This window comes from Ascaphus truei, chromosome 4 (assembly GCF_040206685.1).
Source record: "Ascaphus truei isolate aAscTru1 chromosome 4, aAscTru1.hap1, whole genome shotgun sequence".
Taxonomy (NCBI): domain Eukaryota; kingdom Metazoa; phylum Chordata; class Amphibia; order Anura; family Ascaphidae; genus Ascaphus; species Ascaphus truei.
In genome coordinates, this window is record NC_134486.1 from 117,206,333 (window position 1) to 117,350,511 (window position 144,179).

A 144,179-nucleotide genomic window follows, 5' to 3' on the forward strand; every position below is an offset into this window, starting at 1 on the left:
TCACTGTACAATATTATTAAAAATACAGTCATGCTGCTTCGTTACCATAGCACATAGCCGCAAAGGTGAGGAACGAGTGTTTATTTATATATGTGTTTTATTCATACTGTAGATGTGCCGAGGGTCTCCAGGAGATGAACTGCTGTGGTTTTAGGTCCGGGGACCCCCTGCTTCCCGAGATACAGGCCCCTTTAGGGGGTGCCGGTATCCCTCTGCTTTGTTTACATGCCGCGGTCAGATGATCGGGACCTTTAAATGCAGAGGGATACCGGCACCTCATAAAGGGACCAGTATCTCGGGAAGCAGAGGGTCCCCTGACCTGAAACCAATGCGGTTCAGCTCCGGAGACCCCCTGCACATCTACACTATCAATAAAAATGTATTTTAAATCATTTTTAATGTGCTGATGTTTGCGCAGAGAGAGCAGCGGATCTCTCTCTGCTGCAAACACATCTCGCCAGGGGACGGCCTATAGTATCATTGATGTGCATTTACAGTACTGTATGTGTACAGTATTGTATGTTAGGGGTTATAGGGGTTGTTGTTATACTGTGTGTGTGTATGTATGTATGTATGTATATATATATATATATATATATATATATATATATATATATATATATATTTTTTTATATATATATATATTGCATTACAATTCATGAATTTATGCCATCTGGCGGACACGTGAAGCATTGCAGCCTAGTAAATCCTGAACCATTATCAATTAACACATCAACCGTGCGTCAGCCGGGCATGACCCCTGGCTGGGAACGCGGCATGCTCCGGGTGAACAGTGTCGCAAGCCAGGGACAAACCGGTGATTTGTTACAATAAAGTGTGCCGCAACAGTATTTCTCATTTAATGAACCTGAACCTACAGCAGTGTATCTGGTACTTTTGACATAATACAGGAACATTAATGTTTCTGGCATGAGTTGATTGTCTACATTGTGCTTCCTAAATAGTGTTAATCTACACACATACAGATTCAGCGGCCGTGACCCTCACAAGTTTTGCCGGGGTTGACTATAATGACACATCGGATTAACACAGCAGGGGTCCCTGCTTTGTGAGTCCTACCGGGGTCTGCCCATTTGTAATACACACAGTAAGAGATAGGCTGAATCAGTCACTCTAACTGCGTGCCTCTCACAGGCGATCGCGGTGGTTTTATTTAATTTTAAACATTACAGTAATGTAGCAGAGGGACTCTGGAGCTGAAGAGCATTGATTTAAATTCCGGGGACCCCCTATGAAGGAAGACCTAATTTCCTCACCTATGCTTCAGAACCGAGAGGAACTTTTCCTCTGCCAGGTACACTGAAGCCTTGTGACTGGATACTACACCATCTGCACCATTTTGCAGCAGACTTCCCCGGGAAGCTTTCACGCCCTGCAACTGTTATCTTCGATCTTTGATGAACCTTATCAGGCCTGGAAGATGAACGAAATGAAACGTAACGCACGCCAGGTTTCAAATCCTTTGTCTCAATTTATTACTCATAGGGTAATGACTTTTATACAGAAAAAAAAAGATATTGGTTAGAGGCGTAACATAGGCGTGTCTTGGGCGTAGCTTTGATTTAGAGGCGTGATTTAGGGGCAGGACATATTAGTGGCGTGACTTTAGGGACGTGTCTTTTCCCAATACAAGCAATTGTCTGAATACATAGCTTATTCATTGTCTGTTATCAAAAGAGACCTTGAGTCTTAGCAACTTTATTACACTATTTTGCTTCTTGCAGAGAACCATTCTATTATATTCTACTAAAACACCAGGAAATTGACATCACAAAAGTATCTAGTAATATCCTGACCAGAAAGAAAGGAAATGCAATTTAGCAGAGAAACAGTGCATTTATGAATTATATTTCAGCAAAAGGCTGACTACAGAATCTTAACTAGTTATGACCAGACAAAATGGAAGCTTAACATGAGTGCACATTCTGGGCCTGACATATTGGTCCTAACACCCTACTTCCCGAGATACAGGCCCCATTATGGGGTGACGGTATCTCCTATGCATTGAAATGCCCCTGATCACATGGCGTGAGACATTTACATGCATAGGAGATACCGGCACCCCATAACAGGGCCTGTATCTTGGGAAGCAGGGGGTCCCTGGACATCAAATCAACAAGGTTCTGCTCTGGAGACCCCCTGCTACAATACATTAGTAATAAAATGTAAATATGTAATAACCGCCAAAACACAACTCACCCCCAGAACCTCCACATAAAACCATATTTTATTTTTTTTACACACAGGATTAATACCACAGGCCGGCGGGGTACCCCGGGTGGTCCTGACGGGTGTCTGCAAGCCCCACAGTGCACCCTGGGGGGTATCCATGGGTGACTTGGGGCCCTTGCCTGGTCCCTGCTAGGTTCCGTTGGCTTCCAGGTGGTCCACGCATGTTCCCATGGGCCCCAATGGGGTCCACAGTCATCCCCACTGGTGTCTGGGGGTCCCCAAGTCATTCCTATGGGTATCTGGGGGCCCTCGGGTTGTTCCCACAGGTCCCCCACAGCTGTGGGCCTCCCGGTTTATCCCCGCAGGTTTTCGTGGGTCCTCAGGTGATCCCTGTGGGTGTCTGGGGGTCCTCGGGTGGTCCCCGTGGGTCCCCGCTGTCCTGCGGTACCATTCCTGTATTTAAAAAAATAATCATGGCCTACATTTCAAAAAATACACCCCTGTACCCCCACATAAAACCATATTTTATTTTTTACACACATAATTAATACCACAGGCTGGCAGGGGTCCCCGGGTTGTTCCAACAGGAGTCCGCAAGCCCCACAGTGCACCCCGGGGGGGTACCCAGAGTTTTCTGGGGGCCCTTGGGTGGTCCCTGCTAGGCTCCGTGGGCTTCAAGGTGATCCCCGTAGGTGTCTGGGTATCCCCAGGTCATCCCCACGGGTGTCTGGGGGCCCTCAGGTGGTTCCCACGGGTGTCTGGGGGCCCTTGTGTGGTTCCCATGGGTGTCCGTGTGTCCTCAGGTTGTCCCCATGGGTTTCTGGGTGTCCTCGGGTGGTTCCCATGGGTCCCCTCTGGCCTGCGGTACCTTTCCTGTATTAAAAAAATAAACATGGCCTTATTTACATTTCAATAAGTACACCTCCCCCCTCCAAACACATACAGTACAGTAATGGGCAAAATAACTATTATCCAGGTATGGATAATAGATCATTTGCCCATTAATAAACACAACATTAGCCAGGTAGCATAAATAAATAAAAAACATTCTACTTACCCCTGCCAATGTGAATGGTGTCCTCGTCAGCATACTGCAGGGCCATGCCCTCTATTGCCAGAAAGCATACATAATAAATACAATCTAATGGCACCTAGCCCCTTAATCACTATAGTGCCCTGCCCCGATACCCACCTGGGAGGCCTAACCACCCACCCCAGACCCATGGATTGTTATAGTAGTACAGCATACCCATATAATGTGGGCTTAAGCTACTATAGCAGTCAATGGTCACCCTAATACAAAAGCCTGAATGTCCAAAATACACAATAATAAAACCTATACAACAAGCACCTAAACACCCAAACTGTAAAATTAAAAGCAATATGCAATCAATTACCTAAATAAAACCACTTGCCAATCATTTAAAGAAATCACACCACTAGCCCCAAAAATAAATTTAATAGCTAAAAGAACTAACCAACACAACAATTAATTAATACAACCACTAGACAAAACCAATTTAAACCAGTAGACAACAAAATACATAATTAAATAAAAACACAAAACAATCTGAAAAAAAAATTCAAGCCATCACAATTCAAAATAATTTTATCTAAACAATAAAAATACATAGAAAATATAACAGTCAATAGAAGAAATGCATTTGCCAAAAAATGCATTGGCAATTACTGTATTCATCTGTACACTAAACAGGTACAGATTAATACATTAGCAGTCATTGGGCATTGAAAACCATAAAAATAGAAAAATCCAATCCAAAAACCTGTAAAAATAAAAGCACATACAGTTGCAGCAACCAGTATTAGAACACTTACCTGGGAATTTCTGGGAGATTCTAGGGTAGTCTCACAGTAAATGCCTCAACATTTCTGTGAGATTCTTAATGGCCCATCGGATTAACACAGTGTTGTGTCCCTGCAGTCACATTCAAACTGAATGGGACTGCAGGGACACAATGCTGTGTTAATCCGATGGGCCATTAAGAATCTCATAGAAATGTTGAGGCAATGTTGAGGCATTTACTGTGAGACTGACCCTGATTTTTCCAGGCAAGAGTTGTAATACTGGTAGCTGCGTCTGTACATTCAATATTGATCTTACCTTTAGAAGCGTTGGCCCTCTAAATCCCAGGAAATCAGCAAGCTCTCCTACGATGACATCACAAAACACTATCTAACGCCATCCACGGTGAAGATCTGGACCAGGAAAAAAGTTATTCTTTCTTTCATGTGGTATCACCTTCTTCTTTCTTCATCTGTGACCATTTCTTTATTTATCTTCTTTCTTTATCTTCATCTGTCAATCCAACCCCATGTTAAATCCACAATGTTGATTCGTCGGGTTCTTAAGCTCAAAATGAGCTATCACAGCCTTAAATATTGCCTGTGACATCACAATTGATTGGCAAATGTTTCTCACGTCTGTGATTGGCTGTGAGAATCATGTGCCTTTTTTTTTACGTCATTTAAAGTGAATGAAGCCAGCCAATCATAATGGCTGTGCTTCAGTTCCCTTTAACATGACGTCATAAAATCTAAAATGGCTGCCCTCACATGTTACTTCATCCAATCAGATTGTGGGAACTATATCCCCAATCTGATTGGTTGTAGTAGACCATGTGACCGAGTGATGTGTGGGAAATGATGTGACATCATCCAAAGGAAGTCATGACTATTAAATGAAGTTAATAAGGTGAACAAAATAAAGAAAACATCTGTGAGCAGTGAGGAGTGTAAACAAAACAGGCGGGGCCATCAACGTCTAACCAGTTGAAAATTAAAATGAATGAACACACAATCCCCCCTCCTCCCAGGGTTTAGGCTCACCCCTTCCAACTTTTTAAGTAGCACGTTTTTTAATGTTCCTGTGCAGGACAGGTCCACTGACACCATTTTTCCTCCACTGCAGAGGTATATTAGAATTTTCACAGGTAGTGTTAGGCCCCGTATACTTGCTATTCCGGGACGTGGCTGCAGGTTTATAATGGTTTGGGCAAAGGGTTTAACTAAATGACCCTTACTCATGAGAATACTAGCATGAATACATTTGGCACTCTCTGGAGCACTCTTTTGACACAAAGATCTATATTTATACAGTATATATATGATGTGGTGGGTTCTGGGGTTAGAGCTTGCTGGGATTGTGGGCTAATTAAAGAAGACATCATGAAGGTTAAAAAAACCATATTTATCTTGTATCTTTGTTTCATCTCTTATTTTATTTTTTTCTATGTAGGACAGCCAGCAGGAAATATTTTTTGCGGGCTAACAGTGAAGCAATGCAAAATGTTCAACAAATGTGTGGGCTTCTTTCTAGTACTGTATTTCAATTTATGATCGTCATTGATTAATTAAACTCTGATATTCTCTTGATAAATATAAACAGATGTTTGTTCTTGCTCTCTAACAATCCTAGTAACATTTTTGCCAGAACACCAGATGTGAGAGCTTTCAGAGAATGCACACAATACCAAATAAAGTGCGATTTTATTTTTATTGCTAAAATGTCAATTATCAAAAAGTATAAATAGTTATGGCAATTTAAAGGGTTTTAGTTTTATGTATATAATCAGTTATCTCACATCACTTATGTTGTTACAGTAGCTTCTGTTAAATGTAATTAGGTTTACCTTACAAATATGTTTTGTTAAACAAGTCTATCCATTAATTAATACACATTATTTAAGTTATGGTTGGTGAAAAGGTGACAAAAAACCCTCCACTGTATAGCATATGGCATATAAAAATATTACTTGTGAGCACATTCATATGTCTTAGACAGGTCTGCAACCCTGCCCGTCACCATTATCCCCTAGCATACAGCGCTTCCACTGCAGCAAGGGATTCTGGGAAATAACATGCAAATGAGCACACAGTGCCACCTTTTGTCTCAAGACCACATTACATGGTTAAACCGTTAACCCAAAGCATGCTGCTTTAAACACAGCTTTTAAAACATAGCCTGGGGTGAGATGCAAAGCCAATAAACCCACTCGCAGACAGACTGTTTCGACCTTGTGGGTCTCGTCAGAGTGAGGTTGGTTGTACTGGCTTTGCAACTTGAAACAAGTTGTCATACCCCTGAAGAAGTCTATGGGCCTCATTCAGAGAAGGTTGATAAAAAATTATCGCCAGGGCATCTAAAATTACGTTTTTTTTGGTGTTGCTATTATGGTATTCAGAAAGCCTCGATTACCTGTGATAGCAAAATTCCCAAAACGGGTGAGTTGCTGCCAGCGAGAGCATCGAGCCTCTGTAAAGGCCTAAACCGGCGATTCATTTCTGCTGCAGAGAGAGCGGCTCTGAGAGCCGCCTCTCACAGCGGAAATGTCGCCCGAAAATTATTTATTTAAATATACATTTCTTTCATAGTGTAAATGTGCAAGGGATCTCCGGTGCTGAATCGTGTTGGTTTTATGTCCGGGGACCCCCTGCTTCCCGAGATACAGGCACCTTTATGGGGTGCCGGTATCTCCTATGCAAGGAAATGTCCCGGCCACGTGACACGGGACATTTCAATGCAGAGGGATACCGGCACCCCATAAAGGGGCCTGTATCTTGGGAAGCAGGGGGTCCCCAGACATAAAACCAATGCGGTTCAACTTCGGAGACCCCCTGCACATCTACACTATGAAAGAAATGTGTATTAAAAAACATTTTAATAAACATCAATACACGCCCCTCCCAAACCCATACAGTACAGAAATGGGCAAAATAACTATTTTCCAGATATGGATAATAGATTATTTGCCCATTATTAAACACTGCATTAGCATACATAAATAAAGTAAATAAATACAGTTATACTTACCACAACAGCAGGTCCTCTGTCCTCCGTAGCAGGAAAGCATATATACATAATAAAGACATTCTAATGGCCCCTAACCCCTTAATCACCTTAGCGGTTACTAACCGCTATAGTCATTAAGGGGTTAACACACCCTGACCCGATACAAACCCGGGAGGCCTAAGCACCCACCCCAGAATTACTATACCCACCCTGTACCCATTGAGTAGTATAGTGGTACATCATACCTATATAATAATAATATGGGCATGATAAGCCTCTATAGTACTCAATGGGCACCCTAATTACAATACATTAATACACAAGACACACAATAATAAAACATAACTAAACTAAAAAAAAAACCACTTCACTAAATAAAAACAGTAGCCAGCTAATCCAATCAATACAAGCAATAACAACATCAAAAATGAATTAATTACATCATTAACCAATCAAAACAATTAATTCCTAAACCAACTCAAAATGAATAGTAACACTAACCAATCAAACCAATTAATTACTACAACATTAATGAATTTAAACATTAAAATACAAAGAAATAAATTCAAACAATATCTGAAATAACCATAAAACGCATTATCTAACATAATACAACATTAACTAAAAACGAACACCAATCGCAAACATTTTATTAGTATTAAGCAGGAAAAAAACAAACAATGACATCCACATAAGAAACCGAAATTAAAAAAACCACAGCAATACCAAGCCGGAAATGCCCCCCATATATTGTCATAATAATGTATTAATCTGTACCCTAAAGTGGTACAGATTAATATATTATCAGTCAATGTGCCTCCCCCAAAAAATCAAAATACGCATCCAATGAATAAACCTGTAAAAAGAGACATTTACAAACATTCAATATATTACTTACCATTAGAAGCGGTGGCCCTCCGACTCCCGGGGAAACAGGAAGCTGAAGATAGAAGATAAAGTAGATCAAGAAATGGTGACAGATGAAGATAGAAGAAGGTGATTAAAGAAAGAAAAAAGAAGATTTGGGTACCTGATCCGGATCTTCATGGTGGATGGCATTGTATGCTGTTAGAGGCCTTCAAGGTACGTTAGCTTCCTGTTTCCACGGGAGTCGGAGGGCCACCGCTTCTAATGGTAAGTAATATATTGAATGTTTGTAAATGTCTCTTTTTACAGGTTTTTTCATTGGATGTGTTTTTTGAATTTTTGGGGGAGGCACATTGACTGATAATATATTAATCTGTACCACTTTAGGGTACAGATTAATACATTATTATGACAATATTTGGGGGGCATTTCTGGCTTGGTATTGCTGTTGGTTTTTGTAATTTCAGTTTCTTATGTGGATGTCATTGTTTGTTTTTTTCCTGCTTAATACTAATAAAATGTTTGCGATTGGTGTTCGTTTTTAGTTAATGTTGTATTATGTTAGATAATGCGTTTTATGGTTATTTCAGATATTGTTTGAATTTATTTCTTTGTATTTAAATGTTTAAATTCATTAATGTTGTAGTAATTAATTGGTTTGATTGGTTAGTGTTACTATTCATTTTGAGTTGGTTTAGGAATTAATTGTTTTGATTGGTTAATGGTTTAATTAATTCATTGTTGATGTTGTTATTGCTTGTATTGATTGGATTAGCTGGCTACTGTTTTTATTTAGTGAAGTTTGTTTTTTTAGAGTTTAGTTATGTTTTATTATTGTGTGTCTTGTGTATTAATGAATTGTAATTAGGGTGCCCATTGAGTGCTATAGAGGCTTATCATGCCCATATTATTATTATATTAGTATGATGTACCACTATACTACTCAATGGGTACAGGGTGGGTATAGTCAGTCAGGGGTGGGTGCTTAGGTCTCACGGATGGGTGAAGGGGGTATTAGCCCTAAGGATGGGTGTCTAGACCTTGCGGTTGGTTTAACCCCTTTATTACCTTAGCGGTATGAACCGCTAAAGTAATGAAGGGGCTAAGTCCCCCGCAACCCCCCCGCAAGGCCTAAACAGCCACTGGGGCCAAATTCCCCCTTCACCACCCTTGCTAGCCACAGTAAGCCTTGCATGGTTGTTTAACCCCTTCATTGCCTTAGTGGTTAGCCGCTAAGGTAATGAAGTTGCTGTAAATGCATTTTTCCTGCATCGGATGCATGCCGGGGGGCTCCGGTGCTGGTATTAATGGCTATCAGCTGTGGAGACCCCCGGCATCATCTGAGGCAGGAAAAGGGCCTGATTTTTTGTAAGTCCCGACATATCGCAGCTCATCGAGGCATCTCCCCACCAATTTACTTAAATTTTGAGGTGAATTTGGATTTGGGGAGAAGATCGCCTTTTAGGGCGGCGACTGCCGACTCGCGGGTACTAGAATCGCAAAAGTTTATGATCCTTCTGAAAATGGTCGATAAGCGGCTGATCACCGCTTAATTGGCGATTTTCTTTTGATCATAAGATTTCGCGTCGATACAGGCCGTTATCGAGCACGTATCGAGGCTTACTGAATACGAGTAGCCATTTTGGTCAATAAGTGCTCGATAAGGGCCTTATCGAGGCTTTCTGAATGAGGTACAAGTGTAAAATAATTATCAATAGTGGAGCCCAAGCTATAATTGTGCATCAATGTTAATACAGTGCAATAGTGTAAAAACAATAATAGTTTATACAAACAAATTCGTTGAATGCTGCTGTGACCCAGTGAAGAATTGCTCTCTCAATCCAATGCAGAGTGGAAGGAATGGTGATCGTTGGGAAGCGCAAACATGTGGAAACAGAAAATAAATCTGATAGTGCAGTATTGTTATATAAAAAAACGTGGATTTCTTCTTTAGGTCTATAGATTGAATACTCACAAATGTGAGGATAGATGTACATAATGGTATCTTTAAGTGATGACTCGCCGGCTGCGGTGGAGATATGTGTCAGCCTCAGCGGGGATATACAAGCTGGTACCTTTAGTAATTAAATAAAGAACCGGACATAGTGCAGACTGTAGGAATTTATATAAAATGGTAAGTATATTACAATACACTCACATGGTATCGGATGGTTGCACGCATTTAGATCACACAATCGATCTCGGCTGCAGTTAGAGTGAACTTTCTGCTTCCCCTGGAGTGGCCTCTCTGTTTGGCGTGCGTCTCACGGCTGCGTCTCAGCAGTTCCGGATGTGACGTCAGCGGGATCCAGGGGCTCCGGTTGGCGGTGTGAATTGTCTGTCAGCATCACTCTACGCGTTTCACCTTTCTTGGTTTCATCAGGAGTGTCGATGACATGATAGTTTAGGGTTTAAAAGTCCAAACTATCTGCTGATTAGTTAAGAACTGAATGACGTACAGTATCAGTCTTAAAGTGGTACCGTATAGGAGTATGCTAAGAATTGCCGATAATATTACATAATTTCTCCACATCAGACATATGTGGAGATCAAAGATAGAAATACAAATGAACTATTTATTAAAATACAAATTAAAACATACTAAATGAAACATATTTAAACTAACAATTTAATTATAATAACATGTATACTAATAGACATATTATAATGAGTGATCTGGCATAAGAAACATTTATATTATTCTAACTAGTGCATATAGGATATATTGTAGATATTGTAAAATCTAAGAAAGGAATAGAGAACTGAAGTTAGGTCACAGATCAAAGAAACGGTTTGATGTCAAATACTAAATTTAAGCCTGAGGGGGATATGGTTTGGAGTATATCCAATAAGATTCCCTCTTAATTAGGGCAAGGTTTCTGTTCCCCCTCTCCAGTGTGGTATTACTTGCTCAATTGCTTTAAATGTGAGACCCTGAGGGTTTGAATTATGGAATAATAAAAAATGATTGGATACACTATGTGTGGTGAGTTTCTTTTTTTATATTCCCAATGTGTTCTAATATACAAGTTCTAAGGGGACGTATAGCCCTACATTATCTTAGTCAGCACAAAGGGGTACTATGGTACTTACCGACTCCCCTCACAGTAATTTCATCACATTGTTAAAAGAAATGGTATCAAGATACCATAAATGTTTATTCAAGACATGCCTAACGCTACATACAGTTGTTAAACATATATGCTGTAACGGAGGTGTGCAGATGATTGTTCACATGTAATTTGTCAGGAGTGCGCGCATGACATAGCCTAATAGGTGTCTGTAATTATATGTACATGTTGTTAAAATTGTTACAATATTAACATATGTATTAACTACTGAAATGTATATGAACACATTGTTACATATACACAGGTAAAACCAAGACCAGTCAGAAGACAAATATGTGAGCACAGATATGCAGAGCTGTCTCATCCGGCGTCTTTCGAAGGACCCCAGAGACGTGTAAAAAAAGATTTGGGGACATCAAACATAGGCTCAAGAATAAGATGGCACAGGCCGGACGCATCACATGTGGGACAGGAGGTGGACCTCCAGCATCACTCCATTTACAGTCATACGAGGAAAAGATGGCATCAATTATGACTCCCCGCCTTATATTTGGAATTGGAGGGAACCGAGATATTGGGCCATCTCTCTCACATTCGACACCAGGTGAGTCGTATGCTATTACATCACTATTTAATTCTGAAATACGGAGAAATGCAAGCATTTATACAGACATAAAACTAGAATCATCTGTTTAGATGATGTGATCAGGAAATGGCAACATTACACATGTCACTGTTCAGTTTATGAAAAGCATGCTTGTTATTTAACTAATGCACGTATAAAAGAAATAGCATAACAATATGTGCATTAACATTAGATGTACAGGCAAATAAAGAGAAGCACAGAATTACTTAGTCATTATGTTGATTGTAAAATTTTGTTGTTTATTATAAAGTGATTGCTGAGGACATGGATTCAGATGAGTCAGCAACACAACAACAACGTGTCATAAGTGATGATGAGATGTTCGTCGATCCCCCACATATTCCTGTCCCAGATGCAAAAGATTCCGGTCCTGATTTTATGGCATTACAGGATACCCAAAATCCAGAAAGTGATGACAATGATGAGATCCAAGCGGGCCAGGGAGACCAGGTTTGTGCGGAAGCATTGTCGAATTTAACCAGCCTAGAGGCAAGGTTTTTCACCAAGCAACAAGATCTTGCTGACAGACAGGCTAAAAAAATTAAAACATATATAAGGAAATGAAAAACATGACTCTCCTTGTGACTAAACAACAGGAGACACTGGACAACATGGCAAATAGCCTCTCTATCATAGCCAAATGTATGGCACAGGTTGTGGCATATGACCAGGCACAGCCCCCGCCACAGCCACAGCCACAAAGCGAGTCAGAGGCACAATCCGATCTAGAGCTACTATCCGAGCCAGAGACAAAGAGAGCCAGAGACACAGGCAATGGTACAGCAGGATCCAATGGCACAGGCTATTCCCCTGGCCCAAATCCTGGCACTGGCACTGGCTCAACCATTGGCACAACCCCCGGCACTGGCTCAACCATTGGCACAACCCCCGGCACTGGCTCAACCATTGGCACAACCCCCGGCACTGGCTCAACCATTGGCACAACCCCCGGCACTGGCTCAACCATTGGCACAACCCCAGGCACTGGCTCAACCATTGGCACAACCCCAGGCACTGGCTTAACCATTGGCACAACCCCCGGCACTGGCTTAACCATTGGCACAACCCCCGGCACTGGCTCAACCATTGGCACAACCCCCGGCACTGGCTCAACCATTGGCCAACCCCCGGCACCGGCTCAACCATTGGCATTGGCCCAGCATCCAACGTCAAGAACAAGGCAACGATCAAGAAACCGTGCCCCTGATCCCACTGCAAGGCCTACCACACGTTCATCCCAAAGATTATCCAAACAAAAGTAGTACATTTCTTATAATTCTTCTTCTTATTATTCAATTAGTTCCGTTCATTAATGTTCACCAAACATACTGAACAATGTGCAATAATCAAGTGTGTATGTGAACATATTTCAGGTGCATAAATGTGAACTAAACAGCATAAGATTTCTCATGTGTGAATAATCTATCTGATGCTTACATGCCAAATATATATACATATCTAAATATATATATTGCTACAATTGGAGGCCAAAGCAATCTATGACCTTAGGACCATGTCACCATATGGCTTAAATGAGGACTTTAGACTGGGATGCTTCATTTAAACTTTATTTCAACAAAAAATGGAGAAACAAAGTGCACAAGCAAAAACGGAGCAGGAAGGACCCAGAATCATTTTAATTTTATTTTTTATTCTGGGTCCTTCCTGCTCCGTTTTTGCTTGTGCGCTTTGTTTCTCCATTTATTCCGGTTTACTACAATATTGGAAGCTGCACAGCCTGCCTACCACTCCTAGGATTTGTGAGTATTGCTTATTATTCAGGGGAACCTGCCAATGAGACTGATTGTGGGTGGGCTTGTACCATCTACCACCTGTCTTCAGGAGGATAGTACCCATACTAGTGGTTATTATGTACTAATACCATTACTCATTTTTTATACCTTGGATTAGTGGTTTTGGCTTACAATATTCTTTTATTCTTGGCATTGGAGCGCTTTAGCCTATTTTCTCTATCAAACTTTATTTGAAACATGCATTTTTGTTCAGTCCTCTGCTCTTCCCTTCTCCTATTTCTACCTGATATCCTCTGGATTTGATGTCTCATTGTTCTGACCATATACATCGGTCTTTATTGTTTATTATATTTATTGCTTGTCTGTATTTTCTGTCTTATTCCCTACCTTTCCTTGTTTTCCTGCTGTGTTTTCCTTTGTTTGTTTATACCCCTGTATGTTGCTCTTTACCTTCCCTCCCTTTCCCTTCCTTTCTTTACACTCCTTGTCCTCCTTTCTATGCACTCCTTGTATTCCCTTGTGTTTTCACTTTAAAGTGGCACTTTTGGTGTTTTGCACATTCTTGGGTGATTTTTTAGGATTGCAGCTCATCTATGGTTGCCTGTGATCTTCCTATGCCGTCTCCCGACTGGGCAGAGTTATTGGGGATCACCCGGAACCATGCCAGTTTCTCAGGTTGCAGTGCGGCTAAACTGACAGCGCTACACATGCGCAATGGTTCTCTATTTACTCGGGTGGTTTCCCTGACTACAGAAGATGCTCCATGTCTCTGCATTTGGTGCTACGCATGCGCAACAGCCCTCTATCGGTTCAGGTGGTTTCCTAACTACAGGAGACGCTCTTTGCCTGTCGGGAGCGGCGGGAATCAGGGCGCAGTGATGACGTCATCCTTTCATCTAGACGGAGTTGTATTCAGCTGTGTTGGAGAGGTGGGGCAGGCTATTAGCCTATCACATATGGTCTGGATTTGGGTATTTAATGGTGGGTTTTGTCACTTAGGGTATGAGCACTCCCTTGAGAAAGGTCCTGTTGTAAGGACCAAAACGTCGGTTGACTGTGCCTGTCTTTAATATATCTTTTGGACTTTACTCTGAGTGCTGTCTCCTTTCTTGCTGCGTGATCTTGCATCGCCTGGTCAGGAATTCTGTTACTTATCCATTTTTATGGGACAAGCAACTACCTTCAATACCTATGCGAGAGCCATCTGTTTCTGTATTTTATATATATATATATATATATATATATATGTACGTACGTATGTATGTTCATTCATTCATTCATTCATTCATTCACAAATAGATTTTACAATAGACAGCACACAGCCAGGGAAATCCAGAAAAGTTGTATTCAATAGAAATACATGGCACCGCATCCAACGTTTCGGTCATCAAAGTGTGACCTTCCTCAGGCGCGTCCCTGTATATACACAGGCGGCACACTTTATTTGAGTACGGCTCATTCCGCAAGCCGGGATATGTCCCGGCTTGCGAGCCGCACTCCCTCAGCGTGCTGCGCGGTCACGCGTCATCGGGTGCCTGTGCCGCCTGTACGCGTGCCCAGGGCTCCCCGAGGGAGCTCTGGTGTCGCGCGGATGTGAGGACGGCCGCAGGATGTTCCGGCGGACCCGGTGAGGAGAGGGGGAAGCCCCGATCGGCGGGCCTCTCCTCCGAGGCTTCGGCGCGCGCCCGACACCCTCCGGCGCGCGCCAGGTTACTGCTGCGGCCGAGAACGGGCAAATGCTCGAATAAACTCGGCCGCAGCAGTATATATATAGTTAATGATTATTAACTGCGCAAAATAATCATTATAATAATTGAACATTTTCACATGTTCTTTACAAACAATATTCTATCCAATTTGTGTGTTTCTGAGTTTTGCTACTGAATCATGTCGAATACGCAAGCACAAATTTTGGAATATACAGACCACCTGTATGTGGGAGAATAATACATGGACACTTCTTCCTTTGTATAATGACCTTGCACAGTGTTGTGCACATAACGAAAGTTTGGATACTTTATAAGAAGATGAATTTAAGGGATCGTCTTACTTACTGCACTCCATTCCCTGAGAAAACATGCCATTTGAGATGTGTTCTAAGGAAAAGCCTCCGTTTTCTTACGTCAATCTAATATATAGCGCCATTGAAAATCGAATCCAGAAAAAAGCTACTGTCTCACAGATCTATCAATATATTACGGATAACTACCCTTATTATCAAAATCATCCAAAACCTAAGGTATGGAAAAATTCAATCCGCCGCACTTTATCAACCAATGCTTCTTTTATTCAAAACCCACCGTCTCACGGAAACAGGGGTGGCTGTTGGTCAGTTTATGAATCCGGTATGCGTATGTCTGCGAATGGAAATTTCAGAAGACAGATAATTGTCTTACACAACTACCATGATATAGGTGCCCGCAGCGGTGCCTTAAATGTTCAGCAGAATTTCTATGAAGTTGGCCAACCAATACTAGAACCATAACGGAGCAAGTGATTACGATAACATGCATAATACCAACTTTGCTCGACCAGCTGAAATGGCACAAAGTTACTATCTGTATCCGTCTGAGTACATTCCACAAGATTCAAACTGTTATCGAGTAAGCTACAACCATACCCAGCTAAACACACCGAACAACGAATTGATTGACTACAGCGGCTACCTCGCATACACACCTTCCATGCCTGCACCGAATATGAATGCAATATATTGCAGGTAATTATAGCGGAAATAGTTTATACACTGTGAATCGCTTATTCCTGAATGACAGGCATATGCGTTCGATTCATGACGCATGCGCGTACCATACGGGAAAATAGTTTTTCTTTGTCTAAATTAACGTGTCTCTTTTACCTTTTCACCTTCTTCTGATAATATAACAGAGATCGCACTGTGAAGATCACAATATGCCGGAACACAGTTCTGAAAGAAGTTAAGATCCAGTTAACGATATACGTGCTAATATTTTGAAACGCCCCTCGATGAAAAGAATCCATTTTCAACATTAAATAAATATGTTATATGTGCAGAAATGCAGTACATATATTCCTAATTTGTGTACTTTGCATACTGCACCGACACACTTTATTCGAGCAAATACCCAGTATGTACCTGGCAGATACCTGGAATGCGCCACTCCTCACCTCTGACAAGCCCCGTTGCGTTTGCCTTCCCAGCCTGGGTTCATGCCTGGCTGACGGGCGGCTGATCTGTTAAATGATAATGATTAGGATTTAATAGGCTGCAATGCTTCGCGTGTCTACTAGATGGCATAAATTCATGAATTGTAATGCAGTATATATATATATACTGTGCAGTATTGCAGCCAGCGGGAATAAAATGCTTCAATCCCTGCTTGGAAAATACCTCAATGCACTCGGGCAGAAAACAGTCACAAACCTCAATACACCCGGGTATACCCGAATTCGTGGGACTAGCCGAGCTCGAATAAAGTGTGTCGCCAGTGTATGGCTACATAATAATGTTATGTGCCTGGTGATTCTGGTTTAGTCACTTATAGAAATGGCAGGAAATGCAGCAGTTTTAATGAAATTCGGTCACATTATGCTGACTAGTTAATGTTGTTTAACATTCTGTATATAACATGTTTGTAGTGATAGCATGTGGACAAACGAAACATTCGGTAGTACAGGCAGTCCTCGGTTATCCGACACAATGCGTTACTCAAAATGGCGTTGGATAGCGAAACGTCTTAAAGCGAAACACGTTTTCTCATAGGAACACTGTTTAAATAAAAGGTTCCATTACTGGAAGGCATTTTTAATGCTAAAATACACCAAATATTTTACTCAGCCAATAAGATATGCAGCCCACACAAATTATATAGTGTTTATACTGTATTTTATATATATATATATATATATATATATATATATATATATATATATATATATATATATATATATATATATATATATATATATATATATATATAATATAACATGTAATTTAATAATATAATCTCTTATATAGTATAATATTATATTATATATATTATATACACAAAGAACTTTGCAAAGTGTCGTAAGAACATTGGATAAGCCATTCGTTGTAAAATGAGGACTGCCTGTACAAGCATTTGTAGAATTTTGCGTGGTTGATTATGTATATACAGGCATACCCCGCTTTAAGGACACTCACTTTAAGTACACTCGCGAGTAAGTACAAATCGTCCAATAGTCAAACGCCAGCTAACGCATGCGCCTGTCAGCACATCCTGAACAGCAAAGTTGAACTCCCTACCTGTACCAAAGCTGTGCGCAAACGGGGAGACTATAGAGCCTGTTACAAATGCATTATTTACATCAGTTATGCACGTATATGATGATTGCAGTACAGTACATGCATGGATAAGTGGGAAAAAGGGAGTGCTTCACTTTAAGTACATTTTCGCTTTACATACATGCTCTGGTCCCATTGCGTACGTTAATGCGGGGTATGCCTGTATATATAATATATATATATATATATATATATATATATATGTGTGTGTGTTTTTTTTTTTACATAAATACATTGGTTTCATGCAGTAAGCTGTTATTTAGAAGATGTAGCGTAATATTTTAGAACGGCATGCTTCACGTGTACTACACAGTTACAGTAGAAAAAACGTGTGTTTGGATGCATCATGAAGTTTGTATTTAACCGATAACTTTCTGTAATTAATATTATATATCTACTTCTTTAACAGATGTTGACATCTCCGTTCCAGACAGAAAATAATGTGAATGAATGTATCCAAACACCGACCAACTGAGAGTTTTTCCATCCTGGCCACATGCCAAAGACATCACATGGGCACTCATGCTATGGTGAACATGCAAACTTTTATATAACCTAGCTAATTTTAGATTATATAATTTGCTTAGCAGAATGAATATAGATTTTAGGGTATTTTCGACTACTTTGAAATGTGTGTAAACATTACAATAAACGTTGACATTTCTTGTCTTAGTGCTCCATTTTTGACAATGTCATGCTGATGACACTTTCACATAACTCAAATAATACAGTACAATTAATGTTTTCCTATGTCATCTGAAGAAAGACACATTTAGTTATAGTGAAACTGTAATGTATTGGTCAAAGTTCTACATGAGTAATTGTACGAAGCATTTACATGAAAGATTCATATAGAAATGTGTGGTTTAAAGTTACAAATATTACTTATGGCACGGATACATGCCAGGTTACTGATATAAAATATCAACATGTCATCTGCTCATACTCCTGCAGACAGTCCAATTATGTATGTAGTAACAGTTACATAAGTGGCAATAATAATATTAAGTAAGGAATGTGAACCATAACAATTGTCTAAGTATTTAAGAAGAACATATACAGACCAGCGCCCAATAAGTCCCAAATAGAGTCCAAACAAATGAAGGGGAGAGAATCCAAATGGTCCAATCACTGAAAGATCTCCAATCCGGGGGTCCGTGACATAGGGACAGAAACAAAAATAAAATAGTGTAATACGTAATATTAAAATTGAACAAACATAGAACACATAACAAGAGACATAACACTAAACAAACAAGCTGAAAATAAAATAACTATTTATTAAAACAAACGGAGCCTGCTGCAGCGGGTCATCAAGGGGTTAAAACCCAAAACCCTACTTACAGCAGGACTGGAATAACACGCATGTAGGACCAAGTAAGGCCGGTAGCAGTAAGGGTCCTCGCGGGATCCCCGATGTGTGGTATATGTCCCGTTTTCCTCTGACTTCAGAGCACTCTCCAAGATGGATGCCAAGGAAGGGAAATCCACACACACACACCTGCACACATGCAAAACAGCCTCTCACGATATCTCGATGACGCTGTTTCCTGCTTTACTTGACTGACACATTCTCACAACAGTACTTCTCCAAGGCGCCGTGACCTCTGACCCTACGCGTTTCGTGACTGACGTCACTTCCTCAGGGGATGGTTCAGTGAAGGTGAAGTCCCATTATATATACCTCACTCGTCGCTGATTGGATAGAAATGACTAATTCCAATAAGTTTAAAATTCAGATCTAACAATACATACTCAGACTAACACAACCATGTACACAAGGTCAAACTTACAAACATACTGCACCGACACACTTTATTCGAGCAAATACCCAGTATGTACCTGGCAGATACCTGGAATGCGCCGCTCCTCACCTCTGACAAGCCCCGTTGCATTTGCCTTCCCAGCCTGGGTTCATGCCTGGCTGACGGGCGGCTGATCTGTTAAATGATAATGATTAGTATTTAATAGGCTGCAATGCTTCGCGTGTCTACCAGATGGCATAAATTCATGAATTGTAATGCAGTATATATATATATATACTGTGCATTATTGCAGCCTGCGGGAATAAAATGCTTCAATCCCTGCCTGGAAAATAACCCAATGCACTCGGGCAGAAAACAGTCACAAACCTCAATACACCCGGGTATACCCGAATTCGTGGGACTAGCCGAGCTCGAATAAAGTGTGTCGCCAGTGTAATAAAAATGAAGCTTAATTGACTGAAGTCACATCTAAGACTGCATAGATAGCAGTAACATAATATAACATAATAATATTAATAATTAAATGTGATATTCTATATTTTAGAATAAATAATTAATCTAAATATTTTAAATAAATAATATAATTATTATAATAATTCTAACAATTATATATAAAAATAATAATAATAAAGAAAAAGAAAGGAGAATATAATATATTAAAAAGTGCAATAATATACACTAATTAAAAGACCCTATTCTATTTAATAAGAAAGACCACTAGATCAAAGTCTAGATTCAATCCATTTGGAGAGAGGGTTCTAAGCTCATAAATCCAGAATGCTTCACGTCTGCTAATCTGGTTGAGCTTGTCACCCCCCCCCCCCCCCCCCCTCCAAGTGGTTGCAGCAATTTCAATTGCTTGACAGCAAAGACCAATAGGGTCCTTGTTGTGGCAATTCAAAAAAATGATTGGACACACTGTGGGATATTAGACCCTTTTTAATGTTATACACATGCTCGTAGATCCTTTTTTGGAAGGACCTACCTGTGCGTCCCACATACTGTAATCCACAGGGACAAGTCAGTAAGTAGATTACATAAGCTGTATGGCAATTAATGAAGGATTTTATTGGATAGATTTTTAAAGTAACATTGGACTTGAACATAGTGCCTGTTTTACCATACATACAGGCTGTACATCTGGTACATGTGAAAAAGCCATTAACTACATGAGACGAATGAGACTTCTTTTTAGACAGTGGGCAACTAGGTGCTACTAAAGATTTGAGGTTGGTAGCCTTAGTGAAAATTATACTCGGAATGGGGGGTCAATACCTGTGCCAGAGTGTTATCTCTCAAAAGAATAGGCCAATACTTCTTGAGCACATGTCTAATACATGGTGCCATCTGATTGTACTGTGTGACAAATGCTATATTGTCATCCCCCTTGGATCTGGATTTTTTCTGATACTCAAGTAATGTGGATGTGTCGATGGAATCCACCTGTCCCATAACTTGATTTAATTGCTCTACCGGATATTTCCTTTGGATGAATTTCTTTTTCAATTCTTCTGCCTGACTCACAAAGGTCCGGGAGTCAGAACAGTTACGCTTCAGGTGAACGAACTGTCCCTTAGGTATATTCCTGATCCACTGGGGATTGTGATGGCTATCTGCTATTAGATAGTTATTGGCCTGGACAGGTTTAAAGAATGTCTTAGTCTGAATTGTATTATCGACAATGTATAGATTCAGATCCAAAAAATCGATCTGTTGCTCATCAAAATGACACACAAACTTTAGATTCCTGTCATTATTATTTAAATATTTAAACATGACATGTTGGCTCTCCTTAATAAAGGGCTTACTGAACTAGCCATTACTGTGAACGAATTTGACTTCTTGAGAATTGCATTTCCACGCACTCCACTTTTTTATTTTATTCCTAAAATACACAAGCACCTCACTAATCCACCGGGTAGACCTATTATTTCAGGGATCAAATCACTCACATCTAATTTATCACAGTTCGTTGATTTTCACCTTCAACCCTTTGTATGCACAACTAAATCTTACTTACGTGACACTATGCATGTTTTACAGATACTGCGAGAGGTGGAGTGGCGACCGGGGTTCGTGTGGGTGACAGCTGACGTAACTTCTCTGTATACCGTCACCCGACACGACCAAGGGTGCCAGGCCATCTCTCGAGTACTGGACACCAACACTGAAATTACACCAGGTTTGAAATGTTTTTTGTTAGAAAGTATATTACACATTCTCACTCACAATTATTTTTATTTCAATTCACAATTTTATTTACAGACATGTGGGACTGCCATGGGTACGAAATTTGCACCCAGTTATACCAACCTCTTTATGAGTACATGGGAGGAAGATTATATTTGGAACAACTGCCCATTGGGTGCAAATTTAGTACTATGGCGTCGCTACATTGATGATGTGGTGTTTATTTGGTCTGGGGTCTGCAATTGTTAGATGAGTTCATCAAATATTTAAATAATAATGACAGAAATCTAAAGTTCGTGTGTCATTTTGATGAGCAACAGATCGATTTTTTGGATCTGAATCTATACATTGTCGATAATACAATTCAGACAAAGACATTCTTTAAACCTGTCCAGGCCAATAACTATCTAATGACGGATAGCCATCACAATCCCCAGTGGATCAGGAATATACCTAAGGGACAGTTCGTTCGCCTGAAGCGTAACTGTTCTGACTCCCTGGCCTTTGTGAGTCAGGCAGAAGAATTGAAACAGAAATTCATCCAAAGGAAATATCTGGTAGAGCAATTAAATCAAGTTTTGGGACAGGTGGATTCCATCGACAGGTCCACATTACTTGAGTATCAGAAAAAATCCAGATCCAAGGGGGATGACAATATAGCATTTGTCACACAGTACAATCAGATGGCACCATGTATTAGACATGTGCTCAATAAGTATTGGCCTATTCTTTTGAGAGATAACACTCTGGCACAGGTATTGACCCCCCACTCCGAGTATAATTTTCACTAAGGCTACCAACCTCAAATCTTTAGTAGCACCTAGTTGCCCACTGTCTAAAAATAAGTCTTATTCGTCTCATGTAGTTAATGGCTTTTTCACATGTACCAGATGTACATGTATGGTAAAACAGGCACTATGTTCAAGTCCAATGTTACTTTAAAAATCTATCCAATAAAATCCTTCATTAATTGCCATACAGTTTATGTAATACATACAGTTTATGTACTATACTTACTGACTTGTCCCTGTGGCTTACAGTATGTGGGGCGCACAGGTAGGTCCTTCCAAAGAAGGATCTACGAGCATGTGTATAACATTTAAAAGGGTCTAATATCCCACAGTGTGTCCAATCATTTTTTGAATTGCCACAACAAGGACCCTACTGGTCTTTGCTGTCAAGCAATTGAAATTGCTGCCACCAATTGGAGGGGGGGGTGACAAGATCAACCAGATTAGCAGACGTGAAGCGTTCTGGATTTATGAGCTTAGAACCCTCTCTCCAAATGGATTTAATCTAGACTTTGATCTAGTGGTCTTTCTTATTAAATAGAATAGGGTCTTTTAATTAGTGTATATTATTGCACTTTTTAATATATTATATTCTGCTTTCTTTTTCTTTATTATTATTATTATTATTATTATTATTTTTATATATAATTGTTAGCATTATTATAATAATTATATTATTTATTTAAAATATTTAGTTTTTTATTTATTCTAAAATATAGAATATCACATTTAATTATTATTATTATGTTATATTATGTTACTGCTATCTATGCAGTCTTAGATGTGACTTCATAGTCAATTCATCTTCATTTTTATTATGTTTGTAAGTTTGTCCTTGTGTACATGGTTGTATTAGTCTGAGTTTGTATTGTTTTATATTGTTAGAGCAGAATTTTAAACTTATTGGAATTAGTCATTTCTATCCAATCAGCGACGTGTGAGGTATATGTAATGGGACTTCACCTTCACTCAACCATCCCCTGAGGAAGTGACGTCAGTCACGAAACGCGTAGGGTCAGAGGTCACGGCGCCTTGGAGAAGTACTGTTGTGAGAATGTGTCAGTCAAGTAAAGCAGGAAACAGCGTCATCCAGATATCGCGAGAGAGGCTGTTTTGCATGTGTTCAGGTGTGTGTGGATTTCCCTTCCTCGGCATCCATCTTGGAGAGTGCTCCAAAGTCAGAGGAAAACGGGACATATGCCACACATCGGGGAGCCCGCGAGGACCCTTACTGCTACCGGCGCCTGCCTTACTTGGTCATACACGCGTGTTATTCCAGTCCTGCTGTAAGTAGGGTTTTGGGTTTTAACCCCTTGATGACCCGCTGCAGCAGGCTCCGTTTGTTTTAATAAATAGTTATTTTATTTTCAGCTTGTTTGTTTAGTGTTATGTCTCTTGTTATGTGTTCTATGTTGTTTGTTCAATTTTAATATTTCGTATTACACTATTATTTTCTTTTTGTTTCTGTCCCTATGTCACGGACCCCAGTATTGGAGATCTTTCAGTGATTGGACCATTTGTATTCTCTCCCCCTTCATTTTTTTGGACTCTATTTGGGACTTATTGGACTTTTTGGGCGCTGGTCTGTATATGTTCTTTGTGCTTTCTCTGGTGTTGTTCTGCTAGTGTTCCTGGCTGCCCTGCACACATTGTGTAATGTTATATGTTCTATTTAGTTTTTATATTGGTTGTATTTTTATTTTTATGATTTTTAGCGCCTAAGCACTTTCTTTTGTGTTATAAGTATTTAAGAACACAATTAATTGTTTACAAGTTTATAATGTTGAAAGTATTCCAAAAAAATGATATATAATCATTTAGAGTAGTTAAGTTGTAAGATAACACTATGCATAGTCATCAATACAGCACTATCTCTTCACTTAATGCCTAACATTATGCATTTAAGGATGCACACATTGTACAGGTGGGGGAAAACATGATTTATACAAGAACAAATGTGTTAAACATTGACATACCGTTGCCAGACGAACTTCTGATCATTCACTACAAAATGTGCAGTTCTTTGGAGAGAGCAGGATCCTATGATTAAATACACACAATGCAATGTAACACACATCACGAGATGATTATAGATTCGATTATATGTCAAAGAAAAAATTCTCTATTAACGTCCGGCGAGTCTCCACCCCACTGGCTGTATGGTCCCTAACCCCGGCAGGAGGCACGAGAGCATCCTCCTCTAAATCCTCACGAATGTTGCCTTGAAGATTGTGACGTAGGGCAATGTTGTGCAGAATGCAACAACAAATCACTATGTCGCCAACCTTCGCTGGCGAATACTGGAGCGCACCACCAGATCTATCAAGACACCTAAAACGACTTTTCAACACTCCAAATGTCCTCTCAATCACTGAGCGTGTGGATATGTGTGTGGCATTATATCGTTCCTCTGTAGGGGTCAGAAGCCAAAGCCGGCTTCCATATCCTGAGTCGCCTATAAGACAGTCAAATCACATGAATGTTAATATATGTAACAATATTTCTAACATTGCCTATTGCCATTTCCTAGTACATGAGTGAATAATATACAACACATGCCCTAACAATGATATCCTCCTTATATAAGATGACGCTGCATGACATGGATTAGATATACAATTTCACAAATGTAAAGTATTTGTGGTTACTTACAATATTAGCAACAGATAATGAAACATTAAACTCTACATTAAATGTATTTGTAAGTGCAGTTTCTGTAACATTGACTGACCCAATAGCCAACCGTCCTCGAATTCCCCCGCTTCAAATTTACGGAAGACTAATGAGTTCTTCAGAATATGGGAATTGTGGCAGGCACCTGGGAATTGGGCTACCACAATCAGAATTTTCATGTGTGCGTCACATACGACCTGCACATTGAGCGAGTGGTAATGTTTCCTGTTCCGGAAAATCCCTCTCCTCTTCACGTAGCGGGGTCAGCGCAACATGTGTGCAATCTATAGCACCCATCACATTGGGTAGCCCAGCTACATTATAAAATGCAGTCTTCAGTGCCTGCCACTCTATCTGCTCACTAGGAAAATGTATATAATCACTAGCGCGTTGAGTCAGTGCACATAGAAACTGGCTAAAGGCCCGCGAGAATTCCAACTGCGAGACCCCGGCTACAATACCCACAGTTGTCTGAAATGACCCAGAAGCAAGAAAATGTAAGGAGCTCAGCATTTTAACAAGGCCAGGCACTGCATGACTCCTGTCTGTTGTTGGCTCTAAATCTTCTCTTAACACTTCATACAGTTCCAAGATAGCCGCTGAGCAAAATCGGTATTAGAGGTTTAGAGGTGGGTAGAGACGACTAAGAAGACAGGATGGTCCAGCAGTCACTATGCGACCGTTGCTCATGTTCTTGAAGTATGGGTCAGGGGTTGTAAGGGTTAATGTCTTGTAAGTGATCCATCCTGTCTTCTCAGTCGTCTCTACCCACCTCTAATCAGACTCTTTACAGTGGGGTAGTTGTGGGCACATTTACACTATTATACCCTTGAGGAGTTTGAACTCGTCCTTGGTACTCAGGTGTGGATGTCATTTTTTAGCCTTATTTTTATCCCTTTTATTTGGTCTCTTTTCCCTAGGGGTTATCTGTCCATCTTTGACTATTTAGGTATATGCCTTAGTAGTCTATCACTGCCTTAATACTTATATTTGCCTTCTATCTTTATTTATTTGGTTTGGGAGTCACTACAGGAGTATCCAGTGTGTTAGTGCAGAGTTACAAGTGCCATCAGCATGAACGCAAACATCGCGTCCTCACAGGCTCCACAGATGCTGCTCAGATCATGAACTGTCAAACCGGGACCTCGCGCATGCGCAGTGAGCGAATATCATCAGGAACGCGATCATTACGTCTCCAGAGGCTCCAGAGACACTGTCTCACACTGCACAGATGCAGGACTGCCAAAATGGGATCTCGAGCATGCGCAGTGGCACTCCTCATGAGCAGTGAAGGAGAAGAGTCTGCACATGCGCATTCCAGGCATGCCACGTCGACAGCGCTCGGATTACACCAGAGAGGACTCTGCTAGTGACGTCACCAGCCAGGCAAAGAGGGACGGCAACTTTCTCCACTATTTATAGCAGTTAACTCAGTGAGCACAGTCCCGAGCACTCCACAGGTCACGAGGAGCAGAGGACAGAGGGTTTGCTCATTCTCATAAACTGTTTGTGATATCTGATTTCTGCATATGCTCTCTGTCCTGTTTACAATGCATGATTTATAGCTTTTGTTAGCAGAGTGTGGGATTATTTGACAGTGGGGAGGGAAGGCTTAGGGAAGTACCTCTGGGACCCTTTGGGACAAGGGGGCATGGGCCAGATGAAGAGGTTACCCCTCGAAACATCGCTTTCCTTGTTCCATTTTGTGTTTTTTTCCTTTTGTTTCATGTGTTTTTTTCACCTTCTCCTTCTTTCCCTTCTACCCCCTATACCTTGACCTTTCCCATGGTGGTATTAATTTTCTCATTGGCACATTGGCTATTGTTGCTATAATTTCAGTTTATTACTAGTGTCAATAAAATTGTTCATTTTCACTACACTGGTTTTCTTTAGTATCTTTAGCTGTGAGACAGAGAGTGCTGGTACTGCCTTTTGTTTGTTAGTACTTGTGAGGGGAATAAGGGTTCCCTCCTGTTCCATGCACCCTGCAACCTTGCTTATTTTCTCAGTCAGAGTGCTGTCTATCACCCCCCTTTCTGCCAACCCCCTGCTAATGTTTGCTGGTAGACTATCAAGTTAGGATGATACATGTAATTCAATTGATATTAATTTAAAATCAATCATGTGTTCTCCTTTAATGACAAATATTGATTATCAGCTTGGGGGGACACATATATATTCACGCCAACATCTGTGGAACCCCAGACAGCTTCGAGGACCACCCCTGGACCCCTCTGAGTGCTAAATAAATGTACTTTCTGTATACAGCTTAATGTATGTTAAAAGGTGAAATGCAGTATTATACATATGTGGAGAATATTAATGTTGCACAATACTGTACTGTATGTGTTATGGGGTTGTATTAATTTGTAAGGATAGTTGTATTTGGGGGTGGCACACGATTGCTACTGAATGCAAGCGGGGAACCCTGAACACCCACAGGACCCCTGAACACCCACGGGACCCCCGAACACCCACGGGACACCCAGCCTCCTGCGGGGTCAGCCGGGGACACCCGCCTGACTATTGTATGGGTGTTGCGCATGCAAAAATGTAAACAAAGACATTTTTGAAAGTCCAGCTTTTTTATAACTTGCCTTTAGCTGGCGAGCTTTGTTTAACGCAACTTTCACGTATGATAAGTTTGCGTAGCTTAGTGAATCCCGGAGAAGGGCAGAATTGAACGCAAACAGGTTATCGTACGAGCAAAGTTGGACTTTGACAAATTTCCTGAAAAAAGCCAGTTTAAGAACGCAAAGTGCCTATTTGCATGGCTCTGTGAATCGCGTTCGGCGGAACATCACGTTCTAAGAGCATTTTGCGTTCTTAAAACAACTTATCACAGCTTAGTGCATAGCCCCCTATGTATCTCATTATCTAATTTTTATATATGTCTAGCATTTGGTTCTTATATATTACCTCACTATTTGTATTCCGCTATATCCTCTATTCATACCTGAATTTGTAATTTAAGCCCATCATATTGAGCTATTATATATATATATACATACACACACACACTGTATATACTGTAGTGTATGGGGGATATATGGCGCTATATAAATATAACATTGCGTGGGGTAATTGGGGTAATTGACTTGATGGAGGGAGAGGAGAGTGGGGGTGAGTGAGTAATAATGAAGTGAGTGATAATTAAGACGGGAGGTGCAACTCCCCTTGAAATACAATGGGTGTCATGGGTGTGTGTTTGAGATATTTACTGAACACAGTCAAAATTTAAATTTATTGATTTTAAGAACATAAATCTTGATCAAATATTAAAAACATGCATACAAGACGCTATTAGTCATATGGTAGAGGACAATAATTGCTTGGAAAAAGGTACTGTTAAAAACACTAATGCATTTCATCAGAAAAGTGTAATTACAGTACATACTGTAACAGTAAAGAAAAAAAAAATACTTACTCGGTAGTGACTGTGGGGGTCCGCTTGACACTTTTGGCTTTACAACGGTCATATTAGCTGACAGTGCTTGCTGCTAAATCGAGGCCTGAAGTATTTAACCAGCGCTGTATCTGTGAAATTCGGTGTCCTCTCTAGTACATATCCTGTATTCTAATGCTAAGATCCTTTGAAATCGTTTTCTTCGACATCGCTGCGTTTAGAAAAAAATACAAGCATAAGAATGTATATTCGATGTGTAGTCGATGTGTATTCAATGTGCATTGAATCAACAAAATGGATGGTGTATTTATACTTTAATGGGTCTCAACCTCAATCGACAGGTTTAGTACACAGTACGCCCACTTTTAACACATGTACCTCGTGTCCATGCCCGTGAAAAAAATCAAATTGGGACACAGTGTATATAAGGTGACACAAATTGCATAGTCTCCCACACGCTGATCTCTATCTGAACTTGCTCTTGTCCAGATACTACATAGTGCTTTATTCCCTCTGCATCCATGGATCATCCCTGATTCTACAGACGCAGGAACCTGGTTGCTTCTGCCATGCTGACCACGAGGAAGCGAAAGGCGGTAGCTATTTCCAAACCAAAGTCACGATGCTGCTCTCCTGGGAACCCCCAGGTCACCTTTTCAAGCACCATCCACAACGTTGCTCTCCTGGGAACCCCCAGGGCACCTGCTCCAGCACCCATCCACAATGCTGCTCTCCTGGGATCCTCCAGGTCACCTGTTCCAGCACCCATCCACAACGCTGCTCTCCTGGGAACCCCTAAGTCACCTGTTCCAGCACCCATCCACGACGCTGCTCTCCTGGGAACCCCCAGGTCACCTGTTCCAGCACCCACCCACGACGCTGCTCTCCTGGGAACCCCCAGGTCACCTGTTCCAGCACCCATCCATGAAGATGTCAACAGCACTCCTCGCACCAGTTCCAGCTTGTTCTCCTGCATGCTGAATGGTTTAAGTTGTGTTGATATCCCTGACAACTCTACGGTGCAAAAGATTGATCTTCTTTTGGAGACCATGTTGAATATGGATAGGCGTATGGAGAGGATGGAGAGGAAAACCACGGGGATCTATTCTTTGCTTGGAGTCCCTGCCCCTGTACCTGTTTGTCCAACGCAGGAGCAGGATTTGGCCCCCACGCTCACCCCCTCCGTCTGCAGAATACGTGTACCTGTGTGCCCTTGAAGAGGATGAGATGACAACCCCGGTAAGACCACGACAGGAGATGACAACACTGGTAAGGCCATAACAGGAGGTGACAACCCTGGTAAGGCCACGAAATGAGATGACAACCCTGGTAAGGCCACGACAGGAGGTAAGCATCCTCCCAGGCCACCTACCCTCGCCCACTGCCAGAAGCACACCCGCTTCCATTGTAACGCTGCCAGACATCATCTTGAGTGACCTGCACCAGCAAGTCCGGGGGATATACAAGATCGGAAGTGCTGGTCTAGCCCAGAAATATGCCCTGTCCATCTTTAACACCACGTCAGTTTTGAGATCTACAGCGGGTGGACCCACAATGTAAATTATGAAGGGAATAAAATCAAGAAGCCTCTGCCGGAAAATTTAAGGTAAACCATTTTGGAGGAAGTGCAGCGTTATTTTTTTGTTAATGACCATGTTATGAGAACCATGAGAGACACCATCAATGGCCTTTTGAGGCATATAAGGGCTCATCCCTTGAAGGCCAGACCATTTGGGAACGACTTTGCTGTTTGATTGTACTGTGCTGTAGTTCAAAAGTTATTAAAAAAAATGTTTTTACTCAAACAAAAGTTGATTGTTTTAAATTGTTTCATTGTTTCATTTGTTTTAATGCTTGGTATGCCTGTATAATCATTTATTTCTATTTCTGTTTTGCATGTGCATATCTGGAGGTGGGCGAAGATAAGTGTAGGAAATCCCCCCTCCCCTTACCTGTATGGTACTGTAAGTACTGGTACAGCAAGTACACTGGCGACACACTTTATTCGAGCACGGCTAGTCCCGCGAATTCGGGTATACTCGGGTGTATTCAGGTTTCTGATAGTTTTCTGCCAGAGTGCATTGCGTTCTTTTCCGGCAGGGATTTAAGCTTTTTATTCCGGCTTGCTGAAATACTGCAATGCCGTGAAAATACACATGGTGGCGCTTGCGAGCTGTTCTCTGTGAAGCCGTCCCCTATAATGAATTGTAATGCAGTATATATACTGTAAATATATATACTGTATAACAACAACCCCTATAAGCCCTAACATACAGTACTGTACACATACAGTACTGTATACTGTATGCATATACATAAATGATACTACTGTATGGGCGGCGGGGGCGTGATGTGTTTGCAGCAGAGAGAGATCCGCTGCTCTCTCTCTGCGCAAACATCGGCACAATAAAAATTATTTGAAATACATTTTTATTGATAGTGTAGATGTGCAGGGGGTCTCTGGAGCTGAATCGCGTTGGTTTTAGGTCTGGGGACCCCGTGCCCCCCGAGATACAGGCCCCTTTAGGGGGTGCCGGTATCCCTCTGCGTTTGAAGGTCTCGATCACGTGACCGCGGCCTGTAAACCAAGCAGAGCAGAGGGATACCGGCACCCCCTAAAGGGGCCTGTATCTCGGGGGGCACGGGGTCCCCAGACCTGAAACCTGTGCGCTTCTGCTCTGGAGACACTCTACACATGTACAGTATCAATAAAACACATACAATATACAGTATAAATAAACACTCGTTCTTTACCTTAGCGTCTATGCGCTATGGTAAAGAAGCATCATTTGTGTATTTTAATAATATTGTACAGTGAGCAGGGGGTTCCCTGAGCCAGAAATTAATGCTCAGGCCCCCCCCCCCCTGCTCCTGATCAATATTATTAAAAATACGGAAAATGCTGCGTCATTACCATAGCGGATAGCCGCTAAGGCAATGAAGGGGTTAACCCACCGTGCCCGCTTTATTGTGTGTAGTGGGGATGGGTGAGGGGGGTATTTGGCCCTTGGTGTGAATTTAGGACTTGCGGGAGGGGGGGGGTGTTGCGGGTGCACTTAACCCCTTCAAGACCATAGCAGTTAATACCGCTACGGTCATGAAGGGGTTAAGCCCTCCCGCTACCCCCCCCCCCGGCAAACCCTCCCCAACCATCGTTGGGGCTAATACCCCATTCACCCACCCTCCCGCTACCCACAATAAAGAAATACACACACACACAGCAGCCGCCAAAAAATAAATAAATACATATAAATAAATAAATAAATAAATGACAATAAATACATTTGAAATACATTTTTATTGATAGTGTAGATGTGCAGGGGGTCTCTGGAGCTGAATCGCGTTGGTTTTAGGTCTGGGGACCCCGTGCCCCCCGAGATACAGGCCCCTTTAGGGGGTGCCGGTATCCCTCTGCGTTTAAAGGTCCCGATCACGTGACCGTGGCCTGTAAACCAAGCAGAGCAGAGGGATACCGGCACCCCCTAAAGGGGCCTGTATCTCGGGGGGCACGGGGTCCCCAGACCTGAAACCTGTGCGCTTCTGCTCTGGAGACCCTCTGCACATGTACAGTATCAATAAAACACATACAATATACAGTATAAATAAACACTCGTTCTTTACCTTAGCGTCTATGCGCTATGGTAAAGAAGCATCATTTGTGTATTTTAATAATATTGTACAGTGAGCAGGGGGTTCCCTGAGCCAGAAATTAATGCTCAGGGACCCCCCCCCCCCTGCTCCTGATCAATATTATTAAAAATACGGAAAATGCTGCGTCATTACCATAGCGGATAGCAGCTAAGGCAATGAAGGGGTTAACCCACCGTGCCCGCTTTATTGTGTGTAGTGGAGATGGGTGAGGGGGGTATTTGGCCCTTGGTGTGAGTTTAGGACTTGCGGGAGGGGGGGGGTTGCGGGTGCACTTAACCCTTTCACGACCGTAGCAGTTAATACCGCTATGGTCATGAAGGGGTTAAGCCCTCCCGCTACCCCCCCCCCACAAGCCCTCCCCAACCATCGTTGGTGCTAATACCCCATTCACCCAACCTCCCGCTACCCACTATAAAAAAATACACACACACACAGCAGCCGCCAAAAAATAAATAAATAAATATAAATAAATAAATGACAATAAATACATTTGAAATACATTTTTATTGATAGTGTAGATGTGCAGGGGGTCTCTGGAGCTGAATCGCGTTGGTTTTAGGTCTGGGGACCCCGTGCCCCCCGAGATACATGCCCCTTTAGGGGGTGCCGGTATCCCTCTGCGTTTAAAGGTCCCGATCACGTGACCGCGGCCTGTAAACCAAGCAGAGCAGAGGGATACCGGCATCCCCTAAAGGGGCCTGTATCTCGGGGGGCACGGGGTCCCCAGACCTGAAACCTGTGCGCTTCTGCTCTGGAGACCCTCTGCACATGTACAGTATCAATAAAACACATACAATATACAGTATAAATAAACACTCGTTCTTTACCTTAGTGTCTATGCGCTATGGTAAAGAAGCATCATTTGTGTATTTTAATAATATTGTACAGTGAGCAGGGGGTTCCCTGAGCCAGAAATTAATGCTCAGGGACCCCCCCCCCCCCCTGCTCCTGATCAATATTATTAAAAATACGGAAAATGCTGCGTCATTACCATAGCGGATAGCCGCTAAGGCAATGAAGGGGTTAAGGCATAATAAACAATTAATACATTCAATACAGTACATATTTTTCACGTCTGTGTTAAAACTCCCTGCCTTCTCTCTAATCTTTGTAAAACCCCCTCCCCCTATTCTCGCTTTTAAAACGCCCTGTCTTCTCTCTAATCTATGTAAAAACCCCTCCCCCTATCCCCCTATTGTGTGTGTGCGTTAAGCTTCCCTGCAATCTACACTGGCGACACACTTTTTTCGAGCTCGGCTAGTCCCACGAATTCGGGTATACCCGGGTGTATTGAGGTTTGTGACTGTTTTCTGCCCGAGTGCATTGAGGTATTTTCCAGGCAGGGATTTAAGCATTTTATTCCCGCTGGCTGCAATACTGCACAGTATATATATATATACTGCATTACAATTCATGAATTTATGCCATCTGGTAGACACGCGAAGCATTGCAGCCTATTAAATCCTAATCATTATCATTTAACAGATCAGCCGCCCGTCAGCCAGGCATGAACCCAGGCTGGGAAGGCAAATGCAACGGGGCTTGTCAGAGGTGAGGAGCGGCGCATTCCAGGTATCTGCCAGGTACATACTGGGTATTTGCTCGAATAAAGTGTGTCGGTGCAGTATGTAAAAAAACCTCCCCCTATTGTGTGTGTGTGTTAAATCTGCCTGGCCTGTGTTTCTGAGTGCTGAGTGCTCTGCGTTAAAGGCCCCGATCACGTGATCGCGGCCTGTAAACCAAGCAGAGCAGAGGGATACCGGCACCCCCTAAAGGGGCCTGTATCTCGGGGGGCACGGGGTCCCCAGACCTGAAACCTGTGCGCTTCAGCTCCGGAGACCCCCTGCACATCTACACTGTGAATAAAACACACACATCATTAAAGAATCATTCTTTAGCTTAGCGGCTATGCGCTATGGTAAAGAAGCAGCATTTCTGTATTTTTAATAATATTGTACAGTGAGCAGGGGGTTCCCTGAGACAGAAATCTAATCTCAGGGGACCCCCTGCTCCTGCACAATATTATTAAAAGTTCAGAAATGATGCTTCATTAGCATAGCGTATAGCCGCTAAGGTAATGAAGGAGTTAAGGCATATTAACCAATAAATACATTCAATACACTACCCACTACCCATGGCAACCTCGGCTGCTGTACATTAAAACAGAGAAAAAAATTAACACTTTCAAAGTAATGTCCCCTAACCCCTTAATCACCATAGCGGTTATTAACCGCTACAGTCATGAAGGGGTTAACCCACCCTCACCCACCACTCGGGACGCCTACTGTACATACCCTCCCACTCTAACCCCCCACCCTGTGAGGCCTAACCACCCTCAACCCTCACCCACTAACTACCCACAAGGGAGGCCTACCCACATACCGTTGGGGAACTCCCCACCCCCCACCCCCAGTCCCCGCAATCAAAACAATGCACAGCCCCACAATAAACAGCATTCTATTTATTAAATACATTACCCACCCCCTGTGCCCCCCCCCATAAATACAAGATTTATTCTTTTACATTCAGGGTCCATAACGCAGCCCCACGCTAGTCCCCGGTGGGCCGGCAGGGCACCTGGACAGACCTACAGTTTACCAGCAGCATTCCACAGGTTCTGGAGGCCTGCTGGTGGATCCTGCCAGCACCATAGCCCTCAGGTGGTCTCCTTGGGTCACTGTGGAACACAATTGGGTCCCCACGGTAGGCCCAAGGATGTCTGGGAGCCCCGGGTCAAACCCACAGGTGTCTGCGGGGCCTCGGGTGGTTCCCATGGGGGTCTGGGGAACTCACGGGTGCTCACTACGGGTCCGCGGTGCCCCCACAGAAGTGGGACCACACATCATCATCCCTGCACCTACGGGTCGGAGGTGCCCCCACAGAAGTGGGACCACACATCGTCATACCCGCAGACTACGGGTCCGCGGTGCCCCCACAGAAGTGGGACCACACATCATCATCCCCGCATGTGTCACCCGTGGAACCACCAGCCTGATACCCTTTAGGATACCCGAGGATTCCCCGCGGGTGGTCTCCAGAGGTCCCACGCAAAACCACGGAAGTAACCCTGAATGTAAAAAAAATAAACCTGGCCTATACATTCAATACATACACCCTCCCCCCCCAACACCTACAGTACAATAATGTGCAAAATAACTATTATCCAGATATGGATAATAGATTAATTGCCCATTATTAAAAACATTAACTAGCATATACAAATAAATAAAGTACTACTGACCTCATCAATACGAAGTGTCCGTTGCCAGCAAAATCCTTGTCTTGTCCACAACATACATAGCAAATACAAAGCCAATACAATGCAATTACATTCAGATATCAATTAATCCCTTAAACACCTTATCGGATAATAACCGCAAAGGTAATTAAGGGGTTAAGCCACACAGGCACACTACCCACCCTTCACCCATGAATTTGTACTGTGGCTTCATCATGCAACTATATATATATACTGTATATATATATACAGAGAGACAGAGAGAAAGAGAGAGAGAGAGAGAGAGAGATATACAGTATATATATATATATATATATATATATATATATATATATATATATATATATATATACACAGAAAGATGACTGCGCTCAACAGGTACTAATGATATAAGTGCATAAGTACTAGTAAGCACTGTAGATTAGCATAAATGATCGACTATACATTAAATAAATATAATTCCAATAGCTGAATTAATACTGGTATTCACTGAACATGCTATAAAAAATGTATGTGATTCTAGACCAATGTATATTAAAGCTAAAATAGTTGAGACCCATAAAACATACTTAAGAATACATATATAATAGTGGTATAAATGTGAAAAGCAAATGATTGTTTAATGATAAAAATAAATATGAATAAAAATAAAAATAGAAATAAAACATGAAAAAAAAATATTTTATAAAAAAAAAAAAAAAAAAAAAATATTTTTTAAAAATATAAAAAATGTAAATATGAAAAAAGGGGGGGCTCAAAAATAGGATCTGGCAGCTCTCCACAAGGACCAACGACCTCCCATAAATCTGTGAACAACAAGAAAAGAAAGCGCCCGATCCTAGTGCAACATGAAAAATACACTTTTAATAAAAATAGATTAGGTCCAACATAAATGCACTCACAAACAAAAAATCAATAAAAGCATGTAATGAGTATACTCATTCGCCTCCGTGTGCTGCTATGGCTCCGTTGGTGTATGCTCACTCTCAAGTGGGATGTCAGCTGCTTCTGCCGTCTTCACTGAGTGCAGGAACTGTGCATGCCTCTGGAGCCGTGACCCGGAAGTGTAACAGTCTCTTTTGGGTAAACCGGATGCCAGGATCGTGGATATTTGTCCCCGTGCAATGTAATAACGGGCAAGGTACTCAGTCCTTTTAAAGTCCACACCAGGAAATTATCCTGTACCTTCGCTGGCTAGCCGCTCTCGTAGATGATAGGTCCCCGGTCTTCCCGCAACCATCTAGTTGAGATCGCTACTGGGGCTCTAACCCGGAAGTATAGCGCGCCCTCTAGACAAACCGGATGTGTTTTAGCGATTGTATAGCCCCGCTGTTAGCTACAGAGACCGGCACGTTCCAAATGTCCTGGCCGTGTCCAGGCACAGCAGACAAAGTCTAAAGGCTGCGAATGAATACTGTGATAAAATCAGTTGTAAATACCAGTATAAAATCCTCCCTTAGGATTTTATACTGGTATTTATAGGATAAAGTTCCCACGCTCTGATTGGCTACCGTACCACGTGACAGGTTTTCATCGACGTCACATCCTTTCTCCCCCAAGCCCCTGACACATGGTATACCAGAGCCAATCAGAGTAGGGATAAAGTTCCCACGCTCTGATTGGCTACCATACCATGTGTGCACGGCCATGTGCCTTTTCATGACATCATCTTAAAGGCAATTGAAGCAAAGCCATTCTGATTGGCTGTGCTTTCATTCCCTTTAAGTGACGTCATCATTTTTTTTTTATCGGCCAAAACACATGGTTTTCACGGTCCAATCAGGACCGTGGGAACCATGACGCAAAATGTGACGTCATAGGCCTTTAAAAGCCTATGTCGTCTCATTTTGCAGCCAGACGCCGCGGAGGAAGGACCTCCCGAGAAGAAAAAAGACAAGGGGCGTGGCCGATGATGGAAAGAAGACCACGCCCTGCCCCGCCCGGAAGGAGATAGAAGAAAGAAGAATACAGATGAAGATGTATTACAAGTAGAAGACCCGTGGATTGATTTGGATTTTTAGTTTAATGTTTATTATTTTGAATGGTTTATTATTTTATGGGTTCCTGATCGTGGATTGGTTCGTGAGTAAGCTGCGCAACGGGAATCGGTGGGGGCAAGTAATGGTAAGTGAACTACAGTAAAGAAATGTATTTTATTTAACTTGTTAATTTTTTCAAAAGGTTTTTTAACATGTGTATTTTTTTTTTTTGTGGTATATCATTTCTTGCCACTGTATGTATGTATGTATGTACAATATATATGTCTAGAGAGATATACTGTACAGTATCCATTCAGGGTAAGAAATGATGATGTTTTAAAAGCTGGATTAGATGTGTTTTTAATTATTTTGTGAGTTTAAAGTATTTTTAAATTAGATAGATGTATTCCTTGGTATTGTATTGTGTGTTTGAGGAAGGTCAGGGATAGATAGCCTTGGTTGTAAAGGTTGTATTTTTGTCGGTACTTATATTTTTTCAAAGGCTTAATTGTTCTGCTCTAGGCGTGAATCTGTTAATGGTCTCATTGTTCTTGATTGAGTGTGAAATGTTTAGGGATGTAAATAATGATTGCTAACTGATTTTTGTTTACGTTTAATTAATTTGCAGAATGTACAGTATATGGTGCATAGATTTTATGCATATTGGAATGTGAGTTTTTTCATTGGTTTGTGATCATATACAGTATATTGTGAGATCAGTTAGGATTTTTAAAGGAAATTGATTTTAATGTAGTGTCTGTATGGAGAAGTGTTTGGTTGTAGGGCAGTATGCTTTTGATAACCCTTCTACATTTATTTGTACTGTATATTGGTTTATCATGTGTGTATATAACGTGTGTGTATATATATATATACTGTATATATATATATATATATATATATACTGTATATATATCTCTCTCTCTCTCTTTCTCTCTGTCTCTCTGTATATATATATACAGTATATATATATATACTGTAGTTGCATGATGAAGCCACAGTACAAATTCATGGGTGAAGGGTGGGTATCGTGCCTGTGTGGCTTAACCCCTTAATTACCTTTGCGGTTATTATCCGATAAGGTGTTTAAGGGGTTAATTGATATCTGAATGTAATTGCAATGTATTGGCTTGGTTTTGGCTATGTTTTGTGTGGGCAAGAGAAGGAAGGCGCCGGCGTCGGACATTTCGTATTGATGAGGTCAGTAGTACTTTATTTATTTGGATATGCTAGTTAATGTTTTTAATAATGGGCAATTAATCTATTATCCATATCTGGATAATAGTTATTTTGCATATTATTGTATCCTCGGGTATCCTAAAGGGTATCAGGCTGGTGGTTCCACGGGTGACACATGCGGGGATGATGATGTGTGGTCCCACTTCTGTGGGGGCACCGCGGACCCGTAGTCTGCGGGCATGACGATGTGTGGTCCCAGTTCTGTGGGGGCACCTCCGACCCGTAGGTGCAGGGATGATGATGTGTGGTCCCACTTCTGTGGGGGCATCGCGGACCCGTAGTGAGCACCCGTGAGTTCCCCAGACCCCCATGGGAACCACCCGAGGCCCCGCAGACACCTGTGGGTTTGACCCGGGGCTCCCAGACATCCTTGGGCCTACCGTGGGGACCCAATTGTGTTCCACAGTGACCCAAGGAGACCACCTGAGGGCTATGGTGCTGGCAGGATCCACCAGCAGGCCTCCAGAACCTGTGGAATGCTGCTGGTAAACTGTAGGTCTGTCCAGGTGCCCTGCCAGCCCACCGGGGACTAGCGTGGGGCTGCGTTATGGACCCTGAATGTAAAAGAATAAATCTTGTATTTATGGGGGGGGGGCACAGGGGTTGGGTAATGTATTTAATAAATAGAATGCTGTTTATTGTGGGGCTGTGCATTGTTTTGATTGCGGGGACTGGGGGTGGGGGGTGGGGAGTTCCCCAACAGTATGTGGGTAGGCCTCCCTTGTGGGTAGTTAGTGGGTGAGGGTTGAGGGTGGTTAGGCCTCACGGGGTGGGGGGTTAGAGTGGGAGGGTATGTACAGTAGGCGTCCCGAGTGGTGGGTGAGGGTGGGTTAACCCCTTCATGACTGTAGCGGTTAATAACCGCTATGGTCATTAAGGGGTTAGGGGACATTACTTTGAAAGTGTTAATTTTTTTCTCTGTTTTAATGTACAGCAGCGGAGGTTGCCATGGGTAGTGGGTAGTGTATTGAATGTATTTATTGGTTATTATGCCTTAACCCCTTCATTACCTTAGCGGCTATACGCTATGCTAATGATGCATCATTTCTGAACTTTTAATAATATTGTGCAGGAGCAGGGGGTCCCCTGAGATTAGATTTCTGTCTCAGGGAACCCCCTGCTCACTGTACAATATTATTAAAAATACAGAAATGCTGCTTCTTTACCATAGCGCATAGCCGCTAAGCTAAAGAATGATTCTTTAATGATGTGTGTGTTTTATTCACAGTGTAGATGTGCAGGGGGTCTCGGGAGCTGAAGCGCACAGGTTTCAGGTCTGGGGACCCCGTGCCCCCCGAGATACAGGCCCCTTTAGGGGGTGCCGGTATCCCTCTGCTCTGCTTGGTTTACAGGCCGCGATCACGTGATCGGGGCCTTTAACGCAGAGGGATACCGGCACCCCCTAAAGGGGCCTGTATCTCGGGGGGCAGGAGGTCTCCCGACCTGAAACCAGTGCGGTTCAGCTCCCGAGACCCCCTGCACATCTACACTATAAATAAAAATGTATTTCAAATGTATTTATTTGTATATATTTATTTATTTATTTATTGCGGGGATGCTGTGTGTGATTATTTTTTATTGTGTGTAGCGGCGGTGGGTGACGGGGTTTATACATGTGCGTTTATAAATAAAATAAAGAATATTATTTCTAGGGGCCTTAGAACAGAAGTTCCCACGCCAATTGCGCGCTCATTGCTCTTTTGTTACAATGTTGCTGGTCTTGCGGGTTTGCAGTCTGGCAGCAAAAAGCAGTTTGTACAGTAGTACTGAGTGTGAGATAAATTAACCAGTTCTTTTATTGCTGAAGTCGCCACCAAAAACTTTTATTTACAAATACAGTACAAAAACCATGCAACACACAACAGCATACAGTATCCTTTGTTTAAGTACAGCAGGTACTATAGGGTAAAACATGTACTGTACAGTACAGCACAATATTACAGTATGGTCTCACTGAAAGTCCTCCCCATTTTCCATCCATGGCCGATTCCTTGCATGGCGCAAAACGCCATTAATGCAGTCTCGAACGCCTCTCATTACAGGATCTGTAACAGGGTAATAGCGCTGCATTTCTTCCACAATCTTTTACCTTAAATTAGAAGGAAGGGCCTTTTTATGGCGATTCCCATCGTAATTTACTTTGAACACCCACTCGCAGTACAATGTGTAGGGAACATGGTGTTTAAATATGATCAAGGCATACTTGTGTGGTATACCAGCACTCCTCACCCTATACTTCTCCCTCAGCGCCGGTGGCAGATCACACAGGGAGATGTCATGCTCTGTTTGTATGCGAGCGGGTGTAGGAGGTCTTTTGGGAGCGGGTGTACTTGAGGCGATGGGCAATGGTAGGGTGTCTGGGAGGAAGCTTTCCTCCGGTAGTGGTCGCCGGGTTGTCTCCTGGCGTGGTCTTGACGGGGTTGTCATGTCCTCCTCAATAGCATAGTACACTGCATCTTCTGGTGGAGGGGGTGTGCTTGGTGATGGAAGGTGGTCGAAGGTACCATGCATCACATCCATGTCACCCCCCTGCTCCAGCATCGGGGAAACAGGGGCATTAACACCGAGCAAATAATGTATGCCTGCTATGTCAGCCTCTATCTTGTCCATCCGTTGATCCATCCGTTGCTCCATATGTAGCATTCGTTGATCCAGCCGTTGCTCCATTTGTAGCATCCGTTGCTCCATATGTAGCACCGACTCCAGAAGCAGATCTAGCTTTGCCAGCACAAAAGAATTCCCGGGGAGATCCACACTTAGCCCATTCAGGATCTGGTCTAACGAGCTGCTTGTGCATGGCATCTGGAGATCTGGGGGGATGGGTGCAACGGAGGATGAGATGGGTGTTCTCTGGAGAGAAGCGGCATCGATGGAGAGTGGAAGAGGTGACCTGGGGATGCCCGGTACAGGAGAAGCTGCAGCGTCGTCGAAGAGGGATGGAGAAGGTGACCGCTGGATTTCCGGGAGAGAAGCAGAGTCGTCCAAGAGCAAAGGAGACAGTGACCCGTGGATTTCAGAGGCAGCAGCATCTTCAGATGGAACCGGAGAAGATGGGGGTGGAGAAGCCGGGCTGAAGATTTCCGGGACAGCTACAGCAGAGTCGTCGAAGCTTATGGGAGCAAGTGGTCTGCGGATTCGGTGAGTTGGCTGCCATTCGTCTTGCGTACCGAGCACAGTACCGTATTTCTTCTTCACATAATAAGGCTGACGTGTTTTAAAAGCCTTAGCCTTTGGGGTCAGCAGAAGGTTTTCTTTGTTGGCCTTAGCCTGTCGCTTTGCCTTTGGCTTGGAAACGGTAACTGCCTTTCTCTTTTTCAGTGTGGCAGGCACAGCAGAGGTGAGATGGTTCTTTCGTCCATAGAACCGGGGCTGCTCCATGTAAGTGGGAGGCACAATGCAGTATCTGGACAATGGCTCAGATAAAGATCAGCAAGTGGTGGGCTATGCAACGTGTACAACCTTTTATGCATGGCGGCCAGGTACAGGTGTTGAAAGTGGGTGGTCTGTAATGTGAGTCATTAACATATAAATACACCATCCATTTTGTGGATTCACTGCACATTGAATACACATCGACTAAACATCGAATACACATTCTTGTGTTTGTATTTCTTTCTACAGTTCTCGCAGCAATGCCTGTTAAGAAGATTTCAAAGGATCTCAGCATGAGAATGAAGGAGATGTACACGAGCGGAAAACGAATTGCAGATATCCAGCGCTGGTTAACTGCTTCTGGCCTCGTTGTGCCATCAAGCACCGTGTGCTATCATGCACAAGGAAAAAACAGAGACCGCAAAAAGGCACCAAAGATAACAAATGCGTAAGTATACTGTATTTATAAAACTTAACCAAAAAAAATATAGAAAACTGTAGTGTGCATCTACAGTATACCGTATTTATATAGTATATTTATTATATTACAACAGTATATACTGTAGTGTACTGTATGTGTGGTCAATTTATATTTTTTGTGCAGCAGTATACACTTTTGGTATATTGCAATTCATCTTACAACGGAATATACAGTATATGATGTGTATTTATTATGATATAACAACAGTATACCATATTTATATAGTATATTTATTATATTACAACAGTATATACTGTAGTGTACTGTATGTGTGGTCAATTTATATTTTTTGTGCAGCAGTATACACTTTTGGTATATTGCAATTCATCTTACAACGGAATATACAGTATATGATGTGTATTTATTATGATATAACAACAGTATACCGTATTTATATAGTATATTTATTATATTACAACAGTATATACTGTAGTGTACTGTATGTGTGGTCAATTTATATTTTTTGTGCAGCAGTATACACTTTTGGTATATTGCAATTCATCTTACAACGAAATATACAGTATATGATGTGTATTTATTATGATATAACAACAGTATACCGTATTTATATAGTATATTTATTATATTACAACAGTATATACTGTAGTGTACTGTATGTGTGGTCAATTTATATTTTTTGTGCAGCAGTATACACTTTTGGTATATTGCAATTCATCTTACAACGGAATATACAGTATATGATGTGTATTTATTATGATATAACAACAGTATACCGTATTTATATAGTATATTTATTATATTACAACAGTATATACTGTAGTGTACTGTATGTGTGGTCAATTTATATTTTTTGTGCAGCAGTATACACTTTTGGTATATTGCAATTCATCTGACAACGGAATATACAGTATATGATGTGTATTTATTATGATATAACAACAGTATACCGTATTTATATAGTATATTTATTATATTACAACAGTATATACTGTAGTGTACTGTATGTGTGGTCAATTTATATTTTTTGTGCAGCAGTATACACTTTTGGTATATTGCAATTCATCTTACAACGGAATATACAGTATATGATGTGTATTTATTATGATATAACAACAGTATACCGTATTTATATAGTATATTTATTATATTACAACAGTATATAGTGTATGTGTGGTCAATTTATATTTTTTGTGCAGCAGTATACACTTTTGGTATATTGCAATTCATCTTACAACGGAATATACAGTATATGATGTGTATTTATTATGATATAACAACAGTATATTTATATAGTATATTTATATTACAACAGTACTGTATACTGTATATTTTGTCTATTTATATTTATAGTACAGCAGTATACATTTTTTGTATATTTATATTTACTGTATATTACAACATTACATGTACAGTATACAGTATACATTTTATATTGCTGCATATTAATAACACAATATAATTTCTTTGCATTGTAGGGAGACTACTCTTCTGGTGGACAGAATAAGTGAGGAGAATGATGAGAGGAGCGCATTAAGGGTTAAAAACACTCTTCAGGAAAACCACAATCTGACTGTATCCGAGAGCAGCATAAAGAAGATGAGACGCAGAATTGGATGGAAATATGGACGTGTGAGGTTAGTACTGGACAGTACAGGAGGTACTGTAAACTAAAAGTGTTGTTTTGCAAACTGTACTGCGCTGTGACGCTAACATTTTTTATTCATTGTCATTACAGAGCGTACCCCATGATACGGGACGCAAACAAAATCAAAAGAGTGCTCCAGGCCCAGGCATGGATCAACAGCGGTGAGACTTTCCAGGATTGCATCTTCACTGATGAGTCTACTGTGTCGCTGGAGAGATTTGCAAGATTTGCGTTCCACAAAAAAGGCCGCATAACTTTGAAGCCACGGCCAAAACACCCTGTGAAGCTGCATGTGTGGGGTGCCATCTCTAGGCGTGGACCGGGATGCATTTTCGTCTTTGAAGGTACAATTTCTCAAATATAATGCCTCCTAATGCACTGTACTTGACTAGTGTTGCCTTACCGTATGCACTGTACTGTACTATTGAGCACTTTTCTTTTCTTGCTATAGGAATCATGAATAAAGATTTCTTCCAAGACAACATTGTGCCCGTGATAGTGCGATACATCACACAAGACTTTCCCAATGGTCATCGCTTTTACCAGGACAATGATCCCAAGCACACCGCGTCGACGGCGCATATCCTTGAGCGCGGCATCAACTGGGTGAAGACGCCAGCGGAGTAAGTGCAGTAGACCGTGTCCCATTTATGTTCCCCACTGTTTTTACTGTGTACTGTATCTCTTAAACTAATTGTCCTTTCTTTCCAATCACAGATCGCCAGACTTCAATCCGATCGAAATTGTCTGGCATCAGCTGAAGGACCACATCCGTAAAGTGGCGAAACCCTCCAAGAAGGACGAGTTGTATAAAGCCATAATGAGTTTTTGGAACGATGTACTCACCGTGGAACGATGCAATAAATATATAGACCATATTTCCACTGTGTTGCCCATTGTCATCGCGCGCAATGGGCAAGCATCAGGAAAGTAGTACAGTGCTGTAGTATTGTACAGTAAGTACAGTATGATACAGGTAAGTATGGCACAGATTTTTTCTTTCCCAATAGTCAGAGTATACAGTAGTTCCAGTATACAGTACAGTAGACTAGTTTGACAGTACTACAGTAACTGCCTACTAACTGCTCCATTTTTTTCTTTCCAGAGAAAGCTGCACCAGCCACCTACTGTACAGTAGTTCTACCATAATACAGTACGCACATACAGTACAGTACAGTAACTGAACAAAGTTTTTGTTTTCTTGTCGTTCCAGGAAAAAGGGTGCCCAAGGGGAAGGGGGGGCTTTGTGTTCGTCAAATCTGCTTGTGCAGTCAAATGTACAGTATATAAACAGCAGTAATGATGTACACAAAACCTCTCCTCTTTCAATGAACTACTGTACCGCAGACACAATGAGGATACTGTTACAGTATGAAGGGAAAAAGAACAGGATGGGTTATTTAACATTACAGTATACTGTGCAATATTTATACTGTATATTTATATATACTGTATTTTTATTCTAAAGGTATTCGAGAATGTACTGTACTGTATGAGGACCTGGTGACTTTCAACCCTCTCAGACCCACAGAACGGATTTTTCACATTACTGTATATTTATGATGTATATTTTCAGTAATTTAGAAGCAGTGGCTGTTCTGAACAGAACAGTTACTGTAAGCAAACGGATGCACATCAGATTTACATTTCAAATTCGAGAGGGGATTTTTCCAAAGCAGGCAGGCCTCCCTCTAAGGAAGGTGGATGGTGGGATGATACAGTACTCTGGCTGGCCTCCTGCTGAATCTTGTTACCGTAGCCAGCCCAGGGCCAGATTAACAAAACAATGGCTTGGATTGGATTAGCCAGACGATTGATGCTTGGCCAGGGGGGGTTAAAAACTCTAAGGGGGTGGGTGGTGTAGCTGTAGGATTGTACTGTGTCAGTATTTCCAACGGCAGGTCACCCTAATAATTGCATGAATAAACCCCCAAAGACAAGGCCCAAATATAGTACAGTATACTGTATACTGCGTATACGGTACTGAGCTGTATACTGTATTATAAATAAATAATCATACAGTACTGTACAGTATGTATTATTGTGTGTTGATGTTTTGAATTGCTGTTAACTTGAAATGTTTCACCATTGTATTGTACTGTATTTGTAAATAAAAGTATTTTGTGGCGACTTCAGCAATAAAAGAACTGGTTAATTTATCTCACATAAAGTACGTGAATACGACCGCAATCACCATTGTACAGTAAATGGGTGCATAGGATGGAACGACAGGTGCTAAAGGGGTATAAATATGATACAGTATTTATCAGTGTTGATCAAAGAGAGTTGATCAGAAGGATTCCCCTTATAAAGTATACAGCACTCTATTGTCATTCATACAGTATACTGTAGTAAAGGGTAGACAACACATGGTCTTGCAGTATACTGTATTACTACTGTACAAATCTGTCAGGTTGACCAGAATCACTGCGGATATCGGAAAATAATAAAATTTTATTCTACGTAGAATTAATAAAATTGTATTATTTTCCGATATCCGCAGTGATTCTGGTCAATTCTACGTAGGTGTATTAGTATTACACATAGTCACGCTGGGGCCTGAGCTGCGTTACTGACGGAGGAGCTGGGTGTATTAGTGTGTTGATGTTTTGAATTGCTGTTAACTTGAAATGTTTCACCATTGTATTGTACTGTATTTGTAAATAAAAGTTTTTTGTGGCGACTTCAGCAATAAAAGAACTGGTTAATTTATCTCACATAAAGTACGTGAATACGACCGCAATCACCATTGTACAGTAAATGGGTGCATAGGATGGAACGACAGGTGCTAAAGGGGTATAAATATGATACTGTATTTATCAGTATTGATCAAAGAGAGTTGATCAGAAGGATTCCCCTTATAAAGTATACAGTACAGCACTCTATTGTCATTCATACAGTACTGTATACTGTAGTAAAGGGTAGACAACACATGGTCTTGCAGTATACTGTATTACTAAAAATCTGTCAGGTTGACCAGAATCACTGCGGATATCGGAAAATAATACAATTTTATTAATTCTACGTAGAATTAATAAAATTGTATTATTTTCCGATATCCGCAGTGATTCTGGTCAACCTGACAGATTTGTAGTAATACAGTATACTGCAAGACCATGTGTTGTCTACCCTTTACTACAGTATACAGTACTGTACTGTATGAATGACAATAGAGTGCTGTTTATAAGGGGAATCCTTCTGATCAACTCTCTTTGATCAACACTGATAAATACAGTAATTTATCTCACACTCAGTACTACAAACTGCTTTTTGCTTGCAATAAACAAACAAACAGGGAAGCGCTATACTGTATGAGTTAGGATCAGGCCCAGCAGCCACTTTATGTTGAAAACCACATATGAAATGAGCATAAAATTGCATGAATAATTACACAAAAATATATAAAATAAATAGCACAAGTCTCTGACAGAGAGAAATTGTCCAGGTGGTGTGGATACAGGTTAATGCCCCTGTCTGATAGGACAGACTCGGGCAAGAATGGCCTGTGAGAGGTGAATATCCAGAATGGTAGCTGGGATGGAAAGCGCTACCAACTGTGCAGGTATTGAAGTGTGTAGAAATGGGAAGGTGCCGTAGGCATCAAATGTGGAAAGCGCTCACCCAGACTTCATACACTTTGCGCTTTTTGCTTGCAGACTGCAAAGCCGCAAGACCAGCAACATTGTAAAAAAAGAGCAAAAAAAGAGCAATGAGCGCGAAATTGGCGTGGGAACTTCTGTTCTAGGGCCCCTAGAAATAATATTCTTTATTTTATTTATAAACTCACATTTATAAACCCCGTCACCCACCCCCGCTACACACAATAAAGCGGGCACTTACAGTACAGTATATATTTATTTCTCTTCATGTATTTATTTAGATTTATTTATTAATTGTGGAGCTGCTGTGCGTGAGGGGCCATGGCCAGGATGGGGGGGGGGGGGGGTAACGGTACAGTATGTGGGTAGGGGGTGAGGGTGGTTAGACCTCACACTACATTATGCACATTGGGCCCCCCCCCTCCCCACATTTACATACACTGCACGACATCAATGCAGGGAGGGTTTACCAATGCAGGGAGGGTTTACCAATGCAGGTACTGTAAGGCTTTAGGCCTTTATATCTCTCTCCCTTCATTGTAATCTGTTTAACACAAACATTAGGGGGGAAGGGGCTTTAGGCCTTTATATCTCTCTCCCTTCATTGTAATCTGTTTAACACAAACATTAGGGGGGAAGGGGCTTTAGGCCTTTATATCTCTCTCCCTTCATTGTAATCTGTTTAACACAAACATTAGGGGGGAAGGGGCTTTAGGCCTTTATATTTCTCTCCCTTCATTGTAATCTGTTTAACACAAACATTAGGGGGGAAGGGGCTTTAGGCCTTTATATCTCTCTCCCTTCAGTGTAATCTGCTTAACAGAAACATTAGGGGGGAGGGGGCTTTAAACAATGCTGTGTATAATGTATAAGGTTTTTTACAATTAGATAGATGTAATCCTTGCTACTGTATTGTAAGGGTTAGCTTTGGTTTTAAATTGTGTTTTCTGGTTGGTACTTACAGTATATATTGATTTTGGTTTACTTGATTGGTTAAAATACTGTAGTTGACTTGTTTGGAAGTGTTTATATTTACTGGTAGAGTAGCTTGCAATTATATTGTTAACATTCATTTGCAGAATGTATAGTACTGTATGGTGCATAGATTTAATGCTATGCATCATTTACAGTATACAATGTAAATGCAATGTACTGTGTGGATTGGAATGTTATGTTTTATATTGTAAAATCAGTTAGGATTATTAAATGGATTATTATTATTATTGTCTGTACTGTATGGAGATGCGTTATTTGTAGGACAGTATGATTGTGATAACCATTCTACATGTACTGTATTTGTATATTGGTTCATCATCTGTGTGTATATACTGTATACTATACAGTATATATATATATATATATTATATATATACTGTACACAGTATGTACTGTATAGGGATTGTTATTATATATACTGTATAATGTATATATATATCCAGTATATATACAGTATATACTGTACAGTAAATATTTATTTCTCTTCATGTATTTATTTATATATTTATTTAGATTTATTTATTAATTGTGGGGCTGCTGTGCGTGAATTTTTTTTATTGGGGGTGAGGGGGGTGTTTGGCCCTTGGTGTGAGTTTAGGACTTGCAGCAGCAGCACAATTAATAAATAAATGTAAATAAATAAATAAATAAATGACAATAAATACATTTGAAATACATTTTTATTCACAGTGTAGATGTGCAGGGGGTCTCCGGAGCTGAAGCGCACAGGTTTCAGGTCTGGGGACCCCGTGCCCCCCGAGATACAGGCCCCTTTAGGGGGTGCCGGTATCCCTCTGCTCTGCTTGATTTACAGGCCGCGATCACGTGATCGGGGCCTTTAACGCAGAGCACTCAGCACTCAGAAACACAGGCCAGGCAGATTTAACACACACACACAATAGGGGGAGGTTTTTTTTACATAGATTGCAGGGAAGCTTAACGCACACACACAATAGGGGGATAGGGGGAGGGTTTTTTACATAGATTAGAGAGAAGGCAGGGCGTTTTAAAAGCGAGAATAGGGGGAGGGGTTTTTACATAGATTAGAGAGAAGGCAGGGAGTTTTAACACAGACGTGAAAAATATGTACTGTATTGAATGTATTAATTGTTTATTATGCCTTAACCCCTTCATTGCCTTAGCGGCTATCCGCTATGGTAATGACGCAGCATTTTCCGTATTTTTAATAATATTGATCAGGAGCAGGGGGGAGGGGGTCCCTGAGCATTAATTTCTGGCTCAGGGAACCCCCTGCTCACTGTACAATATTATTAAAATACACAAATGATGCTTCTTTACCATAGCGCATAGACGCTAAGGTAAAGAACGAGTGTTTATTTATACTGTACTGTATATTGTATGTGTTTTATTGATACTGTACATGTGGAGAGGGTCTCCAGAGCAGAAGCGCACAGGTTTCAGGTCTGGGGACCCCGTGCCCCCCGAGATACAGGCCCCTTTAGGGGGTGCCGGTATCCCTCTGCTCTGCTTGATTTACAGGCCGCGATCACGTGATCAGGACCTTTAAACGCAGAGGGATACCGGCACCCCCTAAAGGGGCCTGTATCTCGGGGGGCACGGGGTCCCCAGACCTAAAACCAACGCGATTCAGCTCCAGAGACCCCCTGCACATCTACACTATCAATAAAAATGTATTTCAAATGTATTTATTGTCATTTATTTATTTATATTTATTTATTTATTTTTTGGCGGCTGCTGTGTGTGTGTGTATTTTTTTATTGTGGGTAGCGGGAAGGTGGGTGAATGGGGTATTAGCCCCAACGATGGTTGGGGAGGGCTTGCGGGCGGGGGGGGGGGTAGCGGGAGGGCTTAACCCCTTCATGACCGTAGCGGTATTAACTGCTACGGTCGTGAAGGGGTTAAGTGCACCCGCAACCCCCCCCCCCCTCCCGCAAGTCCTAAACTCACACCAAGGGCCAAATACCCCCCTCACCCATCCCCACTACACACAATAAAGCAGGCACGGTGGGTTAACCCCTTCATTGCCTTAGCGGCTATCCGCTATGGTAATGACGCAGCATTTTCCGTATTTTTAATAATATTGATCAGGAGAGGGGGGGGGGGGTCCCTGAGCATTAATTTCTGGCTCAGGGAACCCCCTGCTCACTGTACAATATTATTAAATCTCTCTCTCTGCTGCAAACACATCTCGCCCCCAGTATGTGCAGTAATTTACTGAACATGTACTGTAGAATAAATGCATAGTTTTATTTATTCGGGTTTATTACACAGTATACTGTTCGGCTGGAAAACATCAGCATACTGTACAGCACAATATTACTGTATCCATCGAAATCCCCCCATTAGCCGTTTTCTTTTCTGAGGAATAACAAAATGAAAAGTTTTAATGTACAGTAATGGTCAGCCCTCTAAAGAAGTACCCAGCCTGCCCCACCAAAATAATACGGCAACAATACAGTACTCACCATACTGTATTACTGAATTTCCCATTCAGCTTGCGCCGGCGGGCCACTGCCAGTCCAGCTTTCATCATCACCCACGTCGATAGTTTGCAGAGGGACTAGCCCACCTGTAGTCAGCGGGAAATCGCTTAGGTACATGCAAGCTTCATTAAAACTGGCTGCGAAATCCATCTCAGGGTTGTCACCGACGGCGGGACCATCATGATAAGCTGGTGCTGGTGCTGGTTCTGGTGCATTGCTTGGCAGGGACTGTCGCTTCTTATTTGGTTTTAACACGACCCTTCTCCTTTTGCCGCCTCCATTATCATAGATACGGGAAAAACCCTGTGACACACCAATACCCTCCAACAAATTGGGGCTCAATACGGTGAAAACAGGGGTCACTACATAACCTTTTCCTTATTGCCCGCTTCCACAAATGAGGAGTTGGCGAAAATCTGTAAAAGTCATAGTTTTCGATAAAATACTGATTAATTTGAACAACTGTTGCCATCTTATCCTCTGTTGCATTAATAGCGGCCCATATCAAATAAGCATAACTTCTGTCAGGTTTTTGGAACACGGGCTGCATTTGAACACTCATGTCTCTGTAGAATAGTGTAAGCGAAAATGGTCTTTTTCTTTATTTAATACAGTATGTAAAGCCTAAATTGATACATTTTTTGCAACGTCTTCCTTCAGTCTCAAGGACAAGTTACAATAGCATACTGTACTGGGATAAAGTATCTTTTTTTAAACGAAACAACTTGCAAAGCCCACACATTACTTAAGTCATGAGTTTATGCCATCTGGTGGACAAACGAAACATTGCAGCCTAGTAAATCCTTCTCATTAACCTTTAACAGATCAGGCCCCCATCAGCCAGGCATGAACCGTGGCTGGGAAGGCAAACGCAACGAAGCATGCAAGAGGTGAGCAGCGGCGGATTCCAGGTATCTGCCAGGTACAAACCGGGCATTTGCTCGAATAAAGTGTGTCGGTGCAGTATGGCACTCAAAATAACCATTTTAACATTTTTATGTCAGCCCTTTCCTTCCATTTTCTATTATAAAGTATAAAATCCTGTACAGGATGTGTCTAACCTATAGTAGTAAATGTTTTTACTCAAAAAAAAAAAAAAAAGATTGTTTTAAATTGTTTCAACTTGTTGTAGTTATAATGTAGTATAGAGTTACAGTATATACTGTACAGTATTCTGTAGTTATACAGATGCAGCGACCAGTATTAGAACACTTACCTGAGAAATTCCTGGGAGATTCTGGGGCAGTCTCACAGTAAATGCCTCAACATTGCCTCAACATTTCTGTGAGATTCTTAATGGCCCATCGGATTAACACAGCAGGGGTCCCAGCAGTCCCATTCAGTTTGCAGGGACCCCCTGCTGTTTTAATCCTATGGGCCATTAAGAATCTCACAGAAATGTTGCAGCAACGTTGAGGCATTTACTGTGAGACTGCCCCAGAATCTACCCAGACTGAGTTCTAATACTCGTTGCTGCATCTGTACTCTACAGTATATAGTTTGACAGTAGTTACTGTATAGTCCAGTATAGTGAAATACAGTACGCAATGCCTTAAATGCAATTTACTGCACTCATTTTTTTCTTTTCAGAGCTGCTGCACTAAAAAGGAAGTAGGGGTGAGGGGGGGGATCATGTGTAAAATTATTGAATTGTGTGTGACGGGAGCTTTGTGACAGGCTATGAATAATACACCACCAAATATAACTGGGTTGAACTGAACGAGACTTAGATATGATAAAATATAATTTATTCCTTGAAAAAGGTGAACACACGAGATTATACAAATAACAGACAAAATATGGAAACTCACTTAAGATGGAATGATGAAACAGTCATATCTGGACGGCAGTTCATACAGCAATCTTAATTATCATCAAGACACGAAAGACATGAATATATATATTGCAATGCTCAGTAGCACTCCTCTGTGACACTCATATGCTTATATATATGTTGTGGTTATTTTGGGGGTTCAATAGGAGCTTGTTAGGTGTCCTGTATGTTTTATATATATATATATATATATATATATATATATATATATATATATATATATATATTGTAACATAGTCGAAAGATGTTAGGCAGCTTTCTGCCCCATTTTAGGTCAGAAAGTGCAGGAATAGTTAAAAATGATCCGTTCCACAGCTTCCCATTAACTCAGGCAGCTGGATGGAAAATCCAGACCACAGATTACAATGGCTCTAGTTCTCCCTCACCTGCTCTTCTAATCACATGCACAGGTATTTAGAACTGAGAGGTTTTGCATTTCACTCTCTCTCCATAGAGCCTGGAGGCTGGGGGTATCGCTGCTCCCCTGTTTCCAGTTTCGGGGTGGACGGCCCCTCCAAGTATCACAGTACCAGAGGATTTGCCTGGACACTTGGGACCGAGTTCCCACCACGAACAGATAAGTCAAAACAAATATTTATTGCTGTTGCTAAAAGACTGTGCTGAATCTAGTGACCCTAAATGAGAGGGCATTGTTTTTCAGCTGGGGAACCAGGTTAGTTGGCCAGCAGCAGTTAGGGGCTGATTCTGATGTGTAGTTAGATCCCTGAAAGGGATAGGATTTCTTTATATGATTTGGTTTTTATTTCTTAAAAGTGACACTGTGTGAAATGCTATAACACTGATAGGAGTAAACCGCTGAATGAAAATATCTGAGTGCCTCTTGCCTACACATGTTAAAGCTGCAGTCCCTTACTTGAATGAAAATAAAGCAGGCAGAAGCCTGAGTTAAGCAATATAATACTTTGCATGATCCTGTTTGTTGTATAATTAACCCTAGAAGACTGTGTCGGGAAGAACCCAGACAGACGTCAGCGCTACAAAAGAGGGGCGTTTGTCACAATATATATATATATATATATATATATATATTTATATATATATATACTTATATATATATTTATATATATATATATATATATATATATATATATAAACAAGCAAAAAATTGAAGTAGCGCCGCTAAATTACCCAATTAATATATATATATGGATATTATTTAGAGAGACAGTAGCTATAAATGGATATGCTTAGAGGGGCGGCTAAAGTTGGGCTAGTACACTATGATAAAACCTTAAAATAATACAATTTAAATGCGATCTCTTGACAATTGAACCCTAAAAAGTGTATAAAAAATCTAAAAAATATATTTAATATGTAAAAAATAGAAAAAATTGCCAAAAAATGAATAAAGATAAAAAACCTTCAATACATAAAGTCCTGTTCCAATGGCAATGTCTTTGGTTTCCTGCAGCCCGTTTCAAAGGGATCACCAGTCCCTAGTGATATCTAGAAAAAAGGAAAGAGAAAGAAATAGTTGCATGATGAAGCCACAGTACAAATTCATGGGTGAAGGGTGGGTATCGGGCCAATGTGGCTTAACCCCTTAATTACCTTTGCGGTTATTCTCCGATAAGGTGTTTAAGGGGTTAATTGATATCTGAATGTACTTGCAATGTATTGGCTTGGTATTGGCTATGTCTTGTGTGGGCAAGAGAAGGAAGGTGCTGGCAACGGACACTTTGTATTGATGAGGTCAGTAGTACTTTATTAATTTGAATATGCTAGTTAATGTTTTTAATAATGGGCACATAATCTATTATCCATATCTGGATAATAGTTATTTTGCACATTATTGAACTGTAGGTGTTGGGGGGGGGGGGGGGGTGCATGTATTGAATGTATAGGCCAGGTTTATTTTTTTTTACATTCAGGGTTGGTTCCGTGGTTCTGCGTGGGACCTCTGGAGACCACCTGTGGGTATCCTCGGGTATCCCAAGGGTAGCAGGCTGGTGGTTCCACGGGTGACACATGCGGGGATGACGATGTGTGGTCCCACTTCTGTGGGGGCACCTACGACCCGTAGTCTGCGGGGATGACGATGTGTGGTCCCACTTCTGTGGGGGCACCGCCGACCCGTAGGTGCGGGGATGATGATGTGTGGTACCACTTCTGTGGGGGCACCGCGGACCCGTAGTGAGCACCTGTGAGTTCCCCAGACCCCCGAGGGAACCACCCGAGGCCCCGCAGACACCTGTGGGTCTGACCCGGGGCTCCCAGACATCCGCAGGCCTACCGTGGGGACCCAATTATGACCCAACCATGCCTATGATTACACATATTTTGACATAAAGGTTTTATGTACGTTATTGGGGAGTTGTGGCCCCCATCGGTCCTGAGGTTGTTTCTGTCTCTGATTCTGCTTTCTTCATTTTAATTTAATGGTGTATCTGGAGGGAGTCTCTGACCGTGTTGCCGATTACTACATTGGCCGCGGTGGCTCCAATAAATCATTCTGAACCAACAGACACACCAGAGGTGGCACCAACGGGACATGCTGATACATTCCCTTCACAGCTTCAAGGCGATTGAGTATATCTCATAAATGCTATAATTTTTACTCTGTTTGTGAATGCGCTTTTTATATTTTATAACCCCATAAATACCGTTTTATACTTTATCACACTAGGAGTGCGCCTGTTTTTTCTTCTTGTTTTCTGCAGATATCCATGGGATTTGGTGATCCTTATAATCGGGCAGCAAAACTCCAGTGGACTAAGTACATTTTTGGGATTTTGAATTGACATCTGGTTTTTATTTATTTCTTACTTAAACTTTTTTATTTTTTTCTATTTTGAAATAATTTTTTATGTTTCATGTTTTGTTATTTTTGCTATAGATTCCAGTTATTTTAATCACAAATTCGCCCTTTTGGGAATTCTTTGGTCAAATAGCTTTGATTTCTCTATCTGACTTACACAGCTGATTTATCCTTATCAAGTTTCCTAAGGCGCTACTCCAATTTGTTTGTTTTATATATATATATATATATATATATATATATATATATATATATACAAATACAACTGTATGCTCATCTGCATGTCTTAGGCAGGTCTGCAACCCCACCTTTCACCATTATCACCCAGCATACAGCACTTCCACTGCAGCAAGGGATTCTGGGAAATGACATGCAAATGAGCACTCAGTGCCACTTTTTGCTTCAAAAACCATTTTTAACATGGTTCCCTATAGGCTTAAGCTTGCTGCATGGTCACAGCTTTGAGCACAGCCAGGGTTAAGGTGCATACCCAGAAAACCACCCACAGACAGCTGTTTTGACCTTAATGGGTCTCATCAGTGTGGGGCTGGTTAACTGGGTATGCAAAGAAGCTATGGGATAGGCTATACCATAATACTGAGTTAAGTTATGGCGAGTAAAAAAAGTGACAAAAACCCTCCACAGGAAAGCAAATATGCAAATACAACTGTATGCTCATCTGCATGTCTTAGGCAGGTCTGCAACCCCACCTTTCACCATTATCACCCAGCATACAGCACTTCCACTGCAGCAAGGGATTCTGGGAAATGACATGCAAATGAGCACTCAGTGCCACATTTTGCTTCAAAAACCATTTTTAACATGGTTCCCTATAGGCTTAAGCTTGCTGCATGGTATGTATATATATATACAGTGTTCGACAAACCTATACATTTGCTCGCCCCGGGCGAGTGGATTTAACCCCCGGGCGAGTAAATATTGGCCCAAGCAGCACACGTTTGGTACTAGGTGGCGAGTAGATTTATTTGTGTGGCGAGTAGATTTTTTGGTGATTTTTCAACCACTGTATATATATATATATATATATATATATATATATATATATATATATATATATATATATATATATATATGTATGTATATATAGTTGCATGATGAAGCCACTGTACAATTGGATGGGTGAAGGGTGGGTATCGGGCCAGGGTGGCTTAACCCCTTAATTACCTTTGCAGTTATTATCCGATAAGGTGATTAAGGGGTTAATTGATATCTGAATGTAATTGCAATGTATTGGCTATGTATTTTGTTGGCAACGGAGGACACGGATTTTGCTGGCAAGGGGGCTTCTTATTGATGAGGTGAGTAGAACTTTAGTTATTTTATTATGCTAGTTAATGTGTTTAATAATGGGCAAATAATCAATTATCCCTATCTGGATAATAGTTATTTGGCACATTATTGTACTGTATGTGTTGTGGGTGGGGGGGGGGGGATTTATGTATTTAATGTATAGGATATGTTTATTTTTTTTACATACAGTCCACCGGGGACACCTGCGGGGAAGAACTGGTGGAACCACTTCTGTGGGGGCACTGCGGACCCATAGGGACCACCCGTGGGTCCCCAGACCCCCGTGCGAACCACCCGAGGCCCCTCAGACATCTGTGGTTCTGACCAAGGGCCCCCCAGACATCCGCAGGCCTACCGTGGAGACCCCATTTTGGCCCATGGTGACACGTGGAGACCACCTGGTGGACCATGGCGCCTGGTGGGAACCACCAACAGGCCTCTAGACCCTGTTTGAAAAATGGTGCTGGACTACTGTAGGTCTGTGAGGTGACCCGTCAGGCCCACCGGGGACTCCCGTGAGCCTGGGTATTAACCCTGTATGTAAAATAATACATCATGTATTTATGGGGGGGGACAGGGGGTGGGTTATGTATTTAATAAATATAATGATGTTTATTGTGGGGCAGTGTATTGTTTTTATTGTGGGTACTGGGGGCGGGGGGAGGGGGTATTGGCCCCAAGGGTATGTGGGTAGGCCTCCCAGCTGGGTATTGGGTGAGGGTGGTTAGGCCTCACGGGGTGGGGGGGTAGTGGGGGAGGGTATGTAGGCCTCCCGAGTGGTGGGTGAGGGTGGGTTAACCCCTTAATGACTGTAGCGGTTAATAACCGCTATGGTGATTAAGGGGTTAGGGGACATTACATTGGCTGTTTTTATTCTTGTTTATGTTTTGCAGCATCGGAGGAGGCATGGACGGTGATGAAGATGAGGATGGCCTTCATCGTGGCAGCCGCACAAGGTTGAGTGCTATATGTATTTATTGTATTTATTGTTCTTTATGTATTTAAAATGGGCAAATGCACTATTATCATATGTGGATAATAGTAATTTTGCATATTACTATACTGTATGTGTTAGGGGGATGTATTTATTGTAAAGTATTTGTGTTGTTGTATTTTTTTGGGGGACACAGAATTGGTACTGCAGGCCTACGGGGAACACCCGAGGGCCACAGCCGGCCTCTAGTATCATTGCTGTGCATCCCAAAAATGTGATATATGTAATGGGGGTATAGGGGTTGTTGGGGGCACAGGGGGTGTATGTTGTTTATTGCAATGTTTATTGGGGGCAATTGTCCCCAATAAACATGCAATTATGACATAACCCCTTCATTGCCTTAGCGGATAGCCGCTATGGTAATGAAGCAGCAATAATGTATTTTAATAATATTGTGCGGGAGCAGAGGGTCCCCTGAGCTGAACCACATTGATTTGTGGCTCAGGGACCCGCTGCTTCCCGAGTTACAGGCCCCAATATGGGGCATTGGAGGCCAATGTCGCCGCCATCTTTATAGCGTCCAAGACGCGACGTGGTTAGAGATAGGGATTTAAACTCTATTAGAATTCCTGCAGCCCATGGGGAATCAGTTCTACAAGATGCATCTATAGATTCACAGTTTCAGCTAAGAAACATCTAAGATTTCGTAAGATACCAAGATTCCAAGTGCCACTACAGTGGTGGCAGAACAAAAGAAGAAGCACCTTCTGAGTACACTGCAGTTGCAGGTAGTGCTGCTGACCGCGGATCATTTCAAGCCATTTTGTGAGCAATTCCAGCTCCAGGGAAATTGCTCCTATAGACTCTGGTTTCCAAGATTTCATTTTGGGAACATTTTATTTTGTTTGGCTCTGTCCCATCATATGATCTTAGGTATAAATGTGTTAAAAGTGCTGGTCTCCCGTGACATTGACCCAAATCCTCTCCTTTGGGCCATACCCCTTCCAGTCAATCAGGTACTGAAGAGATCCCTTAGAGATTTGAGAGTTCAAAATCTTCTGGATGAGATACTCTGGTTGACCATCCATGGAAAAAGGAGCCAGAGGATATTGTCCTAGAAAAATGGTTATCAATGGCCAGTTTCAACAAGGATACAAGAAAGGTGGAGAGGATCTTAAGTGATGTTGGGAGCTCCAGCTGGATGGATACCTCGTTCAATATCCTGGAAATCTTGTGAGGACCGATAAAATGCGATCCATACTTTACGGATGGTTGCCGTAAATTAATATTTTGCGTCGAGAGCCAGACCTTATCACCTACTTGATATTCAGGGGAAGGCCTGTGTTTGTCCACGTTTCTCTTCTGCGTCTCAGCTGCTGTGCGAAGAATCGCTTGTATGCCCTTCCAGAGATCCTGTAGGTCATCGGCCCTGGTATCCGCTGCCGGAACCCCTACCCTAAATCTAGAAAGAAGGGAAAGCACTTCATGGACTCGGGATGGCAAATTCTGCCAGAGGCAACAGGTCCATCCAATCGCCCTGCTGATGGGAGACATAGCATCAAAGAAACTGTTCCAACGTCTGGTTAGTACTTAATCTAACCATTTGACTGTGGGTGGTATGCAGATGAAAAATGGAGCTGAATGTCCAAATGATGACAAAAGGTCATCAAAATCTTGCAATGAATTGGGAGCCCCTGTCGGAGACAATCTGTGTCAGCAAGCCATGCAAGCGAAATACCTCCATGATGCAGATATCTTGCAGCTCTGGAGCAGAGGGAAGATTTTGTCAGAGGAATGAAAAGTGTCTGCTTGGAGAAACGGTCAACCATGACTAGAATTACCATAATGCCATGGTAAGGGGGAAGCTATACAAGGAAATCCATGCATCTTGGTTCGTGCGCATACCGGCAGGTAAAGACGAAGTCCTTTATGTTGTTGTTCATCTCTGGCCACCAGAAGGTCGCTCGAGAAACTTACCCTGTGTTTTCTTAATATTAGGGTGCCCCACAATCCTGGATTGATGGTCCCATTGAACAGTTGAAGACAAAAAGGGGAGGGAATGAAGAGACGACAAGGAGGTACAGAAAGGCCAGTGGAAGCTCAGACTGGGCTTTACGGATGAGGTCCATGACCATGGAAGTTATAGCGGTGACAATCCTGGAAGGAGGAATAATGGGCAACCCGTCAGTCTCCAGCGCTTCCTCAGGAGAAAACTGGTGGGAAAGGGCATCGGCTTTAACATTATTGGTTCCCGGTCTAAACAAAATAATATAGTTGAAAAGGGTGAAAAAGAGAGTCCATCTTGCTTGGCCGCTTCCAGATACTCCAGGTTACTGTGGTCCATTAATATGGTCACAGGCATTGAAGTTGTCTCAAGGAGATGTCTCCATTCTTCCAGTGCCATCTTTTCCTGCCAAGAGCTCCCGATTCTCAACATCATAGTTACGCTCTGCTGCAGAGAAGAAGCAACAACGATGCAGACGTGACTGGAAATCTGTTCTCTGTGAAAGTACTGCACCGGCACCAAGATTGGAAACATCAACCACGAGGATGAATGGACGGTGAGGGACCAGGTGAACAAGAATAGGAGCCATGGAAGAAAGTCTCTTTAATTTGAGAAAAGCAGTTTGTGCCTCTGCAGACCAACAAGCATGCTCTGTCTGTTTTTTAGTCATGGCCAATATAGTTGCGACTATTTTAAAGAAATTTCCGGATGAAATTACTGTAATAGTTTGCGAATCCAAGGAACCTTGTGATGGGTTCAAGTCCCATCTCTTTTCTGGACAAAAAAAAAGCCAACACTTGGCGGGGGAGATGGATTTTCAAATAAATGCGCGAGTAAGATTCTCTTCAATTTAGGCCTTCATGGCTACAGTCTCTGGTTCTGACCAAGTCAGTCTTTCCCCCTGGAGGAACCATAGCAAGGAGCAGTTTGATGGGACAGTCAAAAGGACAATGAGGGTGTAGTTCCTCCGCCTGCTTTTTGCAGAAGATGTCCTAAAAAGCATGGTAGGCTGGAGGAAGATTCACAAATGCCTCTGGTTTGGAGCAATGAAGTTACCCCAAGGATTGTGGGAAAACAAGACACTTGGACTACAGGAAGGAGCCCATGCCGTCACCTGACCCGATGACCAGTCAATCCGTGGATTATGGACTCGTAGCCATGGGAGTCCGAGAATAATGTCTGTGCCTGTAGAGTGAATCACATCCAGATGTATGGGTTAATGATGAAGCAGTTTGTGCCTCTGGAGACCAACAAACATGCTCTGCCTGTTTTTTAGTCATGGCCAATATAGTTGCGACTATTTTTAAGAAATTTCCAGATGAAATGACGGTAATAGTTTGTGAATCCAAGGAATAATGTCTTTGCCTGTAGAGTGAATCACATCCAGCTGTATGGGTTAATGTTGAAGCACTCCTACGGTAGCTGTTAGGCTAATAGTCTCCTGAAAGATAATCCTGGGCCCCAGCAGTTTGCCATTAAGAGTCACGATGGTCACAGGAGAAGATTTCTTTCTGAGAGGAATGCTGACACGAAGAGTGAAGGCCCGGTCAATGAAGAAGCCTGCCGCCCCTTAATCCACGAGTGCCCGGGTTGACATGGAGCGCACCTGCCAGGAGAGGCAAATGGGAAACATCAGATGACAGAAGGAAAGAGGACAGAAATTAGATGTGCCCATAGAAGGTCCTCTCTCCTTCTCTAGGGTTTGGTGTTTCCCAAGTTCCTTGGACAGATCGAGACAGAGCCAGTTCGTGCATCGGTGACTCTTCGTCTCTTCCAAAAGCCACATACCCCCCAGCTCCATGGGGTCCTCCTTAACGGTAGTTGGGGCCAGAAGGGCTTTCAAAGGAAAGAGTTTCAGTGCAGGAGAATGCATGATAAACGTGGTCACTGTTCCGGGGTCAGGGCTGGAGAAGGCAGAGTAGTAGGGGGTCACAGTTCCGAGGTTGTCAGCAATAGGCAAGGTATAATTCAGGCAGGATATGGCCTCCAGCAGGGAACAAGGTATACAGAACCTTGCACAGACAAGGAAGAGCATGGAATGAAGCCTTAGAAATGAAGCAGGCAGGTGTAGGCATTAAAACCAGAATGAGGCTGACCTCTTGCCTCAGCAGCCATTTTGGTTGAGGAAGATGTCCTGCCTCGGAGGTCATGTTGTTAAATCCTTATAACTAATAAGTTTTTAACTTACTTTTAAGAAAACTTTGACAGAAGTTAACTGACCTACAGATACACCGGCCATTATTCGAACATTTCTCAAAATGGATTTCAAGATCTCCAAGTGATCCTCACTAGTTTTGCCGTGGCAGACTAATGGCCCAATGGATTATCACAGCAGGGGTCCATGCTGTGTGAGTCCTACCGGGGTCTGCCTGTCTGTAAGAGATGCGCAGTAAGAGGGCTGAATCAGTCTCTCTAACTGCACGCTTCTCACAGGCGATCACAGAGTTTTTATTTAATTTTAAAGATTACAGTAATGTAGCAGTGGGTCACCTGAGCTGAACCGCTTTGATTTCAGGTCCACGGACCCCCTACATCCGTCACGTGATCAGGATATTTCCATGCATAGGAGATACAAGCACCACATAACGGCGCCTGTATCTCAGGAAGTATGGGGTCCCCGGACCTGAATCCAACGCGGTTCTGCTCTGGAGACCCCCTGCTCATCTACACTAGTCCTACATTTAAATTTAAATATGCAGTAAGCATCAATACACAACCCACCCCCTGTGCCCCCACATAAAACCAATATTTTTATTTATAGAAACAGGATTAATACCACAGGCTGGCAGGTGTCCCCGGGTTGTCCCCATGGGTGTCCGCAGGCCCCACAGTGCACTCTGGGGGCTTCCCACAGGTGTCTGGGGGCCCTTGGGTGGTCCCCGCTAGGCTCCGTTAATAGATCATTTGCCCATTAATAAACACAACATTAGCCAGGTAGGATAAATTAAAAAAAAAAAACTCTACTTCCCCCTGCCAATGTGAACAGTGTCCTCATCAGCATACTGCAGGGCCATGCCCTCTATTGCCAGAAAGCATACATAATAAATACAATGTAATGGCCCCATGCCCCTTAATCACCATAGCGATTAATAACCACTATAGTAATTAAGGGGTTAGCCCACCCTGCCCCGCAACCCACCCGGGAGGCCTAACCACCCACCCCGGACCCACTATACCCACCCTGTACCCATTGATTTTTATAGTAGTACATCATACCCATATTATATGGGCATAAGCTACTATAGCAGTCAATGGTCACCCTAATACAAAAGCCTGAATGTCCAAAATACACAATAAAAAACATATACAACAATCACCTAAACACCCAAACTGTAAAATTAAAAGCAATAGGCAATCAATTACCTAAGTAAAACCACTAGCCAATCAATCAATAAAAGAAATAAAACCATTAGCCAATCAATTAAAGAAATCACACCACTAGCCCAAAAAATAAATGTAATAGCTAAAAGAACTAACCAACACAACAATTAATTAATTAATACAAACACTAGACAACACCAATTTAAACCAGTAAACAACAATATACATATTGTAGTGCTGATGAGTATTCTAAAACAAATCTGGGGCAATCACCAACAAGACCCAGGTACATGCTGGGTACATGCTGCAACATTTCAGTGACATTTCTGCAGACAGACTAGTGGCCCATTATACCCCAGATTTTCCAAGGCAAGTTTAAGGCAAGTTTTAGAATACTTGTCGGCGAACCTGTAATTAAATAAAAACGCAAAACAATCTGAATTTTTTTTCAAGCTATCACAATTCAAAACAATTTAATCTAAACTATAAAAATACATAGAAAATATAATAGTCAATAGAAGAAATGCATTTGCCAAAAAATGCATTGGCTAGTACTGTATTCATCGGTACCTTAACAGGCTCAGGTTAATATATTAGCAGTCAATGGGCAATGAAAAACATAAAAAAAGAAAAATCCAATGAAAAAACCTGCACATACTGTACATTCAATATTTCTCACCTTTAGGCCTCATCCAGGGTGGAAACAGACGCACTGGCGCTCCAGCGCTGCGCCCTGCTCGGCCGTGCTTTTCCTGGCCGGCTAGGTGTGTACGCGTCTGGACGAACCACTCACGTGATGCACTTGCGAGCAACAAAATCAATTTTGCTTGCTCGGCAAGCAGCTGAGCGCCGAGCAGGCGCGCCCACCCGCTCACGTAGGCCACGTGCATTGTCGCAACGTGTCCAGCGTGAGCACGCGCGCCCACTCAGCACCATCCTGGACGAGGCCTTAGAAGCACTGAACCTCCGAATCCCAGGAATCAGGAAGCTCTCATCCAGTGACATCACGAAACACAATCCAACGCCATCCACGGTGAAGTTCCTGGCCAGGTAACAAAATTCTTCTTTCTTTCGTCTTCCATCCTCTTCTTCTTTTTTCATCTGTGACTATTTCTTTAATTTCTTTATCTTCTGTCGTTATCTTCTGTCTTCATCTGTCAATCCAATAGCCCCATGATAAATCCACGATGTTGACACGTCAGCTTCTTGGGCTCAAATGAGCCGTCACGGCCTTAAATATGGCCTGTGACGTTACATTTGATTGGAAAATAGTTCTCATGCCTGTGATTGGCCGTTAGAATTATGTGCCTTTTTGTTTGGTTTTTGGTGATGTCATGAAAAGGGACTGAAGCCAGCCAATCAGAATGTCTGTCCTTCATTTCCCTTTTTGAAGGACGTCACCAAATCCAAAATGGCTGCCCTCATGTGGTACTTCAACCAATCATATTGTGAGAACTATAGCCCCAACCTGATTGGTTGTAGTAGACCATGTGACTCCCTTTGGATGACGTTACATCCTTTCCCACAAACTATTCGGTCACATGGTCTACTACACCTGAGGGTCTACTAAACCCAGAAATCCATGGGGACCACCTGAGACCCACAGACGCCCACAGAGACCACCTGAGGACCCACGGACATCTGCATGGCGGAACCGTGAGCCCCGGGGACCTGCGGGGACCACCCAAGGGCCCCCAGACAACGTGGGAACTACCGAAGGCCCCCAGACACCAGCGGGGACACCTGAGGCCCCACGGATGCCCACGGGGACAACCTCAGGACCCACGGATACCTACCGGGGGAACATTATGTCTGCAGCTGAATATATTGCAAATGTTTGGAAATCACAAAAATTCCAATTTGTAAAAATATGGATAGGTTGATCTGATTCCAGGACATCCACTCCATTGCTCAAACTGTAACCTCAATAACTATAACAATAGCTACAGTATACGAGCTTAAAATTCAACTCGAAGTGTCCAAATATCTAAAAGGGTTCAAAAACGGAAAAATAATTTAAGTATATAATCTAATAATGCCTATAATCACAAAAATCATGTATAAAAAGTAATAATATTAAATATAGGTATTCACAGAAACATGATAGTTATGGCGCATACAAAACCTTTACATGTTAACACAAACTCCATGCAACAAATTCAATGTACTGTACTGTAACTGATGGCTATTGAATGGGGAAAATAAAATTACAAAAATTACCCATTTTGATACCGTATGTACCACTTGAATTTCAATTTTCAGCTCTAATAGCTGTTATTCTATTTTTATTGTTTAAAATATGTACTGTAGCTTTTAGAGCCTATTTAGTGTAGTTCACAACTGTCATAGAATATACTGTATAAGGGATAGAGAGAAGAAGCTTTCATCAGCCCCTGACAAAGTCAAACTGAAATGCCAAGGGTGACGGAGAACTTGACCAGACGCGCAGACTCCATGATATGAGAATGAGGGTTCACGTGACACCATGATGTTGATATCAGGTCATCATTTTCTCTGAGTCTGTTATTCTCAAATTGCTCTGTTACCAAACACACTCACTGCTCTTGTCCACTATTCCAGCATGTATAGGGTTAACATCTGCAAGAAAAGACAGATACAACTGGAGGATCATCATCTCCTTCCCCCTGCATCTCTGTGCTGTGGGTAGAAAATAGAACCAAAGTTAATGTATCTTTTTAGGAAGTGATAGACTAACTTTTGAGTCATTTTCACCTTATAAACTTTATTGTTATTTTATATTGTTTTCCATTTGTTTACTGTGACTGAGACAGTTATGCAGACTGTTTTTTTCTTCAATAAACTCATGTACCCATTTTGCCTTTCATTACGTACATCTAGCTGTATCCTTATATTCGTACAGTATGTATGTATAGTAATATGTTTTTGATATAGTATTTATATATAGTAAAATTCATATGTACCTGTATGTATGTGTCTGATATAGTGCTCTAGTAAAATATATTTCTTCTTTTACAGTGCTTTTTCCAATAAACTGTTTACAAGATTACGATTGCTCTTTTGAAATCTATATTAAAAGACTAAAAAATACAATGTGTTCCCCAGACCATATGAGTTATTAAGCAAAAATGCATCAGAACCAGATTTAAATTGGAAAAGCAATAGATAGAAAATACCCATTACCTTTAAAGCACCCAGCCGAGCAACCTTGAACCTATCCACTATTTAGAACAAAATGAAAAATGTCTATAGCTAAAAGAAAAATGATGATACACACTGATAAAATAAGTGTAAAACATTGAGCAAGATACAATTTAAAGGACATAATGTAAACTAAGCGAAATACTGTACAGTTGAGAAAAATACTGTAGTTAATATTTTTTTTCTACAGGGAAAACAAACATTTTAATACACAACAGTGTTTTGCATTCAATAGTACAGGTTACATGTGTCCAAAAAATGATTCAAATTTTGTTTAAATTTCAAAATGAAGGACAGAATTTTATTGAATACACTGGCGACACACTTTATTCGAGCACGGCTAGTCCTGCGAATTCGGGTATACTCGGGTGTATTCAGGTTTCTGATAGTTTTCTGCCAGAGTGCATTGCGTTATTTTCCGGCAGGAATTTAAGCTTTTTATTCCGGCTGGTTACAATACTGCAATGCCGTCAAAATACACATGGTGGCGCTTGCGAGCTGTTCTCTGTGAAGCCGTCCCCTATAATGAATTGTAATGCAGTATACTGTATACTGTATACTGTACAGTATATATATATATATATATATATATATATATATATATATATATATATATATATATATATATACTGTATAACAACAACCCCTGTAAGCCCTAACATACAGTACTGTACAGTACTGTACTGTACTGTATATGCACATACATAAATGATACTACTGTATGGGCGGCGGGGGCGAGATGTGTTTGCAGCAGAGAGAGATCCGCTGCTCTCTCTCTGCGCAAACATCCGCACATTAAAAATGGTTTGAAATACATTTTTATTGATAGTGTAGATGTGCAGGGGGTCTCCGGAGCTGAACCGCGTTGGTTTTAGGTCTGGGGACCCCGTGCCCCCCGAGATACAGGCCCCTTTAGGGGGTGCCGATATCCCTCTGCGTTTAAAGGTCCCGATCACGTGACCGCGGCCTGTAAACCAAGCAGAGCAGAGGGATACCGGCACCCCCTAAAGGGGCCTGTATCTCGGGGGGCACGGGGTCCCCAGACCTGAAACCTGTGCGCTTCTGCTCTGGAGACCCTCTGCACATGTACAGTATCAATAAAACACATACAATATACAGTATAAATAAACACTCGTTCTTTACCTTAGCGTCTATGCGCTATGGTAAAGAAGCATTATTTTAATAATATTGTACAGTGAGCAGGGGGTTCCCTGAGCCAGATATTAATGCTCAGGGAACCCCCCCCCCCTGCTCCTGATCAATATTATTAAAAATACGGAAAATGCTGCGTCATTTCCATAGCGGATAGCCGCTAAGGCAATGAAGGGGTTAACCCACCGTGCCCGCTTTATTGTGTGTAGTGGGGATGGGTGAGGGGGGTATTTGGCCCTTGGTGTGAGTTTAGGACTTGCGGGAGGGGGGGGGGTTGCGGGTGCACTTAACCCCTTCACGACCGTAGCAGTTAATACCGCTACGGTCGTGAAGGGGTTAAGCCCTCTCGCTACCCCACCCCACCCCCCCCACCCCCCCCACCCCCCCCACCCCCCCGCAAGCCCTCCCCAACCATCGTTGGGGCGAATACCCCATTCACCCACCCTCCCGCAACCCACAACAATAAAATACACACAGCAGCCGCCAAAAAATAAATAAATAAATGACAATAAATACATTTGAAATACATTTTTATTGATAGTGTAGATGTGCAGGGGGTCTCCGGAGCTGAACCGCGTTGGTTTTAGGTCTGGGGACCCCGTGCCCCCCGAGATACAGGCCCCTTTAGGGGGTGCCGGTATCCCTCTGCGTTTAAGGGTCCCGATGACGTGACCGCAGCCTGTAAACCAAGCAGAGCAGAGGGATACCGGCACCCCCTAAAGGGGCCTGTATCTCGGGGGGCACGGGGTCCCCAGACCTGAAACCTGTGCGCTTCTGCTCTGGAGACCCTCTGCACATGTACAGTATCAATAAAACACATAATATATACAGTATAAATAAACACTCGTTCTTTACCTTAGCGTCTATGCGCTATGGTAAAGAAGCATTATTTTAATAATATTGTAAAGTGAGCAGGGGGTTCCCTGAGCCAGAAAGTAATGCTCAGGGAACCCCCCCCCCTGCTCCTGATCAATATTATTAAAAATACGGAAAGTGCTGCGTCATTACCATAGCGGATAGCCGCTAAGGCAATGAAGGGGTTAAGGCATAATAAACAATTAATACATTCAATACATATTTTTCACGTCTGTGTTAAAACTCCCTGCCTTCTCTCTAATCTATGTAAAACCCCCTCCCCCTATTCTCGCTTTTAAAACGCCCTGCCTTCTCTCTAATCTATGTAAAACCCCCTCCCCCTATCCCCCTATTGTGTGTGTGCGTTAAGCTTCCCTGCAAGCTATGTAAAAAAAACCTCCCCCTATTGTGTGTGTGTGTTAAATCTGCCTGGCCTGTGTTTCTGAGTGCTGAGTGCTCTGCGTTAAAGGCCCCGATCACGTGATCGCGGCCTGTAAACCAAGCAGAGCAGAGGGATACCGGCACCCCCTAAAGGGGCCTGTATCTCGGGGGGCACGGGGGCCCCAGACCTGAAACCTGTGCGCTTCAGCTCCGGAGACCCCCTGCACATCTACACTATCAATTAAAATGTATTTCAAATGTATTTATTGTCATTTATTTATTTATTTATTTATTTAGATTTATTTATTAATTGTGCTGCTGCTGCAAGTCGTAAACTCACACCAAGGGCCAAACACCCCCCTCACCCCCAATAAAAAAAATTCACGCACAGCAGCCCCACAATTAATACATAAATCTAAATAAATAAATAAATACATGAAGAGAAATAAATATATACTGCACAGTATATACGTTGTATATATATACACTATATATATATATATATATATATATATATATATATATATATATATATATATATATATATATATATATATATATATACAGTATACATATATACACTGTGTATATATATATATATATATATATATATATATATATATATATATATATATATATATATATATATACAGTATATATATATATATATATATATATATACATATATACATATATACAGTATATATATATATATATATATATATATATATATATATATACACACATGATGAACCAATAATACAAATACATGTACTGTAGAATGGTTATCAAAATCATACTGTCCTACAGATAACGCTTCTCTATACAGACAATAATAATAATCCATTTAATAATCCTAACTTATTTTACAATATAAAACATAACATTACAATCCACACAGTATATTGCATTTACATTGTATACTGTAAATGATGCATAGCATTAAATCTATGCACCATATACAGTACTGTACATTCTGCAAATGAATGTTAACAATATAATTGCAAGCTACTCTACCAGTAAACACAAACACTTCCAAACAAGTCAACTACAGTATTTTAACCAATCAAGTAAACCAAAATCAATATATACTGTAAGTACCAACCAGAAAAGACAATTTAAAACCAAACTAACCCTTACAAAACCAAGGATTACATCTATCTAATTGTAAAAAACCTTATACATTATACACAGCATTGTTTAAAGCCCCCTCCCACCTAATGTTTCTGTTAAGCAGATTACATTGAAGGGAGAGAGATATAAAGGCCTAAAGCCCCTTCCCCCCGAATGTTTGTGTTAAACAGATTACAATGAAGGGAGAGAGAGATAAAGGCCTAAAGCCCCTTCCCCCCTAATGTTTCTGTTAAACAGATTACAGTACCTGTACATTGAAGGGAGAGAGATTTTACAGAAACACACATTAGGGGGGAGGGGGCTTTAAACAGATTACATTGAAGGGAGAGAGATGTTTCTGTTACCAGTAAATCTCCCTCACTGCATTGCTAACCACCCTCACCCCCTACCCACATACCGTTAACCCCCCCCCCCATCCTGGCCATGGCCCCTCCGCTTCTGCAAAACAGACACAAAAATTAAAACATACAAAGTAATGTCCCCTAACCCCTTAATCACCATAGCGGTTATTAACCGCTACAGTCATGAAGGGGTTAACCCACCCTCACCCACCCACCACTCGGGATGCCTACATACCCTCCCACACTAACCCCCCCCCACCCGTGAGGCCTAACCACCCAGTCAGTACCCACAAGGGAGGCCTACCCACATACCGTTGGGGAACATTCCACCCCCCACCCCCCACCCCCAGTCTCCGCAATCAAAACAATGCACAGCCCCACAATAAACAGCATTCTATTTATTAAATACATTACCCACCCCCTGTGCCCCCCCCCATAAATACAAGATTTATTCTTTTACATTCAGGGTCCATAACGCAGCCCCACGCTAGTCCCCGGTGGGCTGGCAGGGCACCTGGACAGACCTACAGTTTACCAGCAGCATTCCACAGGTTCTGGAGGCCTGCTGGTGGATCCTGCCAGCACCATGGCGCCCAGGTGGTCTCCTTGGGTCACCGTGAGCCACAATTGTGTCCCCACGGTAGGCCCAAGGATGTCTGGGAGCCCCGGGTCAAACCCACAGGTGTCTGCGGGGCCTCGGGTGGTTCCCATGGGGGTCTGGGGAACTCACGGGTGCTCACTACGGGTCCGCGGTGCCCCCACAGAAGTGGGACCACACATCATCATCCCCGCACCTACGGGTCGGAGGTGCCCCCACAGAAGTGGGACCACACATCGTCATGCCCGCAGACTACGGGTCCGCGGTGCCCCCACAGTAGTGGGACCACACATCATCATCCCCGCATGTGTCACCCGTGGAACCACCAGCCTGATACCCTTTAGGATACCCGAGAATACCCGGAGGTGGTCTCCATAGGCCCCACGCAAAACCACGGAATCAAACCCTGAATGTAAAAAAAATAAACCTGGCCTATGCATTCAATACATACACCCTCCCCCCCCAACACCTACAGTACAATAATGTGCAAAATAACTATTATCCAGATATGGATAATAGATTAATTGCCCATTATTAAAAACATTAACTAGCATATACAAATAAATAAAGTACTACTGACCTCATCAATACGAAGTGTCCGATGCCAGCGCCTTCCTTCTCTTGCCCACACAAAACATAGCCAAAACCAAGCCAATACATTGCAAGTACAGTACATTCAGATATCAATTAACCCCTTAAACACCTTATCGGATAATAACCGCAAAGGTAATTAAGGGGTTAAGCCACACAGGCACGATACCCACCCTTCACCCATGGATTTGTACTGTGGCTTCATCATGCAACTATACAGTATATATATATACTGTATATATATATATACAGAGAGACAGAGAGAAAGAGAGAGAGAGAGATATATATACAGTATATATATATATATATATATATATATATATATATATATATATATATATATACACACACGTTATATACACACCCATGATAAACCAATATACAGTACAAATAAATGTAGAAGGGTTATCAAAAGCATACTGCCCTACAACCAAACACGTCTCCATACAGACACTACATTAAAATCAATTTCCTTTAAAAATCCTAACTGATCTCACAATCTACTGTACTGTATATGATCACAAACCAATGAAAAAAGTCACATTCCAAAATGCATAAAATCTATGCACCATACTGTATACATTCTGCAAATTAATCAACGTAAACAAAAATCAATTAGCAATCATTATTTAGATCCCTAAACATTTCACACTCAATCATGAACAATGAAACCATTAACAGATTCACGCCTAGAGCAGAACAATGAAGCCTTTGAAAAAATATAAGTACCGACAAAAATACAACCTTTACAGTACAACCAAGGCTATCTATCCCTGACCTTCCTCAAACACACAATACAATACCAAGGAATAATACATCTATCTAATTTTAAAATACTTTAAACTCACAAAATAATTAAAAACACATCTAATCCAGCTTTTAAAACATCATCATTTCTTACCCTGAATGTATACTGTACAGTATATCTCTCTAGACATATATATTGTACATACATACATACAGTGGCAAGAAATGATATACCACAAAAAAAAAAAAATACACATGTTAAAAAACCTTTTGAAATAATTAACAAGTTAAATAAAATACAATTCTTTACTGTAGTTCACTTACCATTACTTGCCCCCACCGACTCCCGTTGCCCAGCTTACTCACGAACCAATCCACGATCAGGAACCCATAAAATAATAAACCATTCAAAATAATAAACATTAAACTAAAAATCCAAATCAATCCACGGGTCTTCTACTTGTAATAGTGTACATCTTCATCTGTATTCTTCTTTCTTCTATCTCCTTCCGGGCGGGGCAGGGCGTGGTCTTCTTTCCATCATCGGCCACGCCCTTGTCTTTTTTCTTCTCCGGAGGTCCTTCCTCTGCGGCGTCTGGCTGCAAAATGAGACGACATAGGCTTTTAAAGGCCTATGACGTCACATTTTGCGTCATGGTTCCCACGGTCCTGATTGGACCGTGAAAACCATGTGTTTTGGCCGATAAAAAAAAAATGATGACGTCACTTAAAGGGAATGAAAGCACAGCCAATCAGAATGGCTTTGCTTCAATTGCCTTTAAGTTGACGTCATGAAAAGGCACATGGCCGTGCACACATGGTACTAGAGCCAATCAGAGCGTGGGAACTTTATCCCTACTCTGATTGGCTCTGGTATACCATGTGTCAGGGGCTTGGGGGAGAAAGGATGTGACGTCAATGAAAACCTGTCACGTGGTACGGTAGCCAATCAGAGCGTGGGAACTTTATCCTTATTGACGTCACATCCTTTCTCCCCCAAGCCCCTGACACATGGTATACCAGAACCAATCAGAGTAGGGATAAAGTTCCCACGCTCTGATTGGCTCTAGTACCATGTGTGCACGGCCATGTGCCTTTTCATGACGTCAACTTAAAGGCAATTGAAGCAAAGCCATTCTGATTGGCTGTGCTTTCATTCCCTTTAAGTGACGTCATAATTTTTTTTTTATCGGCCAAAACACATGGTTTTCACGGTCCAATCAGGACCGTGGGAACCATGATGCAAAATGTGACGTCATAGGCCTTTAAAAGCCTATGTCGTCTCATTTTGCAGCCAGACGCCGCAGAGGAAGGACCTCCGGAGAAGAAAAAAGACAAGGGCGTGGCCGATGATGGAAAGAAGACCACGCCCTGCCCCGCCCGGAAGGAGATAGAAGAAAGAAGAATACAGATGAAGATGTACACTATTACAAGTAGAAGACCCGTGGATTGATTTGGATTTTTAGTTTAATGTTTATTATTTTGAATGGTTTATTATTTTATGGGTTCCTGATCGTGGATTGGTTCGTGAGTAAGCTGGGCAACGGGAGTCGGTGGGGGCAAGTAATGGTAAGTGAACTACAGTAAAGAATTGTATTTTATTTAACTTGTTAATTATTTCAAAAGGTTTTTTAACATGTGTATTTTTTTTTTTTTTGTGGTATATCATTTCTTGCCACTGTATGTATGTATGTACAATATATATGTCAAGAGAGATATACTGTACAGTATACATTCAGGGTAAGAAATGATGATGTTTTAAAAGCTGGATTAGATGTGTTTTTAATTATTTTGTGAGTTTAAAGTATTTTAAAATTAGATAGATGTATTATTCCTTGGTATTGTATTGTGTGTTTGAGGAAGGTCAGGGATAGATAGCCTTGGTTGTACTGTAAAGGTTGTATTTTTGTCGGTACTTATATTTTTTCAAAGGCTTCATTGTTCTGCTCTAGGCGTGAATCTGTTAATGGTTTCATTGTTCATGATTGAGTGTGAAATGTTTAGGGATCTAAATAATGATTGCTAATTGATTTTTGTTTACGTTGATTAATTTGCAGAATGTATACAGTATGGTGCATAGATTTTATGCATTTTGGAATGTGACTTTTTTCATTGGTTTGTGATCATATACAGTACAGTAGATTGTGAGATCAGTTAGGATTTTTAAAGGAAATTGATTTTAATGTAGTGTCTGTATGGAGACGTGTTTGGTTGTAGGGCAGTATGCTTTTGATAACCCTTCTACATTTATTTGTACTGTATATTGGTTTATCATGGGTGTGTATATAACGTGTGTGTATATATATATATATATATATATATATATATATATATATATATATATATATACTGTATATATATATCTCTCTCTCTCTTTCTCTCTGTCTCTCTGTATATATATATATACAGTATATATATATATATAGTTGCATGATGAAGCCACAGTACAAATTCATGGGTGAAGGGTGGGTATCGTGCCTGTGTGGCTTAACCCCTTAATTACCTTTGCGGTTATTATCCGATAAGGTGTTTAAGGGGTTAATTGATATCTGAATGTAATTGCAATGTATTGGCTTGGTTTTGGCTATGTTTTGTGTGGGCAAGAGAAGGAAGGCGCTGGCATCGGACACTTCGTATTGATGAGGTCAGTAGTACTTTATTTATTTGTATATGCTAGTTAATGTTTTTAATAATGGGCAATTAATCTATTATCCATATCTGGATAATAGTTATTTTGCACATTATTGTACTGTAGGTGTTGGGGGGGAGGGTGTATGTATTGAATGTATAGGCCAGGTTTATTTTTTTTACATTCAGGGTTACTTCCGTGGTTTTGCGTGGGACCTATGGAGACCACCCGCGGGGAATCCTCGGGTATCCTAAAGGGTATCAGGCTGGTGGTTCCACAGGTGACACATGCGGGGATGATGATGTGTGGTCCCACTTCTGTGGGGGCACCGCGGACCCGTAGTCTGCGGGCATGACGATGTGTGGTCCCACTTCTGTGGGGGCACCTCCGACCCGTAGGTGCGGGGATGATGATGTGTGATCCCACTTCTGTTTGGGCACCGCGGACCCGTAGTGAGCACCCGTGAGTTCCCCAGACCCCCATGGGAACCACCCGAGGCCCCGCAGACACCTGTGGGTTTGACCCGGGGCTCCCAGACATCCTTGGGCCTACCGTGGGGACACAATTGTGGCTCACGGTGACCCAAGGAGACCACCTGGGCGCCATGGTGCTGGCAGGATCCACCAGCAGGCCTCCAGAACCTGTGGAATGCTGCTGGTAAACTGTAGGTCTGTCCAGGTGCCCTGCCAGCCCACCGGGGACTAGCGTGGGGCTGCGTTATGGACTCTGAATGTAAAAGAATAAATCTTGTATTTATGGGGGGGGGCACAGGGGGTGGGTAATGTATTTAATAAATAGAATGCTGTTTATTGTGGGGCTGTGCATTGTTTTGATTGCGGGGACTGGGGGTGGGGGGTGGGGGGGGAATGTTCCCCAACGGTATGTGGGTAGGCCTCCCTTGGGGGTAGTTATTGGGTGAGGGTTGAGGGTGGTTAGGCCTCACGGGGTGGGGGGTTAGAGTGGGAGGGTATGTACAGTAGGCGTCCCGAGTGGTGGGTGAGGGTGGGTTAACCCCTTCATAACTGTAGCGGTTAATAACCGCTATGGTGATTAAGGGGTTAGGGGACATTACTTTAAAAGTGTTAATTTTTTTCTCTGTTTTACTGTACAGCAGCGGAGGTTGCCATTGGTAGTGGGTAGTGTATTGAATGTATTTATTGGTTATTATGCCTTAACCCCTTCATTACCTTAGCGGCTATACGCTATGCTAATGAAGCCTCATTTCTGAACTTTTAATAATATTGTGCAGGAGCAGGGGGTCCCCTGAGATTAGATTTCTGTCTCAGGGAACCCCCTGCTCACTGTACAATATTATTAAAAAGACAGAAATGCTGCTTCTTTACCATAGCGCATAGCCGCTAAGCTAAAGAATGATTCTTTAATGATGTGTGTGTTTTATTCACAGTGTAGATGTGCAGGGGGTCTCCGGAGCTGAAGCGCACAGGTTTCAGGTCTGGGGACCCCGTGCCCCCCGAGATACAGGCCCCTTTAGGGGGTGCCGGTATCCCTCTGCTCTGCTTGGTTTACAGGCCGCGATCACGTGATCGGGGCTTTTAACGCAGAGGGATACCGGCACCCCCTAAAGGGGCCTGTATCTCGGGGGGCACGGGGTCCCCCGACCTGAAACCTGTGCGCTTCAGCTCCAGAGACCCCCTGCACATCTACACTATAAATAAAAATGTATTTCAAATGTATTTATTTGTATTTATTTATTTATTTATTTATTGCCGGGATGCTGTGTGTGATTATTTTTTATTGTGTTTAGCGGGGGTGGGTGACGGGGTTTATAAATGTGAGTTTATAAATAAAATAAAGAATATTATTTCTAGGGGCCTTAGAACAGAAGTTCCCACGCCAATTGCGCGCTCATTGCTCTTTTGTTACAATGTTGCTGGTCTTGCGGGTTTGCAGTCTGGCAGCAAAAAGCAGTTTGTACAGTAGTACTGAGTGTGAGATAAATTAACCAGTTCTTTTATTGCTGAAGTCGCCACCAAAAACTTTTATTTACAAATACAGTACAAAAACCGTGCAACACACAACAACATTCAGTATCCTTTGTTTAAGTACAGCAGGTACTATAGGGTAAAACATGTACTGTACAGTACAGCACAATATTACAGTATGGTCTCACTGAAAGTCCTCCCCATTTTCCAGCCATGGCCGATGCCTTGCATGGCGCAAAACACCATTAATGCAGTCTCTAACGCCTCTCATTACAGGATCTGTAACAGGGTAATAGCGCTGCATTTCTTCCACAATCTTTTTCCTTAAATTGGCAGGAAGGGCCTTTTTTTGGCGATTCCCATCATAGTTCACTTTGAACACCCACTCGCAGTACAATGTGTAGGGAACATGGTGTTTAAATATGATCAAGGCATACTTGTGTGGTATACCAGCACTCCTCACCCTATACTTCTCCCTCAGCGCCGGTGGCAGATCGCACAGGGAGATGTCGGGCACTGTTTCTATGCGAGCGGGTGTAGGAGGTCTTTTGGGAGCGGGTGTACTTGAGGCGATGGGCAATGGTAGGGTGTCTGGGAGGAAGCTTTCCTCCGGTAGTGGTCGCCGGGTTGTCTCCTGGCGTGGTCTTGACGGGGTTGTCATGTCCTCCTCAATAGCATAGTACACTGTATCTTCTGGTGGAGGGGGTGTGCTTGGTGATGGAAGGGGGTCGAAGGTACCATGCATCACATCCATGTCACCCCCCTGCTCCAGCATCGGGGAAACAGGGGCATTAACACCGAGCAAATAATGTATGCCCGCTATGTCTGCCTCTATCTTGTCCATCCGTTGATCCATACGTTGCTCCATATGTAGCATCCGTTGATCCAGCCGCTGCTCCATTTGTAGCATCCCTTGCTCCATATGTAGCACCAACTCCAGAAGCAGATCTAGCTTTGCCAGCACACTAGAATTCCCGGGGAGATCCACACTTAGCCCATTCAGGATCCGGTCTAACGAGCTGCTTGTGCATGGCATCTGGAGATCTGGGGGGATGGGTGCAACGGAGGATGAGATGGGGGTTCCCTGGAGAGAAGCGGCATCGATGGAGAGTGGAAGAGGTGACCTGGGGATGCCCGGTACAGGAGAAGCTGCAGCGTGGTGGAAGAGGGATGGAGAAGGTGACCGCTGGATTTCCGGGAGAGAAGCAGAGTCGTCCAAGAGCAAAGGAGACAGTGACCCGTTGATTTCAGAGGCAGCAGCATCTTCAGATGGAACCGGAGAAGATGGGGGTGGAGAAGCCGGGCTGAAGATTTCCGGGACAGCTACAGCATAGTCGTCGAAGCTTATGGGAAGTGGTCTGCGGATTCGGTGAGTTGGCTGCCATTCGTCTTGCGTACCGAGCACAGTACCGTATTTCTTCTTCACATAATAAGGCTGACGTGTTTTAAAAGCCTTAGCCTTTGGGGTCAGCAGAAGGTTTTCTTTGTTGGCCTTAGCCTGTCGCTTTGCCTTTGGCTTGGAAACGGTAACTGCCTTTCTCTTTTTCAGTGTGGCAGGCACAGCAGAGGTGAGATGATTCTTTCGTCCATAGAACCGGGGCTGCTCCATGTAAGCGGGAGGCACAATGCAGTATCTGGACAATGGCTCAGATAAAGATCAGCAAGTGGTGGGCTATGCAACGTGTACAACCTTTTATGCATGGTGGCCAGGTACAGGTGTTGAAAGTGGGTGGTCTGTTATGTGAGTCATTAACATATAAATACACCATCCATTTTGTGGATTCACTGCACATTGAATACACATCGACTAAACATCGAATACACATTCTTGTGTTTGTATTTCTTTCTACTGTACTCGCAGCAATGCCTGTTAAGAAGATTTCAAAGGATCTCAGCATGAGAATGAAGGAGATGTACACGAGCGGAAAACGAATTGCAGATATCCAGCGCTGGTTAACTGCTTCTGGCCTCGTTGTGCCATCAAGCACCGTGTGCTATCATGCACAAGGAAAAAACAGAGACCGCAAAAAGGCACCAAAGATAACAAATGCGTAAGTATACTGTATTTATAAAACTTAACCAAAAAAAATATAGAAAACTGTAGTGTACATCTACAGTATACCGTATTTATATAGTATATTTATTATATTACAACAGTATATACTGTAGTGTACTGTATGTGTGGTCAATTTATATTTTTTGTGCAGCAGTATACACTTTTGGTACTGTATATTGCAATTCATCTTACAACGGAATATACAGTATATGATGTGTATTTATTATGATATAACAACAGTATACCGTATTTATATAGTATATTTATTATATTACAACAGTATATACTGTAGTGTACTGTATGTGTGGTCAATTTATATTTTTTGTGCAGCAGTATACACTTTTGGTATATTGCAATTCATCTTACAACGGAATATACAGTATACAGTATGATGTGTATTTATTATGATATAACAACAGTATACCGTATTTATATAGTATATTTATTATATTACAACAGTATATACTGTAGTGTACTGTATGTGTGGTCAATTTATATTTTTTGTGCAGCAGTATACACTTTTGGTATATTGCAATTCATCTTACAACGGAATATACAGTATATGATGTGTATTTATTATGATATAACAACAGTATACCGTATTTATATAGTATATTTATTATATTACAACAGTATATACTGTAGTGTACTGTATGTGTGGTCAATTTATATTTTTTGTGCAGCAGTATACACTTTTGGTATATTGCAATTCATCTTACAATGGAATATACAGTATATGATGTGTATTTATTATGATATAACAACAGTATATTTATATAGTATATTTATATTACAACAGTACTGTATACTGTATATTTTGTCTATTTATATTTATAGTACAGCAGTATACATTTTTTGTATATTTATATTTACTGTATATTACAACATTACATGTACAGTATACAGTATACATTTTATATTGCTGCATATTAATAACACAATATAATTTCTTTGCATTGTAGGGAGACTACTCTTCTGGTGGACAGAATAAGTGAGGAGAATGATGAGAGGAGCGCATTAAGGGTTAAAAACACTCTTCAGGAAAACCACAATCTGACTGTATCCGAGAGCAGCATAAAGAAGATGAGACGCAGAATTGGATGGAAATATGGACGTGTGAGGTTAGTACTGGACAGTACAGGAGGTACTGTACTGTAAAGTAAAAGTGTTGTTTTGCAAACTGTACTGCGCTGTGACGCTAACATTTTTTATTCATTGTCATTACAGAGCGTACCCCATGATACGGGACGCAAACAAAATCAAAAGAGTGCTCCAGGCCCAGGCATGGATCGACAGCGGTGAGACTTTCCAGGATTGCATCTTCACTGATGAGTCTACTGTGTCGCTGGAGAGATTTGCAAGATTTGCGTTCCACAAAAAAGGCCGCATAACTTTGAAGCCACGGCCAAAACACCCTGTGAAGCTGCATGTGTGGGGTGCCATCTCTAGGCGTGGACCGGGATGCATTGTCGTCTTTGAAGGTACAATTTCTCAAATATAATGCCGCCTAATGCACTGTACTTGACTAGTGTTGCCTTACCGTATGCACTGTACTGTACTATTGAGCACTTTTCTTTTCTTGCTATAGGAATCATGAATAAAGATTTCTTCCAAGACAACATTGTGCCCGTGATAGTGCGATACATCACACAAGACTTTCCCAATGGTCATCGCTTTTACCAGGACAATGATCCCAAGCACACCGCGTCGACGGCGCATATCCTTGAGCGCGGCATCAACTGGGTGAAGACGCCAGCGGAGTAAGTGCAGTAGACCGTGTCCCATTTATATGTTCCCCACTGTTTTTACTGTGTACTGTATCTCTTAAACTAATTGTCCTTTCTTTCCAATCACAGATTGCCAGACTTCAATCCGATCGAAATGGTCTGGCATCAGCTGAAGGACCACATCCGTAAAGTGGCGAAACCCTCCAAGAAGGACGAGTTGTATACAGCCATAATGAGTTTTTGGAACGATGTACTCACCGTGGAACGATGCAATAAATATATAGACCATATTGCCACTGTGTTGCCCATTGTCATCGCGCGCAATGGGCAAGCATCAGGAAAGTAGTACAGTGCTGTAGTATTGTACAGTAAGTACAGTATGATACAGGTAAGTATGGCACAGATTTTTTCTTTCCCAATAGTCAGAGTATACAGTAGTTCCAGTATACAGTACAGTAGACTAGTTTGACAGTACTACAGTAACTGCCTACTAACTGCTCCATTTTTTTCTTTCCAGAGAAAGCTGCACCAGCCACCTACTGTACAGTAGTTCTACCATAATACAGTACGCACATACAGTACAGTACAGTAACTGAACAAAGTTTTGTTTTCTTGTCGTTCCAGGAAAAAGGGTGCCCAAGGGGGAGGGGGGGCCTTGTGTTCGTCAAATCTGCTTGTGCAGTCAAATGTACAGTATATAAACAGCAGTAATGATGTACACAAAACCTCTCCTCTCTCAATGAACTACTGTACTATTATTTCACATTACTGTATATTGTACGATTATTTCACATTACTGTATATTTATCCTGTATATTTTCAGTAATTTAGAAGCAGTGGCTGTTCTGAACAGAACAGTTACTGTAAGCAAACGGATGCACATCAGATTTACATTTCAAATTCGAGAGGGGATTTTTCCAAAGCAGGCAGGCCTCCCTCTAAGGAAGGTGGATGGTGGGATGATACAGTACTCTGGCTGGCCTCCTGCTGAATCTTGTTACCGTAGCCAGCCCAGGGCCAGATTAACAAAACAATGGCTTGGATTGGATTAGCCAGACGATTGATGCTTGGCCAGGGAGGGATTAAAAACTCTAAGGGAGGGGGTGGGTGGTGTAGCTGTAGGATTGTACTGGAGGGGGTGGGTGGTGTAGCTGTAGGATTGTACTGTGTCAGTATTTCCAACGGCAGGTCACCCTAATAATTGCATGAATAAACCCCCAAAGACAAGGCCCAAATATAGTACAGTATACTGTATACTGCATACTGTATACAGTACAGAGCTGTATACTGTATTATAAATAAATAATCATACAGTACTGTACAGTATGTATTATTGTGTGTTGATGTTTTGAATTGCTGTTAACTTGAAATGTTTCACCATTGTATTGTACTGTATTTGTAAATAAAAGTTTTTTGTGGCGACTTCAGCAATAAAAGAACTGCTTAATTTATCTCACATAAAGTACGTGAATACGACCGCAATCACCATTGTACAGTAAATGGGTGCATAGGATGGAACGACAGGTGCTAAAGGGGTATAAATATGATATTTATCAGTGTTGATCAAAGAGAGTTGATCAGAAGGATTCCCCTTATAAAGTATACAGCACTCTATTGTCATTCATACAGTATACTGTAGTAAAGGGTAGACAACACATGGTCTTGCAGTATACTGTATTACTAAAAATCTGTCAGGTTGACCAGAATCACTGCGGATATCGGAAAATAATACAATTTTATTAATTCTACGTAGAATTAATAAAATTGTATTATTTTCTGATATCCGCAGTGATTCTGGTCAACCTGACAGATTTTTAGTAATACAGTATACTGCAAGACCATGTGTTGTCTACCCTTTACTACAGTATACAGTACTGTAAGAATGACAATAGAGTGCTGTATACACTGGCGACACACTTTATTCGAGTTCGGCTAGTCCCACGAATTCGGGTATACCCGGGTGTATTGAGGTTTGTGACTGTTTTCTGCCTGAGTGCATTGGGTTATTTTCCAGGCAGGGATTGAAGCATTTTATTCCCACTGGCTGCAATACTGCACAGTATATATATATATACTGCATTACAATTCATGAATTTATGCCATCTGGTAGACACGCGAAGCATTGCAGCCTATTAAATCCTAATCATTATCATTTAACAGATCAGCCGCCCGTCAGCCAGGCATGAACCCAGGCTGGGAAGGCAAACGCAACGGGGCATGTCAGAGGTGAGGAGCGGCGCATTCCAGGTATCTGCCAGGTACATACTGGGTATTTGCTCGAATAAAGTGTGTCGGTGCAGTACTTTATAAGGGGAATCCTTCTGATCAACTCTCTTTGATCAACACTGATAAATACAGTAATTTATCTCACACTCAGTACTACATATAATATTCTTTATTTTATTTATAAACTCACATTTATATATAAAGTATATATTTATTTCTCTTCATGTATTTATTTAGATTTATTTATTAATTGTGGAGCTGCTGTGCGTGAGGGGCCATGGCCAGGATGGGGGGGGGGGGTAAGGGTACAGTATGTGGGTAGGGGGTGAGGGTGGTTAGACCTCACAGTACATTATGCACATTGGGCCCCCCCCTCCCCACATTTACATACACTGCACGACATCAATGCAGGGAGGGTTTACCAATGCAGGGAGGGTTTAACAATGCAGGTAAGGCTTTAGGCCTTTATATTTCTCTCCCTTCATTGTAATCTGTTTAACAGAAACATTAGGGGGGAAGGGGCTTTAGGCCTTTATCTCTCTCTCCCTTCATTGTAATCTGTTTAACAGAAACATTAGGGGGGAAGGGGCTTTAGGCCTTTATCTCTCTCTCCCTTCATTGTAATCTGTTTAACACAAACATTCGGGGGGAAGGGGCTTTAGGCCTTTATATCTCTCTCCCTTCAGTGTAATCTGCTTAACAGAAACATTAGGGGGGAGGGGGCTTTAAACAATGCTGTGTATAATGTATAAGGTTTTTTACAATTAGATAGATGTAATCCTTGGTTTTGTAAGGGTTAGTTTGGTTTTAAATTGTCTTTTCTGGTTGGTACTTACAGTATATATTGATTTTGGTTTACTTGATTGGTTAAAATACTGTAGTTGACTTGTTTGGAAGTGTTTGTGTTTACTGGTAGAGTAGCTTGCAATTATATTGTTAACATTCATTTGCAGAATGTACAGTACTGTATATGGTGCATAGATTTAATGCTATGCATCATTTACAGTATACAATGTAAATGCAATTTACTGTGTGGATTGTAATGTTATGTTTTATATTGTAAAATAAGTTAGGATTATTAAATGGATTATTATTATTGTCTGTATAGAGAAGCGTTATCTGTAGGACAGTATGATTTTGATAACCATTCTACAGTACATGTATTTGTACTATTGGTTCATCATGTGTGTATATATATATATACTGTATATATGTATATATGTATATATATATATACTGTATATATATATATATATATATATATACTGTATATATATATATATATATATATATATATATATATATATATATATATATATATATACACAGTGTATATATGTATACTATATATATATATATATATATATATATATATATATATATATATATATATATATATATATATACAGTGTGTATATATATACAAAGTATATACTGTGCAGTATATATTTATTTCTCTTCATGTATTTATTTATTTATTTATTTAGATTTATTTATTAATTGTGGGGCTGCTGTGCGTGAATTTTTTTTATTGGGGGTGAGGGGGGTGTTTGGCCCTTGGTGTGAGTTTACGACTTGCAGCAGCAGCACAATTAATAAATAAATCTAAATAAATAAATAAATAAATAAATGACAATAAATACATTTGAAATACATTTTAATTGATAGTGTAGATGTGCAGGGGGTCTCCGGAGCTGAAGCGCACAGGTTTCAGGTCTGGGGCCCCCGTGCCCCCCGAGATACAGGCCCCTTTAGGGGGTGCCGGTATCCCTCTGCTCTGCTTGGTTTACAGGCCGCGATCACGTGATCGGGGCCTTTAACGCAGAGCACTCAGCACTCAGAAACACAGGCCAGGCAGATTTAACACACACACACAATAGGGGGAGGTTTTTTTTACATAGCTTGCAGGGAAGCTTAACGCACACACACAATAGGGGGATAGGGGGAGGGGGTTTTACATAGATTAGAGAGAAGGCAGGGCGTTTTAAAAGCGAGAATAGGGGGAGGGGTTTTTACATAGATTAGAGAGAAGGCAGGGAGTTTTAACACAGACGTGAAAAATATGTATTGAATGTATTAATTGTTTATTATGCCTTAACCCCTTCATTGCCTTTGCGGCTATCCGCTATGGTAATGACGCAGCACTTTCCGTATTTTTAATAATATTGATCAGGAGCAGGGGGGGGGGTTCCCTGAGCATTAATTTCTGGCTCAGGGAACCCCCTGCTCACTTTACAATATTATTAAAATAATGCTTCTTTACCATAGCGCATAGACGCTAAGGTAAAGAACGAGTGTTTATTTATACTGTATATTGTATGTGTTTTATTGATACTGTACATGTGCAGAGGGTCTCCAGAGCAGAAGCGCACAGGTTTCAGGTCTGGGGACCCCGTGCCCCCCGAGATACAGGCCCCTTTAGGGGGTGCCGGTATCCCTCTGCTCTGCTTGGTTTACAGGCCGCGGTCACGTGATCGGGACCTTTAAACGCAGAGGGATACCGGCACCCCCTAAAGGGGCCTGTATCTCGGGGGGCACGGGGTCCCCAGACCTAAAACCAACGTGGTTCAGCTCCGGAGACCCCCTGCACATCTACACTATCAATAAAAATGTATTTCAAATGTATTTATTGTCATTTATTTATTTATTTTTTGGCGGCTGCTGTGTGTATTTTATTGTTGTGGGTTGCGGGAGGGTGGGTGAATGGGGTATTCGCCCCAACGATGGTTGGGGAGGGCTTGCGGGGGGGGGGTAGCGGGAGGGCTTAACCCTTCATGACCGTAGCGGTATTAACTGCTACGGTCGTGAAGGGGTTAAGTGCACCCGCAACCCCCCCACCCCCTCCCGCAAGTCCTAAACTCACACCAAGGGCCAAATACCCCCCTCACCCATCCCCACTACACACAATAAAGCGGGCACGGTGGGTTAACCCCTTCATTGCCTTAGCGGCTATCCGCTATGGTAATGACGCAGCATTTTCCGTATTTTTAATAATATTGATCAGGAGCAGGGGGGGGGGGGGGGTTCCCTGAGCATTAATTTCTGGCTCAGGGAACCCCCTGCTCACTGTACAATATTATTAAAATAATGCTTCTTTACCATAGCGCATAGACGCTAAGGTAAAGAACGAGTGTTTATTTATACTGTATATTGTATGTGTTTTATTGATACTGTACATGTGCAGAGGGTCTCCAGAGCAGAAGCGCACAGGTTTCAGGTCTGGGGACCCCGTGCCCCCCGAGATACAGGCCCCTTTAGGGGGTGCCGGTATCCCTCTGCTCTGCTTTGTTTACAGGCCGCGGTCACGTGATCGGGACCTTTAAACGCAGAGGGATACCGGCACCCCCTAAAGGGGCCTGTATCTAGGGGGGCACGGGGTCCCCAGACCTAAAACCAACGCGGTTCAGCTCCGGAGACCCCCTGCACATCTACACTATCAATAAAAATGTATTTCAAATGTATTTATTGTCATTTATTTATTTATTTTTTGGCGGCTGCTGTGTGTATTTTATTGTTGTGGGTTGCGGGAGGGTGGGTGAATGGGGTATTCGCCCCAACGATGGTTGGGGAGGGCTTGCGGGGGGGGGGGTAGCGGGAGGGCTTAACCCCTTCATGACCGTAGCGGTATTAACTGCTACGGTCGTGAAGGGGTTAAGTGCACCCGCAACCCCCCCCCCCTCCCGCAAGTCCTAAACTCACACCAAGGGCCAAATACCCCCCTCACCCATCCCCACTACACACAATAAAGCGTGCACGGTGGGTTAACCCCTTCATTGCCTTAGCGGCTATCCGCTATGGTAATGACGCAGCATTTTCCGTATTTTTAATAATATTGATCAGGAGCAGGGGGGGGGGGTTCCCTGAGCATTAATTTCTGGCTCAGGGAACCCCCTGCTCACTGTACAATATTATTAAATCTCTCTCTGCTGCAAACACATCTCGCCCCCAGTATGTGCAGTAATTTACTGAACATGTACTGTAGAATAAATGCATAGTTTTATTTATTCGGGTTTATTACACAGTATACTGTATGGTCGGAAAACATCAGCATACAGTACAATATAATCCATCGAAATCCCCCCATTAGCCGTTTTCTTTTCTGTGGAAAAACAAAATGAAAAGTTTTAATGTACAGTAATGGTCAGCCCCCTAAAGAAGTACCCAGCCAGCCCCACCAAAATAATACGGCAAAAATACAGTACTCACCATACTGTACAGTATTACTAAATTTCCCATTCAGCTTGCGCCGGCGCCGGCCCACTTCCAGTCCAGCTTTCATCATCACCCACGTCGATAGTTTGCAGAGGGACTAGCCCACCTGTAGTCAGCGGGAAATCGCTTAGGTACATGCAAGCTTCATCAAAACTGGCAGCGAAATCCATCTCAGAGTTGTCACCGACGGCGGGGGCATCATGATAAGCTGGTGCTGCTGCTGGTTCTGGTTCTGGTTCTGGTTCTGGTTCTGGCGCATTGCTTGGCAGGGACTGTCGCTTCTTATTTCGTTTTAACACGACCCTTCGCCTTTTGCCGCCTCCATTATCATAGATACGGGAAAAACCCTGTGACACACACCAATAGCATACTGTACTGGGATAAAGTAACTTTTTTTGTAAACGAAACAACTTGCAAAGCCCACACATTACTTAAGTCATGAGTTTATGCCATCTGGTGGACAAACGAAACATTGCAGCCTAGTAAATTCTTCTCGTTATCATTTAACAGATCAGCCGCCCGTCAGCCAGGCATGAACCGTGGCTGGGAAGGCAAACGCAACGCAGCATGCAAGAGGTGAGCAGCGGCGGATTCCAGGTATCTGCCAGGTACAAACCGGGCATTTGCTCGAATAAAGTGTGTCGGTGCAGTAGGTTATTGTTTATTAAAAATAGATACATTTTCTAACAATTAAAGTATTCCCAGTGTTTCTCTGGGTGATATTAATGCAAACCATGAGTGACCTCTTTTTCATCTTTAAACTGAAACACCCTGAAACTTTGAGGTTTTAGTTAATTTAAGGATGAATGAGGGCCTCATTCAATATGCACAGAAGCAGCTTATTGTACTGTTATTCAGTAAAAACTCAGTTGAATTTAATAGAAAGTTTTTTCTGATAACGGTCTGAACAGCTGCTTCAAGTACTGTATATTGAATCACATCTATAGGCTGCACTCCACTGGTCCTACACGTCTCCTGTATAATCACCATAAAGTTCTATTTTAGTTTTTTTTTTTAAGTGCAAACATAATAATCACCAGCATAACCTTGTGAGAAGCAAGAAATGTAAAAATATTTTTTATATGTATCAATGTTATAAATGTACAAACGCAAACATACTAAATAGTAACTCTAGATCAGAAGAGTAATTAATATAACGAAATTGGGGAACAGCAAAGACATATATTGTGGTAAAAGAAGAACTATTTAAGTTAAAATTCAGAAAATGATCAAGAAGGCTGCTATTATTCTAACAACTCTTGAATACTGTTCGCTAAAATCAGGTGATGGATAGTATTTGGTGGAGAATTCCATAAATGTCTGATGGAATTTGCAAGAAATGGAAGAGTAAATTATTTAGGATGTGCTTGTCACTTCCTGAAATATCCTTTACTGCTCTGAGCTGAAGAAGTTTGTGTTGAAATTTACATATATTAATTAGCAAGATAGTTTAGATAAACTGTACTTGGTTGAGCAAAGCAATTAAATATTTTTTATTTATTGTCAACACTAAACAAATTTGTACTGGGTTAATAAATAAACAGTTAGGAAGCAATCTTCATGCACTTGATGTACTGCACCGACACACTTTATTCGAGCAAATACCCGGTATGTACCTGGCAGATACCTGGAATGCGCCGCTCCTCACCTCTGACAAGCCCCGTTGCATTTGCCTTCCCAGCCTGGGTTCATGCCTGGCTGATGGGCGGCTGATCTGTTAAATGATAATGATTAGGATTTAATAGGCTGCAATGCTTCGCGTGTCTACCAGATGGCATAAATTCATGAATTGTAATGCAGTATATATATATGTACTGTGCAGTATTGCAGCCAACGGGAATAAAATGCTTCAATCCCTGCCGGAAAATAACTCAATGCACTCGGGCAGAAAACAGTCACAAACCTCAATACACCCGGGTATACCCGAATTCGTGGGACTAGCCGAGCTCGAATAAAGTGTGTCGCCAGTGTAGCTAGTGCCTACATTAACTAATTTGTATTTTTCATCTGTTAACATTTTTCAAAATAATGTACTGCTTGCTTACCTCTGCTCATTTTTGTACGTAACTTTATATTTGAAAAGATTAATTCGCAGTTGGCTAAATAGCTACAGTATGATTGGTGAAAAATCTGGCGCTAATTAAATACTAGTGATCACTTAAAATACAGTGACTATATAACACACATATAGTGATTCAGAATAATATAGTGCCTAAAAATAGTGCAATAGTGAACAAAAAGTATAATATAGGTTGTAACCCCCTGCTCAGACCCTCTGGAAGGGACTGTCTTCACTGGTCCCAGATGATCAATATGTATTTTCTCAACCCAGGGGGAGCATGTAGGGAAAGAACAACAAAGAAAAAAACACACTAAGTGCAAACAATTTTGTTCAAGGGTGATATATGATGCTTGGCCCCTGTGTGCTCCCTACTCACAGAAAGTTAGTAGGATAAGTGCAGTGGCGGGATATGTGAAGTCAGGTGGATATCACTGGACATATGCAGGAAGCAGCTAGAACTGGGATGTCAGTTGCAAACGTACATGGAAAGATAAAAACAGACCTCCATGGTGCAGATCAATGGTATAGGGATAAACTTTATATAGTATTAAAATGTGCACTCACAATGTTAAAAATCAATATATGCGTTATTCACTGTATAAGTGATAAGGAGTGTAAGGGTGGTTGCCGCAGCTCACCGCACCGCCGGCGTCTCGGATGGGCTTCTCCACAGTCTCCCCGTGGCTTCCTCTGCACTGTATCAGCGTGGGAATCTCCTCCAGCGATGTCTCTGACGCGATACGTCACTTCCGGTGGGCGCGATCAGCTCCGTCGCGTCACTTCCGGTTCGGCAGCAGATTGACAGCTTGCAGCACCAATCCTCTCACTTCCTGGGCGGGTCCACTCTACGCGTTTCGCCAATAGAATGGCTGGCTTCGTCAGGAGTATGGAACCCCCCTTTAGTGACAGCTTATATACCCTATTCAATCACTGGTTTTATTAACCTCTGCAGTGCTAGTTTGAGGTCTGTGGACATGGTTGGATGTATTCACATTGTCATCATAAAAAACAAGATAGAATGGGGGGATTAACTGGTATAGTGAGCCCAGTAGAAAAATTAAGTACTGTATGTTTTTTAGCTTAAGTTAAGTCTGTAGTCTCAGTGTATGTTATAAGAGATTTAATTGTACATATGTCTGTTCGAAAATAATCATTAAGTTTTTATGGAACCAAGATATAAAGTATATATACTGAGTACCATTGTCACCTAACTAATTGGAATAATCTCTATGCTGTAACTGCATCATCCCTTTAACAGATGTTGTATAACTGCGCCGATTCTGTAATATGCTGTAATTCCTATCATTGGGGTATTCACATCCTTATCACTATGCAGATGGGCTTAAACCTATCACTGAACAAATACAAATAATATATATTTTTATAATTAAATTAATCCTTTATGATAGATGTTTTATAATAGAATTTTTAAATATTATATATACTGTTTTTGCAAATTTCTTAAATCAACTTTTTATTATGAATCAATTTTATCAATATTTGCATAATTTGTATACCTCTTATCTTCTCCCCACCTCATCAAGCTTATTTTAATCATACAGTACTTAATTTTTCTACTGGGCTCACTATACCAGTTAATCCCCCCATTCTATCTTGTTTTTTATGATGACAATGTGAATACATCCAACCATGTCCACAGACCTCAAACTAGCACTGCAGAGGTTAATAAAACCAGTGATTGAATAGGGTATATAAGCTGTCACTAAAGGGGGGTTCCATACTCCTGACGAAGCCAGCCATTCTATTGGCGAAACGCGTAGAGTGGACCCGCCCAGGAAGTGAGAGGATTGGTGCTGCAAGCTGTCAATCTGCTGCCGAACCGGAAGTGACGCGACGGAGCTGATCGCGCCAACCGGAAGTGACGTATCGCGTCAGAGACATCGCTGGAGGAGATTCCCACGCTGATACAGTGCAGAGGAAGCCACGGGGAGACTGTGGAGAAGCCCATCCGAGACGCCGGCGGTGCGGTGAGCTGCGGCAACCACCCTTACACTCCTTATCACTTATACAGTGAATAACGCATATATTGATTTTTAACATTGTGAGTGCACATTTTAATACTATATAAAGTTTATCCCTATACCATTGATCTGCACCATGGAGGTCTGTTTTTATCTTTCCATGTACGTTTGCAACTGACATCCCAGTTCTAGCTGCTTCCTGCATATGTCCAGTGATATCCACCTGACTTCACATATCCCGCCACTGCACTTATCCTACTAACTTTCTGTGAGTAGGGAGCACACAGGGGCCAAGCATCATATATCACCCTTGAACAAAATTGTTTGCACTTAGTGTGTTTTTTTCTTTGTTGTTCTTTCCCTACATGCTCCCCCTGGGTTGAGAAAATAAATAGCTACAGTATACAACTAATATCCAGACTACTTAAGGGGGGAAAGAAACAAAATTTAGTTTTCTAAGAATATAGTAAAAATAAATAATTTGTGGACCTAATCCCTGTGGTTTTAAAGCTTGTTTTATAAATGATTTATTGCTATACTAGAATATTGCAATTTTCCCTATAGGCTATAAACTCAGTCCATACGTCTGTTCAGTTGTGAACTCAGAGCAATGATTTGTCAGAGCAAGAAAGAAAGAGTCCCTATGAACAGCATTCAATATCAATGTACTGATAGGACGGCCGTCATTCGAACTGATCACAAATCAGTTTTCGTGTTGACCGCTGTATTCCATTCGGTATTTCCGCGTTTTGACCACTATTCATGCAGAGTTCGTGCAATCCGGCACCGGGCAGCCACACGCGGTTGATCTGTTTAATTTAATGGTTTATTGTTTCTTTGGAAGCAATTCTTCGCATATCCGCCATGTAGCAGAGGTTAATGAATTTTAATTTGGTTGCTATTCTTTGCATATCCGCCAGGTGGCAGAAATTGATGCATTTAATGAATTGTATTGAATTGTAATATGCATGGTACAGTGTTACAGTATACAGTATTTTGCTACAATGTAAGGGTGCAGGTGTTTAAAACAGATAGTATCCACGTCTATACTGGTACATACTTACAGTGGCCCATTGTGAATTGACCTTGATTTTTCGAAGACGTTATCAAATTAGGCGTTCTTAATAAAAAGCTTTAAATACTCAATGTGTGCCTTTTTCATTCCCCGCACAATTGCTGAGCTGAGTGGACATTTTGGCTACACCACAGGTGTTTAAAAAACCTGACTGTAGTTATGCATTTTTAATATATTCAGCAATAAATGCTGCAGCAGATAAAATGGCGACTGTATCTGACATATATGAATATTTAATTTCGAACTACGATTTTTACAAGTTTTCACCAGACGTTCATGGGTGGAAGCGTGCGATAAGAAAAACCTTAAGTAATGATCAGTGTTTTTTTCACATTGCCCCTCCTGCCGAGAGATTTGCGGGTATTGGGGTGTCATGCCAGAATTTCACAGTATGTTTGCTCATGGCAATTTCAAAAGAAGAAAGGTCGGTTTTAACCCATATAAGAGTCGTCAATCCCGATCCAGCAATGTGCCAGCAACATCCAAAGCACTGGCTGGTCCGACCGTCAGTGATAACCTGGTGAACGGCAATCCTTTGTACCTGTCCCCGCCTGAATACCTGGAAAATTTCCAGCCTGAGCATGATTTCGCGTACAGGTACCAGCAAGCTTGCATTTACCAGTACCAAAATGATTTCCTGCTTCATCAGCTGTCAACTACAAGTGTACCAGGTCAGCTGTCACCTGTCAACTATAATGCAGGCTTGAGGAGTCACAGTGAGTCGTCACCTCCCGTTTGGCAAAGTTTATAATGAAGGTAAATATACAGTACAGTAATGTACTACACTGTATTACACTATACTGTACTGTACAGTACATGACAGTATTACTGTAAGTTTAGAGCTGCAGTTCAAGCTTGCATGTGTCAAAACAAAATTATTTTTTAAACACTACTGTACGTACTTTACAGTGCATCAATACAATACTGTATGCAAGTTGAGGGGACAATACTGTACAATACTGTATGCGAGTTGAGGGGATGTTTCTCTTTTGAGTGCACTTTGAAGAATAGAAAAAACAAGTGATGGACAGCTCTCAAAAAATAAGATAATCTCATGCAGGTTGCAGGGTGCAAATAAAGGAATAAAAAGGAGGACCCAATTCCTCCTAAATAATTACAAAACAGTAATAATTGTTCCAGCACTCACTGACTAGAAGAATACATCTCAAGAGTAGGTAATTGCCAAATCAAAAAAAGATATTTAATGTCAACACAAGTCAAATCCACGGAGCTATGTGACCAGCACAAAAGCGTCTAAAATACATACTGCAAAACAATAGTATGCAAAAAACAGAATATCACACAATGGGAGGTGGGGGTGGGATGGAGGGAGAAACAAGGGGGGGGGGCAAAAAATGGGGATAAGCAGGGGGGAAACGTTACGGGGACAAACCAACTCTGATTGGCTCTAGTACCATGTGACAGGCTTTCAAAGACGTCACATCAATTCTCCCCCAAGCCTCTGTCACATGGTCTACTAGAGCCAATAAGAGATGGGATGTATTTCCCATGCTCTAATTGGCTACCGTACCATGTGAGACCGGCCATGTTTCTTTTAATGACGTCATCTTAAAGGCAATTGAAGCAAAGCCATTCTGATTGGCTGTGCTTTCATTGCCTTTAAATGACGTCATCATTTTTTTTTGGCTCGGCCAAATCACATGTTTTTCACGGCCCAATCAGGACCGTGTGAAACATTTGACCAAAATGTGACGTCATAGGTCTATAAAAGCCTATGTCGCCTCATTTTGAAGCTAGTCGCCGAGGAGGGAACATCTCCCCTCCTAAGAAGAGAAGAAGGGCGTGGCGTAAGAAGACAGAAGAAGCCAGAAGAAGCCAGAAAAGACCCCAAAAGACTCCAAAGAAGAAAAGAAGACCCCAAGACTGACGGGAAGGACTACAAATAGAAGAAAAAGACACAGACGTGGATTTGTTATGGTTTTTCATTTTATGGCTTACCTGTGGATTGGTTCCTATGCTTCCGGGTTGCTTGGATTTCGGTGAGTGGGCATCTAATGGTGAGTAAACAAAAGAAAAGTTTATTATTTTTACTTTTACAGGTTTTTATGATTTTTCATTCATGTCTTTTATTTTTTCAGTCCCATTTAATGCCCGTTAATGTATATATGTATATACATACATTCACGGACACTGAATGGGTGTATTCTATGTGACTTTTGTACTGTATGGAAATGCTTTGTATTTTATGCTGTATTATTGCCCCTGTATTTTATGTATATCTATATGGATAGACATACAGGGATAATAATTTATTGGTTTGCTAATGTTTATGTTCTTTTCATGTATGTCTTGTTTATATATCAGCTTTATTTTGTCATTGTTGTGAATAATGTAATTTGTATGTAGTTAAAGGTTAATTGTAATTGCTTCTTTATGGTACTTACATTACAATGATGGTGGTTACTTGAAATTAGAATTGTTTTGGCAATGGTTTGGCTTTAGGAATTGAATAGGGAATTGTATAATTGATTTGTATTGTAATTGTTTGAGGAAATGGATTCATTGATTGATGCTAATTGTATTGATGTTGTTTAGTTTATAAATGATTTTCATGATGGCATTGCTGGTAAGGGGACATTGTTAATATTGTATTTTATTGTTACATATATTTTGCATAGTGTTATATGATGCACAGATTAATTGCATCATGTACACACTCAATGCAATTGTGTGACATTTCACAGACATTTGTGTAGCTGCAGTTTTTTTTTTTTATATTTGCAATGGCTGCTGGATTTATTTTAACATGCACTGTGGTGATTTTAAGATTAAAAATGCATGTTTTGATTTATGCATATTTTAGGTGTTTAATAATGGGCAAATAATCTATTATCCATATCTGGATAATAGTTATTTAGCACATTATTATACTGTAGGTGTTGGGGGGAGGAGGGGGGGGTGTATGTATAGGTCCGGTTTATTTATTTTACATTCAGGGTTGGTTCCTTGGTTCTGTGTGAGACCTCTGGAGACCACCTGCGGTATCCTCGAGTATCTCACAGGTATCAGGCTGGTGGTTCCACAGGTGACACCTGCAGGGATGAACCGGTGGCCTCACATCTGTGGGGGCACCGTGGACCCGTAGTGTGCGGGGAAGAACCGGTGGTCCCACATCCGCGGGGGCCCTGCGGAGCCGTTGTGAGCACTCGTGAGTTCCCCAGACCCCCCGTGAGAACCACCCGAGGCCCCGCAGACACCTGTGGGTCTGACCCGGGGCTCCCAGACATCTGCGGGCCTACCGTGGGGACCCAATTGTGGCCCACGGTGACCCAAAGAGACCACCTGGGGGCCATGGCGCTTGGCCGGACCCACCAAAAGGCCTCCAGAACCTGTGTGAAACAAGTTGCTGGTACCCTGTAGGTCTGTCAGATGACCCGCCAACCCGCCGGGGAGTCGCGTGGGGCTGAGGTATGAACCCTGTATGTAAAAGGATAAACCATGTATTTATGGGGGGGCACAGGGGGTGGGTTATGTATTTAATAAATAGAATAATGTTTATTGTGAGGCTGTGTATTGTTTTTATTGTGGGTACTGGGGGTGGGGGGAGGGGGTATTGGCCCCAAGTGTATGTGGGTAGTGGGGGAGGGTGGTTAGGCCTCACGGGGTGGGGGGTTAGTGTGGGAGGGTATGTAGGCCTCCCGAGTGGTGGGTGAGGGTGGGTTAACCCCTTAATGACTGTAGCGGTTAATAACCGCTATGGTGATTAAGGGGTTAGAGGACATTACATTGGCTATTGTAATTGTTGTGCATGTTTTGCAGCACCGTAGGGGCATGGGCAGAATGAAGATGAGGATGAAGACGGCCTTCATCGTGGGTGCCTGTAAAAGGTAAGTGTAATATGTTTTGACTGTTTTATTGAATGTTATATGTATTTAAAATGGCCAAATGCATTATTATCCATATGTGGATAATAGTAATTTTGGCCATTACTATATAGTATGTGTTAGGGTGGTCTATTTAGTTATAATTCTTGTTTATTATTTTTGGAGGTGCAACATTGGTACTGCAGGCCCGCGGTGAACCAGGACGGCCGCGGGGACCCCCGGACTCCCGCAGGGACCCCACACTCCCGCGGGGACCCCCGCTTGGTGAGCCAGGGACCCTCGTGGGGTCAGCCGGGGACACCCGCCGGCCTGCTGTATGGGTTTTGCGCATGCAAAAATAAAAAACAAGAATTTCTTATAAGTCCAGATTTCTTTGCGTCTACTCTGACCTGGCGTGTTCTGATCAACGCAACTTTCGCGTTTGCTAAGGTTGCGTTGCTTAGTGCATCCCGCTTAAGGGTAGAATTTGACGCAAACAGGGTTGAGATCGAGCAAAGTTGGACTTAGAAAAAATTCCTGAAAAAAGTCATTTTTAGACCGCAAAGTGCCTGTTTGCATTGCTTAGAGCATCGGGTTGAGCCAAAAGTCACGATCGAAGAGCACTTTGCGGTCCAAAAGTGACTTATCGGAGCTTAGTGCTTAGCCCCCATGGTTAGTTTGAGTGCCATACAGTACTTAAAGTGCTGTAAAGTGCCTGTATCATACTTACCTGTGCCTGATTAACAGAAATAAATGATCAAGCAATAACAATATTTCAAAACAATAAAAAGAAAAAAGAAAATGATTAAACGCATTAAACCATAAATCTATGGTTTTTTTGGTTAACTTTTGCACTACAGTAGAATTTTGGAAAAGTCGTTCGCAAGAGGGTTGCCATTACAAGCACGAGCCCTTGTATGCCTCAACTGGCCATTTATAGTGTCTCTCGCAGCTCTCATAATTGTTTGGGTAACACGGAAATAATGGTCTTTCTTAAATTTGCTGGCAGAGCCTTCTTTCTTTTGTTTCCTTCATAATTTACATTGTGGGTCCATCGGCTGTACATCTCAAAACTGACGTGGTGTTTAAATATTGACAGGGCAAATTTATGGGCTGCACTAGCACTTCCAGTCTTGTATTTCTCTCGGGCATGCTGGGTCAGGTCGGTCAAGATGATGTCCGGCAGCATTACAATCCTGGGTGCTGGTGTACGTCTGACAGCGGGCATGGGTAGGCGGGCATGGGTAGGCGGTATGGGAGTTGTCATCTCATCCTCAAAGGCATACTGGTACAGACGATCTAGTGATGGATGGGGTGAGCATGGGGGGCTTGGTGAGGGAAGCGTGAAGGTCACATCATGCAGGTCACCCTCCTGCTCCTGCGTCGGACATACTGGTACAGGGACAGGAACTCGCAGGAAAGAATACATCCCCACAATCTTCCTTTCCATTTTCTCCATGTTCCTTCCCAACTTCTCCATGTTCCTTTCCATTTTCTCCATGCGCATATCCATACTCAACATGGTCTCCAAAAGAAGATCAACCTTTTGATCCGTGCTGTAGACATCTGCGTAGGTGGGTGGTGGAGGAGGTGACCATGGTGTGGCCAGGAGAACAGCGTCGAGAATGGTTGGTGGAGCTGGTGACCAGGGGGTTGACAGGAGAGCAGCCTCAATGATGGTTGTGGAGCAGGTCGGCAGGGGTTGACAGGAGATCAGCAGCGTCGAGGATGGGTTTTGGAGCAGGTCAGCAGGGGGTTGACAGGAGAGCAGCCTCAATGATGGGTTATGGAGCAGGTCAGCAGGGGGTTGACAGGAGAGCAGCAGCGTCGAGGATGGGTTGTGGAGCAGGTCGGCAGGGGGTTGACAGGAGAGCAGCAGCGTCGAGGATGGGTTGTGGAGCAGGTGAGCGGGGGCGGGGGGGTGCAAGGAGAGGTTCGGGACCCCACTTTACTTGCACTGTGTGCTAAGGGCGCCAAATTTCTCCTTCACAAAATAAGGCCCAGGGGTCTTAACCTTTGGAGCCTTCGGAACGTTTTCTTTATTCTGCTTTGGTTTTCGCTTAGGTTTTGGCTGGGAAACAGCTTCCGCCTTTCGCTTGGTCGGCACGGCAGAAGCAAGCTAGTTCCTGCGTCCATAGAATCGTGGGCGATCCATGGAAACAAAAGGACGAATGCACAATGCAGTATCTGGACAAGAGCAAGTTCAGATAGAGATCAGTGTGTGAGAGTCTATGCAATTTGTCTCACTTATTATTTGAAATTTTTCGTGGGCATGGACACGAGGTGTTAAAAGTGGGCGTACTGTGAACTAAACCTGTCGAGTGATGTTGAGGCACATTAAATTAAAATATAAATACACCGTCCATTTTGTGTATTCAATGCACATTCAATACACATCGAATTCACCTTGAATTGCTCTGTGTGTGCTCACATTTTTTTTCTAACAGCAGCGATGCCAAAGAAAAGGATTTCAAAAGATCTCAGCTTGAGAATAAAGGATATGTACCATAATGGACACGGCATTCAACAGATCCAACGCTGGTTACTTGCTTCGGGCTTCATTTTGGCAAAAAGCACTGTTAGTTATCATGCACATGGGAAGCCCAAAAACGTCAAAAGAAATACGACCGTCACTACTGAGTAAGTACAGTACTACTGTACTACAGTACAGTACTACTGTACTACAGTACAGTAGAACTTCTTGTCCTCCATACTGTAACTCTAACAACGTCTTGTACTGTTCTGTATGCCTGTGTTTGCCTGTGTGTTCTTTATGCCTGTGGTAACGAATAATCCTGCATTTACTGTACACACACACCCACAAAGCATCAACAGTACAGTACTGTATGTCACCAGCTTTTATGCCAGTGATTGGGTGGTACAGTAGGAGTGACTGAGTGTGTGACAGTGCAGTCTATTGGGATGCTTTATTTGAGGGAGGGATGCTTAATTTGCCTACTGTAACAAATTGCTCTGTTTTTCTTTACACTGTAGGGCGACAACACTTCTGGTGGACCAAATGAGTGAACAGAATGATGAGATCTGTGCCACAAGGGTAAAGAATGCACTAGAGGCAATTCACAAAATAAAAGCATCTGTGACCAGCATCAGGCAGATGAGACGGAAATTGGGATGGAAATATGGGCGTGTTAAGTAAGTATTGTACAGTTCTTGTTTAGCCCTCTATTTTCATGTTAGGCTCCCTCCTAGCCTACTGTACAATAGGGTTGGCCAACTGTACTGTATGTAATACTGTCCATAGTGTATACTGTATTGTTTCAATACATTACTGTTAGTTTTCTATACTGTATAGTAGATGTCTTTGACTTATTTTTTTCATTTTTTCAGTGCTGGGAACCATCATACTGTATCTCTAGTATTTAGTACCTCTAACATTATTCCTTGTCATTACAGACCACCGTATCCTATGATAAGGGAAGCCAACAAAATAAAAAGAGTGGACCAGGCACGGGCATGGATTGAAAGTGGCGAGACTTTCCAGGATGTCATCTTTACTGACGAGACAACTGTAGCGCTTGAGAGATTTGCCCGTTTTGCATTCTACAAAAAAGGATGCCTATCTCTGAAGCTGCGTCCCAAGCACCCAGTGAAGATGCATGTGTGGGGTGCCATCTCTAGACAAGGACCAGGATGCATCATTATCTTTGAGGGTAAAATAATGCACAAATACACATGCTGTGCCTGTGGCCTTGCCTCATGCACTGGACAGCTGTACTGTACAGTATTTTGCATCCTAATGTTACTGTACATTTTTCTTTTCTTGTTTCCAGGAAACATGAATAAAGCGTTCTTCCAAGTTCATATAATTACACATGTTGTCGAATACATTAGGAATGATTTCCCATCTGGTCACTGGTTCTTCCAGGACAATGATCCGAAATACACCGCGTCAACAGCTCACATTCTTGCCAGCAGTATCAACTGGGTTAAGACGCCAGCGGAGTAAGTTGGGTAATCATTTCTCATTGTTTTACACAGTTTATATCTCCTTACAGTAAGTAATTAACTTTTTTTCTCCCCTCCTACTGCATTCCAGATCACCAGATTTTAATCCCATCGAAATGGTATGGCATGAGTTGAAGGATTATATCAGAAAAGTGTGAAAACCGTCAAAAAAGGATGAATTGGAGAACGGGATACTGCATTTCTGGAACAACATACTCACCGTAGCAAATGTAATAAATATATTGATCATATTGCGACTGTGTTGCCTATTGTTATACAACGTAATGGCCAGGCCTCTGGAAAGTAATAAGGCACAGGTAAGTATGATAAAGGTAAATATGGCCCTAAAAATAACCATGTCTGCATTTATTTTTTCTTTTCATTTTCAGAACTGCCGCAATTAAAAAAGGAAGGGGGGGGGGATGTGTAAAATAATAGTACGGTGTTCATGTACAAACCAGCCTGTATCTTACACAACCCCCCCTCTCCCACCCTCTCTCAGTAGTCAGTATAGAAATTTGTGTTTGCCAAAAAAAAAATTGTTTTAAAAAAAATATTTTGAAATAAATACTGTATTATTATTGTTTTAACCATTTATTTCTGTTAATCAGGCACAGGTAAGTATGATACAGGCACTTTACAGCATTGTAAGTACTATATGGCACTCAAACTAACCATGTCTGCATTTATTGTTTCTTTTCATTTTTAGAACTGCCGCAATTAAAAAAGGAAGGGGGGGGGGATGTGTAAGATAATAGTATGGTGTTCATGTACAAACCAGCCTGTATCTTACACAAACCCCCCTCTCCCACCCTCTCTCAGTAGTTACTGTATAGAAATTCGTGTTTGCAAAAAAAAAAAAATAGTTTTTAAAAAAATCTTTTGAAATACTGTATTTTCAAAGCTGCAGCCCCCTCTCTCCCCGATTTCCCCCCATCTCGCAATGCCATAATGAAGAGAAAGACAAGAGCTACTGTATTGTATTTTTGTAATGTATTATGCATTAAAAAATAAAATATGTTTTTTAAACCGACCCCCTCTTGCAGACCTGAAATTCTTATGAACAGTTCAACAAACAAAGCATTGCACTTCACATTAGTTTGGGAAACAATATATAGAAAAACAAAAAATGTTTTATAAAAATTATTATATTTTTATTGTTTAATCAATCATTTCTGTTAATAATGCAATAAAATTCTATAGAAAAATACTATTTTCCTGCATTCAACCAACATGTCTTCTGCCCAGCTCATGATAATCACGCAACAGTACATTTAAGTGAATGGCTCTGTTGAAGGGCTCTGTTGTTGTGTTCTTGATAAGCTTGGAACTTCAAGTTGACTTGTTTTGTTACAGTACAATAGCAGTTTTAGAAGGGCTTGCTTAGCTCAGCCTGTATCTCACACAACATGTTAATCTTATTACTAGTGGGGGTGGGGGGTGGGGGAGTGTTGTGTTGAAGAAAAGGCAAGTTAAAGGGCTTAGCTAATCACCCTTGCGCATGTGTGGCATGGTTTGTCAGAGGCGTTGATAAAAAGTTGAAATCCTTAAGCCTTGTGTGTGTGTGGGTGCGGGGGGTGTGGGAGGGGGTGCGAGCTGTATGAAGGATTACCTGTACTGTAGTTCAAAGACATATTCTCAACAGGATCATAATGTTTTGATCCCCACACCCCCAAATAAAAATCACAGTACTACAGTATGCCACCCACCTCAGAAAGAACGTACATGACTAGTGTGGAATTAAAAAGCAACAGTACTGTTTGATTCTCATAATATCCATAATTGCTATGCAAGCCCATGGTGATAACCCCAAAAAATATATACTGCATTTGTAAAACTTGAATCTCAAAATATCCATACTTGCTATGCAAGCCATGGCGTTAACCAAAAAAAAAATGTTATACAGTACAGTATATATTTATAAAACTTGAACTAACTTCCAAATGAATGGGAAGTTATACACGCATGCGCATTAATAACAACAAGGTCCCAGGTCCCAACCAAAGAGAATTACACGCAGGCGCAGAACAGTGGGAGCAAGCTCGGGAAGATTAATGCAACCACAAAGCAAAGCATTTGAAAATGGATGGTTTGTCAGAGGTGTTGATAAGAGGTTGAAATCCTTGAGCCGTGTGTGTGCGTTTGGGTGCGAGCTGTGCTAGCTGTATGAAGTTCCAAGCTGTAGTTCAAAGATATATTCTCAACAGGTCATCATAATGTTTTGATCCCCACAACCCCAAATAAAAATTACAGTACTACAGTATGCCACCCACCTCAAACAGAACATACATGACTAGTGTGGAATTAAAAAGCAACAGTACTGTTTGATTCTCATAATATCCATAATTGCTATGCAAGCCCATGTCAAAGAAATAAAAATAAAAATAAGTAACAAAAAAAAACCAACCTTTTTTTTCAGACTTGAACTTCTACTGGGTAGTCATACAGTATACGCATGCACAGGAATGTACTATAAGGCCACGCTCGGGAAGATTCAAACCAGAAAGCCATCCATTACAAATGAGTGGTGTGGGAGAGGTGTACTGTACTGTACTGTACTGTAGATAAGAAGTTGAAATCCTTGAGCCTTGTGTGTGTGCGGGGGCGAGAGCGCTGTATGATGGATTATCAGTCCAAATAAATATTTTCAAAAGGTCATAATGTTTAATGCCTCCAATACCGTCCAGACACAATAGCTACTCCGCAAAGGGAGATAGTATCAGCTAACACAATAATATTAAAAATAGAGCTGTAACAGGGACTTACCCCTGTTAAGAAACTTGCTTCTGATCCAGCAGTGTGCCGGTTAATTGCAGGTGTGCAATTAGCCAACTCCACCTGCCTAATCACAGCTCCGGGAAATAGCCTGTTCTGAGACAGGAAGGGAGATTCCTGAGCTGACATTTGGAGCTGACACAGGAAAGCAGAGAAGCCTGCACACAGACACTGTCTTGAGCACAAAGGGGTGCTGAGAGCAAGACACCCAGAGACATATTCCTGGAAACAGGGGCCCCAGGAACCTACCAGAGACTGACATGAAGGGCCACCTGCTTTAAGGTATCTCTTGAGACTTTGGGGAATAGGGTATTAATGGGATTACCCCTCCAGCCCTGCAGATAGGGACTGGGGAAATAAGTTAGCCCTTACACAGGGATAGGCGTTTTGTTGTTTTCATATGTTTGCTGTGCTATTTAAGGAAACATGCAATAAAGCCTTATTTTAATTTCACCTTAAAACAGTCTCCATTGCGTACCTCTGAACAAGTCTCTCACAAGAGCGCATAAGGAATCATATATTTTATATTATAGTTTCAATGGTTAATTAATAGGTTCAGCGTTCCAACTTCCATATGTGGTAATCACACAACCTATGTAAGTAATAGTAGTACAAGCTATATGGGTATGTAAGTACTTAAGGTGTGTGGTGCAAAGGTGGAACAAGTATATTTAGTAGATGTTTAAGCCACCACTAACAGGAGCACATGATTATTATCCAGCCCTCGGTATCAGACAGGCAGCACTAGTGTAGCACAATTCCCCTCCCCCTATAGAAGATGTGGTGGCTACAGTGTGTTTGGTGCGTTACCTGTGGCTCACAGAAGGCCTGAACCTCCGCTGCTGGGAGCTTGGGGTGTACCTGATTCGTCGGGTGACAGCGCCTCCACCTGCAAGGGATCCCAACGGACTGGGATAATCCTCGTACAGGAACAATACTAGTAATGCACGCACACAAATATATGCTAACAACCTTTACTGCACAGAATAATAGTGGTACCCTGTACTACACAGTAATATAAATACCAACCTGAAACCATCAATGAGTGTCCCCAGAGTACATTGGGTGCCAGGCACCAATTCCCTGATGTCCTTTCCCAATGTCAAGGCCCACCCAAAGTGTTGGAGATAGCGCTATCCCGGGGAGTGTTAGTGCACTTGGTTAGATACCTGCCCGGGGCTCCAGCACCCAGGTATTGCAGAATAACAAGGAGGATCCATCTGATCCAATGTTGTCATCCGCGATGGCGTCTGCCTCCACGTGGGGGTGAATTCCGGCATGGATAATATCACCCTACTGTCTTTACCGCGTAACTGGTCGGGTCCCAGAACACAGGCTGCAGTCACTGAGTGGCGTCTCACCAGTACTGTACTTGACTTTATGCATTTACTGGGGAAAGGTCCCTGACTATGGGCTTTACCTATAGCAGCTACAGTGAGTCAGGGCCTATCAAGGGCCTAAGGGGGGAGATCTGGCCTAGTCCAGGGGAGCACTCCTCCCTGGACACTACCTACTCCTCAGAGGTCTCTCTTCTGACTGGCGTGCCAAATGTATCTTTTCCCTGCTGCAGGGAATCTCAGTGTCCCATTGGCCCTCGTGTGACATGTGCTCCCTGTCCCTATGCATCCTGGGGGCTGTAGTTCTCCTCAGAGCACTCTGCTGCAAAGGCTACTGCTCTTGCGCTATCACTGCGCATGCGCGAGTCTCCTGCGCATGCATGATATTTCCATTATGGCGGCGCCCTGTGGAGGGAGCTGGCGGAGCCTTCGGGCAGCCGGGTTGCCCGCCACCAGCTGCCGCAACAAACCCCACCCCTCCCCCCCCAGTAACAGAGGTAAGCAGGACCACAGGGCCATGGGGTAAATCCAGAGGGGGCTACACTCTCCCCCTGGTGAAAAACCCAACAGCCCTGCTTGGGAACAGTGTAACATAAAAGAACATTACAACCACACGAATTATATAGTAAAAATACAGTTCAGATGTCACAACTTAGCACATAAGTTCAACTCTACATTAAATTGTACATTTGAGTGAACATTACAATAATGGAGTGTATGTTTGCCCGAGACCACTGCTGTGCCTCATAGTGGGGTGCCCCAATAGTATCGTAGGCTACCTGGTTGGGAGGGTACCTCATTCTTTGGCTTCGGCGAATATCTTTTTCTACTCCCTCTGGGGAGTAATGTACATAGTCCTGAGGCTCAGCCTCTCCCATTGAGGGCATAAATGTCTCTGAAAAGTGTCTTTGTGGCATGAAGCATGGGCTTCTAGGGTCCAGGGGGTGACTCATTGAAGCCCCTTTAGCAGGTGAAGTTTGTCGAGGCTCTATACCCGTTTCTCCTCTGGGAAGGGCAGCATGACTTTGTGATCCCCTTTGAGAGGTTCCCTCCATTCTTGGGTGAACGGTTTCTTCGTTAGCTTCCACTTGTTCTAGCTCACCATCCAATTGTGTAGTCGGTATCCCTGGCTCTCCGTCTTCCACTCGCGGAATAGGGAGAAGGTGATTACGGTGCCAGACGTTTACCAGGCCATCCCCGTATCTTTTGCAGGAGACCTGGCATCTGTGATTCGACTTCATAGACCCCATCACGCCAGCGGTCGGCCAGCTTGTGTTTGCCAGAGACTCCTAGATTGCGGAGGAGAACGGCGTCTCCAGTACGGATCTCCTGATTACAGACCTTATGGTCATAGCGCTTTTTGTTTTTGGCGTTCAAATGGGCGGAAGCTTTCTCTGCTAACTGATAGGCTTATTGCAGGATTTCTTGGAGCCGCTGTAAATATCGGAAGTGCGTCATGTTAAGTACCCCATGGTAGATGCCCTCGGACGTATATCCACAGGAAGCCATACTTCTCGCCTAAGCAGTAAGAAGTAAGGAGTGAACCCCGTAGATTCATGGTGGGTGCAATTAAAGGCATGCACCAGGGACTCCACATGCTTACTTCACTCGCTCTTCTGGGACTCTTTTAGAGTTCCGAGCATGCCCAGGAGGGTTTTGTTGGACCTTTCCGGTAGAGCATCTCCCTCCAGGTGGTAAGGGGTTGTTCGGGACTTGGTAATGTTTAACAGCTTAAGCAACTCCTTGATGAGAGTACTTTCAAAGTTCCGGCCTTACTCTGAATGCAGACGATTGGGTAGTCCGTTATGGATAAAGTATCTTTCCCATAGAGTTTTTGCCATTGTGATGGCCTTCTGGTCTTTGGTGGGGAAGGCTTGTGCGTAGAGGGTATAATGGTCCGTGATGACCAACAGGTGAGCCATTGGTTTTGCTCTGGTAGGGAGAGTCTTGCATTGGATGCTTCTGAAGCACCAACGACAGTGTCGTTCCACTGACTTGTGCATCCGTGGCCAGAAGAACCGATCTTGCACCAACCCAAAGGGCTTCTCTATGACGAGATAGCCATGTTCACCATGCAATGCTTTCAGGACGAAATGTTGTAGATTCCGGGGTAGAACCAGTTTTCTTCTCTCCAGATGGTCATGGTATTGTACACTCGATACAGTAGACAGTTATCAATCTCGAATTTGTCAACTTCTCGCATGAGTATGGCGAACGTGTCGCTGGAGGCACATTTCAGAATTTCAAGCCTGTTTTTCTGGATGGCCTGGCGGATAATGCCAGCCACAGGGTCCCTTATCTGTTATGGTACAATATCCTTCCACGCAATGATCTTTTCTTGTGGGATGTTCATTCCATCGGGGTCACAGTAGGCAGTGGGGATGGCCTTGGATTGACATCCCAAGAAATCCCCGACCTCCCCCAGTCTGAGACAGCCACTTGATTTCCTATGATAGCCGCCGTGCTTCACATGGCCCGCATCGCTGGCCCAGGTATCTCCTCCCAGAGGTCATCATTCGGAGTGGCATCTAGTCCTGGACTTCGGGATAGAGCATCAGCTCTGATGTTCAGTGGCCCACCGCACACTCAAATGGAAAACACCACAAATTTACAACTTGCAAACAACTACCCAAATTTCTACTTATACTATTACTCTCTCTAGCAGGTGATGTTGAAACTAACCCAGGTCCTCCCATTTCAGCTCTGTCCCATGCCCCTGAGAATTCCACCTTTAAATTCCAAAAAGGGCTACCTGTCGCCCATATAAACATCCGGAGCCTGCTGCCCAAACTGGATGAACTAAGGGCATGGTGCCTTATGCATAAACCCAAAGCCATCGTTCTTACAGAAACATGGCTATCCTCTAAAACCTCTGATGCAAATATCGCCATTCAGGGATACTCCATTTTTAGGAGAGATAGGTCAAAGAGAGGAGGAGGGGTGTTATTTTATATTGCAGACACCTTACAATTTACACTGTTACATTGCCCACCAAGTCCACCCTCTTTTAAAACTCTAGTTGGCAAAATCTGCCTCCCCTTTTCTAAGCCCATCTTGCTTGCTGGCTTCTACCGCGCCCCTAAAGCCCCTCTACAATCCTTGACTGATATCACCCAATTTCTTGCCTCCATTTCCTCTCTGAATGAGAAGAGTGAGCTGCTAGTTCTAGGGGATTTCAACTTCAATTGGCTTGACCCTAAAAACCACAAAATCCAGATACAACTCAAGTCACTTAACCTATCGCAACTCATTTCCCAACCCACACGAATAAACCTGAAGTCGCATAACCATTCCTTGCTAGACTGGATTCTCTCCTCAAACCCCAGCAGAATCCAATCCTCTGGCATCCTTCCTGATATTTTCAGTGACCATGCAATAGTGTACTGTGTAAGGAAAATTAAACCGCCCCATTCAAGCCCTAAAGTTCTCCTCACTAGAACATTTAAAAACTTTAACCCACAACAGTTTCTGGATGACCTTACCAACTGCCCATGGCACAGAATCGATTTAATTCCCGACCCTGATTCTGCGCTCGACTATTTCCATTCCGAGTTCTTAAAACTCTGCGATACCCATGCTCCACTACGCAGAATAAGGGTACGGGGTGCCCACCTTCCATGGGTTACACCTGACCTTATAGAACTCTACCAGTTCAGGGATGCCTTGTGGAAAAGCTACAAAGTAACTGGCACTACCAAGGATCTCAATCACTACAGATGCCTGCGGAACGTGTGCATAAGGCAAACAAGGTATGCAAAAGCACAATATTACTCTGACAATCTCCACCAAAATACATCAAACCCAGCTAATTTCTGGAAGGTTATCAACAATATATTCCAGGCTCCTAACCATCAACAACCAAGTAATATCACTAAGGGGGATATTACTCTGACAAACCCCACTGACATTGCAAATGCATTCAATGATTACTTTGTGGGGTGTGCCACTAACTTATTAGCGAAACGCAGCACAAACCCCAAACATGAATCTCATCCTGGGAGTATCCCTACAGTCCCACCCCCTCCCAACACTGCCCACAATTTCAATTTAGCCCAGTATCCGGAGAGGAGATTACACAAGCACTCCTCAAACTAAAACTAAGCAGCCAAAGTGGACCCGACTTACTACAATCTAGGTTCCTACGACTTGGTGCCCCAGCCATTGCCAAACCAATTGCGTCCATAGTCAACTCTATCCTGTCTGCAGGCCATATCCCTAAGACCTGGAAAACTGCCAGAGTTGTCCCAATCTTCAAAAGTGGGGACAAAAACACTGTCTCAAACTACAGGCCAATCTCACTTCTCCCAATTCTATCCAAAGTTATGTAAAAATGTTTCCACTCCCAATTAAGCGATTTCTACACCAAGACAAATTTCCCTAGCCAATTCCAGTCTGGGTTTCATCCCAAACACTCCACCGTAACTACCCTGCTAAAAGTTTGCAATGAAATCCAGTGTGGAATGGAACGGGGACAACTCACTGGTGCAGTATTCCTAGATTTTGCAAAGGCTTTTGACACAGTTGATCATGTTATCCTGCTTAACAAACTCCAGAGCTCTGGAATAGGGAAACATGCTTTAAACTGGTTTCAGTCCTACCTATCAGGAAGATCCCAACATGTGTCCATCTCAGGCTCTAACTCCAACCCCCTGGATATCACCTGTGGTGTACCGCAAGGCTCTGTTCTGGGGCCCCTACACTTCTCAGTGTTCATTAATGATCTTCCCACAGCTTGTAAGGAAGCCTCAATACACATATATGCAGATGACACAATCCTGTATGCACACAGCCATAGCCTCTCTGACCTTCAACACATACTTCAGTCTGACTTTTTGAGACTCGAAAACTGGATTTCCCAAAACAAACTGTATTTAAACACTGACAAGACTGTAACAATGGTATTTGGGACCAAGACTAAATTTGTAAAGCTTCCAGTGACTGAGCTCCTGATTAGAACCAACGCTAAAACCACCCTAACACCTGTCACTAGTTTTAAATACCTAGGCTTATGGTTTGACTCCCACTTAACATTCGGGATGCACATTGATACCCTGACAACCAAGACCTATGCCAAACTAGGGGTACTTTACAGGAACAAATCCTCCCTAAGTCTCCTGGTCAGAAAGCGTATTGCACAGCAGATGCTAATGCCAATTATTGACTACTGCACCGACACACTTTATTCGAGCAAATACCCAGTATGTACCTGGCAGATACCTGGAATGCGCCGCTCCTCACCTCTGACAAGCCCCGTTGCGTTTGCCTTCCCAGCCTGGGTTCATGCCTGGCTGACGGGCGGCTGATCTGTTAAATGATAATGATTAGGATTTAATAGGCTGCAATGTTTCGCGTGTCTACCAGATGGCATAAATTCATGAATTGTAATGCAGTATATATATATATACTGTGCAGTATTGCAGCCAGCGGGAATAAAATGCTTCAATCCCTGCCTGGAAAATAACCCAATGCACTCGGACAGAAAACAGTCACAAACCTCAATACACCCGGGTATACCCGAATTCGTGGGACTAGCCGAGCTCGAATAAAGTGTGTCGCCAGTGTATGGAGACATAGTATATGGCTCGGCTCCTCAAACCCACCTTAGCAAACTTGACACCCTCTACAATTCAATTTGTCGTTTTGTTCTCCAATGCAACTACAACACACATCACTGCGAAATGCTCAAAGAACTAGATTGGTCATCACTAGAGTCTAGGCGCAAAGTTCACCTTTCCTGTCTCACCCTCAAATACTTTCTGGGCAAGCTACCCAGCTACCTGAACAAGCTCCTCACCCCTACGACATGCAGTACCTATCACCTGAGATCAGACTCCAAAAGACTATTCATGGTCCCAAGACTCAACAAAGTATCCGGACGTTCCTCCTTCTCCTTCCGTGCACCCCAAAACTGGAACAACCTACCACAGACTCTCATATCCACCACCAGCTTAAGTTCTTTCAAATCTAAGGCTGTCTCACACTTTAATCTGGTCTGTAACTGTTTCATACGCTCATAATATATATTTTCTTTAACTGTGCATGCAATGTCTTGTATATAATGTATACCTTGTTCATTTATGTAACTGTATTTGTAACCATGTATTATTTTGTTTTACTCTGTGCCCAGGACATACTTGAAAACGAGAGGTAACTCTCAATGTATTACTTCCTGGTAAAATATTTTATAAATAAAAAATAAATTGTACTTCAATGTGAAATGGTAGTTTGAGAGGGCCGCCAGCCATCGGTGGCCGGCAGCGTGCAGTTTGGCGGACATCAATATGTATGTCAATGGATTATTTTCCATACGCACTTCGAAGGTAACTCCATACAGGTAGTCATGGAGTTTATCCACAATTGCCCACTTGAGAGCGAGGAATTCCAGCTTGTGGACGGGATAATTCTGTTCGCGGGGGGTTAGACTGCGGCTGACGTAGGCCACCGGTCGGAGGCCAGCCGGGTACTTCCGGTGTAAGACGGTGCCTAGACAGTTAAGGCTCGCAACCACATTAAGGATGCTGGGCCACTCTGGGTCGGCGAAAGCAAGAACGAGTGACTCCGTTAGACTTTTCTTCAGGCCGATGAATGTTTTTTCACAGGCGTCTGTCCACTTGTCCTCGAATGGTAATCGTGCGGAGGTAGTCTTTTGCCCTGTCACCTCAGGTATATCTTGAGAAGATTGTTAAAGACCTTTGCTTTTCTGGAATACCCCTCCACGAAGCGGCTTTAGTATCCGCAGAATCCTAGAAAGAAACGTAGCTCCATAACATTTTGGGGCTTTGGCCAGTTCACCACGGATTCAACATTGGCTGGGTCGGTAGCTATCCCATCTGTGGATACTATGTGTCCCACGTAGGTCACTGAGGTACGGCAGAATCGACATTTGTCCAAGGATAGCTTCAAACCTTCTTGACCCAACCACTCTTCCTAAGTCTTGCCAAAGACAATGATATCATCCAGTTAAACAAAACATTCCCGTGGGTTCATGTCGCCGATGGTCTTCTACATCAAGCGCTGGAACGTTGCAGGGAAACCACAAATGCCTTGGGGCATGCGGTGAATTGGTAGAAGCCGAGGGGACATACGAATTACGTCTTCTCCTGGTCTTCTGCACTCATGGGTATCTGGTTGTACCCAGATCTCAAATCCAATACACTGAACCACTGGTTTCCCGATAGCGCGTTGAGAATTTCTCAATTTGGGGAAGGGTGTACTGGTAAGGTACGGTACGATTGTTCAGGGTCCGGTAGTTAACACACAATCGAACCGACCCATTCTTCTTCATCATCACCATGATCGGTAACGCGTAGGGGCTACAAGATTTTGTTACAATGCCCGCCGCCTCCATCTCTTGTAAGAAGTCTCTCACGTCCTCCACATCTCAGGGAGCGATGCAAAGAGACCGTTCCCGAAAGGGTGTGTGTCACGGTAGCTTATGACAAGATATAATGAACACCAAATATCTGGGTTGAACTGAACGAGGCTTAGATAAAATAAAATATAATTTTTTCTTTAAATAAGGTGAACACAGCAATATAGTACAATTAACAGACAAGAAGATAACACTTACTTAGGGTTTGGGAATGGAGAAGTATCCAATAGCAATTCTCCAGCAGTCCAGTGACATTCCAGGTGGAATCAGAAGCACAACTCCAGCAATCCAGTGACATTCAAGATGGTATCAGAAGCACAACTCCAGCACAACTAAAAACTGTAGGGTTGACACAGTTTATATACCTGTGCAACCCTATTCTTAACATTGAACACAGCCTATTGGTGAACAATTATCTGTATCCACTCTCTAATGTGGAGACACAGACTAACCCATGCCCTCAGGTAACAATTAGACTGGCAGAGTTTGTTGATTGACTAATACTTAATCCCTAGACATTGGGTAACAATCAAGACAGTTACTTTTTGATCACCGTGCTTAGGCTACTCAGCCATCTGCCCTTCATGACTTATTAGCCCAGCAAATGGCATCTGTATTTTCAGAACAGATCCAAAATAAAATACATATACACTTTAATATCTACACATATTAATAAGTTCCATTCTGGTGGGCTCAGTGGGTTGATCTTTGCCAGTTTTTAATGCCTACAGTGACTCCACATATTGGCCAAATATGAACTCTCTGCGACCTCCAGAATTGGAGATACAGAAATGCACTTTAAAACATTAAAATACATGCTTATAATGAAACATGGGAACAGGGGAACATACATTTTCAAGGTACAACAAGGTGCAAACCTCATCCCTGGAACGCAGTCTCTCTGGTGAGGTCAGGGGATGGCCATATGGGGTGCAACCCCTTTAATACCGGGCCACCCGCTTTCTCCCTCTACAGGGTGGTATCACTTAACCGGATGGTGTGTTGGGCATTTCGGCTGCAGCCCACATCCATTTCGCTTATGCAGAATACTTCCCTTCACTCTCCCAGCTTGGCCGTTAGCCGATCCTTCCATGCGGTAGGCAGAGTGGAGTCCCCGAAGTCAAATGCCATCTCAGTTGCCTGATCTGACGGAGCCGCTGCATTCACTTGAGTGGTCATCATCAACGGAGGTAACGGGGTACATCTGACCCAACCGTTGCCCTTGGTAGAAGGGCATGGGGTAAGGAGAGATGTTATGGACAAACACCTTGACCTTCCCAGGTAATTCGGACTTCATTCCCGGATCTCGGGCATGAGTCGGTAACTGCGATAGACATCTTCTTCGGGTGCACTTTCTAAGGAGAAGAGATGGTCGGCCTCGTCTCATTACAGATAGCAGCACGCCACATACATAGCTTCCACTCCCCCTGGTGGAATAATGATCACAAGAAAGAAAAAAGTGAGAAGCGCAGACAGTGGTGGTTGTGATTAAACTAAAATTCTTTATTAAATAAACTAGTCCTAGAAAAACCCCTCTAGGACAACAATGTGAAATCAATACATAAATAGTAATTTAAAAGTAGTGCTGATGGAATGGATATGCGGTACCAGTTTATCAGTCTCCAGGGGATTGAAAACGGGAATTACCCGATAGACAGTCTTGGTCCTTTAGATAGTGCACTGCCCGGGCAGGTAATGGTGAAGAGGGGTACCCCAGGGTTGAGACAGTGTTGGAATTGCTCACCCTTTAAATACTGCAGATCCTTGGCGGTCCTGCTGTCCCTCAATTCACGGAAATCGCTCCGGTGCACACAGCATTGATGTGCTGTAACTCGCGATACCACGCAGCCCTCCGGGTGTCCGGGTCTGATGTCACTTCCGGCTGTGACGCACAGACCCTTCCCGGTAGTCTCTGGGCTACGTCCTTCAGCGCTCCACCTCCTGATGGTACAATGACCACACAGACAGCGCGGCAAGTGGTATTAGCCGCTTCCTTCAGACGCACTGTTTAGCCAGCAAACACTCTATTTGCTCCTCCTCCTACGCGTTTCACCAAAAGGCTTCGTCAGGGATAACGTCACACCATGCACCTTCATACTTTATAGCCTGGTTAATTACATTCGTTTGAATGCCCAATTAGTGGCTCATTGTCTAAAACATAAATTCAGATAAATACCACTCTTGGAACACAATGGTGCAAACATTATATGTGGCTGGTTCATGTCACAAAAAGAAAAAGAAAAACAAAGAAACACACACAAAGGGATTATACAAAATAATTAATAACTTTAAAGTACATATTGGTATATTTAAAATATGGATTTGGTTAGATAGATATTAAAATTGATATTACACAAACAATAATACAATAAAATGAATTGAATACATTCCTTATTGATTCTAATAATAACAATCAATGTTAAATACTAAAAAATAATGATAAAAAGTGTTTATTATTCTTATTAAAAGTTATTTTGTTGTTATTATATATAATAGATTTGTTATTAGTTTTATAAATATATTAACTGAAAATCTATAACACATCAACAATTCAAAATAAATACCTTATTGGCTAAATAAACAAATAGTTGATACATAAAGCATAATTATATATTCATTAATTAAAATGAATCCATCTAAGATATTTATAAATATTGTCTATTTTGCTTAGAGCTACCTCATTGGAGGTGCATTCTTAACCTACAGACTTTATCATAAAGAATGCTAACACATATAAATATAATTAGTCCATACAGTACACAGTGCAAAAAATGTTTTTGAAATGTATGTGGTATATAAAATTTATAACAAATAAAATATGATATATAAAAGTGAAGTCAACTGTTTTATTTTCCACCTCTATTCTTATTGATATTATATTATTGTTTTGATCTTACTTGTTCACTGTGTGGGAATTTGTGACAGACTTCAAACTAATGAAAAGCTAAAAGATCCAATTCTTCGTTCAGACCTACTGGACTCATCGTTTGTAGTTTAAATATCCAGTAGGTCTCCTGTTTCCTGAGTTTTAGAAGTCTGTCACCCCTTAGAGTTGTATGACTAATGTGTTCGATACCCACAATTGATAAACCTGCTACATCTTTATTGTGGGCTATTAAAAAATGACGAGAAACCCCATGTCCAAGGAAACCTCTTAAAATGTTTCTTCTATGCTCAGTGAAACGTTCCTTTAGACTTCTCTTCGTGCGGCCTATATAGTAAAGGCCGCATGGACAACTCAACAAATAGACAACATATGTTGTATTACAGTTAATAAACTGTTTTATTTTGAATTTCTCTCCTGTAGCATTGGATACATATTCAGTACATTTATTTTTAATGTGTTTACAGGTTAGACAATTCGTACGTCCACATTTATAGCAACCACCTGGGCATGATGGTAACCATGTGGTCTGTTCTGTTCCTGTTATATTCTGTTTGATTTTGTTTTGTTTTAAAACTGTAGGTGCTAAAACATTCTTAAGATTTTTTGCTCTTCTAAAAACAATCCCTGGTCTGTTTTTGAATGTCTTGCCTATAACTGGATCATTTAATATGATACCCCAATGTTTTGTGAGAATCTTCTTAATTTCATTACTAGCCCCATTATATTTTGTAATGAATAAACAGTCATCTTTATCTTTGTTTTCTGTTGTGGGCAAAGAGTCAGTTTGATTGGGCAATTCTTTATTGGTGTTATTTTTATTAAAATTATTATTTTCTTGTATCAAACACAATCTGTTTTGCCCCTTCACCTTTAACAATGCTGCATCTAGTTTGTCTTTGCTATACCCTTTTGCTAAAAATTTCTGAAAAAGTTTTTTTCAGAATTTTTTAGCAAAAGGGTATAGCAAAGACAAACTAGATGCAGCATTGTTAAAGGTGAAGGGGCAAAACAGATTGTGTTTGATACAAGAAAATAATAATTTTAATAAAAATAACACCAATAAAGAATTGCCCAATCAAACTGACTCTTTGCCCACAACAGAAAACAAAGATAAAGATGACTGTTTATTCATTACAAAATATAATGGGGCTAGTAATGAAATTAAGAAGATTCTCACAAAACATTGGGGTATCATATTAAATGATCCAGTTATAGGCAAGACATTCAAAAACAGACCAGGGATTGTTTTTAGAAGAGCAAAAAATCTTAAGAATGTTTTAGCACCTACAGTTTTAAAACAAAACAAAATCAAACAGAATATAACAGGAACAGAACAGACCACATGGTTACCATCATGCCCAGGTGGTTGCTATAAATGTGGACGTACGAATTGTCTAACCTGTAAACACATTAAAAATAAATGTACTGAATATGTATCCAATGCTACAGGAGAGAAATTCAAAATAAAACAGTTTATTAACTGTAATACAACATATGTTGTCTATTTGTTGAGTTGTCCATGCGGCCTTTACTATATAGGCCGCACGAAGAGAAGTCTAAAGGAACGTTTCACTGAGCATAGAAGAAACATTTTAAGAGGTTTCCTTGGACATGGGGTTTCTCGTCATTTTTTAATAGCCCACAATAAAGATGTAGCAGGTTTATCAATTGTGGGTATCGAACACATTAGTCATACAACTCTAAGGGGTGACAGACTTCTAAAACTCAGGAAACAGGAGACCTACTGGATATTTAAACTACAAACGATGAGTCCAGTAGGTCTGAACGAAGAATTGGATCTTTTAGCTTTTCATTAGTTTGAAGTCTGTCACAAATTCCCACACAGTGAACAAGTAAGATCAAAACAATAATATAATATCAATAAGAATAGAGGTGGAAAATAAAACAGTTGACTTCACTTTTATATATCAAATTTTATTTGTTATAAATTTTATATACCACATACATTTCAAAAACATTTTTTGCACTGTGTATGGACTAATTATATTTATATGTGTTAGCATTCTTTATGATAAAGTCTGTAGGTTAAGAATGCACCTCCAATGAGGTAGCTCTAAGCAAAATAGACAATATTTATAAATATCTTAGATGGATTCATTTTAATTAATGAATATATAATTATGCTTTATGTATCAACTATTTGTTTATTTAGCCAATAAGGTATTTATTTTGAATTGTGGATGTGTTATAGATTTTCAGTTAATATATTTATAAAACTAATAACAAATCTATTATATATAATAACAACAAAATAACTTTTAATAAGAATAATAAACACTTTTTATCATTATTTTTTAGTATTTAACATTGATTGTTATTATTAGAATCAATAAGGAATGTATTCAATTCATTTTATTGTATTATTGTTTGTGTAATATCAATTTTAATATCTATCTAACCAAATCCATATTTTAAATATACCAATATGTACTTTAAAGTTATTAATTATTTTGTATAATCCCTTTGTGTGTGTTTCTTTGTTTTTCTTTTTCTTTTTGTGACATGAACCAGCCACATATAATGTTTGCACCATTGTGTTCCAAGAGTGGTATTTATCTGAATTTATGTTTTAGACAATGAGCCACTAATTGGGCATTCAAACGAATGTAATTAACCAGGCTATAAAGTATGAAGGTGCATGGTGTGACGTTATCCCTGACGAAGCCTTTTGGTGAAACGCGTAGGAGGAGGAGCAAATAGAGTGTTTGCTGGCTAAACAGTGCGTCTGAAGGAAGCGGCTAATACCACTTGCCGCGCTGTCTGTGTGGTCATTGTACCATCAGGAGGTGGAGCGCTGAAGGATGTAGCCCAGAGACTACCGGGAAGGGTCTGTGCGTCACAGCCGGAAGTGACATCAGACCCGGACACCCGGAGGGCTGCGTGGTATCGCGAGTTACAGCACATCAATGCTGTGTGCACCGGAGCGATTTCCGTGAATTGAGGGACAGCAGGACCGCCAAGGATCTGCAGTATTTAAAGGGTGAGCAATTCCAACACTGTCTCAACCCTGGGGTACCCCTCTTCACCATTACCTGCCCGGGCAGTGCACTATCTAAAGGACCAAGACTGTCTATCGGGTAATTCCCGTTTTCAATCCCCTGGAGACTGATAAACTGGTACCGCATATCCATTCCATCAGCACTACTTTTAAATTACTATTTATGTATTGATTTCACATTGTTGTCCTAGAGGGGTTTTTCTAGGACTAGTTTATTTAATAAAGAATTTTAGTTTAATCACAACCCCCACTGTCTGCGCTTCTCACTTTTTTCTTTCTTGTTGTTACGCCCACACTAGGGACTGGGGGTTCCCTATCATCAGAAGCTGCACCCACCATCGGGTTGTGATTACTTCAATTCCATTTAAATTTTAATGTTAACATCAGCAAACACTCATTTGCACCGGACTGGTTCATGTCACATGCCTTTTTTGTTTTTGTGATTTTTTCTTTTTTATTTTGCTCCAGTGCCATATATTCAAATATCAACCCATTCGGCGCTTTTATACTTTTTTTTTTTTTTTTTTTTTTTTTTATCTTGGAATAATGATCAACCCTTTTGTGTAATTGAACAAGTCACCGTATTCTACGTCATCCAAACTCTGACAGAACTCTTCCGTCAGGCTTGGGTGGATTTGTAGAGCCGTCAGGGGTAGCCTCTTTTAGGTATGCATGGAACACTGCCCGTACCACATCGGTATTGGTTCCCAGTATGACCAGGGCTCTTGGGTATTCCCGAGGCTCAGGGCATATCAAATCCTGCACGTCCATTGGGTGAGACTTGCCGGTGTTCAGCTGTAGTATGGCCAGTCAAATTTTCGCCACGCCGTCTCTTGGGGTATTCCTCATTGCTGAGTCCCCACAACTTCATAGTGTCCGCTGGTTGCAATGGCAGGTGGCTAAGATACTGATCATGGAACGGGCGGTACACAATGGTCACTTGAGACCCAGTGTCTAGCAAAGCTGTTGCATATACACCGTCTATGAGGATGCATTGTATAGCTCGGCCTGCCCACAAGCCAGACGAGACCCTGGGTCTGAGGTGGAAACCACACACTTAGCAGTAAACAGGGGCACGGCCGGAGTGTGGAAGTAGCATAGGTGGTCCTGGTAACAAAAATAGAATGTGTGCCGTACACTGGCGACACACTTTATTCGAGCTCGGCTAGTCCCACGAATTCGGGTATACCCGGGTGTATTGAGGTTTGTGACTGTTTTCTGCCCGAGTGCATTGAGTTATTTTCCGGCAGGGATTGAAGCATTTTATTCCCACTGGCTGCAATACTGCACAGTACATATATATATACTGCATTACAATTCATGAATTTATGCCATCTGGTAGACACGCGAAGCATTGCAGCCTATTAAATCCTAATCATTATCATTTAACAGATCAGCCGCCCGTCAGCCAGGCATGAACCCAGGCTGGGAAGGCAAATGCAACGGGGCTTGTCACAGGTGAGGAGCGGCGCATTCCAGGTATCTGCCAGGTACATACCGGGTATTTGCTCGAATAAAGTGTGTCGGTGCAGTACTTGCCAACTCCAGCGTAGAAAGGTAAAGTCTATAAGCCAATGGTCGTGGGATGGAGAGAGCAGCGTAGATGGAGAGAGCAGCGTAGTAGAGTGTCCATAAGCCTGGGTCGTGGAGTGGAGAGAGCAGCGTAGTAGAGTGTCCGTAAGCCATGTCCAAGGGATATAGAAGTCTGCAGAGTAGTAATGTCCAAAGCCAAATCCAAGGGTTCCAGAGAGCAGCATAGTAGAAGTCCAAAGCCAAAGGTCGAGATCCAAGGAGGTCAGCAGTATATCCAGTGACAGGAATAGGAACTGAAAGACAAAAGGGGCAAGGCAACAGCAGACAGCACCAAGGTACACAAGCTATGCAGAGCAAAGAGGAAATGGTGAGGGGAGACTAAATAGGGGGCTGGGACCTATCAGAGGAAGGTGAGGAATGGAAGAGTGGCCCGAGGGAGGACCTGATAGGGGAGAAGTGTCTGGGAGGCTGGAGCCTATCAGAGCAAGGGGAGGGACGGAGGAGCGACCCGAGGGAGGACCTGATAGGGGAGAGGTGCCTGGGCAGCTGGGGCCTGTCAGAGCAAGGGGAGGAACGGAGGAGCGGCCCGGGGAAAGGCCTGAGAGTAGAGAAGGGTCTGGGAGGCGGACCTGACGGAGCAGGGGCAGGAAAGCACGTGATGCGTGTGCCACGTCAGAGGAGGCAGAGTCAGGCGCCCGGCGCCAGCAAATTGAAGCCTTGGTCCGCGCGTGCCTGTAGGGGTGACGCGCGCGACCCGGAAGTGTGGGAGCAGCCGTGGAGGGGGCCGCAAGGAGTGAGGCACACCGCCGGGGAGCCTGGGCGGTACAGGGCAAAGGTAAGGAGGCGCTGGAAGCGGGTGTACCCACAGCGCGGATCCTTACATGCATATGATGACAGCTGGTCCATGCGACTGTAAGCATTCGTTGAGGATATTTCATCGGGACTTGGCGTGGTTGGGCCCTCTGAAAATGGGGAGGATGTTTCTGTAGACTGGGCCATGCAGGTCATGGCCTTAGGGGGAACGGTTCTGCCTTTTCTGGGTTCCAGACATTTATTAGAGAAGTGCCCCTTATGGCCGCAATTGAAGCAGACGGTGTCACTCTGAGTTGCCTCGGCCCTGGAGGCAGAAGATTCTCTCTTGGGGGACCGGAACGTGGCAGTAGGCACCTTATGAGCAGGGTGGTCCTCGTCGCTTTCGGTCTCCTTGTCCCTTGGGATCGACGCCCCTTTTTGTTCCTCCTTGCAATATCCCTTGGCGGAAACAGCAGTCCTCTCTCTTTTTGCAGAGTCCCTAGGCGGCTTGGACAAGTGTAGCCGTAATGTACTCTCTTGGGCTTGTACTCTATCATCAAGTCTTCGAAGCTTAGAGACTGGTCCGTTGAGAGGGTGTAACTGACACGTATAGCCACAGAAGTTGCTAGACATGCAGACCATCGGCCTGGGCCGAGGGGATAACCTCATTCTTTATCAGAGGCAATAGAACCAACTGGATCCGATGAAGGAACTCCGACACAATTCTCCCTCGACTTGCGTGAGAGCGTAGAACCGGGCCAGTAGGGAGACGGCAGAATGGGGGACACCATAAGTCTTTATTAGTGCATGTACTGTATCAGCGCTTGCTCATCAGTATTAGGGTGACTATTGTTGTAGAACTGTACCATATGGGCGGCAGGAAGTCTAGGCACTCGATGATTCGTTGTCGCTTTATGCCGTCGGAGCAGGTCCACTCAGAGAGCACTTGTTTCGCATGATCCTTCCAATCATCAAACTCGGCCTCGCCAAGAGATGTGGGACGGATCCCTGAGAAAGCCTTGAGATTGCGGTACTGGTGGAAATGGCATGACTGGTTCAGGGCTTCCACTAGCTGGTGTGGAGTCACTCCCAATGCTGAGTTCCCTGGTGACAAGTGTTGAGAAGATCTTGACCTTAGGCTAGATATGAGTCCTAGACTGGTCTGGTGTTCAGTTAGGAATGTTGCCTCCAGCGGTGTCCTGGGACTGAAAATCACCCTGCGTAGAAGGGAGTAGTGGGCACCCTGTGAGCAAAGCATTATTCTTCCCAGGAGTGTGGGAAGGACGAGGAGAATCCTCTTGATAGGGCATTTTGGCAAAGAGTTTGGGACTGGAAGTCTCCATCGGCATGGACAGTTCTGGAAAGATGACCGAACAGCTCGGGGGCAGGGCTTCCAGAAAGTGTAGGGCCACATGGGTGTTGTCCTCCCTTACTTCATGGCGGGTCACCATGATGAGGATGTACCAGAGAAAAGTGGGATCTGATTTTCCGGACATGAACAAACCCCGGGAGGGGCCTGAGTCAATCAACGACTTCTCTGGGGGTGAGGGCACGTCCCCCACCACGAGCACGTGGCTGGGAGACTCATTCAGTTCCAGCGCCCAGTGGCGAACCTTTTGCTTGGACGGGGAGAACATGCTAGGGATATGAATGGTTGACTTTGAGTAGGGCATTGAGGATCTCAGCAGCGCCTCCAAATGTTGCACACTTTCCCCTCCATATAGAAGATGTGGTGTGTTTGGTGTGTTACCTGTGGCTCACAGAAGGCCTGAACCTCCGCCTCTGGGAGCCTGGGATGTACCTGATTCGTCGAGTGACCGCGCCTCCACCTGCAAGGGATCCAAACTAGGTGGGATAATCCTCATACAGGAACAATACCAGTAATGCACACACACAAATATATGCTAACAACCTTTACTGCACACAATAATAGTGATACCACACAGTAATATAAACCCCAACCTGAAACCAACAGTGAGTGTCCCCAGAGTACATTGCGTGCCAGGAACCAATTCCCTGATGTTCTTTCCTGCTTAACAAACTCCAGAGCTCTGGAATAGGAAGCATGCTTTAAACTGGTTTCAGTCCTACCTATCAGGATGATCCCAACATGTGTACATCTCAGGCTCTAACTCCAACCCCTTGAATATCACCTGTTTTGTCCCGCAAGGCTCTGTTCTGGGGCCCCTACTCTTCTCAGTGTTCATTAATTATCTGGCTCTGGACTCCGGCTCCCTCTTGACCTTGCAGCTTCTATCATCCCTCGACCTCCCGGATCTCACTCTCCCCCGACCTTGGTTTATGGCAACGACTCGTCTCTTCGGTACCGGTACCGGCAAGTATTGCTACACCTTTTTCACACCTGGCCTGGCAACGCAAAAACACCACACTCCGGACCCGCTCCTTCTGCTGCGGGTGCATGCACATATACGTCCCCACCTCAGTATAAGGGACGAGTCTGGTCTGCGGGCAGCACCGGTGTAACAATAATAGTACAGCTGCACTAATGATACCAACAGTAAATTAAGAAGCAACATGTATAGTGCTAAACCTAAATGTTGTTTCATTCATTGAGTTAAAGATTTATAATAGTACAGCTGTACTATTATACATCTTTAACTCAATGAATATAACAACATTTAGGTTCAGCACTATACATGTTGCTTCTAAATTTACTGTTGATATCATTAGTCGTTGGACTTAATGAATTGTTCAGGGGTACTATAGCTACCACAGTTCTTATAGGTTTTTAATGCATTTTATTAAATTGATAGTACTTATCATTATGTAGCCTATAGCAGGTTCACATTTTTAATCATATATATACATAGTTTATTTTTTACTTTTCACTTTCTGTTTCATGTATTAATTATGTTTGTGTATGTTATTTTGTGTTGTGTTATATGCACTGTCAATGTTTTATGTTTTTAGTCAGCATGTGTGTAGCGCTATTGTAATGTCCAAGATACTGATTGGACAGATAATTAGCAGGATGTGATTTCTATTGACTGAAAGTTTATTCAGCTATGGTACTTAATCAGTACCAAGGAATCTTAGGACCAACCTGAAGAAGTGTCGCTTCAGACACGAAACGCATCGCGGTGAGGTCACAAGCAGTGATGTGTGCCTCATGATGACGAACCACGGAAGCTGCAGTCGCGTATACCCATGAGGACGCCATTGGTATTTGATCTGGCTTCCTATATCCATCACGGAGGCTGTTTCTTTTTAAAATCTGGGACTTTGGTGGAGGGTTTCAGAGTATCTGGGACCCTCATCAGGGATATCGCGGACGTTTGGGATCATTGTGATCCACCTCATAATTTTATGTATGTTGTATATGTTCCTAGTGTACTTATAAATTATGTTATAATTGACTAATTTGTCTTTTGTTTATTCTATTATGCGCCCCTTTATGTATGTTTACAGTTAGATATTCCCTGCTGATCACAGGAGACTTGGAGCTGCAGGGAGAAGTACATAGACCAGGAAAAGATATGATTAAGACAGCGCGCACTACACCTTTTCAAGACTTTCTTGAGCTTTATCTTCACCTGGAGTATTTTTTGGGAAATTGATTTATTAGATTATGCCAATATCAGTGATAAACTTTTGCCGCCATGTTTACGGAATGTTTTTCTGCCATAAGACATGTTCCAGTGCCAGAAGTCATTTGAATGTGCAGTAGGGCAGTGAGCATCTTAGTAAATACGGGCCAAAAATGTGTTATTTCATGTTACATTGATAGTGTAAATTTGGTGGGGGGGAATCAAGATTACGCCCTCCCCCCATCCCCCCATGGCTGCTGCATGGAGCGGGGGTAGGTGTGCTTTCCCCTTGGTTGCCCATGTGGGCGGTGGATGCTTAGTACTTGTGTTGAAATAAATATAGTGGCGGATCATTTTTATTTAATCAATTAAATGTTCGTGGAGACCAATAGACAATAATTGGTAAATAATTTGTGTGTATATTTCATTTTAAAGCCACTGATAAATACATGCCTTGAGTGTGGATAAAATGACAGGCTAATGGATAAAATGACAGGCTAATAGAATGAGGAAAAGGCCCTATAGCATGGCTTGCTTTTAAAATGGATTAATTAAATGAGGTCTGCCTTGATAGGCTGCCCCTCTAAGTCTGCAATGAATTAAAGTAACACCCCTACAAAAAAAAAAAAAATCGCAGACAAGCGTGAATTATGATATATGACCCAAGATATACTGTAGTGCAAATGTAATGGTGGTCACAATACAGTTAAATGTGCTGTAACAGTAATATAGGGTTCAGTGTGCAATAATCGTGGTCATATGGTACCGATAAGCATTGCTTTAGTGTTATGATGGTCTGGCTTGAACTGTAAGAGTGGTTATAATATAACGGTTGGTAGTCTCGGTGGGGTTATAGTGTACAGGCTTGTACTGGATCTGTGATTTCAATATACCGGTTGGTATGGTAACTGGGGTTATAGCGTTCAGTAATTGTGGTTATAATGTACTGGTCTACAATAATTTCTTGAGGTCTGAAGCCCCCCCCCCCCCATTTATTTCTTTCTCTGAATATGGTAGTCATCATTTATGGGTTTTCCACGTATGTTCAGTGGTGAACTAGGGGTGGAACTCGTTGGGCACGTTATGCATGGGAGCATACAGGCTTGCCTACATGCTTGCGGGCTGCCTACATGCAGCACGGTATAGTTAGTTTATGGTTTTAAATGGTTGCATTGGGTTGTGGATATAGGATACAAGCACGGCCTACACCCCTTCCTCCCCCCCCCGCACATCTTCTATGGCCTTGGCTACAGCTATATTTCAATGACTTTATGGCAAGAAATATGTGCTTAGCATAGCGGATCTAAGTTACAAGCTTTGGCATTGTAGGTATGCATGTGTTAGTTATTCGACGGTCTTATATTTTGGTTAGGTGGGGGAAGGCGGGAGTTGCTCAAAACATATGCGGCCGGGGCCCATGTCGGGACATCAGACAGGCATAGTTGGCCCCTCCCCATACATGCATCAATGTAAGGTTACACTTCTTATGGGTTATGTCATGGAGGCCTTACGCTGAAAAGGGTGGTTGGCTGCTACTCTAGGTTTGTGTGGCTGTCCTTGGGAGAGGCCCCCCCTGCTTGCATGGGTCTTTTCAAATCTGACTAACAGGTGAATGCGCATCTTATCAAAATAGAAGTGGCCCGATTTAAGGAGCAGGGGTCTAGGGAAGCTGTCGGCACAGGGGTTGGCACTGGAAGGGTTAATGGTATGCCTGAATTCTTCTTGCGGGGGGCTGGTGAAGGCCCGAGCAGAATTACTAATGGGTGATCTCCGAGCTAGAAGGTTGGCAACGCTATGATGATAACTGTCAAATGTCTTGTCTATTTCAGCTGGGATTCCTGTTTTTCCCCTCTTTGGGTTCATGGCAGCGGGGTGGCCTGCTTAGTACTCAGGAGTAGTTACACTACCTTAGCACTACTTTTAGCCAGCCTTTGCTCCTGCAAGCACGCGTAGTTAGATAAACACAGTTCAGAGAGCTCTTTCCCAAACCAGCGATGGCGCTAGCGTCGATAACTGAGCAGTTTAGTCTACTTCAAGCCAAGGCAGTGGACCATGATGAGGGGTGGTTAGACCTGTGGCTAAGCACATTTTTTATGAACAGGCAAGTGCATGGTAGTGGACAAGGCCTTGATATCCCTGCAGCTTTCATCCCAGGTCGGACGGGGTCGGTTGTACAAAGTGCTCCCAGCGGTGTTGCGGCTGCAGCACAAGAGCAAACTGCTTTAGTGCATGGTAGCGGACAAGGAGTTGCATCCCTGCGGCATCACGCTAGACAAGTATCAGGCGCTTAGGCCATCTGGGTGGTGGGCTGGCCTCGGTGGCAAAAAGGGCGGCAGCACAACGCACCAGGTGGTAGTCGGGGGCTGCGTGCAGGGCAGCAGCATACGGCCACGGTTTGCAGAAAGGCAGGGCATCACGGTTTGAAGGTCAGCCACCCATTTCTGGGCGGCAGCCACCGGCCACAGTGGCGCAGGTTGGCCCCCATGGTGGGGTGCAGCCTCTGGACGCTGTGGCGGAAAGCAGGGTGTCGCAAGCTGCCGCGGGCAGTGTAGCAGTGGGATTACCACCCACCTAATCAGCAGGTGCAAGGAGACCAGGATGGCAACATACACTGGCGACACACTTTATTCGAGCTCGGCTAGTCCCACGAATTCGGGTATACCCGGGTGTATTGAGGTTTGTGACTGTTTTCTGCCCGAGTGCATTGAGGTATTTTCAAGCAGGGATTGAAGCATTTTATTCCTGCTGGCTGCAATACTGCACAGTATATATATATATACTGCATTACAATTCATGAATTTATGCCATCTGGTAGACACGCGAAGCATTGCAGCCTATTAAATCCTAATCATTATCATTTAACAGATCAGCCGCCCGTCAGCCAGGCATGAACCCAGGCTGGGAAGGCAAACGCAACGGGGCTTGTCAGAGGTGAGGAGCGGCGCATTCCAGGTATCTGCCAGGTACATACTGGGTATTTGCTCGAATAAAGTGTGTCGGTGCAGTAGGCCAGGCAGTCAGCATCAGCAACCCCCCCACCCCCCTCAGGAAGATCCCATTCCTGGCCTGGCAGCCACCAGCCCAACCCACGGGGATTTTCAAACCCAGCTTTAACCATGGCCGGGGTCCTTGGTGCTGCAGTTGCTCTGTCATCGATGGGAGAAACGGCTCTCATCGCGCACATTTGCCAATTGGTCCCGCATGTTCAGAATCTTGGCCAGCGTTATCGGGGAGAAGGCCCCCAACTTATGTTTGGATTCCTTTGTTGTTTTTTTTTAATACTTGGATTTGTTTGGGCATGCCCACTAGAGGCACGGCGTATGGGCTGGTGGACTCATGATATAAAGTTTGGGCAGAGAATAGCTTTGCACAAAGATAAAATATCATGGTACATGAGAGATGGACCTTTGGATTGAGTGGCTTGGCGGAAGAAGGTGAAAAGGTTGGTAGGCAAGTTCGGGCCGCAGTACGAGGGCTGGGAAAGCAGACATCTGGATGGAGGGTGGTACGGGCCTAGTTTAAGGGGGGTTAAATAGGCCCGTCGGTTGGGGCTCTTGGGGCTAGGTTCTTGCTCTTGCCAGACTGGGAGCTGGGCCGTTTGAGCCCGGGGGAAGGGACACGAGGTCAGCAGTTCGAGGGCCGGCTGACAGTCCCCTCCTGTCAAAGGAGAACTCTGGCAGGGAGTGGCATTTACCCCTCTTACACTTCTGTATAAATAAATAACCACGGCCATTTTACCTCCAGTTCCCGTTTTCTGTCTTTATTCGTACATTACATATGGGTACAGGGCAGGGGGGAGAGGGGGACGTCACAATCCGGAAGTGACGTTCGCGGACGCCGACTGCAAGACAACTACATGAGACGATCCATGCTGTAGCAGAGACTATATCCCAAATGCTGTTTTTCCTCCTAAAGCCGTAAGCCTCCAATTGTCTTTTATGTTTGATAAAGTTTATTTCCATCTACACTATGGCTGTTTTCTGCTTTCTTAAGATGTGCTGACCCATATACCAAACCTCCGGAATGGGCTACATCACAGAGTATTATTGACTCACATGCTTGTGTTCCTGCTACTTTTGTGAGTAGGAATTTGGAGAGTTCATATTTTTATCACTGTTTTTTACAATATTACACTATCCACTGTTTTCTTCCTTTTTTGGGCACACGGCGACGCTCCCCTGGAACTTCATCCATACTACTTCTGCAAGACTTCTGGAACAGTCTTTTGTCGGGGTCGAGTGATAAGTTGTTTTTGCCTTTATTCACTGTTAATAGTATTTATCACTGTTTATTATATTTATTTTGTATATCACTGTACACTTTTTGCACAATATTCATTGATCACTGTCTGTGGTGTAGTAGAGCGCCATCTAGTATTTTTTTCACATTATCGGGAGAGGGGGACCGCCTCCCAGCCTCTCTGGTTAAGCGTCCCCCTAGCTATAGGTGGAGGGGTCTTATGACCTGGGGCAGGGGGGCTGGCATTTTCCTCACTGGCCCACCCCCACATCTCCCTCTCCCGCTCAGGGTGGAGTCTCCAGGAGGCCTATGTAAGGTGTAACGGATCGGGGGACTCGTGGTTCCCAGCATGTCCCCGTTACCCCAGGTCCCACAGTGGCTAGCTGTTCCGCTCCCCTATGTCGCCAATCTCTATCTCCCTCCCTTAGCCGTTCCTCCACGGCACGGTCTGCACGCCCAGGCTCACGCTCTGAGCACGCGCGTGGTCCACTCAGCAACCGCACGCTCCCGATCATGGGTTCCCTATCAAGGTACACGTGCCCCTCGGCGTGCCTCCGTCATCCCTGCCCTTTCCCTACCTGGTTCCTCTGCTCCTCCTTCCCCTCTGTCTCCTGTGCCGAGTGCCTCCTCCGCTGTACATCCCCCATGCTCTAGTGCACGTGCAGTGCGCGCGCATAACAGGGTTACAGAAGGGGCGCGCACCCGCTCTAGTTACCTGCCTCCCCCACGCTCTGGCTCCGCCCCCCGTCGGTTACAGGCAATAACACTTCCTGTCTCCTCCCCTGCTCTCACTGACCTATCCCTGCAAGTAACCACTCAAACCTATGCTCCTCCCTTCACCCCCATTGGCCCTTCTTCCCATATAACCCCACTCTGTCCTGTCAGTCCTTGCTCTGCATAGCTTTCCTGTAGCTCCAGTGTGTGCAGTGTCTATGCCTAGCTCCCTTGTTTGTTTCAGCCCTGGTTCCTGTCCCAGACCCTGTTTGGGTTCCTTTGGCTTGAACTTGAACTCTGCTTTGGACTTGACTACGCTGCCTTCTCCTGCCCTTGAACCCTGGCTTTCGGACATCACTACGCTGCTCTCTCCAATCCCTGAACTCTGGCACTTGGACATTACACTCCGACCTCTGGCACCCCGGAATCAGCAAGTATTACGTTAACCCTTACTCACCAGGCCCGGCAATGCTATTACCACACTCCGGTCACGCCCTCACTGCTGTGGTTGCGTGTTATACCCTTACCCACCTCAGTACTGGGGACTGGCCAGGTCTGCAGGCATACAGGCATTACATTATACAGAGCCCAACAAATGAAGACCCCCCTGAGGTGGGCCAAGGTGTCTCCATGGAACATTGGCAATTCCTAAGCGACCAACTCACTAATCTCACACAGAAACTTTCTAATTTGTCTCTCCAGGAATCTCCTGTTGCACCATCTACCCCGGTCCCAGTGCATGTAAATAATCCGGGGCCACATATACCACACCCCATCCGGTATGATGGGGATCCCCTCGCTTGCCGAGGGTTCCTGAATCAGTGTGACGTTCAATTCGAGATGTCCCCGTCCCACTTTCCTACTGGTCGTACAAAGGTGGCCTACGTCTATGCCCTACTCACTGGCGACGCTCTTGCTTGGGCTTCTCCCCTCTGGGAACAGAGACCAGATATAACCCAAGACTACTCCAAATTCCGGCATGAGTTCCAACAGGTTTTTGACAGACCAGCGCGTAGGGAGACTGACGCTTTTTCCTTGTTTCATCTCTCTCAGGCTCGTAGGTCAGCTGCAAGATACGCGGTGGAGTTCCGCACCATCTCTGCAGAAACCCAGTGGAACGATGAAGCTCTCATGGTGGGCATACTGGCACGGTTTGTCCGAATCTCTCAAAGATGACCTTGCAGCTCACGCCTTCATCCCTTGAGGATCTCATTACCCTCAGTATTCGGATGGATCAGCGCACTCAATAACGACGCCACAAGTGCCACCGTTCTCATTCTCTCTTGTCCTTGCCTGTTTCTCCTAGGTCTCCTCCATTGGCCTTCCCTGCATTGGACGCCCCTGAACCGATGCAAATCAGTAGCCAACAGCTTCGGGCCGCTGAAAAAGCGCGACACCGTGAGAATGGTCTCTGTTATTACTGTGGTTCCCCAGAACACCAACTTCGTCACTGCCGCTTGAAACTGGGAAACGGGAACGCCCAGTAAAGGTAGAGGGACTTCTACTGGGTACTATTTCTCCTTGCCCCTCTCTCCCTAAGGAACTACCAAAAAAAATATTCCTCCCCATAACTCTCGTGGGTCCGGATCTTCAAGTAGAGGTTGAAGCGTTCATCGATTCCGGGTCTGGTGGCAACTTTCTTGATCACTCCTTCGCTTGCAGCAATCAAATCCCGTTTGTCAAGAAAAAGTTGCCCATCGGCCTGGAGGCTGTTGACGGTCGACCTCTCCAACCAGCCTTCGTCATTTGGGAGTCTATTCCACTTACCCTGACCACCGCGGATGTCATACCGAGGAAATGGTCTTCGATGTTTTCCACTCCCCTACTGTCCAGGTTATTCTGGGATTGCCATGGCTTCAGCTGCACAACCCGCAGATTGATTGGACCAATGCTTTACTGATCCAATGGGCTGATACCTCAGAGAAGATGGTTTCTCCTTCTGTTGCCATGCTCACTGGCCTCGACACCACCTCATCTTTTCAATCTGCTTTGCCGAAGGTATATCATGAATACTTAGATGTCTTCAACAAAACCCAGGCTGAGGTTTTACCCCCTCATCGCTCTGTCCCATTGATTCAATTCCATGAACCATACTTCCCAAGTCCAAGTCTTATCCCTTATCTGTGCCCGAGACGGAATCGATGACGTCATACATCCAGGAGAATCTTAAGAAGGGGTTCATCCAAAATTCCACCTCCCCCGCTGGGGCAGGCTTCTTCTTCGTGAAAAAGAAGGATGGCTCCTTAAGACCCTGTATCAACTTTCGTGGGCTTAACAATATTACGGTAAAAAAATGTTACCCCCTCCCTTTGATTTCAGAGCTCTTTGACCATCTACAAGGTGCCACTATATTCTCCAAACTCGATTTAAGAGGAGCCTACAATCTTATTCGTATAAGAGACGGGGACGAATGGAAAACCGCGTTTAATACGCGTTCGGGGACATTATGAGTATTTAATGATGCCGTTCGGCCTATGCAATGCCCCTGCTGTTTTCCAAGAGTTCATGAACGATATCTTCCGGGACATTTTGGGTACGTTCGTCATCGTATATTTGGACGACATCCTTATTTTCTCCAAAAGCTTGGAGTAGCACATTCGCCATACCAAGTTGGTACTCTCTCGGCTTCGTGCTAATCGCCTCTATGCGAAAATGGAGAAATGTCTGTTCCATCAATCTTCCACAGCCATCTTAGGCTATATAATCTCTGACAAAGGCTTCACCATGGATCCTGAGAAATTGAAGTCTGTACTCGACTGGCCGTTGCCAAACTCCCTCAAAGCCGTGCAGCGCTTCCTTGGCTTTGCCAATTACTACCGGAAATTCATCCGTAATTTTGCCACTATTGCTCTACCTATCACTGCCCTGACCAAGAAAGGTGCTGATCCGACTGTTTGGTCCCCTGAGGCCATTGAAGCCATCGACTTCCTCAAGAGAGCCTTCGTGTCTGCCCCCAACCTTCATCATCCGGATACTTCTCTCCCTTTTACTCTAGAAGTAGACGCCTCAGATGTGGGATCCGGCGCAGTGCTTTCTCAGAGATTTTCCCCACAGGAAAAACTCTATCCCTGTGGATTCTTTTCCAGGAAGTTCTCTTCGGCCGAGAGAAATTATGATGTCGGGAACCGTGAGCTTCTGGCCATCAAAATGGCTCTCCAAGAATGGAGACATCTCCTCGAGGGTACCAAGGAGCCAGTAGCTATCCTCACCGATCACAAAAACTTATTGTACATTGAGGGGGCTCGTCGGTTGGGATCCCATCAAGCTCGTTGGGCTTTGTTCTTTTCTCGGTTCAATTACACAATTTCTTATATCCCTGGCACCAAGAATATCAAGGCCGACGCCTTGTCTCGTCAGTTCTCCACGGAGAACGAATCTAATGAATCTCCGGAGACGATTCTTCCCGCTAAGTGTATTATTTCCACCAACAAATGGATGAAATCAATAAAGCCCAGGCTCATATCCCTAGGAAATTTAAGGTGCCAGAAGGACGGTTGTACGCTCCCCCGTGTTTTCACCACAAAACTCTTCAGGGGGGGCATGCGTCTAGAACTGCTGGTCATCCAGGCTTCAAGAGGATGGTAGATATTATCAAACGGACCTTTTGGTGGCCTAAGATGAACAGGGACATCTTCTGGTCTTCTCATGCCTCTTCCTATTCCGGAGCAACCTTGGAAACACATCTCCATGGACTTTATTGTGGAACTTCCCAATTCTAAAGGGATGAATACGATCCTTGTCGTAGTAGACAGGTTTTCCAAGCATTCACACTTTATACCCCTCAAGGGTCTTTCCAATTCAGCCACCTTGGCCGACGTTTTTTCTAAGGAAATTTTCAGATTACACGGTGTTCCTATTTCGATTGTTTCGGACAGAGGTACTCAATTCATTTCTAAGTTTTGGCGAGCTTTTTCTCAGAGACTTGGCATTTCCCTTCTATTTTCCTCGGGTTATCACCCACAAACCAACGGGCAGACGGAGAGAATGAATCAGACGCTGGAACAGTATCTCAGATGCTTCGTGTCTGAATCGCAGGACAATTGGGTGGACCTGTTACCCTGGGCTGAGTTTGCCATTAACTCTTTAAAAAACGAATCCACGCAAGAGTCGCCTTTTTTCATTAACTATGGATTCCATCCCAGCAGTTTTCCCCTCTCCTCCCTCCCCTCCCTCCCCTCTGGTGTTCCCGCAGCAGATTCTCACATTTCCAGTCTTCAAAATTCTTGGAAAAAGATCTTAAAAGCTTTGCAAGGTTCCGTTCAAAGACAGAAAACACAAGCTTATCGGCGACGTCAAGTGGGTCCAGTATTCAAACCTGGAGACAGAGTTTGGCTATCTTCCAAGAATATAAAGCTCAAGACTCCTTCCCAGAAACTGGCCCCGAGATTATTGGGTCCTTTCAAGGTCCTCGAGAGAATCAACCCGGTCGCATATCGACTTGCACTTCCTCCTACCATGAAGATCCCCTCTGTGTTCCATGTGTCGCTTCTTAAACCCGTGATCCAAAATGCCCATTTTCCGGACCGCCCCCAGAGACCTAACCCGGTCGTCATACAAGGACAACAAGAATTCGAAGTCCAGTCCATACTCGATTCTCGTTGGTCCATGGGCAGACTCCAGTTACTCGTACACTGGAAAGGATATGGCCCGGAGTAATGCTCCTGCATACCTTCCCATCACATCTATGCCCCAGCACTCCTCAGACAGTTCCGTCGGAAGTTCCTCATAGACCTTGGGAGGATCGTCCGGAGTCCAATACTCAAGGGGGGGATACTGTAACGGATCGGGGGACTCGCGGTTCCCAGCGTGTTCCCGTTACCCCAGGTCCCACAGTGGCTAGCTGTTCCGCTCCCCTATGCCCCAATCTCTATCTCCCTCCCTTAGCCATTCCTCCACGGCATGGTAGGCATGCCCAGGCTCACGCTCTGCGCACGCACGCGGTCCCCTCACCAACCGTGCGCGCTCCCGATCGCGGGTTCCCTATCGAGGTACACGTGCCCCTCAGTGTGCCTCCCTCATCCCTGCCCTTTCCCTACCTGGTTCCTCCGCTCCTCCTTCCCCTCTGTCTCCTGTGCCGAGTGCCTCCTCCGCTGTACTTCCCCCGTGCTCTAGTGCACGCGCAATGTGCGCACATAACAGGGATACAGAAGGCGCGCGCACCCACTCTAGTTACCTGCCTCCCCCACGCTCTGGCTCCGCCCCCCGTCAGTTACAGGCAATAACACTTGATTACCTTCTGGTCTCCTCCCCTGCTCTCACTTACCTATCCCTGCAAGTATCCACTCAAACCTATGCTCCTCCCTTCACCCCCATTGGCCCTTCTTCCCATATAACCCCACTCTGTCCTCTCAGTCCTTGCTCTGCATAGCTTTCCTGTCGCTCCTGTGTCTGCAGTGTCTATTCCTAGCTCCCTTGTTTGTTTCAGCCCTGGTTCCTGTCCCAGCCCCTGTTTGGATTCCTTTGGCTTGAACTTGAACTCTGCTTTGGACTTGACTACGCTGCCTTCTCCTGCCCTTGAACCCTGGCTTTCGGACATCACTACGCTGCTCTCTCCAATCCCTGAACTCTGGCACTTGGAAATTACACTCCGACCTCTGGCACCCCGGACTCAGCAAGTATTACGTTAACCCTTACTCACCAGACCTGGCAACGCTATGACCACACTCCGGGCATGCCCTCACTGCTGTGGGTGCGTGTTATACCCTTACCCACCTCAGAACTTGGGACTGGCCAGGTCTGCGGGCATACAGGCATTACATAAGGCCAGTCTGGCAGGCTGTGTGGCCTCTTGGCTGCCCGCCAGACGATTCCCACCAACCCATCCCATTAGGTAGTGCATGCAGGGCAATCATGAAACAACCGGCAGTTAAATGATAAACTAAAAAAAGATATACCCTATAACTCAGCGCAAAAAAATATATATAAAGTGTAAATACAATATGTGAATAATAAGCTTATTGCTAAGTGAAAGCTGCCACGGGGTCTCTGCCAAACAAATTCCTCACAAACTCATTACAGACAATTATACAAAAAATGCACTGACCCGGCGCTTCAGGCTACAACAATACCCCAGTCCAATGATTAGTCCATATAGATATGGAAAGTTCTTTTCAATATTCCAGCTGATGGAGCGATGGTGATCCAATTGCTGGCTGCTGGTTCCGAACTCCTCCTAGTATGTAATGGACAAAAAGGAAAAGACCATTGCGCAGCCACAAGAATCCATAAATAACTCCACAACAGATTAAAGTAATGAATTTACAGACTTGCTGTGTTGTTGTTCCTTTGAGACAATCTGTGCTTTTAACCTCTTCTCTTCCAGATATCACGAATCCCACGTGTTGTATGTCTATCCTCAAGGTTTTCAGTCTGTTCACAGCATTACCACTTGGTCATAGTTCCCATGTGTTCCCAGAAAGGTGCAGATTGATAAAAAATTATTACAATAAAAATAAAATTTAAATAAAAAACAGCCAAGGGCTTACTCACATAAACCAGGCTGTGTAAAAACAGCTGACAACGTGCCATCCGCAGCTTGATACAATCAGGTAGGCAGGCTTCTGGGAGGATGGTGCTATTGTTGTTTGCAAACCCTGAAATGGCGACTAACTCTCAGTAGTTACTCTGCGAGATTCGCCCCCTCTATTTGCTATAGCTTCCTCTATCTCAGCTTGAGGTGGCCAGCACTGCAGAATGTGCTCTGCTCACCTCTCTGGGTAACTGCCGTCAGCCCGCGTTAAGCCTCGTGATGTCACACTCTGGCGTCTCTCCTGATCTCTATGCTCCTGCTTCTGAAGACCGTGTCAGTTCTAGCTCCTCCCTCTCCATACTCGTTTCGTGACGCAATGTGGTCACTTCATCAGTGGATGAGGGGGGAGTTGCTACCTACTGATATATATAACCTGGAAGGTGATGAATACTAATTGTAAATGAATTGCAAATTAATTGATTAAAAGCGAATAAGCGGCAGCTAAATGTCTAGCAGTGCCAATGTATTCCCTGTAAGGTGAATATATGTATTTTATGTGGTATTAATGTCTCTTTCTTTTGTTTCAGTATGAAAATCTCAATATGAAAGGAACGAGATTCCGAGCAGGAGGGGTCATTGACTAGTTCGCCTTTGTCACAGCGGCTCTTGGGGTGCTTGTTCTTACCAGACTGGGAGCTGGGCCGTTTGAGCCCGGGGGGAGTATGACTGGGCAAGGTCAGTTATCCATGACCTCGAGAGCTTGTATAGGGGGCATGAGGTCAGCGGTTTGAGGGCCGGTTGACCGTCACCTCCCCCTCCTGTCAAAGGAGCACTCTGGCAGGGAGTGGCATTTACCCCTCTTAGGTGTCTGTATAAATAAATAGCCACTGCCATTTTACCTCAGTTCCCGTTTTCTGTCTTTATTCATACGTTACATATGGGTACAGGGCAGGAGGAGAGGGGAACTGCCTGGCAGCCTCCCTGGTCAAGTCAAAGAGAGAGAGACATGGCGAAAAAAGCAGCACAAAACAGGAAAATGTTTATACTATTATAGAAACATGGAATAGATTAAAGCATCAATTATGCCCAAATTACAATAAAGTATTTTAAAATTCCCATTATTCCTAGTCAGTAAATTAAGGGCAATTATATGTTAACTCAATTGGTTGATAAAATTCTCTGTCCCTAAGCTAGTCTTGTCAACATCTGATAAGTAATTATAATTTACACCACAGGAGAATGCACTGTAATGGGTTCTTGGGTACTGTTTCTTCTTTGGTAACAATACAGTACCTTAATCCTCTCTTGTTAGTCTAGTAAATAAATGATGTACTTACATGTGCAAAAAGCCTTTCCTGAAACACACATTTGATATATTCTGTACTTGTTGACCAAGTTTTCTGGAAGAACTGTGTACTGTAAGTACTGTATCAGTTCATGATTTGCATAATTATACATAACTATACATTAACTTATGTGTGCTTACATTGTAACTACAGGGTATACTGTATTACACTGTAGTTACATTATTGGAAAAACTTAATGATAAGCATTATCCACTTATTTATATGCTTTTGTAATGGTTCATTGAAAAGGTAAAGCATTGTAACATCTTAAGTATCACATACTGTATGAAGTGTTTGCAGAGTTAAAATTAGAGGTAAGAAAACAAGAACTGGACTCTGACCTTCATCAACAAGCCTGCAACTGTGAAAACTTGGTTTTCTAAATGCTCTGACAAGTTTTAAAGACTCTCTTTTTAAGCTGCTGTTTTTATCTTCTGTGCTACACTGCCCTCCCTGATTTGTATACAGTTCCTGCTCTTTCAACTCCTACTCTTCTTATCCTTCAATACCTGGGAACTCACTCCTACTAACTTTCTCTCCCTGTATCTCATTATGCTCTCCTTATTGCTTTTCATGTTTGAGGAAACAGCAATCAAACATTGTAAACATTTCTGTTTCCTCCACAGACAGCCACTAACTCCTTAACCACCTTAGCGGGTAGTAACCACTATAATAATTAAGAGGCTAACCCCTCTTCCCCTCTACCAATCCAGGATGCCTAACTACCCTCCCCAGGGAAACTACCCCCTCCTCCTCTACCCATTGATTGGCACAGTGGTAACCCATGCAGATAATATGGCAATGGTTTGCCACTATGGCAATGAATGGGCAAACTACAAATAAAAAAACAAGCACCGGATAAAATACATAACATTTCAATAAAACAAAACATTTTCCAATAAACCAATTGTTTGGCACAGTGGAAAACTGTGCCCATAATATGAGCATTCTTTGCCACTATGGCAATGAACATACCCCCCAAAAAAACACTAAATACACAACATTTAAATATAAACAAGCATGTCACAATAAAGCCATTTATTTTGACTGTGGTAAACCATGCCAACAATACAGGCATGGATTGCTACACTGACAATGAATGGGCAAGCAAAAACCAAAACCTAACACAAAGTACAATACATTACAATGAAATAAAAACAAGCATTTGCCAAATAATTCATTGTTGTGGGGAAGGGGTTAACCAGGCTTAAAAATAAGATAAAAGCCCACTTGGTTACCCCTGACCCGTGTTTTGGGGTCTGTGGCGAGAGTGGGGTTAATCAGGCCATAAATAAAGGTATTATACCTGGCTGATTAACCCCAACTCGTAGTGGGAGTGAAGGGGTTAAAAGTATAAGCATGTCACAAATGTATTTGCCCCTGTCCCAGCCTTTTTATCACTATTTTGCAGGCTGCTCCCTGCCTGCAGTAATATAAATAAATGCCAAGTGTACTATAGGGTCCTAGAGTGTCAGCTCTTGGGCCCGGGCATTGCGTATGCATTACTTTGACTGTGTGCAAAATATGAGAAAACTGCCATTTTTGTGTTTATTTCCTTTTCCAGAGGTGCTGTAACCGGGAGATTTTCAGGAGGCAAGTTTCAGGGTGGTTTTTCCAGAGAAAGTCGTTACAAAAGTCGCTATGTATCAGGGTTCTCAAGTTATGAGTTACCCCAGAAATGTATCTGGGAATAAAGAGAGATTCTCGGATACATAGAAGCCCAGGGCTCCAGGCAGACCCAATCCTTAAAACGTTCTTGCGGCTCACCACTAGGACGTCCTGCTTCAGCACAAAACAGGAAAAGGTAAAAATGAGGCACATAGTTTCCTAATAGGAGGCACAGAGTTTCCTAATATAGAGGAAGTTTATTTTATTAACATGGGGACACAAGAGGTTAATGAATCCCCACACGCTGAATCCAGGATAGGGGTTCAGGGGGGAAATCATATCATGTTTTAAAGGTATGAATTTTGGATAGCCCCCCTCAGGATAAAGCGGAGAGTTTATTGGGGGGTAAGGAAAATGTTTAATTCATGTTAGAATAAAAGAGTGTAAGTTAGGTTTTAAATTATAGCAGGGATGGGCTCATAAGTGTAGCAACAGTTAAGATTTTCACTCTCTCTCACCCCAACAGACTTAGTACTGTACATGTTAATACAGAATTGTGGAAAAGTATAGGTTATGAAAACCAGTATATTTTTTAAGCAGCAGTGTTTTAAGATATGGTTAACCTTTATTAAATTAGACAGGATATTTAGTCTGCAAAGACCCAGTGGGGGGCTGAGGGCTAATCGTTCAAAGGGACATTTGGCCCAGAGGTGCGATCTGTTTGTCAGCAGGAGAAGGCTAAATAAGCACTCAATATTCGCAGCTTCAAAGAGTCAGTTCAAAATGCAAGGAATTAGAGGCGTGAATAATTGTTAACCCGTCCATGCTAATTGAAGCCCCAATATCCTTAGATCAAAGGGTCCATGTGGTCAAGGCCAGACGTAGTGGTATTTTGAGCCAAGAGGGGTTTCGAATAGTGAGTGGGCAAAATGGTGGTTCGGGCACATGTTCTCTCACTACTCTGAAGATAGGTGACATGTGGGGGAAGATGACTTTTTTGTTGCACATGCTCAGTTGCAATACTGAGGTTTTGTGCCAGCTTTTGGAGAGCCTGGCAACCCTTGTCATAGGTGGGAGGTTTTAGTTCCCGCGCAGCGATTCACTGCAGACTGAAAAGCTAGACGTTTGGAGTTTTTAAAGGTTGGATCAGTCAGTCAGAGAGTTGTATTCATCAGATCCATCTAAGTTTTTCATGAGTCCATCAGTTCCATCTTGTGTGATTCACATGAGATTCAGTCCCATTTGAGAAGTTCCAGCTCTGAGTATATCGTCTAAATTTCTCAGAGGATAAGTGACCAGAATTCAACAGCAAGAGGCTACAGGAAGGATGAGTAGCCTGGAATATTTTGCTGTGTGTTTGCAATTAGGAAAGATTAGTTTTGTTATCCCAGTTTCCAAAGTAAGTGTGTCTTTTAATTGTATTTTCGTGTAACATAGTTGTGTATGTTCGTTAGGTGAATAAACACAATTTATTTTTATCTCTTTGCTTGCTCAATCAATTATCCCGGTAATGAAAAGTCTTAATAAGCTTGATCTACCATGACAATGACAACCCCAGTAAGCACAAGGCCACGACAGGAGGAAAGCATCCTCCCCGACCATCTACTCCCGCCCACTGCAAGAAGCACACCCGTTCAAGCAATAATTACAAGAAGGCTCTTCCAGCAAATTTAAGGAGAACAATTATGGAGGAAGTGAAGTGCAATTTTAAAGCTACTGTACCAGTCTTCTTATGAAAACCGTGAGAGACAGCATCAATAGGCTTTGAGGCATACAAGGGCACAACCCATGAGGTCCATGGACTTGATTGATGACTAGTAGTTATACATTTATTTACAAATAAAGATGCACTGCCAAATTTTTTAATCTTAAAAAATAACAGTTGATTTTTTAAATTATTTCATTGTTTAATGCTTATTTTCAGTTTTACATGTCTGGAGCTGGGCAAAGACAACGTGCCGGAAACCCTCCCCCCCTTCCCCCTTGGTGCAGGAAATGCTCCCAGCAATACTGCCAGGTAAGACTCACACAGTCCTCAAATCCATGGATGCCATGTCCCTTCTACTGTACCTAAACCCCCGAAAACCTAAGGTATTTAAATCCTCTAGTCCTACTGTAAAGTGCTGTAGCCCATGCCATGCATGCTTTGTCTCCTCAACCCCCTCAAAAAATAGAAGATATTGTTTAACAATGGACTGTACTGGCGTCATGGTATACTGTAATTATTTTTTTCTATTTCTGTTTTCTATTTTGCATGCCTGGAGCTGGGCAAAGACCACGTGCAGGAAAAAAAACCCTTGGTGCAGGAAAATCTCCCAGCAATACTGCCAGGTAAGACACACAGTGCTCAAATCCATTCATGCCATGTCCCTTCCCCCCAACCCCCCAAAACCTAAGGTACTGTAAACCTCTAATCCTATTGTAAAGTGCTGTAGTCCATGTCATGCATGCTTTGTCTCCTCCAACCCCCCCCCAAGCAGAAGATACAAGGCACTGTAGTCATAATGTACTGTTCCCCATGTCATGCCCTTTCTCCCCAAACACCCCAAAAATCTGGATTGAATAATGTACGGTGCGATTGTAAATATATAATATTGTCTCTTTCTTTACGGACCAGGATGTCCAAGAAGCACCATCCATTGAGAAGAAGAAAAATACAAGATTGTAAATTTGTAAGAAGAGGTGACGTATTTTTGTATTATGCTTTTTTCCTTTTGTTATCCAGAAAAATTAAATTTTACATTCTTTACATATAATTTTTTTGGTGTGTTCATGTTTTGCTGTTTACACACTTACAGTAGTACAGGTATAGTACTACACCGTACTGTACATGAAGTTGTAAAGGCATTTAAATATATATAAATATCTGACATACAGTACAGTACTGCATACAGTATATCAATCTTGAAATTAAGTTGCTTTTAGTGCTTAAATAATACTATAAAAAAATTAAGTACTAATGTACAGTAGTTTAAATATAGTATATCTAAATACTGTTAATCTTTGACATACAGTACACTATACAAATCTATAAAATCCAGTACATACTTTAATGTAAAGTTCTAAATGCATTTAAATATATAAAAAATGTCTCATTGAGATACTGTACAGTATACTACAGTATATAACTATAGTATACTGTAGCACATAAACAGTGTTTTTACTATATACAGTACAGTACTTGTACTGTAGATACACAAAGAGCAGTACTACTGTACAACAGATACAATTGACAATTTGACATACACGCATGCACAGAAATGTGATGACACACATATGCGTTTCAACAAGGATCCCATTTGACATACGCGCATGCGCAGAAATGTAATGACACACATATGCATTTCAACACAGTTCCAATTTAACATAAATGCATAAGTGGATTATATATTTTACATTCTGAAGGAGAGCGAAGTTGTATTTTTTTTGTATTATTTGTTTTTACTTTATTATCCTGTACAAATAATACATTTAATTCATTAAAAATACTTTTTGTTGTGTGTGTTCATATTTTAAATCTTCTACAGTTCAAAAAATTTTGTATGGCTAAAATCTAAGGAGACAACATGAAAGGGATAGGGAGTGATCACAAAACCATACTAATTGTGAAATTGTATAATAATAAATCAGGTAATCGAATTGTGGGTGTAAACTGTGAACTGACAAGTGTATCAGAAAAGGGGGGGAAGGGAAACACAAAGTGATTGTGCCCCTAAAAGAATTCACTAAACTGCACACCACTAGGTATAAAAAATAACTTTTAATAAATTGACTTAAAACATATATTACCAAAGAATGGTTAACATGAGTTAAAAAATGAATTAAATCAGAAATATCAAGCATCTATGTCATCTAGTATATATAATTGTAATATCCCAGTTAACATTGGACATGCAATGTTGTCAGTCTCCTACTTGGAGCTGTTTTAATGTAGTGTTTGTAGTTTCCTGGTTCAGTATGTACAGATCACAGAACTTGGCTATTTCAGTCTAGTTTATGTAGTCAGCGAGCACTGTTGCCATTCCCCCTATCACTGTGTCTATGTGTCCTCACAGAGTATATGCTGTGAATTCACTATCACTGTGGCTGTGAGTGTCAGTCTCTTTACTCACAGGATATGTACTTCATGAGACTGTAAAGTAATCACAGAGGTGTTCAATGGAATGACTATATTTAGAGGATTGGATATTTTCCCAATACTATCCATCTGGTCTCGCTGACCTCTATACATTCACCATCTGGTCTAACAGCTGATCCAGAGGGGTTAACACCCTGACTTATAGCATCTTATGCCTTCTATATCCCACCATCATTAGCTGGTTAACTGGGATATTACAATTATATATACTAAAAGACATAGATGCTTGATATTTCTGATTTAATTCATTTTTTAACTCACGTTACACCATTCTTTGGTAATATATGTTTTAAGTCAATTTATTAAAAGTTATTTTTTATACCTAGTGGTGTGCAGTTTAGTGAATTCTTTTAGGGGCACAATCACTTTGTGTTTCCCTTCCCCCACTTTTCTAAAATCTAAGGAGCCTCAGAAAGAACTTATTTCCCATGTACTGGACTGTATGCAGTATGAACTCATATTTAGTATTCTTCAAATTACAATTACACACACACACTTGAAGTACTGTACAGGTTGAATTGCAAGTAGATTTTTTAAGACCACAACTCGCGATCACCAACTTGAGTTTCTCGCCGGTATTGCACTTGGTCAAAAAACTAGTAAACATCTTAACGCAGGAAAATTTCAAGAAATCTCGAGCCAACATGGGTGTGCAAAGGATTACAACCTGTGAAATGATCGGATAATGACTGCTGCATCGTTACTCCATCAGCAACCCTTGAAGTACGATGCAATGCTCCTCAAATAGCCGATGGAAAGAAGTCCATGACCAGATATTGATTGAAGAGATGTCTCCGTTAAGTTTTTCCTTCTTTTCTTCTTTTTTTTTCCTTCTTTTTTCTCTGCTGTCTTCTCTTCTTTGTAATCTAATAGCGTGGATGACCCGTCGTCTTCCTGGGCTCAAATGAGATGGAAAAAGGCCTTATATAAGGCCTGTGATGTTAGATTTGAGTGTCAAATGGTACACTCCTCATCCATTGGCTGGTGTACCATTTGACAGGTTCCCTTTTTTAAGGATGTGATATCATTAAAAGGGAGGGAAGCCAGCCATCAGGTAGTATATGCTTCCCTCTCTTTAAGATGACTTTACTTTTGTAACAAAAAAAATGGCACCATCACATGGTCACCAACCCAATCGGATTGATGTACATACCATGTGATGCCTTTTCTTTTTTGGAGTGCTGTGACATCATCAAAAAGGGAGTGAGAAAATAGGTAGTGGAAAAATTGGGCACTGCAGTCACTGGAAAATGAGGATGGTCAATGGTATAATATTAAATGACTTTAATGGGCATGACAGCCAAGATAAAAACAGCACAAGAAACCCCTGATGCGCTTCCCACCTCTTAGGGCGCTTTATCCTTTAATATTATACCATTGACAAACCTCATTTTCCAGTGACTGCAGTGCCCTATTTTTCCACTACCTATTTCTCTAACAACGCATTTGGAGCATGCTTGAGGGCGGAATAGGTACATTTTCTTTTTTTTTTTTCAAACAATTTTATTAGGCATTCAGGTATACATACAGTGATATTGTGCGATAAAGCCTAACATTTTCAACTCCTCCACTTTTTTGGGGGGAAAACAGATAGACAACCGCAGTTGTCCGTAGAAAAGGGGGGGGTGCTTTCAGAGAAGGAAGGCAGAGGGGGGGGGGGACTGGGAAGGTAAGGGGGAGGGTAGAGGGGGGGGAAGGGGTAGGGGGGGTGGGGGACCCATCTGACTGTTTGGGGGTGTGAGCTTTAGGGCAGTGTTAGAGCGCCTATGGTGGGGTGGTCGGTCTCTGGTGCGCTGGAGTTGGCTGTCTGGACCTATTGTTGGAGATCCATGGATCCCAGATGTCCTCGTATGCCGGAATTTTTTGTCTAACGATGGCGGTGAGCCGTTCCATGACCATCACCTCGTCGACTCTTTTTCTGATCGTTCCCAGTGCCGGCGTTGTTGTTTTCCTCCAGGAGGCCGCAATACAGCATCAAGCCGTGGTAAAAATGAAGGATATTCATTTCCTGACTGGCCGGACAATGTCCTTCAATGGTGCAGCCAGCAGGTAGGTCAGTGATTCCATAGACACTTCCAGGTCGGTGACCTCTTTTATCAAAATTTGGACCTTGGTCCAGTACTTCACAATTTCTGGACAGGTCCACCAGATGTGGACCATATCCCCTCTATGACCACAGCCTCTCCAACATAGATCTGATGCCAGAGGGTAGATTTGGTTTAATCGTGCTGGGGTAAGATACCAGCCAAACATAATTTTATAAATGTTTTCCTTTATTGTAGTACATAGGGAGGTCTCCGAGGCTGTCTCCCAGATTTCTTCCCAAGTCTCTCTGTCTATATCTATGTTCAGGTCAGCTGCCCATTTGAGCATATAGTCATGCTCTTTTGGGGTCGAGGAGCGCTCTAGAGCCCCGTATATGTCTGAGATTAGACCTT